Genomic DNA, 144,179 nt, shown 5'->3' on the forward strand with positions numbered 1-144,179 from the left:
ACAAAGAAGAGGATATAGAATGGGAAACAAAGAAGTAAAAATACTATGTTACGCAGACCACGCAATATTGATAGCCCAAGATGAAGATAGTCTGCAAGGATTAGTCCTCAGATTTAACGTAAGATTAAAAGAATTCAATATGATAATTTGATCTCAGAATACCAAACAATAGGTTTTGGTGGGTTTTAAGACGTAGTTATTGTACATTTTTTGACATACAATTAAGAATTTAATATATTCACCATTGACGCCAAACGGGTATTATGACCGATCATATTACCCGTATGCACGCCAATGGTGAATATAAAATTCTTAATTGTATGTCAAAAAATGTGAAATAATTATGTCTTAAATACCATTAAATTTGATTTGCATATCGTTAGATTAGAATGACAGGGTTCCAACTAACAAAATCGCATATTTTTTAAAGTTAAAGCTAACCTATATTTTTTATCGTTGAAACCTTTACTTCGTGGAATCTAGTCATTTTTATGAAATCAAATTACAAATAACGTTAAAAATTCCATAATTTATTATTTAAATCCACATGTTTCAAAACATTAAAGTTTTATCGCTTTAGTTTAGTTTTTTTAAATAGCCTACTTTTCAAAAGTTCTATTGCACATAATCAATTTTTAAACTTCCATTTGGAGAGTAAATAGACTTATGGTATTTCAAATGATTCATTTAAGGTTTTTAAACTAGTATATAGTCATAGTCATACTATTTTAGCAGCTAATTCTAGTTGTATTTTCAGGCGACCCAGAAATAAAGCCAAGAAGCGTGTTCCTGCAGATATTTCAACAACGGCAACCAAATCAAAACCAGCGTTGATGCCCATTGATCTCCCATCAACTTCAACCGCTGGCGCTCACTAAACTACTTCAAATGATGAGGTCCATTTGCCTATAAATCCGGTTGGGGAAGAATTTATTATTGATCAGGTAACAAACACTAAACCTCCTCCTGTTAAGAGAAGAAAAAGGAATGTTTCTTCTTGGAAAAGCCAGAAACGTTATATCAGCCATCAAAAAGGGGAACCTTATGTGAGTCGTAGAGGAGTTGTAGTGCCCGCTAAAGAAGTTAAAAGTTTGAAGGACTGTTTAAATGACTGTAAATTTAAATGTGGGGTATCTATTAGTGAAAATGAAAGACAAGCTTTGTTTAAGGCGTTTTATGGCATGAATCAAAATGGAAAACATCAATATATCTTGGGTAAAACCACAAAACATCAGACAGAAAGACCTAAAGATAGGAACAGAGAATCATACAAAAAATTCACTTTTAGGTACTTCTTTAATGTTGGTAACCAAAAGGTACAAGTCTGCAAAAATTTTACTTAGGAACACTAAGCATCTTACAAAAACCTGTCTATACGGTTCATAATAACAAAGATGAGGTTACCAATACACCCAAGCCGGGTGGTAGGGGTAAAAGTGCCCAAAGTTCAAGACGCCTCAATGAAGAAATAAAAGAAACTGTGAGAAATCACATAAAATCTTTTCCCAATGTTGAGTCTCATTACTGTAGGGCCACAACACAAAGAAAGTATCTGGATTCAAACCTCAATTTAGCTAAAATGTACAAACTTAATACAGAAAAGTGTAGGGAGGAAAATGTTGTGCCTGTTAAGCTAAGTATGTATCGACGTATTTCATCCTCTTAAGTATTAAACTTTCAGTTGGTCCCATTCTTTCAAGTTTCAGTTTTAGAATTCACACAATCCCTGCATTTGATCTCATTCAAAACCTCTATTTTGGAAGAGAATGCAGTGACCGTAATCTTGATGTTTGCTGTATCGGCGTCCAAGAAAGGAAGAATGACACAAAAAAGCAAGCAAAGAGAAGCCGAAGAAAACGCACCAATCTGGAAATTGATAAAACCCAAACACCTAGTGAACTCCAAGGCAACACTCTCAGCGGAAAAAATAAAGGATATCAAGTCAATGTTAAAGTTTATGCCCTTGCAAGACAAAGCGTTCTACACCACATTATTAAAACTGTGAAAATTGACATAGGTCAAAAACACTTACTGTACCTTTCTTTAAAATAAAGTCATAGTAATTGAAATTTATACCAGTGTAATTATTTCAGACTCCTACTAACTATACCTATGGATCAGACTAAATAAATCATTTACTTTGGTATGAGAAGGTTCCACCTACCACATAGAACCTTGTCACACATAAAATGTCAAGTTTAAAAAGTGACAAGGTTCCAACTGTAAACAAAAAAAATTGTAAATTTCTTACTAAGGAGCATTTTTTTCTTTTTTACCAGCCAAAACCTTTTTATGTATATAACTAAGAAGTGTGTACACAAAAATCAAACAATATATCAAAAACACTTGTGTGGTGTCAAGGTTAAACTTTGAGGACTATTTTCTCAAAACTAGGTTGTGGTTAGTTGGAACCCTGTCATTCTAGCCTAACGATATCTTAACTGGTTTTAAAGCAATAAATAAATCGTCAGTTTGTAAAAACAAATTGAACATCCCGTGTCTCGAAAACGAAGCGTTTGCGGACATATGATTATAAAGCAAACTGTCATTATTTTCTGATATAAAATTACCCCTTAAAATTTGTCGCACTTATTTAGAAACTGTACTGATGGCGAACATGGCCAGTTGTTAAAGTACCTAACTTTTTTATTATCGAACATAACTGAATGAATATAAAAACAGAATGTTAAGAAAACCTGAGGCTATAGTTCGATTTTAATTTCAGTATTTTATAAATGCTAGAATAGTCCACAGGGTGATGTAAACTTTGAGAAAAAAACACAGTTTGATTCGTACACCCGGTATAAAATGATAGTTTACCTGTCTAGCAACAATATTATTACAGCGATATTGTTAATGAACAAGGCTATAAGATGGTAAAAACATCACTTAAATCGGACAACAGGTTTAGGAAATTCGAGACATCAAAAATGACCAAATTTTAAGTGGATCGATTTTTTGCACCTGAGTGTAGAAAGAAACTACAAAAAAATATAGAGAAAAAAAACAGCCAAATGAAGATAATATAGAATATCACACAGTCGAGGATGAAACAAGTGAAGAAACCGAATGGGTTCGAGTTCGAAACGCAATAAAACGAGACAAACAACCCACCAAAGGGAGTATAGTCTCACCGCCCATCAACATAGAAGTAAATAAGAAGAGGCATAAACCACCACATAAAGCAACATCAGTCATTAGCGACTCATTATAAAGAAGAAAATTAAAAAAATATTTTTAGAAAAGAATTTTAAAAAGCAATTACTAAAGCTGAATCAGGATATGTTGCTACTGGAATTTATTCTTTAAATCCAGATGTCTTCGGGATGAAAACCATTTCCCAGAAAAGTTCTAATGAACAAAGGCTCTATCTTTTTTAGCCCATTTCTATCCAACTTTGGACATAGGCCTTCCCCAAATCTTTCCATTTTTGTATGTCCTTGGCTGAGTTTTCCAGTGAGTTCCTGTAGCTTTTAAAATACCGTCCTTCCATCGCATCTGAGGTCTTCCTCTTCCTCTTCTTCCTGTCCACGGTCTCCAGTTTTTTATTTCAGCGTACCATCTTTTATCTTCCTATCTCGCATTGTGGCCCGCAAATCTCCACTTTAACCCATGTTCAGTTACATTTTTTACTTTTGTCTTCTCTCTTATTAGTGCAGGCCTTGGAAGTACTTGAGTATGTAAAACCTGAGGACCGACAACTATGTTCAGATTCTTTTACCTGAGACCTTGAACAATGAAAAACTAAATCTTGCCGGAAGGTGCAATGGTGCCTTGTTACCCCCTCCCCCCTATGTTCATCATCAGCCCATAGTCGTTCACTGCTGAACATGGGCCTCCTCGAAAAACTTCCATTCAGATCTATCCTGCGCTGCTGCAATCCAGTTGGTACAAATCCTCTTTATGACGTCAGACCATCTTGTGGGTGGTCTTCCCGGGTTTCGTTTATCCGCTCTCGGTCTCCACTCCAAGATTTTTTTGGTCCACCTATCATTTCTCATTCTAGCGACGTGTCCTGCCCACTTTAATTTAATTTTGGCTATGTGTTTTATTATGTCTTCTACGCCACTTCTTCTACGAATTTCTTCGTTTCTTACCCTATCTCTTAACGTTATGCCCAACAATGATCTTTCCATTCTACGTTGCGTCACTTGTAGTTTTCGTGCAGATGTCCTTGTTAGGGTAAGTGTCTCTGCGCCATATGAAAGAACAGGCAGGACACATTGATTAAAGGCTCTTCTTTTGAAGCTGATAGGTATATCACCTTTAAAAATAAAACGTAGTCTTCCATATGCTGCCCATCCCAGAGTTATTCTTTTTAGTAGCTCAGCAGCTTGATTGTCTCTGCTAATTTTTACCGTATGTCCAAGGTAAATGTAGCTTTCAACAACTTCAATTTCGGCGTCTTCTAAAGGATGGCTCGGAACTAAATTCGTCATTATTTTTGTCTTTTGGTAATTATTATTTAGACCTATTTTACGTGCTGCATCGCGGATTTCATTCAACATATAATTGGCAGTTTTTAGGTCATCTGAAATCAGAGCAATATCATCTGCGAATCGTAGATGACTAAGCATCTGACCACCGATATTTTTTCCTTTATTTTCCCATTCCAGTGATTTCAAAGCATGTTCAGTAATGAACAACTTAGGGGACATAGTATCTCCCTGTCGAATACCTCTCCTGATATATATCTTATTGGTACGACCGTGCAGATTTATAGTTGTTGTAGCATTTCTGTATATATTTTCTATAATATTGGTGTACCTATGATCAATTTGACACTCTTCCAATGCCTTAAGTAGTGCGGGTAGTTCGATAGTATCAAACGCTTTATGGAAGTCTATAAACGTTAGAACTAGAGGTCTATTGTATTCAATTGATTTTTCAATCAGGACTTTGATGCACTGTAGGTGGTCATTTGTACCGTAGTTGGGGCGAAAACCAGCCTGTTCTTTTGGTTGGTACATCTCAAATTTTGCTTCCAATCGATTGGTTATTATTCTGGTGTACAGTTTGTATAAATGGTTGAGTAGAGAAATTGGCCTGTAATTCTGTAGGTTCATGTTGTCACCCTTTTTACGCAGAAAAATTGTAATTGAGTTATTCCAAGCTATAGGAATTTTTTGACTATACAAGCAGAGATTGAAGAGGTCTTGTATTTTTTTCAGAATAGAAGCTTCGTCAAGTTTTATAGCTTCTGTAACTATTCCATCATCTCCCGGAGCTAGTGATGAGCAAAACAAGAACAAGACCAGGCTAGTCTTGGTCATGGTCTTGTTTTTGCAAGCTTGGTCTTGGTCTTGGTCTTGCAGCTAAAAGGCAGTCTTGGTCTTGGTCTTGCACTAGCCGGTCTTGTTCTTGGTCTTGGTCTTGCTGCAAGAGTCTTGCTGGTCTTGTTTTTTTGGTAGTAATAATTTGAACCAAACAATTTCGAATAAAATACACAAAACTCAAATATTTTTTTACTTTATTTAATATAATTAATTTTTTTATAAACTAACTAAAACATACTTTTTAGTAAATACATACATATTTACCATATCTATTTATAGACCTAATATTATAACATAATAACTAAACCTAATGGGGAGTTATAAACGCTTAATACTGTAATTTGTTATCTCGCAGTTCTTTAATTTTATTTAAACGACATTTCTCTCGTGGCACGAGTTATTCGCACTTTTTATTTTCACATATTTTTGGATTGAATACCCATTATGACATTTAAAAAGTTGAAAATATTCGGATGTGGGTAAAAACTAGAATTTAAAACACACTGAAATGATTCGCATGCATTGCGGCACATACTATTTGTAGTACGGGCCCTTTCTGGGGAAAACCTAGATTCTTCCAAATAGTTTTCAAATATTAAATCAGTAAAATTCTTTACGCGCTTATCATCCGGGATTTTCACAAATAATTCAACTTCCAACTTTCGTTGATTGAAAAAAATTAATCCAAAAAATAATTTTAAAAATTTCCCAGTATCGGAATTTTTGTCATTATATTCAGAAACAGAACCTAAGTTTTGGATTTTGCGATACCAAGCTTGACACATTACAATCGACAACCAGTTATTTTTTATTCAGGCCACAATGCTTTCGCAGCATTGTGAATCCCTTTTCAAAATCTATTATGATATTTTTTGGCATTAATTTTAAATTTAACGACCTACATTTTTCCTCGATTATGCGAAAAGAATTGAAATAAGTGTCAGTATTTTTATTAGACAAAAAAGCGAAAATTACTGGTATATAAAAACCGTTTTTAATGGCATTTTTTAAATGGATTACCCTATCTATAATTACATTTTTTGTCTTACAAGTAATTTCAATTGCCCTTGAACTGTCGCCGTTTGAAAACTTGCCTTCTGGACACTTTGAAGGTTGAGAAAATGCAAACCGTTTGACTTAATCAAAACGACTTAAAAATATATCCAAAATATTATGTATTTTAAAAATTCGATATGGTTTAAGGTTTATTACAATGTCAGTATATATTATTGAACTAAAAAAATAAAGTTAAATAATAAAAAACCAATTTCGCAAAAAAGTGCAAGAGTCTTGCAGGTTGGTCTTGGTCTTGCAAGGTTCGGTCTTGGTCTTGAATACCTGGTCTTGGTCTTGGTCTTGCAAACCAAAAGGCGGTCTTGGTCTTGGTCTTGCTGCAAGACCAAGACCAAGACCAGTCTCGCTTATCACTACCCGGAGCCTTGTTGTTTTTCATTTTTTGGAGTGCATATTGTATCTCATTTTGAGTAATTTCTGGAATATCCTCAGATCCCTAGTTTTGTACCTTGTGTCTATTTTCTGGATTAATGACATTGTTAACTTGGTTTGTGACAATATAGTGTAGAACTCTTCGACTATTCCTAGTATTTTCTGTCTGTCTGTTGTTATCTCACCCTTTTTATCCCTAAGTTAAAAAATTTTTTTTACTTGTCGCCATTTTTCTTCTCATTACCTTTATGCTCCGGTTTTGTTCTATAGTCTGTACTATTTTTTTATGTTTAAATTTCCTAATATCTCTTCCCGCAGCTTTCGATATGTCTTTATTGAGTGCCCTAATGTTTTGTGGATCAATGTCCCTTTCACTTTTTAACTGTCTTCTTTCTGTTATTTTGAGTTGTGTTTCTAAAGTGATCTTTTCATCTCGTTTGGTCTTTGGGCAAAAACGTACTTGTGCTTTATGCTCCGGTTTTGTTCTATAGTCTGTACTATTTTTTTATGTTTAAATTTCCTAATATCTCTTCCCGCAGCTTTCGATATGTCTTTATTGAGTGCCCTAATGTTTTGTGGATCAATGTCCCTTTCACTTTTTAACTGTCTTCTTTCTGTTATTTTGAGTTGTGTTTCTAAAGTGATCTTTTCATCTCGTTTGGTCTTTGGGCAAAAACGTACTTGTGCCAGTTTAAGTGTATCAACTATTTGTTTATTCAACTCATCGACATCGTTTGATATTATGGTGTGATCCCTATGTTACGGGCAGATAAAAAGCGATTTTTTGCAAAACAAAACAATTTTGTATTTTTTGAGTCATTCTAAGCTTTGTTTAACAATAAAAAAATTAATTTTTAGCAATGCAAATAATCTAAACCGGTATAATTTGACTTGAACATTCAAATACTGCAAGTAGAATAATTAGTACGGTATAACTAGACCCAAACCCAGACATCCAAAGTGAAAGTTATCATCCAACACCAAATTGTTCTATATGGTCCACATTATGTTCAGAAAAAAGTCACACCATTTTGAGCGTCGGGTTTGAGGGGGAGAAGGGGGAGAAATTGGCAAATTCGTAGTTTTTTAAGTTTTTCGTAAATATTTCTAAAACTATACGATTTAGCATTAACAACCTTCTATACAAAAATGGTCTACATTAAATTTGAAATAAAAAAGCCCTATGCATAATCCTTCTAAAATAAACGGTTTCAAAGTTACTGAGGTAGTATAGAATAATTGGTCCAAAAAAATGCCTAACCTAAACATCCAAAGTAGAAGTTTTCCTCCAACACCAAATTGTTCTATATGGTCCACATATTGTTCAGCAAAAAATTACACCATTTTGAGCGTCCGGTTTGGGGGGGGGGGAGATGGGGGAGAAGTCAAGTCGGTAAACTAGACGTTTTTCGCCAATATTTCTAAAACTATACCTTAGCGTAATCAATGTTCTATACAAAAATGTTCTACATAAAATTTAAAACAAAAAAGGTCCGATACATAATTGTTATAAAATTAACGGTTCCAGAGTTGCGGAGGGTGAAAGTGGAGGTTTTCGATACTATTTATATTTTTTTGGGCAATTCCCTACTGATTTTCTTTAACAGGATTGTGTTTTATAAATCAAATTTGCTATTTCAGTGGCCAATGGCATTTTAGTGATAAGCCCTTGAAGAAACGTCAACCTTGTCACCCAAAATCATCATCAATTGCCCAAAAAATATAAAAAGTATCGAAAACCTCCACTTTCACCCTCCGCAACTCTGGAACCGTTGATTTTATAACAATTATGTATCGGACCTTTTTTGTTTTAAATTTTATGTAGAACATTTTTGTATAGAACATTGTTTACGCTAAAGTATAGTTTTAGAAATATTGGCGAAAAACGTAAAAAAAACTACTAGTTTACCGACTTCTCCCCCATCTCCCCCCCAAACCGGACGCTCAAAATGGTGTAACTTTTTACTGAACCATATGTGGACCATATAGAACAATTTGGTGTAGGAGGAAAACTTTTATTTTGGATGTCTGGGTTAAACATTTTTTTGGACCAATTATACTATACTACCTCTGTAACTTTGGAACCGTTCATTTTACAAGGATTATGCATAGGACCTTTTTTATTTCAAATTTAATTTAAAACATTTTTGCATAGAGGATTGTTCATGCTAAACCGCACAGTTTTAGAAATATTGACGAAAAACGCAAAAAACTACGAATTTAACGATTTCTCCCCCCTCTCCCCTCCAAATCCAACGCTCAAAATGGTGTGACTTTTTGCTGAACATTATGTGGACCATATAGAACAATTTGGTGTTGGAGGATAACTTTCAGTTTGGATGTCTGGGTTATGCCATCTTTTGGATCAATTCTATCATACTAAATTGTCATTTTATTTTTTAATCAAAAGTTTATTCGGGTTCAAAAATTGCAATTATTTTTCGATTTTTTAAAAGTTTTACCGCGTTTATCTCGAAAACTACGCATTCTACGAAAAAACTTGTAAGAACATTTTTTGCTTAGAATGACCCAAAAAAATACAAAAACTGTTTTTTTTTGCGAAAAATCGCATTTTGTCTGCCTTTACCATAGGGTTGGGAGGGGGTAACAAGGCACCATCGCACCTTCCGGCAAGATTAAGTTTTTCATTGTTCAAGGTCTCAGGTAAAAGAATCCGAACATAGTTGCCGGTTCTCAGGTTTTGCATACTCGAATACTTACAGGGCCCGGTCTATATCCATTTGTTTGATTTTCTGTCTTGCAGTTTTATTCCCAACTACCCCAGGCTGTGGGTGAAAAAACGTGATAAAATTCAGGAATTTTTGAAACCTATCAGGTGTTGTAAAGGACGATGCCAGGAATAACTTCTACTAAAATGTGACCAAAAATATTGTGAGCTTTTTTTTATTGCGATTTTCATTTGTTATATTTGCAATTTTTAAAGATTTTTAGTTTTGCAGCTTAAGATATTGATTTTAGAGAAAAACTTTTTAGACTAAGTTTTCACTCTAATGGCATACAACATATCCCACCAGAATCAAAAAACGGTTAAACGGTTAAACGGAAAATGGTTATTCATTTTTGAAAAACTTTTTAATAGAAAGTTGTAGTAAATTAAAAAACCTACAATTTGAGCTATGATAAGTTTAATTTTGTTTATTGGTTATTGCAAAACAGCCTGCGAAAGGTCCAAAATGACCGTTTTTTACAATTGCGTTATTTATTGTACAAAGAATTTTTGTTATTTTTTAAAGTTTTAAAATGAAGATCTTCCAATTCCAAACATAAAAAAATTGTAAGGCCGGATTAACGAATTGGTTGCTTAGATATTATAAATTGTTTATCCCAAGAGGTCAAATGTCAAAGGCTATAACTTTTTGAAAAAAATCGTAGAGAATTGGTGAAACATCCAATCTCCTTCTAAATAGTTATATTTTCATATTCTGATGTAAATAAATGCGTAAAACATCTTCAAACCTCTAATTTTTGGGTTTGAAAATAAGGGGGCAAATTTCGTTATGAACATTTAGAGCTGAAGCGGCCCTGTACATCCTATGAGTTTTTAAAGTTACAGATTATTGTTGCTGAAGACGAAACGAAGATTTATAAAAAAATAAAAAATTTCTACGACCCACTGAAGCCGAGCTAAATGTTGGGTATGAAAATAAGGGGGTAAATTTCGTTATAAACATTTAGAGCTAAAGCGGCCCTGTACATCCTATGAGTTTCTAACTTACAGATTATTGTTGCTGAAGACGAGACGAAGATTTATAAAAAATTAAAAATTTTTTACAACCAACTGAAGCCGAGATAATTGTTTCTTTTTTCTTAAACCGTAGTGCCTTTATTTATAACAATTAAGAAATTATTTTACTAAAGTCATTGACTAAAGAAAGACTTATATTATCTTAAAATAAAAATTATTATAAAATATAGTTACATTTAATTATTAAAAATTATTTTTAAAATCGGTGCTTTTGCGAGCGGCCGAATTTTGCAAATCGCCCGGCTCGCTTTACAATACTTCAAATCCGCGCGCTCGGAAAATTTTTACGTAACTTGTATTAAATTTTGACAGAAAACAATTTAATAATATTACCATTATAATATACAGTCTATTTACCACTGTATTTGTTTTTCTTGGCAAACTTTTATATGTGAAATCTCATTTCTGAAGAAATAATATTACAAAAATGATACATATATATGAAATATATAATTATATTTTTAATTTTTTCATTGTTATATAAATATAATAATAATAACGTTACTTCTTATTATACAATATAAAATTTTTCTTCTTGTAGTGACTATCCGTTTTGGATGTTGGCGACCATCATGGCAATTTGGCAAACCCCATTTGGAAACTGAGAACAAGGAAGGCGAAGGATTACCTTGCTAGAAAATTTACGTACGTCGTTCAACACAACAACTACAAATCTTTTTAGAGCAGCAGTACCGATTTAGTGTGCAAGTACAGATTGCCATGATGGTCGCCAACATCTAAAACGGATAGTCACTACAAGAAGAAAAAGTTTTATATTGTATAACAAGAAGTAACATTATTATTATTATATTTATATAACAATGAAAAAATTAAAAATATAGTTATATATTTCATATATATGTATCATTTTTGTAATATTATTTCTTTAGAAATGAGATTTCACATATAAAAGTTTATCAAGAAAAACAAATACAGTGTTAAATAGACTGTATATTATAATGGTAGGTAATATATTAAATTGTTTTCGGTCAAAATTTAATACAAGTTACGTAAAAATTTTCCGAGCGCGCGGATTTGAAGTATTGTAAAGCGAGCCGGGCGATTTGCAAAATTCGGCCGCTCGCAAAAGCACCAATTTTAAAAATAATTTTTAATAATTAAATGTAACTATATTTTATAATAATTTTTATTTTAAGATAATATACGTCTTTCTTTAGTAAATGACTGTAAAATAATTTATTAATTGTTATAAATAAAGGCACTACGATTTAAGAAAAAAGAAACAATTATCTCGGCTTCAGTTGGTTGTAAAAATTTTTTAATTTTTTATAAATCTTTGTTTCGTCTTCAGCAACAATAATCTATAAGTTAGAAACTCATAGGATGTACAGGGCCGCTTCAGCTCTAAATGTTTATAACGAAATTTGCCCCCTTATTTTCAAACCAACATTTAGCTCGGCTTCAGTTGGTCGTAGATTTTTTTTTATAAATATTTGTTTCGTCTTCAGCAACAATAGTCTGTAAGTTAAAAACTCATAGAATGTACAGGGCCGCTTCAGCTCTAAATGGTTATAACGAAATGTGCCCCCTTATTTTCAAACCCAAAAATTAGAGGTTTAAAAATGTTTTATGCGTTAATTTACATCATTATATGAAAATATAACTTATTAGAAGGAGATTGGATGTTTCACCAACTCTCTACGATTTTTTTCAAAAAGTCATAGCCTTCGACATTTGACCTCTTGGGATATACAATTTAAAATATCTAAGCAACAAATTCGTTAATCCGGTCTTACAATTTTTTTTATGTTTGGAATTAAAAGATATTCATTTTAAAGCTTTAAAAAATAAAAAAATAATTTGTACAATAAATAACGCAATTGTCAAAAACGGCCATTTTGGATTTTCGCAGGCTGTTTTGCAATAACCAATAAACGAAATTAAACTTACCATAACTCAAATTGTAGGTTTTTTAATTTACTGCAACTTTCTACTAAAATGTTTTTCTCTAGAAGCAATATCCTAAGCTGCAAAATTAAAAATCTTTAAAAATTGCAAATTTAATAAATGAAAATCGCTTTTTAAAAAAAAGCTCACAATATTTTTGGTCACATTTTAGTAGAAGTTCTTCCTGGCATCGTCCTTTACAACACCTGATAGGTTTCAAAAATTCCTGAATTATATCCTGAAATCGACCTATTTTTCACCCACAGCCTGGAGTAAACGTGGATCTTTCCATTTTTCTCTGAGTTATTTCTAATTTGTTTATGTTGGCCTTTGTTAATGTCCATGTTTCTGAGCCATACCTCAGAACAGGAATGATGCACTGACCAAGCACACGGGTTCTTAGGTACTGTTGTATCTTTGTGTTTTTTAGTATCTATGTATATCTTAACTTTCCAAACGGTGCCCGCGCCAATCTGATTCTTCTTTGTACTTCAATTGTTTGGTTCTCTTTATTAGCTTTGATGATTTGACCCAGGTACATATTATATTCGTCAACAACCTCAATATTAACGTTATTTATATTTATATTTGTTCATATTTATTTATTGAATATCACGCGGTTCTACAGTGATCAATAATGAAAACGATTTTTTTTTAATTTCACCAGATTTTAAGCATCTTTACATTCAATGATTAAAATAATAATAAATATTAACTCTCCGTTAGTCTCTAGGATAAACGGAGCATCAAGAGTCGCTACGGTGTCAGAGACCGACAATTTAAAAAAATAGTTATTGCTATAAAATTCATACAAATATTTTATATTGTGTATAGGAATGACTGAAAAATATTTTTGAAAATGTTTTATTGAAAAACAACAGGTATAAAATGAAAAACCCTAGTATAACAATATACATATTGTTATTTGTTATATAAAAATATTCGCTAGGAACCATTTTCCATAATTCCAACAAACGTTTTTGTTCGGCTTCAAACGACATCTATACATAAGATTTGACCAAAACTTACCGATAAAATGCAATAATAAGATGCCAAATATTTACCTGAACTGCAAGTTATGCCAATAAAGTAATAACCACACCGTTAGTCACTACGGAGTCTTGCACCGAAAATAGCTATAAAACTCGCACAACTGTACCCAAGTAGGTAAGAATGTATACTAACACGTAGTTGATAGGAGGAGGTACAGAAAGTGGCGATAGAAAAAACCAGTTATTTTGTAAATCCCGAATGAATAATTCTGTCGTCGGTGTGTGACACCGATAGCGACTAACGGAGGGTTAAAATGAATATCTAACATTCAAATATGTGTGTTACACTTTTGTATATTTTTTATTTCCTTCTTTAAACAAGACATGGTTAATAAATAAGTAGGTATTCAAAACACAATTTTTCGTCAGGACAAAATTATATAAAAATTGAAGTCTGTCTTCTCAGTCTAAAAATTGTCCACTGTTTTATTATTTACCACATCCGTTAAAAAAAGATCTTGAACGAGCGCCGTTATATCTAGGATAATCTAACATATCGTATTCTGGTTACCTGTATATTGGTCTGAATATATCAGTATACATGCCTAAAATAACACAAATTATATTACTATACAGAAAAAAGAAACAAAATGTAAATAAAAAAAGCAAATTTTTCCGAAAAGATAATTTGATACAATCCACTTACTTTAAATACAAAGTTTTCATTACACATAATTTATTTTAGCATTTTAGTCGAAGTAATGAAGCTTAAAACAGGACAAAACCTCGCAATTGTTACAGAATGGATCGATTTGCTTGAAAATTTGAGAATAAGTAGTGGATAGTCCAAGGATCAAAATCTATATGATGGCGAAAGGCGTTTTTACTATGGTGGTGGTTGCCACCTCATCTCGGGGTGGAAATTTTTTATTATATTTTGATCACAAAAGTTGGTAAAAACATTAAGGGCCAGTTGTTCAATCAGTTATTTCTTAAGAAGTTGTTCAATGCAGGTTAACTTTCAGATTTATTAAACCAGAGTACCGAAGCGGTGATAATGTTGCCAGTTATTAATTAACGGTTTGGAACAGATTTTATCATGAAAATTTTAGCATAAAAATATGTTCTGTGGTATAACGTATAAATAGTGATTTTTGACATGTAATGTTTACGTACATTTTCTTTTAAGCAATTTCAAAAAATGAAAGAAAGTAATAAACGAAAGAGAATTGCTAACTTTACGTCAAGAAAAATATATATTATGTTAAAATAGTAATGTTCATTTTCTAGTTTATAACAATAAAATTTTTGTTGTATATTGTAAATTATGTTGTATATCAAATGAATGTTTTTTTACTTCATGTTGTTCTGAAGCTATTTTCTTGTGGCATTTTTATAATTAAGTATTTTCTATGGGAAATAAGCCACAATTTTACTAAAAAATGAATTTATTAACGTTTCGAAGCCCAAATCGGGTTTCGTTGTCAAAATATTGTTGTCAAAAATTTGTATTTTGACATGTCTGTTTATTTTAATAGTATTTTGTATTTTGACAACGAAACCCAATTTGGGCTTCGAAACGTTAATAAATTCATTTTTTAGTAAAATTGTGGCTTATTTCCCATAGAAAATACTTAATTCTTTTACTTCCTTCCCAAAAAAATTCATGAAAAGTTTTTCCAATTATTTGGTTTTATCTGATTTTTACACAGAATGAAGAACAAATGAAACTTATGGCAATAGGTATTTATAAACTACCATGCATTTTGTAGAAAGCGTAAATACCTATACACTGAGAACTCTAATTAATTTTTGTGCTACCTATGTGAATCACTTGGTTAGAATATGATAAGTATATTTTTTTGAAGTCAAAAAGAAATTATATTTACAACAGCTAAGAAATCTTCGTCCTATGTGATATCTCCATCATCAAAATCAAAGACACTATTACTAAACTTAGCCATTATTCTTATTAGATATAGACACGAAATTATAATAGATTATTACTGCAAATCTTATCTACAACTGAAAATTTGTAGAAAGAACAATACAATATATGGTGCAATATCCATGGTTGATTTAATCTGGAATTTTCTTGAAAATATTTAATTTAAAACCAGAAAGTAATGTTACAAATCTCTAGTTAAGAGCGTTAATCCTTCGTTTTTGAGCGATTAAGCTAATCTCTTGTTACCAGATGGTTAAGTGTTCAACTGGCATTGAACAACGCAATATTAAGTTTAATTGAAGATTATTTTTAATCTGAAGGTAATCTCCAATTGAACAATCGGCCCTGATTCTAAGCAAAAACGTTCTGTATATTTTTTTGATAAAATTAATAGTTTTTGAGTTATTCGCTATTGAAAGTGTTAGTTTTATATAGAAAAAATTAATATTTTTAATAAGTTTTCTGCTAATAACTCCAAAAGTTTTCGTTTTATCAGAACAACTTTACTTAACAAAAATGTACCTTTAAAAAAATAAACAAAACCGTTTTTTTTTTAATTTTCTTTAAGACCAATAGTAATCGAGCTATACTTTATTATATGTAAGCTCTTCTTCGTCAAATGCTAAATATTGTAGTTTCAAAGACAAAAGACGGGAAAACTATGCATTTTTCGAAGAAAACTTGTTCAAACTAATTTAAAGTATTTAAAAATATCTATTTCCAGAAATAAAAAGTCTCTAGCTCAAAAATTAAGTGACATAATGAAAAGAATGGCAGTCCCTATTTTTTCAGCAAACAAGTGATCGGAAGCAACCTCCTAATCACCACGCTAATTAAAATTAGTCATTGATCTTATTTGGTCTTCTTTATTTATGTATTATTAATAGGTTCTAGAAGTTTGACTGGCTTAGAATGATTAGTTTAAAAAAAAATGGAGTTAAAAGCGAATAACGAATTTTTGTAGTTTGGAAAAAAATGGCCTATTATTCAGAATATGTAGAAAGATTATCATCAGCGATACGAAAAAATGTTTAAATATGAAATTGTAGCTTATTCAATTCCCAAGAAACTGGTTTGAAAAAATTTTTTCTACGGCAAAAATTGAGTGACCTATTGACAATTAAAACTTGTAATAACATGCAAAAACCACCTTTACCAACCCTTTCAAAGTCACCTCTTTTTGCGACTGAGGATTTTCAAAAGATTTAATATTAATAGGCTTATAGATCTTGTAAAAAATGCAACATTTTTTAACAACCTTTCTAAGATTAAAAATAAAAAAGATACGGTTAAAAAATCAATTTATTTTTTTGAAAAAAAAAAAGGAGAAATCCAATTGGAAGCATAATAATGTAAGTTAGCGGTGTTTTTAGTCATTGGCCTTATTCATTATTTTTTATTTAAATATTATTAATAGATTCTAGAAGTTTGACCGGTTTATAATGATTAGTTCTTAAAAACTGGAGTTAAGGGCGAATAACGAATTTTTGTATTTTGTTAAAAAATGCCATTTTCTTCTGAATAGAAAGATTAGCATCAGAGATACGAAAAAATGTTTAAATATGAAATTGTAGGTTATTTATTCACCAAGAACTTGATTTGAAAAAATTTTTTCTGCGGCAAAAATTGAGTGAATTGTAAATGAGTATTATCGAAAAAAAGATATAAAACTAACACATTCGATAGAGAATAAATGTAAACAGTAAAAGTATAGAACATTTTTAGCTTAAAATGAATGTTTTTATCAACTTTTGCGGTCAAAATATAATAAAAAGTTTCCACACCCGAGATGGAGTGGCAATGACCCATGGTAAAAGCGCCTTTCAGCATCATATAGATTTTGAGCTTTGGACTATTCACTACTTGCGAGATGAAAAGCTTCGGTTCCTGGACTATTTAGGTACACAAATTTAGAGAAAGAATTTATAAATCTAGATATCAGATATAACACAAAAAATAATGTTACTCAAAATGGAACTCAATTAAATAGGATATTAGTATAATGTAGACGGGGTATACACACACAAGCGGCCACGAAGAAAAATATGTACATAATTTTTACATTCATGTAACCACCCTTAGTTGATGATGTTTTCGATCGCATTAAAGGCTTAAATGGAGATTGGCCCGGATGTAGCGCGATTGTGAGTTCAAATATGGAGAAGGAAGGGTCTGGACTGAAGGCCAATAACTGATTAATGCAGCCAAGCAAGACTTCTCACCTGCTCGTCAGATGACATGAAGAGGACCTCAAAACATTCAGTTACACACGATAGAAATAAGAGGAAAAATCTTGAGGAAGTCAATGTCCGACTGTGGACACCAAAGGATGTATAATATGATAATATTAATTCGGTCCTCTGATCGACTACTCTGTAAACTAATAACAGGAAACGAAAAATGAATAATGAATGATGCCGTATTTCTGAGAATATTAGTAAAACATTAGCAGATGAAATCATAATGGAAGTTTTAGTAGGTAGTCTAGAATAAATTGTAGATTAGTTTAGTATCTAACTGTAAAAATTTTACGCAAAAACGTAACCCACTATATTAAAAGGAATATATTATAATACGTTCACTTCAGAATTAGTTTATTTTATATACCTTTTGCATGGCTTCTTAAGGAAAAGAAAGAAAAGCACTGATTAGTCTTGAAATTTGAATTCTGTTATCTCCTAAAATACTAAAAAAAGTAAAACATAGTCAAATTATAGATAATTTTTTTAATTCTACTTATTTGTAGTAGAATATAGCATTTTCTGCTGTGAAATCCCAGCTAACGAAATAAGGCAGGCCGCAAATCAAAGAAACATGAAACGTAAAACATGAAACATAAAACGTGAAACACCTTTCATGGAAATAAAACACTGCTAAACAAAAATAAGTTCGCGTATCTATGAAACGAGTGTGATTCATGCCCATGAAACATTTTTATCTTCTTGAACCGTGTTTCATGAAATAGGACGTGTTCTATTTTTCGATATCAGTTTCATGGTTTTAACTAATTAATTACATGCGTAAAATGAGTGCGACCAAGAATTTAATATTGTATTGGATTCTGTGGTGGAGCAGAACGAAGAGTTGTACAATAATTATAACCTGAAGTGGTACTCGAATAGACAATAACAAGAAAATATCGTTTTTTTAAACCAGGACCCACAATAAAACAATGTAAATGTTTGAATACTCATTCTATAAAAGATTGAAATTTAGCAAGATGATTATTTAATTCGTTTACTACCAAATATTATGTACTATGGTTATGATTTTTGGACAGTAATAAAAGAGTTGCCACAACAGCAACGACCTCGTCATCACCACTTTCCATTATTTACTATACAAATTTTATTTTTGTTTCTTTGATTGGTATATTAGTGTAGGAACCAGAGATTAAACTTCGCAAACTCGACACAAGTCCGGTATTATTTTTTTTCTGGTATATCAAGGGATGCTTATTATGAGACTAACTTTTTTTTAAAGATTTGCCCCGGAACACATGTATTTTCATTCCTTTAAAGGGGACAAGGAAAAATCCTACTCTATTAGTAGGGTTTTTTATAAATATATTTACCTATATATACATTTACATATTATGGTTTTTGCAAAATCCCTGCGGAAGCTACCCCTATCCCTGAAAATAAGTTTGGCGAGCATGTTTTACGATTTTCTCAATACCTATATATTTGTTTGAAACAACGTTTATAGAGAATTAAAGATCACTATTTGCTCTACAAATAAGTTCCTATGCATTTTTTTCGTATAAGCAACAGTTACGGCACAGTGACTTATGACAAATAAAAGGTCTGCTACATATTATGACCTATATATATTTAACTTTCTTTGCGCCTTAAAGCCACAGTGGGGCCCAGGTTCAATTTTTGCATATTTTCTTTATTCATTTTTCTTTTTTTTTGGGTGATTTCGGGGAAAATATGGGGGTGAATTATACAAATTTGTAAATAATACTTGTACCGGGTGTCCCAATAAGAATGGCTCTCGGCCATATCTCAGGAACCGTTTATAGTAGAGCTTTGAAATAAAAAAATTATAGCAAAAGTTGCCTCAGGAAAAGCCTGGAAATTATTTTCATAATTGCGGGTCCACCGCTAGAGGGCGTAATTGAATATTAAAAATAAAAAAATCTAAATTTTACAAAATTTTCCTAATGAAGGGGCACTGGAAATCCGATTATTGTATTCTTCATCAAATTCTGCGCATACTTGATTTAACAAGTTTAACTCTACCTTTGCAAATAAGAGGTGGGGTGAGTGGGAACCTTGTTATGAAAAATGGCTGTAAGTCCGGTTCTGCTAAATCAAATTTTAAAAACTGGGTCTTGTTGAAGACAGATCTTTTTCTTCAATGTAAGCGTGATAATTTTGAACCATCCTAATAAGTAATAAGCCAGCTGGGAGGCGTTATTTAATTTTTTTCAGAAATCTCTTTGTAAAATATTAAATACAAGTATGCATTTTTAATCATACTTTATAAAATTAGATTAAATAAGCAATAGAATAGCGAAAACCGCATGTCGATACCTTTTTTCTATCTCAAGATATCTCGAGAAACGTGTAAATTTTATACATAACTGTTACTATCACCGGTAAACTAAGTTAATGAAAAGTAGTGTGCTGTGGAAAAAAACAAAATAACATTTTCCAGATGTCAACGTATAAAAATATAATTAATTAAAACAACAATATAAAGAGAAACAATACTATTAAAATTAAATATAACACAGAACAAAAAGAACTACTTAGTGACGACCTAAATATTCAAATTGTTGCCCATCATACACTACTCTAGAATACATTATCCAGAGAATACTAAACGCCATTCAAAGCATATCGAGAGCAGAAATTGAGGCTGCTGTTCAATCTACTCTTGAAAGAGTAAATGTTTGCAATGAAAATGATGGGCAAAAATTTGAACGTTTATGTCATCACTAAATAGTTGTTTTTATTTCTTTGTAATAGGGCTTTTCAACGCTTCTCATTTGTTTCGAGCCTCTGTCATATGCCGTATAATCCGTGTATAATATTAATATACGAGATATGAACGAGGCTCGAAACAAATGAGAAGCGTTGAAAAGACCTAATATACGTTGACAGCTGGAAAATGTTTCTTTGTTGTTTCCATAGCACACTACTTTTAATGAATTTCGTTTACCGGTGACAGTAACAGTTATGTTTTTAAATTTACACGTTTTGTAAGATATCTCGAGATAGAAAAAAGGTATTAACATGCGGTTTTCGCTATTCTGTTGCTAATTTTGTCTAATTTTGTAATATGGTATTAAAAATGCATGTTTGTATTTAATATTTTCCAAGGAACACTAGATTTCTGAAAAAATTGAATAACGCCTTCTAGCTGGCATATTACTCAGTAAGTTGGTTCGAAATCATAACTTTTACATTGACGAAAAAGATCTGTCTTCAACAAGACCAAGTTTGCAAAATTTGATTAAGCAGAACCGGACTCACAGCCAGTTTTTCATAACAAGGTTCCCACTCACCCCCACCTCTTATTTCCAAAGGTAGACCTAAACTTGTCAAATCAAATATACGTAGAATTTTTTGAAGAATACGACGATTGGATTTCCAGTGCCCCTTCATTAGGAAAATTTTGTAAAATATAGATTTTTTAATTTTTGATATTCAATTACGCCCTCTAGCGGTGGTCCCACAATTATGAAAATAATTTCCAGGCTTTTCCTGAGGCAACTTTTGTTATAAAATTTTTTATTTCAAAGCTCTACTATAAACGGTTCCTGAGATAAGGAACACTAGATTTCTGAAAAAAAATTAAATAACGCCTTCTAGCTGGCATATTACTCAGTAAGTTGGTTCGAAATCATAACTTTTACATTGACGAAAAAGATCTGTCTTCAACAAGACCAAGTTTGCAAAATTTGATTAAGCAGAACCAGACTCACAGCCAGTTTTTCATAACAAGGTTCCCACTCACACCCACCTCTTATTTCCAAAGGTAGACCTAAACTTGTCAAATCAAATATGCGTAGAATTTTATGAAGAATACGACGATCTATTGGGACACCCGGTACATGGGTAATCGCTGAAAGTTTTTTACGCTAGCATAAGCGGTTCAGATGGTATATATGAAAAGGGGCTTTTTAAAATTTAACACCCTGTAATTAAAAAATGGTCAATTGCCCTTAAATGAAACCTATAAAAAAAATCAGACATTTATTTGTGATTAATTTCCGCTGGGTTGCTTCTTGATTCCCATTACGGCTAGGGAAAAATAAGTTTTTTTAAAAACATTTTTTTTTAAAACTTGCCAACTTTGGGGCGCCACCTCCGCTAAACGGTGTGTGACAGATATATGTTGTCGCGGAATAAATTGTAGGAAATATAGTTCTCTTCATATTTCTATTGACGAATTTTTTGCAATGACGTACAGGAAGGGCTACGTTTCGTAAAAACGACAAACTACCCCCTTTAAAGGGATGAAAATGGGTGTTCCGGGGCGAAATCTTTTAAGAAAAAGTTAGTCTCATTAAAAGCACCCCTTGATATACTGTAAAAAAAAATATATAACCGGACTTATTTGCGAAGTTCAATCTTTGTTTCCTACACTATATAACATGAAACGGTTTTGTTCTTCACAATTTATTTTTGTTTCATGTTTCACGTTTCTTTGATATTAAAAAGCAATTAAAGAGCGGCGCCGCCCGACAGCAACGACCACGTCACTATCCATTGCCGACTATACAAATTTTATTTTTGTTTTATCGATTAGCTTATCACATGAAACGGTTACTTTTTTACAATCTATTTGTTTTATGTTTCACGTTTAATGTTTCACGTTTCATGTTCCTTTGATGTGCAACCTGCCTAAACCCAGCTGCACACCAAAGAAACATGAAACGAAAAACATGAAACATGAAACGAAAAACATGTTTCATGAAACTAAAACAGTGCTAAACAAATCTCAAAGTCCGCCTACCAATGAAACGAGTGTGATTCATGCTCATGACACATTTTTATTTTCGGAGATTTTCATAAATGGCCGGACATATATTTGTTTGGCAGTGGTTTATTTCCATGAAACGTAATTTACGTTTCATGTTTCTTTGATGTGCGGTCGGGCTAAGGGAGAGAGAAACATAAGTTCTAGATTATCTAAATACGAAATCATAAATGCTCTAAAAAGGATTAAAAATAATAGAACAGCTGGCCCTGGAGACATTCCTGCAGAACTGCTAGAACACGTTTCTTCGGTCTTAATACACGACTTAAATCAAATACTTAACAAATGATAAGGGAAACAAAAAAGTCGCAAAAATTAGAGTAGAATATGCGTTATATCTTCCGCGGGAAGGTTGTATGGAAAATCATTGGAGAAAGGATAGTGGAACAGTTGCGAACTTCAGAAGAACAGAGTAGTTTTCATCACGGATACTCATGTAGTGATAATATATTTTCTATAAAACAGCTAATAGAAAAAACAATAGCATTCAACGCGGAATTGCATTTTCTATTGGTGGACCTCTGAAAGGTCTATAATAATGACCGATCAACAATCTCTGGAAAGCAATGGAAAATCACGGAGTAGATAACACCTATATATTAATGCCGTAAAATTACTTTACTAAGACAATGAATGTAGAATTAAAGCCGAACAAATCTTCTCAGCACCGATTAAAGTCGATAAAGACCTTCGACAAGGACGCTGCCTGTTACCGAGCTTATTTAAATTTTATATAGATGAAACACTAAACTGTATCCCGAAACACTGTATCCCGAATAAAGTACGTGCCTCCTAGTGGCGGGATACGGGCAACAATACATTGGCTAATAAGGCAGTCCGTACAGTAGGGATCCTGGCCTATACAGAAAAATGCAGGCGGGTGTGGGGTAATACTGCACTTTGGTTGCATTGGTGGTGTATTGGCTAAACGTGCAGGGCAGGGTATGATGCTGATAGAAAAGGCATTCAGGCATCAAATATCCAAAAAATCTTTTCAGGCCATAATAATGAAAAGACCTTCTCCAACGCAATAAAAACTTATACTGAAATGATGGCATCTCCTGAGGTAAAATATTCCGGAAGTAAAATGAGCCTCCGTTCGGATCTCCAGGTGAGGACTATCTCAGGGGAACACCATTACAGCTTAGAAACATCAGGATAGGGTCTTGGAATCTTGGTAGTCTTACAGGTAAGAGTCTGGAGTTAGTGGATACGCTCAAACGAAGAAGAGTTCAAATTGCTTGTATTCAAGAAACTAGGTGGAAAGGACAAAGGGCGAAAGAACTAGGTGAAGGTTACAAATTGTGGTATGTAGGGAGTAGCAACACTAGAAATGGAGTTGGTATAATTGCTGATAGTGAAATGAAAGATAACGTAGTAGAAGTTGCAAGAACGAGCGATAGAATGATGTCAGTGAAATTTGTAATTGATAAAGAGGTATTGAATGTTGTGTGTGTGTGTGTATGCTCCTCAAACAGGTCTGGGTGAGAATGGAAGAAGAGTTTTCTATGACCAATTAGGAGACGTACTGAGTGATATTCCAGGAGAGGAGAAAGTTATAATAGGAGGGGATTTCAATGCACATGTGGGCCAAGCCAAGACAGGATATGAAACAGTACATGGGGAATTAGGCATTGGAAATAGAAATGAAGCTGGAGATGAAATGCTTGAATTACCAACAGCATTGGATATGGTGATTGTTAACACATTCTTTAAAAAGAGAGAAACTCAACTTATTAACTACAAAAGTGGACAACATCAATCCCAAATAGACTACTTCATGATAAGGAAAGAAGACATACGTGAGTGCAAGGACTGCGAGGTAATAGTTAGTGAGACAGTAAGTCAACAACATAAGCTGCTTGTTCTAGACATCGAAGTAAAAAGCGAAACTAAACAAAAATATCGGAGAGGACCACAAAAAATCAAGTGGTGGATGCTAAAAGATGAGAAAGAAGGTCTATTCGGGGAAAGAATAGTAGAAAAAATATGTTGGAACATGAAAGGAAGCCCTAACACAATTTGGAGAAAAATGGCCAATATTATTAGAGAGACGGCTATTGAAATACTTGGGAAAACGTCAGGAAAGAAGTTTGAGGATAAAGAAACTTGGTGGTCAAATGAAGTACAAGAAAAAATAAAAGAGAAGGGAAAATTATATAAAAAGTGACAAGAAACCAGATCGGACATAGATCTTCAAAACTATATGGTCGCCAAAAAGGAAGCGAAAGTAGCAGTAGCACAAGCTAAAGCAGAAAGGTATTCAAACCTATACGAGCAACTTGATACCAGGGAAGGCGAAGCAAAGATATATAAAATAGCCAAACAGAGAGCAAAGAAAGCAAGAGATTTTAATCTGATTAGATGTATCCGAGATGAAAATAATAAAATACTAATTCACGAAAAGAATGTCAAAAAGAGATGGAGAAGGTATTTTGACAGTTTATTAAATGAAGAATTTGACAGACATCCTGTGGAGTTAACGGAGATAGTAACAGCAATGGTTACCAGAATAACAAAGGAGGAAGTGGCTCAAGTGCTTCAAAAAATAAAAAAAAGGAAAAGCAGTCGGACCAGACGACATTCCTGGAGAAGTATGGAGAGCATTGGGAGAGACAGGAATAAGTTGGCTAGCAGGTCTATTTAATAGAATTATGGAAGTTGGACAAATGCCAGACGAATGGAGAAGCGGTATATTAGTACCTGTCTACAAAAACAAGGGAGACATACAACAATGTACAAACTACAGGGCTATAAAACTACTTAGCCACACCATGAAAATATGGGATAGAATAATTGATAGACGGATACGTAAAGAAACCGAAATATCCGATAATCAATTTGGCTTTATGCAGGGCAGATCAACAACTGATTCAATTTTCATTGTAAGGGAACTGATGGAAAAATACAGGAATAAAGAGACCAACGCTCATATGGTATTCATTGATCTTGAGAAAGCATATGATAGAGTTCCTCGAGAGATTCTGTGGTGGGCACTCTATAAGAAAGGATTCCCTGGCGAATAGGTAAAGATTGTGAGATATATGTATGAGGGAGTAACGACTAGTATTAGGACAGGTGTGGGAGAGACTGATAAATTTCAGGTGAAAGTAGGATTGCACCAAGGCTCGGCGCTTAGTCCTTATTTATTCTCATTAGTTTTGGACCAGATAACAGCGAAATTACAGGGTAGCATTCCTTGGTGCCTAATGTATGCTGATGATGTAGTGTTAATAGGAAATAGTGCAAGATACGTAGAAAAAAACTGGAACAGTGGAGACAAGCTCTGGAGGAAAAAGGTTTAAAAGTTAGTAGGACAAACACAGAGTATTTGGAATGTTCATTTAAATATGGAGTTACTACAAATAGAATGGTATCTTTGGATGGTGAAATGTTTGTGAAAAGCAATAGTTTTAAGTACCTAGGATCGGTATTACAGAGTAATGGAGAAATAGATGGAGATGGATGCAGTAGAATTAGGGCTGGGTGGACGAAGTGGAAAGAAGCGAGTGGTGTGTTGTGTGACAGAAAAATTCCAATGAAGCTGAAGGGAAAATTCTATAAAACAGCCATAAGACCGGCGATGATGTACGGAACTGAATGTTGGGCAGTGAAAAAGAAAAAGGAACAACGAATGTATGTGGCGGAAATGAGAATGCTTAGATGGATGAGTGGAGTGACAAAGAAGGATAAAATTAGAAATGAGTATATTAGGGGAAGTCTAGGTGTGGCACCAATTGATGCCAAAATGAGAGCGCATAGGTTAAGATGGTTTGGTCATGTTCAACGTCGAGACGATAATCACCCAATACGAAGAAGAGTTGAAGTGCAGATTTCTGGAAGGAGTAGGAGAGGAAGACCAACGAAGACCTGGGGGGAGACGATAAGGCAGGACATGTTGGTAAATGGGATTAACATTGATATGACCCAAGATAGAATTGTGTGGAGAAATGAAATTAGGGAAGCCGACCCCGCATAGGGATAAGGCAAAGAGAATGGTGATGATAGATGAAACACTAAAAAACTGGAACAATAAATGTGGACAGATGGGAGTTAAAATTGACGACAAATATATATTCATAGCCTTTTGTTTGCCTATGATCGAGTAATTTTTGGAGAAGACAAAAACATCATCTACATGATAAAAAAACTGGAGAACAAGCAAATGAGTATAAATACTTAAAGAGAACTTAAACAAATAGAAAATCAGAAGAAACGAATACAATACATAAAATAAAGAAAGAGAAGATAATAACACGACAACTATACTTATAAGCGATGATATTTCAAACAAAATAACGCCAAACATTTAACACAATAATAGAAAGCTACTCACTGTATGGCTCAGAGACATAGGCTCAGAATAAATGCAATAAAAAGATGTTTGGAGAAGAAGTTGCAGTGATAAATGAACGATTTAGAGAACTAATCAATGTGAGACAGTAAATGAAATACAAAAGAAAATTACTCTGGTATGGACATATGCGAATAATGTACGAAACAAGAGCACCGACCAGAACTTGAAAATGAAAGATAAATAGAAGAAGTAAAAGCGTACGTTTTAGGTAACAGTGAAGCGAAAAAGGGAAAGAAGAGACATCACTAAAGAAAACATATTATATGACAAGAAGAAAGGGACATTGGGATGTAAACGGAAATAGAATATGTTGTGTAAAGCAACGAATAAGTTAGTAAAATATTCTGCTCAAATTGTTTCATATTGCAATGCCACTGCATAGACCTTTTTATTATCCACGTGATAAAATATTTCGTGGAACTGCTCGCTATATTTTGATCTCTGAAAACTAATTGTGAAATAAGTATAGAATATTTACATACTTTCAAATAACGTTAAAATTGGTGACCACTACTGAAAAAACGAAAAATTTTTTTTGTGAAGATAGAATTTTTGAAAAAATATTTAACTTCGAATGTACATCGTACATAGAAATTCATTCTGCGTAGTTTTACCTAAATGAGCTCACTTAAGTTGAATTTAACTCTGGGATTTATAATTTAAACAAAATTATTTGTAACGATTTACTCGTACACCTTAAAAGTATAGGACAAGTCATCTATATATAACATAAAAAAAATAAAAACATTGGCACACTAAACAGCGTCAGTTTATACAACTGTTTTCTCGTCAGTTTTAGTTTCTGTCACAGCAGGTTTAACAGCATCTTCTTTTTCTTTCTCTTCCTTAAATCCGCTACGTTCACCTAGGAAAAGAGTATTGGGATTACCACGCATTGAGCCTTCTTTGGATCCAAATTTATTTCCTCCATATGGACGACCACTTGGACCACCATATGGACCACCATTTAGACCATCATATGGACCACCATATGGACCACCACCTAAAATCAGAAGGTGTGGTTATTTCTAAGAACCAGAATATTAATAATGTGTGGTGAAACAGCAGGATATCTGAGATCAAGGTTAACGGAACTAGCATAGATAATATCAGGTACGCTGATGATACCCACCCCAATAGCAAATAAGGCACAAGAACTACAAAATATAATAAATGCGATAGTTCGTCATAACGAAATTTTATGTTTACAGTTCACCAAATATACTGAAAGTGTGAAAAGGCGTGACGATCATGATGCGCATTCGTCAAACGACGGACCTCGCACTCGTACTGCCGGTCCAGACCGTTTTTATGTGCGTTCTCACTTCATTGTTAGCGCAGGTAATGGGAATTTCACACTTTCAGCTATATTTGGTGAACTGTACATCTAAACATTTCAAAAACTAATATTTTAGTATTTTCAAAGACACCAGTAAACGTACATTTGTATGCCAAGGGACAAATAATAGAGCAGGTAACTCTCCCATAAAATATTTGGAAGTAATTCTAAATAGCCCGTGTAAACCAAAAAAGAAATCCTATCAAGAATCGAACAAGTGAGGAAAATATTCATGAATCTGAAAACATTCTTTACAAGATCAGTCTTGACATATGTTACGTTTTTTCCGTGACTATGAAAGTTGGACAATGGCCTCTAAAACAGAAAAAAGAAGAGAGAGAACAATGACGTACTTCGGTGCAAGAATAAACAAAAATAATAACTAAGAATAATTAAGGAAAGAAAAATAAAATATTTCGAAATTTTATTTCCGGAGAAATAAAACCTCTAATGGGACTAAGTTTCTGGTTAAGCCTATTCGTGATTTCTATTACTTGCAAAATAAACGTATGATGAATTAAGTAAGACATGGGGAACTCTTAAAGTTGCACCTAAATACCAGTAAAACTAATATAAAATAATTCGCAGTAAAACGAAATTAAGAGACGTCTTTTACTGCTGTGTGTTCAGAGAGCACCACAAACGCAAGGGTTCTCTGTATTTCTATACTTTTCTGATTTATGTTTTTTTTCTTTTAAATAAACAGTTGAAAAGCAAAGATTATAAATAATATTATTTGTTTATTATTTTCTTATTTTTTTCTAAAGGAATTAAAAAAATTCTTACCTGGATACATCTGCAATTGTGGTGGGCAGCTACAGTACCCATTTCCAGTTGGAATTACACCCATGGATGCAAAATATTGAGAAGCAGGTGAATAACCATAACCACCAGGCATATATCCCATACCCATACCACCCATACCTCCCATACCTCCCATACCGTCCATACCTCCCATGCCTCCCATACCTCCCATACCATCGTATCCCATATCTCCGGGCCCTCCCATACCACCCATGTCATCCATATCTCTAGCCCTCACTGAATCTATACCCCCCATACCTGTCAGTGGGCGTCGTCCCCTAAATCCTACACCGTCTGGAAAAAATAAAAAATAAACAATATTTCATAATATAAAATATTTAGTTCATAATAACGTAATAAGTATGTGATGAGCGCGCTAATAATCGGCAGAATAACGCAAAAGATGGAAAACATATTAAGTTGTGAGATAAAAAGAAATGAAACTAGTGGAGGTGGGAAATTTAGCAATAAAAACCTATAAATTTATGTTATGATATATTTATTGTTTCCAACCTTTAGACGTAACGAACGAGTTTGGCAACTGCCACTGTGACAGTGACAGTTTTAGTTGACATACTCCTCTGATACGTCTAAAGATGGGAGACAATAAATATAATGTAAATTTATAGGTTCGGTACTCACCGGAGGGACCGCAGACGTTCGGATACAATTAGCGTCTCTTTGCAAAGACAATGACGTCGACTTTGCAAAGTAACAAGACACTTACTCAACACATACACTACACATTACACCTGAGTTAGTGATAAGTTATACAATTACGTGGCTAAAGGTTCTAGTTCTAAACCAAGGGCAAAATCAGAGAAAAAAATTATAGGTTTTTATCGCTAAATTTCCCACCTCCACTAGTTTCATTTCTTTTTTTATCACAACTTAATATTATGTTTTCCATCTTTTACGTTATGCTGCCGGTTATTAGCGCGCTCATCACTGTGTAGGGTTCATAGATTTCGAAAACCTTTCGACAGTGTCGAACATTGGGCAGGGAAAAGTTCTTTGATTAACCACATATATAAAGACCTAACAGGTAACCTTTATATTTATAAGGAAGCAAAAATAACAATTAAAGTATATGAAGGAACACAATCAATACAAATAATTAGAGGCGTGAGACAAGGTGACACAATATCACCGAAACTTTTTAATCGGGCTCTGGAAGATATTTAAAAGAAAATTAAAATGAGAAGAAAAAGTATACAAATTGGACCCCGCACAAAACTTATGGAAAATAGGTCCAAGTGGATTTCGTTCATACTTTGGGAAAATACTCTTTGAAGCATCCCGATAAAAAGTTCTCATGGGCACAACTCAATCGTATGAAGGATTTTCAAGATATAGAGATCCAAACTCGGAAAATTATAAGATTTACGGGGTATTCAAATTCCGTGAGTTACTGGTTATTTGGCAACATGTAGAAGTTTGGATCAAGGAAAAGTAGTCTAGGATTTTTTCCTGGCTATCCAATGGCGACCTTTACTTTGACCTTGACCTTCAACGGACTTCATCTTATAGAGTTTCGAGGGTTTTAGGCATTAAATTGATATAAACAGATTAATTGATGGAACAAACAAATTGGAACAAATTAATTGATGGAGAAAACAAACGTTTTCAGTGTTTTATTGTTAGATAAAAAGATTACTCATGGGTTTTTGGATCGCAAAACACGAATGTGCCATCATAATTGCCCTCCGGATAACGTGGTGGCCAAGGCCACTGCAAGGGACGTCATCTTCTAGAGTTTCGATGGTTTTCGGCATTTAATTGATGCAAATGAATTACTGGAGGGTTTTTTGAGGTCGCCAAACACGAATATGCCACCAGAACCGACTCCCGAAGCACCTGGTTTCCAAAGTCAATGAAAGGGGCTCCTGGAGTTTCGAGGGTCTCTGGTACTACATTGATGCAAACGGATTAATTATAGGTTTTTGGGGTTGCTGAACACGAATACGGGATCACATTGTGCCGTAGGCCCAATGTGATTCGTGGGTCGGATCTGATAGTGTATGCATGTTCAGCAACCCCAGAAACCTAAGAGTAATCCATTTGATTCCTCCGAAACTCCAGAAGATAACCTGTCTTAGGCACCAGGTGCTCCTGTGTCTGTGCTGATCACGTATTCGTGTTCAGCAACCCCAAAAACCTATAACTAATCCGTTTGCATTAATGTAGTACCAAAGACCCTCGAAACTCCAGGAGCCCCTTTCATTGACCTTGGAAATCAGGTGCTCCGGGAGTCAGTTCTGGTGGCATATTCGTGTATAGCGACCTCAAAAAACCTCCAGTAATTCATTTACATCAATTAAATGCCGAAAACCATCGAAACTCTAGAAGATGACGTCCCTTGCAGAGGCCCTGGCCACCACGTCATCCAGAGGGCAATTCTGATGGCATATTCGTGTTTAGCGATCCCAAGAACCCATGAGTAATCTGTTTATATCAATTGAATGCCGAAAACCCTCCAAACTCTAGAAGATGACATCCGTTGAAGGTCAAGGTCAAAGTAAAGGTCACCATTGGATAGCCAGGAAAAAATCATAGACTACTAGTACTTTTCCTTGATCCAAACTTCTACATATTGCCAAATAACCAGTAACTCACGGAATTGGAATACCCCGTAAATCTTATAATTTTTCGAGTTTGGGCCTCTATATCTTGAAAATCCTTCATACGATTGAGTTGTGCCCATGAGAACTTTTTATCAGGAAGCTTCAAAGGGTATTTTCCCAAAGTATGAACGAAATCCACTGGGACCTATTTTCCATAAGGTTTGTGCGAGGTCCTTTGTGGACAACGCTTGAACCATCTAAGGTACGCTGATGACATCGTATTGATAACCGATAGAAAAGAACAATTGTTTGAAATGATGAAAGAACTGGACATAGAATCTGGAAATATAGGCCTAATGTGAATTACGGCAAGACCAAAATCATAGCAAATACTGATGAGGATATCACAATAAGGATCGGGCAGCATGAAATTACAATCGTGAACAAGTTCACGATTACATGTATATATGTATATCTGAGTCGAATTATAAAAATTAACATGAAAAACCAAACACCAGGGGATCAAAAGACGAGTTAGACTGGCATGCATTTGGAAAACTAAGCTACATCCTTAAAAACAAAAGATATTCCACAACATCTTAAGACCAAGGTATACAATAAATGCGTACTCCCTGTTCTCATTTATGATTCCCAAACGTGCACGTTTACAAAAGCAAACATGGACAAAATTATACAAATGCAAAAAGCAATGAAAAGACAAATGTTGCACACAAGACTAAGGGATAAAAAGAGAAACAAGTGGATAAGAGAGAAAATGAAAGTGAGGGATGTTCGACAAGAACTAGCAAAATTGAAATGGAGATTTGCCGGACACAATATAAAACAAAAAGAAGACCGATGGAACAAAACTATTATAAATTGGAGACCTTGGGAATATAGACCAGAAAGGCCCCAAACGAGATGGACAGATGATATCAAGAAGTACGTGGGCTGGGCATGGGCACAAGTCCCTGTTAAAGTTCATGAGCAGATTCCTGAGCTTGCCATACAAAAAAGTCAACCTGACAATACAGAGCAGGAAAACAACGAGTTACGTGATAACTTAGTAAGCGAAAGGCAAGTGCGGTATAGGAGTTTAATAGAACAATACATTAAAACAAAAACTCTCCGTTTATTCAGGACGACTAAGAAGGTACAAAGTGAGTAACAACCGAAAATCCGACAATACCCTTTTTGAGACTGCTGAGAAGGCCTTCTATCGAAAACTCAATTCCACCGTAGAAAATCTCGATAAGCCTTACCCAAGCCAAGAAGAAATTCATGAGTTTTGGGGAAATCAACTCTCCACACCAGCTGCTCTTAACAACAATGATATATGGATAGAAGATACGACACAGAACAACCAACACTACACTACTACTCTCTACGAACCCTTCACCAATAAATAAGTCTCAAATATCACCAAAGAGCTTCATAACTGGAAATCTCCTGGACCAGACGGAGTTCAAAACTTCTGGCTTAAGAAGTTTTGGAGTGTTCATGATTGCTTATCAACATTAATAATTAATAATGTTATTTCTAATCCGCAGGAAACACCATTATTTCTAACTCAGGGAACCACTTATTTAATACCTTCTTCTTCTTCTTTTTATATAGACATTACTCTGTCTGTTTTTCAATGTGCCTCCAGTAAGTTGTCATTCCATCTTTTTCGTAGCCTTGCCACTGATCGTCTTCCTATTGGGGAACCGTCTCTCGCCGTTCTTACTACTCTATTTGTTGTCATTCGGCTTATGTGGTCGTTACATTCTACTCTTCTGCTTTTCACCCAGTTATTAATGTTGTCCACCTTGCACCTCCTTCGTATATCTGCACTTCTAGCTCTATCCCACAGCGTCTTACCATCGATTTTTCGCAATGTTTTCATCTCTGCTGTTTCTAGCATTCTTTTTGTCCTTTCTATATCAGGTCGTGTTTCTGCCGCGTATGTCATTATTAGTCTGATGACTGTTTTGTAAATTCTGCCTTTCACTTCTTTTCCGATGTTTTTATTTCTCCATATTGTTTCATTCAGGCAACTTGCGGCTCTGTTTGCTTTATTCACCTGATCTTCCACTTCTGTTTCGAGCTTTCCGTAGCTGCATAGTGTGATGCCTAGATATTTAAACTCAATAACTTGTTCTATTATTTGACCCTCCAGCTCTAATTTGCACCTTATTAGATCTGCTGTTATAACCATGCATTTAGTCTTTTTTGGGGAAATTAACATGTTAAATTTTCTAGCGGGTATATTAAATTCGTGCAGCATACGTTGTAAATCATCTTCACTTTGAGCGATTAGTTTTGCGTCGTCTGCATAGCAGATTATTTTAAGTTGTTTTTCTCCCATTTGGTATCCTTTTTTTTGTTCTTACTTTTTTTTATTATTTCGTCCATGATCAGGTTGAATAACAGAGGACTCAGGGAATCTTCTTGTCTTATCCCATTGCCAGCTTCAATTGGGCCAGTTAGTTCCTCATCTACTTTTGCTTTTATTGTGTTGTTCTGATAGATATTTTCGATCGCTTTAATTATTGCTAGAGGTATCTCTCTCTTGCATACAATAAATGGATAACGTCCTTTAATTTGACCCTGTCAAATGCCTTCTTAAGGTCCACGAAACATAAGTATGCCGGTTTGTTGTATTCTAACGATTTTTCTTGAATCTGCCTCATTATAAATATAGCGTCGGTGCATGATCTTCCCGACCTAAAACCTTGTTGTTCTTCTGCTAGTTATAATTTTATTCAGTTTGTTTGTTATCACTTTGGTCGTTAATTTTAGTGTTGTGTTTAATAAATTAATTCCTCTGTAATTCTCCGGGTCCGATTTTTCTCCCTTTTTGAAGAGAGGTATTAGAATGCTTGATCTCCATTCTTGTGGTATTTTGTTTTGTTATATTATTTTTTGGATTAGTTTTAATAACTGTTTGGTCAGGTCTTGTCCTCCATACTTTAGGAGTTCATTCGATATTCTGTCCTCTCCTGGTGATTTTCTATTTTTTAATTTCCTTAATGCTTCCGTTACCTCTGCTTCTTCAATATTTATTTAATATTCGGTTATTTAATACCGAAGGATCAAAATAACACCCAAGATCCAGCCAAATACCGCCCAATTACTTGTCTTCCAACTTTGTATAAACTGGTCACATCCTGTGTAGCCCGGCGTATCTACCAACACTGTGCACTGAACAATATCACAGAGCCTCAACAGAAAGGATGCGCTAAGGGTTCCATGGGTTGCAAAGAACAACTTATCATCGACTCGGTCATTTCTAATCAAGCATATTCTGTAGCTCTAAAAGACACACCCACCCACTTTACAATCCTGTGTGGGGATTTTAATGCAAAATTAGGCCTTAAAGAAGACGAGGCAGAGACATCACTAGGAAATTTTGGAACTCTAGGTAGAAATGAGCGGGGAGAAACACTCTTAGGCTTTTTGCTACAGAATAACTTGTTCCAAATGAACAGTTTTTTTCGTTAAAAAACTACATAGAAGGTGGACGTGGGAAAGTCCTGATGGTAAAACAAGAAATGAAATAGATTACATTATCAGCGACAAAAAACAGATTATCACAGACGTGAGCGTCCTAAATAAATTTACTACAGGAAGTGACCATCGAATGGTAAGAGCCACAATAAAAATAGACCTCAAAAAAGAACGAAATCGTTTGATAAAAAAGAAAACCTTGCAAGCCTGGACTCCCCCATTAAATATTGATAAATACCAACACCATATAAACGCTGCTTTGGAAAGAAATACAACTTCAGATGAAAGTATAAATAACTTAAATGAAAACATAATTAGAGCCATTGAAGAAAGTCAACGAAAAAACTGCCCAAAAAAGAAGAGAGATGAAAAAATAAGCCCAGAAACTAGAGAACTAATCAAAACGCGAAGTAAAATGAGAGGAAGCGAAAATACTGAAAAAAGTGCGTTAAGAGACATCAACAAGAAAGTGTCAAAGGAAATCAGAAAAGATCTAAGGAAGTATAAAACTCAAAGCATCCAGAAAACCATAGAAGAAAATAAAAGTTTGAAAGTTTTACGAAGGAAATTGACCAACGGAAAATGCGAAATACATAAATTAAAAAATAAAAACAGCGAAATAACATCAAACAGAGAAGATTTACTAAATATCGTAGAGGAATTTTATTTGGAACTATATAGGAGCCAAAGGCTAAATCAAAATAATCTGAGGGAAGCGGTTTCAAAGAAAATAATAAACCAAGGCTCCGAAATACTACCAGAGATAACCACTAGCGAAATCCATCAAGCACTGAGAAAAATGAAAAATGGAAAAGCACCAGGTGAAGATGGAGTCGTAATAGAGGCCATTAAAAACGGAGGCCACATTCTTATAGGTAAAATAAAAAATCTCTTCAACTTATGCCGTCATCAAAAGTCGATACCTGAAAAATGGAAAAACGCAGTAACAATACTTTTGCATAAGAAGGGAGATAAGACAGACTTAGAACATTATAGACCCATTAGCCTGCTAAACCACTTATACAAACTCTTTACAAAAGTAGTGACATCAAGAGTGGAAAAGAAGCTAGATTTTTACCAGCCAAAAGAACAAGCTGGATTTCGATCAAACTTTGGGACAAACGACCATCTGCAGGCAGTCAAGTTACTAATTGAGAAGTCAATAGAATATAATAAACCCCTTGTCCTAGCATTCGTGGATTTTCATAAAGCCTTTGACACGATAGAGCTGGATAGCATTTTAGAAGCTCTAAATGAATGCCGCATTGACTACCGTTACAGTACACTCATCTATAATATTTATAAAGAGGCAACAATGAGTGTTAAGTTACATGATAAAACCAAACAGATAAGCATAGAACGCGGTGTAAGACAAGGCGACACACTCTCGCCAAAACTATTCATAACTGTTCTGGAATATGCCTTTAAAATGCTCAACTGGGACAATAAAGGGATCAAAATAGATGGAGAAAAGTTAAATCATCTTCGTTTTGCAGATGACATAGTCCTTATAACTGATGACCTAGGAGAAGTAAAGAAAATGCTAAATGGGTTAGACGCTATCTGCTGGAAAATAGGCCTGAAAATGAACTTTTCTAAAACTAAATTTATGACTAATCTGATTCCTAGCGGACAGCTGATTATACGCGAACAAGAAGTAGAACTAGTGGAAAAGTACATTTACTTGGGTCATGAAATTAGAATTGGCAGAGATAACCAAACATGCGAAATAAAAAGAACATTAACTCTTGCTTGGGCAGCCTACGGAGCTCTGAGAGACATATTTAGGAGCAGTATACCGATCGGTTTAAAAAGACAAGTGTTTGACCAATGTGTGCTACCGGTAATGACATATGGAGCAGAGACACTGACTCTAACCAAGGCAACGGCGTCGAAAATGCGGGTTGCTCAAAGGCGCATGGAAAGATCCATGCTGGGCGTAACTCTACGGGATAAAATAAGAAATGAAGATCTCAGACAAACAACCGGTATCGCAGATGTTGTAGAACGTATCACCAGGCTCAAATGGAACTGGGCAGGACACGTCGCCAGGCTGAAAGATTCAAGATGGGCACGAAGGCTGATGGAGTGGAGACCAAGAGAAGATAAACGAAGTAGAGGAAGGCCGCCTACACGATGGACAGATGATATCAGGCGGATTAGTAAAAACTGGCAAAAATCAGCACAAAACCGTGAAGTGTGGAAACAATTGGGGGAGACCTATGTCCAGCAGTGGACGTAAATTGGTTGGATGATGATGATGATGATATTCCAAAAAGAGGAACCTATTTACTGCCTTCATTGATTACAAGAAGGCCTTTGATTCAGTGCCGCATGAATGGCTTATAGATATATTGAGAATATATAAAGTCGATGATAATATAGTGACCTTTTTACAGCATATAATGACAGAGTGGAAGACTAGAATTCACCTTCAAATACTTGGTGAAAATAACATCGAAACTGAAAATATTACAATCAGCCGGGGCCAGTTCCAAAGAGATTCGTTAAGTCCACTGTGGTTCTGCCTAGCTATGAACCCACTCTCTCAGCTGTTGAACTCCACTGACGCAGGTTTTAGCATAAAAAATAACAACAATGTGGTGGCGAAGCTTAATCATCTGTTATATATGGATGATTTGAAATTATTTATAGTAGTTATGGATGATTTGAAATTAATGGCTTCCACTCGAAACCAACTAGATGAGATGCTAAGAACTGTAGAATCCTTTTCAAATGATATTAGTGTGCTAGACTTCGGACTAGACAAGTGCCGTGTTTTAAATATAGTCAGAGGAAAAGTACAGCCAGGAGGATTCGATATGCAAAATGGCCAGAACATCGAGGCCATGGGTGAAAATGATATATATATATATATATATATATATATATATATATATATATATATATATATATATATATATATACAGCGTGTCTACTTAAGTTGGAAACATATGGGAAACTTTTTTATTATTAATTTTACGAAAAAAAGTTATTCTTTATAAAAAGTTCTGCATGCCCCAAAACCTAAGATTCAATCATCATATATCAAATTTTCTCAACATTATACGAGGTATGTCAAAAAATATGAATTTCGGTCAAGGGTAAAGTACCTTCATTTCTCTCAATATCGAAAATTCTTATGATAAAAAGTTGTTTGGAATTAAAAACTGAGATCAAATATGCAATTACATGCTTTTAATTGAAAAAAATTTTTTTCTCAAATTTATGGATACCCAACATCGTTTTAATTATTACAAATATGATAACTCGTTTATTATTCATTTTACGAAAAAAAGTTATTCTTCATAAAAAGCTTTGCATGGTCTAAAATCTAAAACACAACCATGATATATCAACTTTTATTAATTTTATACGAGGTGTGTCAAAAATTATGAAATTCGCTCAAGATTATAGTACCTTTATATTTCACAATATTTCAATTAGAAGGATGTAATTGCATATTGAAACATAGTTTTTAATTCTAAACAACTTTTTTAATAACTGTTTTCAATATTGTGAAAAATAAAGGTACTTTACTCTTGAGTGAAATTAAAATTTTTTGACACACCTCGTATAAAATTAATAAAATGTGATATCCGAAGGTTGCATCTTTGGTCTTAGGACATACAGAGCTTTTTATAAAGAATACCTTTTTTCGCAAAAGTAATAATAAAAGAGTTATCGTATGTGTAATAAATAAAAACGAAGTTAGTATCATAAATTTGAGAAAAATTTGGAAAATATTTTTTTCCAATTAGAAGCATGTAATTGCATATTTGATCTTAGTTTTTATTTCCAAACAACTTTTCATAATAAGAATTTTCGATATTGAGAGAAATAAAGGTACTTTACTCTTGAACGAAGTTCATATTTTTTTACATACCTCGTATAATATTGACAAAATTTGATCTGATGATTGAATCTTAGGTTTTAGAGCATGCAGAACTTTTTATAAAGAATAACTTTTTTTCGTAAAATGAATAACAAAAAAGGTTCCCATATGTTTCCAACTTAAGTAGACACGCTGTATATATATATATATATATATATATATATATATATATATATATATATATATATATATATATATATTAGAGCGGAGTAATTTATATGACAAAAAAAAAGTCATCGGGTCACAATCAGTTTCTGATTCTACAATGAATTCTGTGAAAAAAAAACTTAACACCATAGGTATCTGATGAATTTCGAGGCGCCACATTTTTCATGTTAGTTTTGAGGTACATCAGAACTCGTCATTTTACGACTTCTGATGTACATTGAGGTTGATTGTGGACAAAATTTCAACTTTTTTTATTACGGAAAAGTTTATTTTAGTAGATTTTGAGACGAGGAATCCATTTTTAATATCTATTTTTACCAAAATTACTCACCAGGGGGCGCTACAATGCAATTTTGTGAACGTCAGAAGTTGTCATTTTATGACTACTGATGTTCATTGCGGTTAATTGTGGACAAGTTTTAAACTTTGTTTACGGAAAAGAGAATTTTAGTATTTCTTGAGACGAGAAATTTAAATTTAATATGTTTTTCTACCAAAAACACTCAATAGGGGGCGCTACAATACAATTATATGAATATTAGAAATTGTCATTTTATGACTTCTGATCTACATTGCAGTTGATTGTGGACAAACTTTAAACTTTTTTTACGGAAAAGTGTATTTTAGTAGCTTTTGAGACGAGGAATCCATTTTTGATATCTATTTGCACCAAAACCACCCACCAGGGGGCGCCACATTGCAATTTTATAATTATCAGAAGTTGTCATTTTATGACTTCTGATGTACATGGCGTTTGATTGTGGACAAATTTTAAACATTTTTTACGCAAAAGTGTATTTTAGTAGTTTTTGAGACGAGCAATCCATTTTTGATATGTATTTCTACCAAAAACACTCACCAGGGGGCGCTACAATGCAATTTTATGAGCATCAGAAGTTGTCATTTTATGACTACTGATGTAGATTGCGGGTGATTGTGTACAAATTTTAAACATTTTTTTACGAAAAAGTGTATTTTAGTAGTTTTTGAGACGATTAATCCATTTTTGATATGTATTTCTACCAAAAACGTTCACCAGGGGGCGCTACAATGCAATTTTATGAACATCAGAAGTTGTCATTTTCTGACTACTGATGTAGATTGTGGGTGATTGTGTACAAATTTTAAACATTTTTTTACGAAAAAGTGTATTTTAGTAGTTTTTGAGACGAGCAATTCATTTTTTTATCTATTTGTACCAAAAATACTCACCAGGGGGATACAGCGCAATTTGCGTCATTTTCTGAGTAAAACAATGTTAATATTATTATTTTTTCTTTTATTTTTATTTAGTAGATATTAATTCTGTGTTATTAAAAATATTTAACATTAACTTGATAATTATAAAATTTTAAAAAATTAATAATTCTGTTAATGAAATTAATTAAAATATAATAATTAACTAGACCTTAAGCAATTACTTTTATATTGGGTAGGGGAGCCCAAGCGAGGATTTCTGCAGTTACTCGAGCACATCAGAATATCACATGGGGAGAAACATTGTACCCTGTAAATGTACCCCTACCATAATATATATTATATGAACTCTAACTACAGGGGATTTCGTTAAGGGGGGTCCGAAAGAATTTATCGTTAGAAAATCTCGAAATCATCAGATTAAGATAAGGTAAGTTAAGTACATGCAGTATATCTAAAAAAATATTGCGATTTGAGCGGATCCGTAAGGAAATGGATGAGTCACAAAGTTTTACAACTTTGATCGTCGGAAATGAACGTCAGATCGAAAAACTGAAAACTACGTGTTCAATATGTTTCACAAATCTATCAAATGATACCAAACACGACACCCCACGGACAGAGGTAAAGTGTAACTTTTAAATTTTAAATAGGAACCCCGCGATAATTCGCGAAATGAATATGAGATCAAAAAACTAAAGAATACGTGTTCAATATTTTTTAAAGATCTATCAAATGACATCAAATAAGACCACCCACGGTGGTGGGGTGGGGGGTTACTTTAAAACCTTAAAATAGGATTCCTCATTTTTTTATTGCAGATTTGGATTTCTTAGGTAAAAATAAGTAACTTTTATTCGAGACATTTTTTCGAATTATGGATAGATGGCACTGTAATCGGAAAAAATGATTTTTGGAATTTAAACTAAAAAATGGAAAGTCTCCAGTAAAATGGAAAACTTGACTTAAGTTTTTTTGGTTTTCGGACTTAATCTTCACAATCCAATAGGTCTCCATAACGCTCGAGTAACTGCAAATTTAGCACACCTGCCTCCCCTACTAATACGAACGTATTACATACTAAAAATACATACAGTTCATTCCAAACCCTTCTTTCAGTGCGTCAACGATAAAATGTCGAAATATGACAATTGTAACTAACCTAGAATGACAATTGTAATTTCACCTCTTGACATTGTGAAAGTATGTAACTATTCTTCAATGAATACATAATTTTCTGACTTCTATCTATAATAATCACGATCGAGAGAATTCGACAAACTATGATGCACAGAAAGAAGGGTGTGGTATTAGCTTTAGTTCAGTTAACCAATTCAAATTTTAATTTGACTGTCAAATAAGCGTCAGATCGTTTACGTACCGATCTGAAAATTAGTGTCGATTTTTGCTATTATTACCTTAAATACTAGTTTATAGTACTATTTACTCATCAGATAGTAAGTATTAACTGTTGTGTAAAGTGTTAATCATCAAGAGAAAATTGTAACCTCGATCAGTAATACATGTTTACCTAATAATATTCTATGTTATAGTGTTACAGTGATGTTTTTGCCGTGGCTGGCTACATTCAATGGCACAAAAACATTAACGCTACAAATTAGTCCAGTACTTTTGACTATATAAGTAACAGATAGCAACATGTCTGAACTCAACTCTAACAGTAATATTTCTAGTTCACATGCAACTGTTACTATGTCAAAGCCGAAACCTAAATGCCTATCCAAAAAAGAGCAAACCGTAGGTACTAATCAATGCAGAACCAAATTTACTACTACTCGAATATGTCAAGTACATAGGTAACATTGTTAGTCCCACAAACATTTGCTTAGCCTCAAGAATCTCCAATAACAGAATATGCATCTACCTAATAAACTCTGAGCTTGCGGAACAAATTATAACTGAATATCCTACGATTACAAAACTACTGTTGAAGTACTAGTAAGAAGACTAGTAACCCACGCTAAAATACTTATAATTTTCAACGTTTGCCCATCAATATTTCACGAGATTACATAGAAACATCTCTAAAGGTTTACAACTTGCTTCACCAATGTCAAATCTAAAAGCCGTAATCCCCGGTGATGTGTTTGTGAGATTTTTATGATTTGGGCGCGGAAATTGATAAAAACTTCAACCAATTTTAATATTACTTGTAGCGGTTTGCGATGTAACAAATATTGTCTAAAATCGTTTTAAACAATTATTATGTATAATTATAAGTTATAAAAATCAGCGAAGGAGATTTAAGAGCCCGCAGTCATATAACTCCAAGACAAAAAAGGTATAAAATTCTTACAATTAAGATAAAGGCGGAAGTGAGCGCTCTAAAAGTATACAGGCCTGGATCGCGCGTACAAAAAAATAGTTGATTAATAGCAAGCTGAAAATTTGTTAATAGCTTAACGGTGTCTAGTCGGACAAACTTTGATCTTTGGGAACACTGGAACAAGGGAAGTTTTTGTGAAACAGGTTAAAGTTTGGAACGTCAGACTACGAAAACGTCCCATATATTTTGTCAGGCAGAACTTACAATTGATTTGTTACCCTTTCATTAAATACTCACACATTTGCGAAAATCAGACTACTATTTATCACCAACTGGACATTTTAATAAGTCATAAGTCGGATACGTAGAACATGTCAAAGGACAGGAATTATGCTTGGGAAAATATTGCCAAGATGATCAGCAAAATCGAAGTATACAATATTTTGGGAATGGAGGAAAATGTAAGAAACGGCATTCTAACGTTTTCTACACCAAAATTTGACCAAAACCTCGTTTTGAATCATAATAATTTGTTATAATGCCTTATAATGACATTTTTGAGCCCCCTGGTATTAATACCTTATATTTTTTCCTTGATACTTTATGATAAAATATACAAATTGGGAAAAAAGAAGAAGAATGTTCGGGCTTAAATGTTTCAGCTTGAGCTTATTTTTACGTTCCTCAGAAGCTATACATCAAGTTTTAGAAAAATCGAAGATCCAAAATTTTTTTGATCCTAAATTGAGTGGTTTGGTTACTCAAAAACATCTAATTTATTATATTTCAAATAAATTTAATTAAGCAAAATATTCTTTAGTAAAGTTTATAATAAACTAATTAATATTACCTATTTTTTGTAACATAAAATCAGGACCTATTAAATAAAAACGTTGAAAAAATAATATTAACACTGTTTTATCCAAAAAAAGTAGTCGTAAAATGACAAAAATTGCATTGTAGCGCCCCCTGGTGAGTGTTTTTGGTAAAAATAGATATCAAAAATGGATTCCTCGTCTAAAAAGCTACAAAAATACACTTTTCCGTAATAAAAAAAGTTAAAATTTTGTCCATAATCAACCTCAATGTACATCAGAAGTCGTAAAATGACGAGTTCTGATGTACCTCAAAACTAAAATGAAAAATGTGGCGCCTCGAAATTCATCAGATACCTATGGTGTAAAGTTTTTTTTTCACAGAATTCATTGTAGAATCAGAAACTGATCGTGACCCGATGACAAAAAAAATTACTCCGCTCTAATATATATATATATATATATATATATATATATATATATATATATATATATATATATATATATATATATATATATAGATATCTTGGAGTAAACAAGCGCGGAAAATTGACCATAAGCAACTGAAAACTGAGATAACTACTGAGTTTATACGAAGGGTGAAACAGCTGCTTCGTTCACACCTTAACAGTAGACATTCCGCGCTTAGCTATTCGTTTGGCATTGTTAAGTGGACAAAATCGGATATAGAAAATCTTCAGCGAAAAGTAAGAACACCCCTAACAAAGGCACAAAAACACCATCATAAAAGTGCAGTAGAAAGAACGACATTACCACGGAACCTAGATCTAGATAAACAAATTGCTAATTTAAGAACTTATTCCAGATGCAAGCTGAGACATCTATTTTACATCGCGCTATGTGCGCAGTAGATGACACAACACCCATCAAACTGAGGGAACCAGAAATACACATAAATCACCTCACTAAAGACGAAAAAATGCGCACCTGGATGGGTAAACCTCTGCACGGGCGACATCCCAATGAGGTCATCCAAGACTATGTCGACAATACAGCGTCGAACTATTGGTTGATATCAGGAAAGATATTCCCTGAAACGGAGGGTTCATTACTGGCCATTCAGGATCAGGTTATACCAACCAGAAATTACCTGAAATATATCGTCAAAGACCCTCAGGTTCAAAACGACAGATGCCGATATGGATGTCATGCCCAAGAGACCATCCAACATCTTCCAGGGGGCTGCCAGGCATTTGCTGTAATTGAATACAAGGAAGGGCATGACGCAGTGGGAAAAATCCTTCATCAAGAGATATCTATCAAGCTGGGACTTCTCCAAACGGACCATCTCCCATATTATCAATACGTCCCTGAGAGTATGCTTGAGGATGGCAACTACAAGCTATACTGGGACCGCAGTGTGCTCACAGACCAAACAGTGGCACATAATAGACCAGATCTCGTACTAGTTAATAAATTAACAAGACAAACAACACTAATTGATGTGGCGATACCTAACAACAATAATCTACGTAGTAAATTTACTGAAAAGATCGCCCAGTACAGAGATTTGGAAATTGAAATGCGAAGACAATGGAGAATGCAAAATACCCAGACGATACTTATTATTATGTCTACTACTGGAGTCATTCCAAAAAACCTCGAAAGCATAAAAAGGCTTTAAATGTAAATGAACATCTTTACAAGAACATGCAGAAAGCTGTACTACTCGCAACGGCCAGATGTGTACCTTCTGCAATGTGTTGTTCTTCTGAGGCCAAACATATATCTTATTGCTCTTTTTTGTAATTTAAAAATAACATCGAAGACCATAACGAAGATGTGACTCGAACAAAGAAAAATATGTTATTTTGGAAGATGCTAAATTGAGTTCATTCGAACAGATCTTATAGCATAGCAAGCTGAAGATAATTTCTTCCTTAACAAATCGATATGGAGGGACCATTTATGGTTGCTGTCTAAAAAAATACCAAGAAATTTTACAGAATCATCGGTACTGATCTGGCTGTTTTAAGCGGTAAGAGTTGAAGAGCTCCTTTATAAGATAATGCTACTGTTTTATCTACGTTAAACGAGAGTAAATTAGAGTCAGACCAGGTTTTTATTGTAAGTAGATCAGAAGTTATAGTAGCATGAAGAGTTGCAATATTTGAGTTGCTGCAAGTGATACTGGTATCATCAGCAAAAAGAAAGATTTTTCCATCGATTTTTAAACTAGTGATGTCATTAATATTATAGGCGCCGGCATAGCTAAGTGGTAGTGTGCTTGGTTCGCGTGCCGGTGCTCCGGAATTCAAATCCTACCGCTGGCAAAAACAACTAGACATTTTTAAAAATGTTTATAGGCCCCAGGTCGACTCAGCCTGAATAAAATGAGTACCTTGGGTAAAACCAGGGGTAATAATAGGCAGTTGAATCGTAGCACTGGCTCTGTTACCTTCCTTGTATACCGTAGGCCCTAAATAGATATAGCAGACTACCCTGCTATACTCCCAAAGCCGCGTAAGCGGTGTAAAACGGGAGACTATTATTATTATGTCATTAATAAAGATAAGGAAAAGTAGAGGACAAGTAACAAAATTTATTGGTTGTTTTACACCTCAGCCTTCACAGTCAGGTCTAGGTCCCATATAACAACACTGCCCATATATATTATTTGATTATTCTTTGATGTAATTTATGTTTACGTTATGGTTACAGATGAATGAGTCCATTTTTAGAAACGTTGTGCGAATGCTTCAATTTTAAATTTGATCTGTTTACTTGTGTCTAGTTCTAGTTAGTCTGTAATCTAGTATCCCAGGTATTTAAAGTAAGTAAATTTCTCAATAAAGCAAGTAACTTGAAAATGAAAGCCAAATAGAAGAAGTAAAAGAGTACGTTTTAGGTTACAGTGAAGCGAAAAAGGAAAAAATGAGACATCACTAAAGAAGACATATATGACAAGAAGAAAGCGAGATTTTGATGTAAACGGAAAATAGAATATGTTGTGTAAAGCAACGAATAAGTAAGTAAAATATTTTTCTTAAATTATTTTATAGTGCAATGCCACTGCATAGCTCTTTTTATTATCCACGTGATAAAATATTTAGTGGAACTGCTCGCCACTGCATTTGAAACCAGCTGTAACTATACTTTGATCTCTGTAAACTAATTGTGAAATAAGTATAGAATATTTACATACTTTCAAATAACGTTAAAATTTGTCACGACTACTGAAAAAAGGAAAATTGTATTTTCAGAGGATAGAATTTTTGAAAAAATATTTAACTTCGAATGTACATCGTACATAGAAATTTTGAATATCTTCTGCCCAGTTTTACCTAAATGAGTTCACTTAAGTTGAATTTAACTCCGGGATTTATAATTTAAACAAAATAATTTGTAACGATTTACTGGTACACCTTAAAAGTATAGGACAAGTTATCTATATATAACATAAAAAAAAACATTGGCACACTAAACAGCGTCAGTTGCTACAACTGTTTTCTCGTCAGTTCTCGTTTCTGTCACAGCAGGTTTAACAGCATCTTCTTTTTCTTTCTCTTCCTTAAATCCGCCACGTTCACCTAGGGAAGGAGTACCGGGATTACCACGCATTGAGCCTTCTTCGGATCCATATTTATTACCTCCATATGGACGACCACGTGAACGACCACTTGGACCACCATATGGACCACCATTTAGACCATCATATGGACCACCATATGGACCACCAACTAAAATAAGAAGGTGTGCTTATTTTTAAGAACCAGAATATTAATTATGTGTGGTAAAACAGCAGGATATCTGGGATCAAGGCTCTAAGGTACCAATAATATAAAGATATGTTAAACAAGGCGCAGAGGAAGCCTCTGCTGAACGTATGCAGTGCATACCGGACGGTATCAACCACGGCCCTGCAAGTAATCGCGGGCGCCCCTCCTATCCACCTGCTAGCCAGGGAACGTACGTCCCTCTACAAAACACCGGACGGTCAATTGCCGGAAGCAAGAGCGGTCGTCAGAGAACGGCTTCTGGCGGACTGGCAGGCGGAATGGGAGGCGGAACACCATAAGGCCCAGTGGACGCGGAGATTAATCCCGAATGTGAAGTCGTGGTTCGCTTGCAAGTTCAAGAGGACCAACTTTTATTTTACACAATTTCTAACGGGACATGGTTCGTTCCGAGCGTTCACACACCGCATCGGGAAGGCTAACGATGACCTGTGCCTGACCTGCCGCGTAAGGGAGGACGCGGAGCACTGCGTTTTTCGGTGCAGCGTCTACGCTCGCGGGCAGGCCAGGCTCGGAAACCGATTCGGGGATATAGTTCCGGACAACATATTAAACCTCGGTTAGAAAATAGAAACAGCTACGAATACATAATTGACGTCGTAACTAATATAGTTAAAGAAAGGGCGATACTCGAGCGCGCAGAGCAAAACGGATAAGGGGGTTTCCTCACCATCCTCATATAAATAAAAAAATAAATAAATAAATAAAAAAAATAAATAAGTAAAAAATAAAAAAATAATAATAATGTTAATAATAATAACAAAAGCACGTTCGATCATATGTAGAGACCCAATCTTGATCCTTAATACATCTAAGTCCTATCACTTCCCGATAGGTGCTTAGCCCACTTTCAACTTCAGGAAAATAACATCCGCCTATTCCTGCCGTTCTTAGGCAAATAAATAGGACACACATGTTTCTAACTTATATCCTAGACAGCGCGGAATGTCCCCATGTATCGTTCTCTAAAGAACACGTCCAGGAATATTCCGGGTCGGAAGAGGGGGTGGTTTTATTTGGTAGGCGGCTTATGGGGATCATGCAGGACGCATGGATCATACTCTGGTCTGTGGGCCCTAGAGTGTTCTCCTCTCCTGTCCGAGTCCAACAGTACTAGGGACACCTTCCCTAGCCTGCTAAGAGCGTTCCACCTCAATCCAAAAAAAATATAATAAATGCGTTCGTCATAACGAAATTTTCGGTTTACATCTAAACATTTCAAAAACTAATATTTTAGTATTTTCAAAGACACTCAGTAAACGTACATTTGAATGCCAAGGGACAAGTAATAGATCAGGGAACTCTCACATAAAATATTTGGAAGTAATTCTAAATACCCGTGTAAACCAAAAAAGAAATTTTATCAAGGATCGAATAAGTGAGGAAATAACTCATGAATATGAAAACATTGTTTACAAGATCAGTCTTGACTCTTGACATATGTTACGTTTTTTCCGTGACTGTGAAAGTTTGACAAAGGCCTCTAAAACAGAAAAAGAATAGAGAGAACAATGAGGTACTTCGGTGCAAGAATAAACAATAGTAATTACTAAGAATAATCAAGGAAAGAAAAATAAAATATTTCGAAGTTATACTTCCGGAGAAATAAAACCTCTAATGGGACTAAGTTTGTGGTTAAGCCTATTCGTGATTTCTATTACTTGCAAACCAAACGTATGATGAATTAAGTAAGACATGGGGAATTCTTAAAGTTGCACCTAAATACCAGTAAAACTAATATACAATCATCATCAACCCGTACGCGTCCACTGCTGGACATAGGTCTCCCTCAGCTCTTTCCATCTTTCTCTGTTGTGCGGCTTGCATTCAGTTGCCGACAATACGTTTTAGATCGTCAGCCCATCTGGTTGGTGGTCGTCCTCTTCTCCGTAGTGCTTCTTCTCGTGGCCTCCACTCGACAATACGTTTTGTCCATCGGTTGTCTGACAATCTGGCGACGTGTCCTGCCCAATTCCACTTGAGCGACACGATTCTTTCGACGGCGTCCGCTGTTTTTGTTCTACGACGTACTTCTTCGTTTGGGATTCGGTCCCTCAGGGAGACACCCAACATCTGGCGCTCCATAGCCCTTTGAGTTATGCGAATCTTGTTCACTACCTTTTTTGTGAGTGTTAATGTTTCCGCTCCATAAGTGAGTACAGGCAATACACACTGGTCAAAAATTTTCCTTTTCAGGCATATGGGTAAGTCCGATTTAAATACATAGCTCAGTTTACCAAACGCTGCCCAGGCTAATCCTATGCGACGTGGGAGCTCGCACGTCTGGTTATCTCTTCCCAATCGAATTTTATGTCCCAAATACTTATAAGATGCAGTCTGCTCAATATACATTCCATCAAGAACAATATTACGATTTAGCACCAGATTAGTCATTATTTGCGTCTTGTTGATGTTAATCTTTAGTCCGACTTCTAAGGAAGCGTGATATAACTTGTTCAACATTATTATTGCATCATCCATACGATCGGCTATAAGGACGATGTCATCTGCAAATCTCAAATGACTGAGCTTCTCACCATTTATGTTGATACCATATTCGTTCAGATCTGCCTTCTTAAAACTGTGTTCTAAAAGGGTTGTGAACAGCTTTGGTGAGATGGTGTCTCCTTGCCGTACTCCTCTCTGTATACAGAATTTATTTGATTGTTGATCAGATTGTCTTACGCTAGCCGTTGCGTTGTGGTAGATATATTTTATCATGTTAGTATAGCGATAATCTATTCGGCATTCTGTCAATGCTTTTAACATTTTCTGCTGGTTTATGGTATCGAACGTTTTCTCGTAGTCCACGAATATCAGTGCCAATGGTTTGTTGTATTCCGCAGAGTTCTCGATCAAGTTTTTTATTACCAGTAAGTGGTCGTTAGTGCTGTATCCGGATCTGAAGCCAGCTTGTTCTCTAGGCCGATAGAAGTCTAACTTAGCCTCCAGTCTCTTTTTGATAATTTTTGTGAACAGTTTATATATGTGTGATAGCAGACTGATAGGCCGGTAGTATTTTAGATCTGTTATGTCACCTTTCTTGTGCAATAAAACAATGACTGCATTGTTCCATTGAGAAGGCGTTTTTCCTTGGTAAATGCATTCGGTGAAAAGTTTGGCCAAAACCTGGATAATTTTATTTCCACCTTGTTTGATTGCCTCGATCACTACTCCGTCATCGCCAGGGGATTTATTATTTTTCATTTCTGAAAGTGTCTTTTTAACTTCGTATGGTGTTACTTCTGGCATTAATTCTGATCCCTGATTTGTGATTTTGGACAGGAGCTGATCTTGCCTTGCGTTGGTGCTCTCATACATTTCGCGATAAAACGATTCGACAACCTTAAGGATTTCGGCTCTATCCGTAGCAATGCTGTTGTCTTTATTTCTTATTCTGTACATATTTTTGTTGCCAATGTTATTCGTATTTCGCCGCAAAACTTTTAAACTTTTGTTTTCTTGAATTATTTGAGTTATTTCTCTTGTATTGTTTTCTCTTATGTCTTTTGTCTTTTGTCTTTATAATAATATATACAATAATTATAATATACAATAATTCGCTGTAAAACGAAATTAAGAGACTGCTACCCGTCAAATTGCTAGGTCCCCTTTTTACCTTAGGAAACTACCTAGGCAAAATGAGTAGCAAGAAGGATGCAAAAATATTCAAAATAAAAATTGATTGATCTTAAAAGTTTTACGCTACCGGCTAGACAGACTATTTGAATTGATTATTGCACTCGCGGAGAGTAGGTGGGTAAAAGACTGTAGTTCAGATGAACGTACGATCTATATTATTCATAATTTACATAGGTAGGTTACCAAAATAACAAGAATAAGTGGTACCTGATAGTGTTGTTTACATATAATACAGAAAAGAGGTTAGGTGACTATATATGGGATGTTCCTCAAAAGTACTTTTGGGATTACACTGGTTTATTAAAAATTATTTGAAATTATACCTAAATGAATCAATGTACAAATATATAAATACGATGTTAATAAATAATTAAATAATATGCCAGATAAGCTAAATGTCCCTCACTGATTTTCACTGCAAGTGAACAACACACTTTATATTATCTTGTAATATTGATACCAAGAAAACAGGAAAGTTCTTACTTGAGTTTTTGTTGGTGTTATATTGGTCTCCTTGCTCTCTTACTTAGTCTCCTGTTTGAACGGCAGTCATTCACTGTGACCAGATACGTTATTGAACAGGATTGTATTTTATTGTACTAGGGTAGATGGTGACGAAAACAATCGTATAGGCTCTTAGACCATGTGTCACATAAGGTTCTTGTAGCAATGTATGTGATTGGTATCCGAATCAAAAGAAAGAAATATAGAAGGAAGAAAAAGGTCTAGAAAGAAACAATATTTTTATATAATCTGTCGTTACAACCGGGCTTTACAGTTTTAGGGGTAGATAAATCTGAAGGACTTACCGTAGATGGTGGGTGACCTTTAAGTGGAGTTGTTTAAGTCAAATCAGGAACGTATATCCATGAATCTCATGAGTTCCTTAATTTCCAGGAAATCCCTGATTAGTTTCTATACTTAAGGTTCGCCAATCCACAAAATATGAAGGTAATAACAAAATTTTACCAGCGTCCTTAAGTTTCAAAAACGTGACCAAACCAAGCTGGATTCACCTCCCGGAAGTCACCTCTGCTGTAACGGCCTTGAAAGGTCAAGTAACGAATTTTGACATTCGATATTTGGGTCATGGTCAGAGAACTTGACTGAACGTTCAAACAGATAAGACCATTTTGCAGTGAGCAAAAGATTGAGTGTTTTAAATTAAATGAAATGAAATTGAAATGAAATTATGATAAGCATAAGATTTATTTTTATTTTAAATTATTATTATTATTTTCTTTTGGTTATTTGATTTATTTATTTAATATATGTAAAGTAAAAAGTGAACCGTAACAAGACGTCTTTTACTGCCGTGCGTTCAGAGAACACCACAAACGCAATGTTTCTCAGTATTTCTATACTTTTCTGATTTATGTTTTTTTTTTCTTTTAAATAAACAGTTGAAAAGCAAAGATTATAAATAATATTATTTGTTTATTATTTTCTTATTTTTCCTAAAGGAATTAAAAAAATTCTTACCTGGATACATCTGCAATTGTGGTGGGCAGCTACAGTACCCATTTCCAGTTGGAATTACACCCATGGATGCAAAATATTGAGAAGCAGGTGAATAACCATAACCACCAGGCATATATCCCATACCCATACCACCCATACCTCCCGTACCTCCCATACCTCCCATACCATCGTATCCCATACCTCCGGGCCCTCCCATATTTCCCATATCCCCTCGTCCTCCCGTATTTCCTCTGCGTCCTGTTCCTCCCATGCTTCCCATGCCTTCTTGTTCGTCCATCATTCCCATACCACCTGGCCTTCGTCTATTACCCATACCGCCAGTCATACCGTCCATTCCTTCTCTGCGTCCCGTACCACCCATACCATCCACATCTCTATCCCTCACTGAATCTCTACCCCCCATACCTGTCAGTGGGCGACGTCCCCTTGATCGTACACCGTCTAGAAAAAATAAAAAATAAACAATATTTCATACAAAAAAATAATTAGTTGAATAATTTTTTAATGAAAGTAGTGGAGGTGGGGAATTTAGCGATAAAAACCTATAAATTTATATTATTATATAGTTATTGTTTTCCACCTCTAGACGTATCGGACGAGTTTGGAAACTGCCTATGTGACAGTGAAAGTTTTAGTTGGCATAATCCTCTGATACAACTAAAGATGGGAAACAATTAATATAATGCAAATTTATAGGTTTCTATCGCTAAATTTCCCACCTCCACTAGTTTTATTTCTTTTTATATCACAACTTAAGAGCCAACAGTAGCGATAAACAGGTAGCAACAAAATATAACTTCGGGAGATAGTATCATCAACTTTGGCAACAGTGGTAATCTTTGACATTATCTAAGATTAATATTTTGACAATATCATAGTCGCGCTAAATGGAAGTAATAGAAAACTATTTTATTATTAGTAAATAAATATTTATAAAAATAAACCTAAATGGGTAAAAATTTTATGTTAAGATAAGTATTTGCGTGAAATATCTAATAATAAAACAATAATAAATAATCATTTTTCGTTCTGAAGCGAAACAAATTTCGATTTTCGCATAATTTTTGCACGGTTTGTAACGGACTTTTTCTTGGACGGTTTCACTTTATTTTTCGTTTGATTTACTTTTCCCATTTTGTTAAACTATTGATAATATTTTTAGAATAAAAAATCCTCCTAAACTTTATATACTCGCATTAGAATTTGAAATATTTTTACGTAAAATATACTTACCTATCTACATATAACAAAAACTCACAATTAACAATAATCTATTTTTTCAAATAGGCTAACAACTTAGTTCTATTACACAAAAATATAATAAATTGCACTGCTCTCCTATAAAACGATAATGCCGAATTCTTAAAATTCACTACTGCAGTGATAGACCAGTATAGTATAGTTTAAAAGGGATCCTATTGTGCTATCCCGTGGGCACTTTGTTGCTAAAATGTAAAACCCATATTTTTTGGTTTCTAATATATTTGTAATGCAAAATCACTTGGTCGTCAAAAAATCGTTGCGGGAGGGGACCGGTGGGGAGCCTTACAAAAAAAACTGCAATTTTTTTTTCGTCGTTTTTCGGATGTGCAATATCCGAAAATTCATTCCTCAAATTTGCATACCCATCCGGACATTAGAAATATTTGTTTTTAATTTATAAAAATACGTCAAACCATTGTTGTATATGGAGCGCCTTCATATAAAATCACTTGCCCTGAAAACCCATATTTTTAAAATCGTTTACATCGCTCTATCTCGAAAAATATTGGGTCTAGCAAAAAATGGCTTCCTATAAACGTTATAGACCAAACATCAGAGAACATGTGAGTGTTTTTGGAATTTTGATTGGATAATTAGTTTAAGAAAAAATTAAATAAATCGAACGGCATGTCACGACGGACAGTGGTGAACGCAGAGATGCGAGGAAGGGCGAGATTCTATGCGAGAGTCAATCCCTAATCGACTCTACTGACCGGGATGTTGTTAGGGTCGTTTTTTCATTGTGATGCCTATTTTAGGGATGATGAATACTGCTAGCCTACTAAATAGAGTTTTTTTTGGCTCGTTTTGTTGTCAGATTATTAACACTTTTGGAATATTGTACGTGTTAAGTGATACAAAGTATGAAGTTATATTATCATAATATTAATAATAGTTATTGTTGTATATATTTAAGGACTGTTTTATACTTATTATTATTATTATGTTTATCCAGATTTAGCCATACGGCTCACACTCCCTCAAAGGGGAAAATTCACTTATCCCAGATACTTACGATATCAAAAGGATTGAGCTCTGGTGGGACTCGTTCCGTGTTATCGAGCCCTAGATGACTTAGTACGTCGAGGTATCCCCAAAAATGTTCTTACAGATTCAATTGTTTTATCATTATAAAGCTTATTAAGGACGTCGTAAAATGGTTAAAGTTCAAAAGCTTGGTATGTACATATTCTAAAATGGCATCGGTTTTCCCTGGAATTAATTTCGGAATCAAGAACAAAGGATAGTAACACAAACAATTACATCTACGTACCTATTTCTTAATTACTAGATATACAGAAGGACTAGCACAGCCTAAAAGCCACTTCTTATACAGAGTTATTAATAATCTTGACACAGCTTCGTATGTCAACTTATGGGCTCGTATAGCTTTATTGTACTTTTTACCAGATAAAATACCATCAATTGTGGACTGAGCATAATATAGACCACTGTCCAACCATACGTCAGCAAATCCAGAATCTGTCATAAACTGACCAATTATTTTCAGGAAGTTCATAACAATGTAGAATCCACCTAGACAAATAACTAAATTCGTTGTGTCTTCTGGCTGGGACCATTGGAGCTCTTTAGCTTTATAATAGATCGCTTGGTCAAATGTCAGTTCTGTGTATCTGTTATTTAGCTTCTTAGCAATTTCACTGCACTTTCTGATAACAGTCCAAACGGTATCATATTCTGACGAGACATGGGGTAGAACAGGTAAGTAGCCATAGGTCGTTACATGTGATTTATCCTCCAAAGTCAGTTTATGAAATCCTGACCACTGTGGGATAACGGTTTCATTCCTAACAGAGTCCCTCATTCTGTAAATGCACCATGCCATGTTACGACATCGTATGTTATTATTAAGATTCTGGCTCTTTTCTATGATGCTCAGTTTATTTTCTTCTGATTTTACTTTTCTTTTTGATTTCTCAAAATAACTTTTATGAAGGGAATAAAAATCATTAGGTATTGTCAGCTTCTGATTATATGGCAAAAATTTAAATTCTCCAGGTATATCTTCATTCAATGGTCCTCTCTGGAAGGCAGCAATTTGGGTTCCGTGAAAAGTAGGTGATTTGTAGAGTTGCACAAGTTTGACTTGAATGTTTGAACTTGACTTGAGTTTGACTTAATTTCAAGTCAAACTCAAGTCAATCCTTCTGACAAATATTTCAAGTCAAGTCAAACTGGTCAATCGTACAGGTTTGGAAATTCAAACTGTTTGTCAAACTAGTTTGAAAGAGTTTGAAAAATAATTTATTTAGTAGATATACTTTTTTGTCGAGATTGACATGTTAGTTGCCAATTGAGATAAGAAAATTAATAATACAATGAGTGCCACATAAAAGTAACTTAATACGGGAAGCGATTATAATCAAAATAGGGTCGTAAACTTAAATTTCTTGAAAATGATTCCTGAATGCTTAAACTGCTTGCTGGCAAGTTTCGTTTTATCCATATAACTTTTTATATCTGAGTGTTACTAGATTAAAACAAAGAATTCATTGGGTAGTTTTTTTATCATACAAAGTGTAATTTAATCTACTTTGGGAGCGTTCAGGTTCAAGTATTACGTAACGCAAGTTGGGGGGGGGGGGTCATGTAAAACGTTACGGCGCGTTACACGGGGAGGGGGTAGGATGGTTCGAACAGCGCATTACATAATAGTGATGTAACGTATGTCATTTTTTGAACATTCGCGAATACGAATGCGAATGCGAATATCTAATAACGACATTCGCGAATGCGGATGCGAATGCGAATGCTCAGTTTTTTTAATTTGTTTTTATTTTTGAAATGTTTTCTAAATTTGTAATGAGAATTTAATTGATATTTAGTGTAAATCAATCTTAATCTTAAGCTTTATTACATTATGCCAAATAATAAAACAACGTGAAGGCTGATAATCTAATTATATGAGGTTAAGTTACCTTTTTTTAATAAAAAAGATGAGAAAGAGAATAGATTTTGATTTTATTAATCTAACTTTATTTTCAAATTATTCAGCATCTTCTTTTAACAGCATATAGTAATATACATATAAGTTATAAGCAATATTCGTAATATTTTTAGAATAATATCCATTTGTCAAGCATACAAAAGTGGGCATAAAGGGCCTACACAGCTCAGATGTATAATTCTTTTTATGTCGATATTTTATCGAGTATTGTATCGATATCGTATCGAAATCAATATCAATACGATATTTTTATAAGACAGTATTGCCGATATCGATACTCGATACGATACTTCATTGGCATAACCAATACAATACTCAATACTTAAAAAGTATCGATATTATATCGTATCGTGAAGCTATATATTTCTCTGATATATTCGCAAAACATTCGCACAAATTTTGCGAATGCGAACGCGAATACGAATATGCAAAAAGATGCGGATATTCCCGAATGCGAATACGAATACGAATATTCGTTACATCACTATTACGTAACATTGTTTTTTTAACTTAAATAAAAAAAAAAACCACCGAATCACAATCTTCCACCTTTTCAACTTTCGTTTATATTTTACATAGAACCCCTGGATTGTATTATATTGCCCCCTCACTTCCGCTCATGTTACAATAGGACAAAATAATATTCAAGTGAAAACATCTTAAAATTTGTATTTAGCAGTCAAGCACAGTAACATGTGTCTCAATGGACAGCTCAAAATAAAATGATTTGGAATTTTTATGACTTTCTTTTATTAAAAAAGGCATTTAAGGGTCAGTTAGAAAAAACATCTGGTAGTACCAATCTGCTAGTTCACTCGAAAATACAATACAAACGTATTGCTGTATATTTGTTGGTATTTCTTTAAAATTCAAAACTAACCATTGGGTTATTAGACCTGGATCCTGCGTACCAAAAAAAGTTGATTAATAGCAAGCCGAAAATTTGTTAATAGCTTAACGGTGCCTAGTCGGACAAACTTAGATGTACGGGAACACTGGAACGGTGGAAGTTTTAATTGTGGAACAGTTTAATAATTTGGAACGTCAGGTTTAATTTAATCGAAACCCGATTTGGGCTTCGAAACGTTAATAAATTCATTTTTTAGTAAAATTGTGGCTTATTTCCCATAAAAAATACGTAATTATAAAAATGCCACAAGGAAATAGCTTCAGAACAACATTGGAACGTCAGATTACGAAAACGTCCCATGTATTTTGTCGGACATAACATCCAATTGATTTGTTACCCTTTCATTAAACTCTCATGCAAAAATGAGGCTGATATTACTAACCAACATGATTCCTGTCATTTGACATGTTCTTCATGTTCCACTCATTAAAATGCCCAGTTGGTGATAAACACCAGTCTGATTTTTGCATGAGAGTTTAATGAAATAGTAACAAATCAATTGGAAGTTCTATCCGACAAAATACATGGAACGTTTACGTAGTCTGACGTTCCAAATTTTTAACCGGTTCCACAATTAAAACTTCCCCTGTTCCAGTGTTCCCATACATCAAAGTTTGTCTGACTAGACACCGTTAAGCTATTAACAAATTTTCAGCTTTCTATTAATTAACTTTTTTTGGTACGCGGGATCCAGGTCTATATGCTTTTACCTACATTTATCTACAATTTAAATTTCTTTCGGAAACAGGCTACAAATGTTGGGTTTAAATTTTTTAAAAATTAATGTATAAATATGCATTAATAGTATGGTATAACTTATAACTAGACCCAAACCCAGACATCCAAAGTGAAAGTTTACCTCCAACACCAAATTGTTTTATGGTCCACATAATGTTAAGAAAAAAGTCACACACACCATTTTGAGCGTCGGGTTTGGGGGAGAGGGGGAAGAAATCGGTAAATTCGGAGATTTTTACGTTTTTCGTCAATATTTCTAAAACTATGCGGTTTCTAAAGGATTCTACATAAAATTTAAAACAAAAAGGTCCTATACATATTTGTTATAAAATCAACGGTTCCAGAGTTACGGAGGGTGAAAAGTGGAAGTTTTCGATACTTTTTATATTTTTTGGGAAATTTATAATATTATTACTAATGAAAGAAATTTTCTTTAACAGGATTGTGTTTTGTAAATAAAATTTGCTATTTCAGTGGCATGTTAGTGATAAGCCCCCGAAGAAACGTCAATCTCACCACCCAAAATCATCATCAATTGCCCAAAAAATATCGAAAACCTCCACTTTTCACTCTCCGCAACTCTGGAAGCGTTCATTATATAACAATTATATATAGGACCTTTTTTGTTTTAAATTTTATGTAGAACAATTATGTATAGAACATTGTTTACGCTAAAGTATGGTTTTAGAAATATTGACGAAAAACGTAAAAAATATACTAATTTACCGATTTCTCCCCAATCTCCCCTCCAACCCGGACGCTCAAAATGGTGTAACCTTTTTACTGCACAATATGTGGACCATATAGAACAATTTGGTGTTGGAGGAAGACTCTTTCTTTGGATGTTTGGGTTAGGCCTTTTTTGACCAGTTATACTATACTACCTCCGTAACTTTGGAACCGTTCATTTTAGAAGGATTATGCAATGGGCCTTTTTTATTTCAAATTGAATGTAGAACATTTTTGTATGAAAGGTTCTTCATGCTAAATCGCATAGTTTTAAAAATATTGACGAAAAACGTAAAAAACTACGAATTTACCGATTTCTCCCCCCTCTTCCCTTCAAACCCGACGCTCAAAATGGTGTGACTTTTTTCTGAACATTATGTGGACCATATAGAACAATTTGGTGTTGGATGATAACTTTCACTTTATATGTCTGGTTTATGCCATTATTTGGATCAATTATTGTATCATACTATAAGACGCTATAAGCTTTCTTAATAATTATTACCCTAACTGGCGCGTTTATTGGGTTTTATTTGTCTGTCTGCGGTTTAACTATCATATCAGCCAATACATTTCCGTTTACTGAAATTTGTCAAAAACACTTTTTTGGACCTTGTTGGGATTGGGGGATTTCCCCTACCCCTCCCCCACCCATTACTCCCCCCGTTGATCCGCCACTGAACAAATAAACACGTTGCGTAATATTCAAACTTTTCAAACTGTTTGAAGATGTTTGAATTCAAGTCAAACCTAAAGATATCGAAATCAAGTCAAGTCAAACTTTTTTATACAAAAAGTTTGATTTTCAAGTCAAGTCAAGTTTGTTGAGTAAAATCAAACTAGTTTGACTTGATACATCTCTAGTGATTTGTCCAAGGTCTCTTCCAAAATGTCAATGTTGTCAGCGGCAAATTGGACAAATCTGTCGGGTACCAACTGTCTCGGTATGGTCACATGATCATTCTTCAAGTAAAGTTGAATTTCTTCTTGGGCGATGCTGTTACGCACTCTATGTAAGAGTATTGATGTATGAAATTGAATGACCGCAGGCGTGCATTGCTTCAATGAGTTTTTTGATCTTGTTTCGTGATAAACTAAAAGTCCTAGCCCAATATGCTTTGGAGTTTTTATTTTTCCCTTTGAGCAGACAAAAATAATGTCTTGGCAAATGCTTAGGGTTTCAGTCTCCTTTTCATTATCGCTTTCATTTCGGACTATAAGGTTAACAAGAGAATACAAGCTTTCAGGAATAGACTTTTTGTAGTCTCTAACATTCATTTTTTTTAAGTCGGGCTCAGTTGACATCTTGTTTATCTCACTTCGGATAGTTTGGTAGATTTTAACTAGAACATGTTGCTCCGATGTACCGAAACTGAAACTGAGAGTGTCAGATTCGTCGTGGTTGTGCACGATTGTCTCAATTGCCTGTTCTTTCGAGAACTTCCTTAAAAATATTGTGGGCTCGTTTTGTCTAGGAGACCTTACTGATTCAACAGCATCCCCAAAATGGTTTTTCATTTTTTTAATTATTTGTTTCTCGCTCATGTCGTCAATGCCACTAATTTCACGATAACTTTTGCCAATCGATTTTGTATTGTATCTTTTACCTTTCTCAAAACCCTTACTCCATTTTCTCCAAAAGTTTCCCAAATGCTTCATTTTCTGTTTTGTTAATATCAGTATTTCAAACAGATTTTTTATTTAGATTGTGTAATTCAGTTGAAACGCAAGCGGCATGATATTTTGTTTCCGAGGCAATTAAGTCGTCTCCAGTTCTCGCAAAGAACACAGGGTTGCTTCGTGATATAGCTCTTAATTTTTCTTGTATATTATTAGTCATAACTTGGCATAGTTTTTGTTTCGGTGAGCGCTTCTGACAAAAGATGTACTTTTGTGAATTAAAAGGTGATCGCAAGGGCCGTTTTTGAAAAATATCTTCTCTACGAAACGTCAGTTTAGTATTTTTTGACTTGTACGAGGCAATGTTCTTTGAGCTCATATAGGATTTGTAACAATTTTTGTGCCATTTAAAAAATCTTGATTTTGTAGATCATCAAATTTTGAGAATATATGCCGCATATATTTATCATCATGACAATTTTTCATACGTTCACTCGTGCATTGAATAAAAGTTTTTTTAGATCTTTCTTGAGAATTAACCAGCCTTCCTCGTTCCAAACAAATAAGACACACATTTTGAATAAAAACGTCTTGTCCGACATCAGATTTTCGGAAAGAAACATGCCTTAATCTGATTTTTTACTCAAGTTAGCTGTCAGAGCTGCTGTTGTTTGTTAAATCCATTTCTAGATGGATACAAAAAAGTTTTAGCTGTAATACTAATAAGTAGGTACAATATTGTTAACTTACCAATAGGTTTAATTAATCACTTTTAATAATATAATAATTAACACAGAAGAACTTTATTATGTCTCACTTAAAATCTCAGTGGATTTCGCGCTAAAACTAAAGCTTATAACAGTAAAGAATTTAAAGAAAGAAGAGCATCTCAAGGCAAAAGCGACCCTAACAACATCCCGGTCAGTAGAGTCGATTAGGGGTTGACTCCGGCATAGAATCTCGCCCTTCCTCGCATCTCTGCGTTCACCACTGTCCGTCGTGACATGCCGTTCGATTTATTTAATTTTTTCTTAAACTAATTATCCAATCAAAATTCCAAAAACACTCACATGTTCTCCGATGTTTGGTCTATAACGTTTATCGAAAGTCATTTTTTGCTAGACCCAATATTTTTCGAGATAGAGCGATGTAAACTATTTTAAAAATATGGGTTGTCAGGACAAGTGATTTTATATGAAGGCGCTCCGTATACAACAATGGTTTGACGTATTTTTATAAATTAAAAACAAATATTTCTAATGTCCGGATGGGTATGCAACTTTGAGGAATGAATTTTCGGATATAGCACATCCGAAAAACGACGAAAAAAAATTGCAGTTTTTTTTTGTAAGGCTCCCCACCGGTCCTCTCCCGCAACGATTTTTGGACGACCAAGTGATTTTGCATTACAAATATATTAGAAACCAAAAAATATGGGTTTTACATTTTAGCAACAAAGTGCCCACGAAAATCTTTTCTAGAAGCCTTTTGCCAGTCCATTTACTCTACTAGTAAGGATTTGTGAAAAAACGTCTATTTTTGGATGTGAAAGGTGACATTCGGATTTTTGCAGATAAAGTTAGGTGACACCCAGGGCCGGACTGGCTCATGAAAAAGGCGCCAACCCAAATTCTAAAAAAGGCGCCAACCTAATATCTAAACAAAGGCGCCAGACCCCCTCCCAAAATTTTACATCAAACTTTTTATGCAAAGTAAATCAATATTACTCGTGAATTTTTTTAAGTTTAATTTTAATTTAACTCCATGAAGCAATTTACTATTTTTATTGGGAATAGTAAATTATATTAAGATGCCACAAAAATATAGCTTCAGTTTCCCAGTATCCCTTTTAGTTCAGAGACATTGGAGTGAGTCATCAGTGGTGGTGCAGCTCAAACAAACTATGAATGAATGAAATGATATGAAACATCATCAACTACATCAACATCAGTAGTGAAGGGAACAAAAGGCAAGTACTTAGCAAAGAGGAAAAGAAGAAGGAGGAAACTATAATCTTCGGAAGAAAAGGGTCTTCGGTTAGAAGAAATCCGGTCAGGGGTAGGGACCTAACCAAGACGGATATTCCAGGGGAGGCAACCTTGCAAAGGAGCTCCTCACTTGGGGAAAAAGATCTAGAGAGAAGGAGGAGAACTCCGACATAAGACTATGGTAAGAACAATGGAGAACCGAGAGTTACAAATAATTTAGTGAAACTAATGTCTGACCATACAAACACGAAGGTCGAGATCAAGAACGATGTATAAACCTTAAGAGTGTCACCGAAGACATGGAGAGCACTTTCAGACAAGTCACCCTCGGCAGCATTGAGAAACGAGATAAAAGTGGAGAAAACCGACGAGGAAGGAAGGAATAAGGAGACGGCAAGCGTGTCCACACCGATGGACTTCGAAAGTTCTTCCCCGAAAAACTTGAGTGAAAGAGAGATAGAAATGATCGCAACGGTCCCGAACTCAGGTGAAAGAGACTTTGAAAAAATAAACGACATTATAAAGTCCAATGGGAAGAAAATATCTATATGCGGTCGCCAAACCGGGAAGAGGGAATAAATCTGCAGGCGACTTAGTAGTGGTCATGGAACAAGGCCTTTCCGGTAAGGGTAAAAGGTACCACGACCTGATAAGGGAAAAACCGGTAGTATTTGCAGGAGGTACATACAGCCCAGGAGAGGTGAAGTACCTTTAACTTAATACTATGACCACAATTACAAGAAAGGGTCAGGAGGAAGAGAACAGGGGAAATCGTCAGACTATTTTCATGGTTCCTGTATAGAAATGGATGACAAGGATAAGAGACTACTGGCAATTCTTTTGAAATTGAGGGAAGACATGGAGACAGTGGAGATCAGAGTAATTATATTATCATAGCTCCCCATTACTTTTAATAATGGGGGGCTATGATAATAAAAGTAGGAACATCAGGCAAATCCTGAAAGTAATCTTCATGGGTATGCACAACCACCTCTCACTGAGAAGTACGAACGCGGGGACGCAGAAGTTGATTGTGAAGGGAGGTGGAAAATCCTACGCCGAGTTGCTAATCAAGGGCAGCGTAGACACGAGGAAGGAGAGGATTAGCGTCAGAAGCGCTAAGAAGACTAGGGGCGGGGACCTCAACCTCGAAGTGGCAGAAAAAGAACAAGCCGAGCAACTGAAGAAGACTATCGTGGCCCGCACGGCGGGAAACACAGTAGAAGATGTCCGAAGCTATCAGGACCAGGTGAAAATATTTGATATAGACGGAGATGTCACAAAGGAAACTATAATCTTCGGAAGAAAAGGGTCTTCGATTAGAAGAAATCCGGTCAGGGGTAGGGACCTGACCAAGACGGATATTCCAGGGGAGGCAACCTTGCAAATCCTGAAGATGGTTCGGAGGTATACCGGCAGCAGGAAGCCTAACGACGTCAATCTCGTCTCTATGGGAAAATGGCCTTCAACCGTTACAGTCGGAATTGCAATAGTAAAAGCGACTGCAAGGGAAAAAACAAATCGGACTCCTGCTACTGATAAGGCAAGGGGGCACTAGACACGAGATTAAAGTAGTGAGGCGACTTTCTGCCTTACGTGTAAAGTCCGGTCACAGAGCCGACAGTTTACAGTTCTCGGAGTATAAAAAACTGATCCTGGAAAAGCGGGGCCTTAAGAGAGACCCTGCCACAAGGGAGGAAAAAGGGTGGATGAAAGCACCTAGGACCAGGAATCAGACAAAAACCATCTAATACGAAGTTTCTTCAAATAAATGTGGGAAGGGCGAGGACCGCTCACGATGTTGCAGAAACACTTGCATGATGAGAAAGTTGTGACGTGATTCTCTTTCAGGAGTCTAATGTAAAGTTGGTCTCTCGACAAAGAATCATTAAACACAAGATATCTGATGGGACAGGGAAAAACCTATCAGAATGGATCCACGCCACAGGGATTACTTTGCTAAATGACGGTAAAGCACCTACGTTTGTGAGAGATAATAGTGAATCATTTCTGAACATCTCAACGTCACTTCTAAACAGGGTCATATCATAAGTCATAAGCTAGACTGTTTTGGAAGAAGAATCGCTCAGCTTACATAAATATGAGTTTTGAAATAACGAGCAAAAGGAAGAAACAGGAAGATAGAGATATTGATCTAAAGACACTTTTAAATGAGGAGGTTTTTATGGATGCTTTTGGCTTGATTGGTCCGAGATGCGAGGATGTAAGTAAGTTGATCGAGGGTCTAAGTGCGACATCACAGTTGGCTTATGTGAAGTCAAATGGGAGGTATGAAAGGAAACAACCATACTGGTGGAATGAGCGGCATGAATATCTGAGGACAAATTGTATTAGAATAATAAGGGTACAACAAAGTTCAACCCGTATCAGGTATCAGATTAGCTTTAAAGGTAGCAGATTAGATAAAGAATGCCTGATATGAGTTGAACGAAATGAATTTTGTTGTACCCACTGGCCTTATTATGTAGCACTCTAGGGCGTAACAATCTTATACGAATAATGTAGAAGTAAAAATTGTCTTCGAGGGCGCCGCTCGTTGCATCTAAGCTATTTATTAAAATAGAATCAGCGGGGATTGATATCTAGGAAAGGCGCCTGAATTGAGGGCGGCGCGCATCGCATCTAAGCTATTTGATTATCTGATACCTGATACATGTTGACAAGTTGTATTTTGTTCAATGTCTGGCTTCATTATTTAGAATTCTGGGGCACAATCATCCAGTATGTAAACCGTAGTTATTGAGCGCCGAAAAATACACCTGTATAATTTAGGCCAATTGTGGGATGTATCATGTAACACTCTTTATGTCAGATATCAGATAATCAAATAGCTTAAGTGCGAGGCGCAGTGCCCTCGAAAACCATTTTTTACAATTTGGGCGCTTTTCGTAGGTATAAATATCCGCTATTTCTATTATATTAGAAACAGCGGAAATTGATACCTATATGTCTTTGAGGGCATCGATAAAAATTTTCTTCGAGGGCGCCGCTCGTTACATCTAAGCTATTTATTAAAATAGAATCAGCGGAGATTGATACCTACCAAACGCGCCTGAATCGACAAAATTGTCTTCGAGGGCGCCTCGTCTAAGATTTTTATTATGATGGAAACAGCGGAAATTGATATCTACGAAAGGCGCCCGAATCGTAAAAATTGTCTTCGAGGGCGCCGCTCGTTGCATCCAAGCTATTTATTATAAAAAAACAGCGGAAATTGATATCTACGAAAGGCGCCCGAATCGTAAAAATTGTCTTCGAGGGCGCCGCTCGTTGCATCCAAGCTATTTATTATAAAAAAACAGCGGATATTGATACCTACAAAAGGTGCCCGAATCGTAAAAATCGTCTTCGAGGGCGCCGCGTCTAAGCTATTTATTATAATACACATAGCGGAAATTACCTACGAAAGGCGCCGGAATGGTAAAAATTGTCTTCGAGGGCGCCGCTAGTTGCATCCAAGCTATTATAAAAGATACAGCGGATATTGATACAAATGAAAGGCGCCCGAATCGTAAAAATGGTCTTCGAGGGCGCCGTCCGTCGTAGTTAAGCTATTTGATTATCTGATTCCTGATACAAGTTGTCCTTTGCTGCACCGACTGGCTTCATTATGTAGGATTCTGATTACTGAGGCATGTAAAAACATTTTTTTAGGGGAATGGTAGCTGCATCATCTTTGTGTAAAGGTTAAAAAAAAATTTTTCCAGTTTAATTTTTTTTATGGATAGATAGGTACTAACGAAGGCAAAAGGCGCACCGGCCCTAGGGCCGGTGGGCCGGCGGGCCAGTCCGGGCCTGGTGACACCTTCAGTAATAATAATTGACTTATACTCCTTCTCAAATATGCCCGGAACATTAATAAAAAATTAAAATATTTAAAAATTTCGAAAAACGTCGATTTTTTTCTGCTTTCTTTGCTTATAACTTAAAACGATTCGTTTTGGAACAAAGTCGTAGAGAAATAAAATAAATATAATTGAATTTTGTATCATATACGACAGGTCAAAATGTCTTAACGTATTACCTTTTCTGCAATATAGCAATAAATACAAAATAAGGGGGCAAAATACGCCTGTTGTTATTCAATGTTTTTAACCACTTTGGTGGCATTTAGAACCTTAGTAATTCGCTTAGGAAATTATTTGTAACATACTTAAACCGTGTACCAAATTTCATTAAAATCGACCTAATATATTTTGCATAATAAATTTGCAATCTAAATGTTTTTAAAAAAGTTCAAATTTTTTAAAATCTTTCTGAACAAAAAGTAGACCATTTAGAAGTTGTCTAATTTTATACATATAAAGAGATGCTCTACCTATCTAATACAATTTACAGAATTAAAATCGGATTATTTTAGGGGCCTCAGCAATGTTTTAAACTTATAAAAAAATTTTGGCTTATAAACAAATAGCTTTGTTTAATAATAAAAAAATTATTTTAAGCAATGCGAATAATTAAAACCGGTATATTTTGACTTAAACTTTCAAATGCTGTCAGCAGAATTGCTATTTTATTTTTTAATCAAAAGTTAATCTAGTTCAAAAATTGCAATTTTTCGAATTTTTGAAAGTTCCACTGCGTTTATCTCGGAAACTATGCATCTTACGAAAAAACTTGTTAGAACATTTTTTGCTTAGAATTACCCAAGAAATACAAAAAAATGTTTAATTTTGCGAAAAATCGATGTTATGTAATTCCTCAAGTTCTTTGTTTATAACAATCTTATCGACATGCGGATCAACTGTTACCCAAAAAAATCGTATTCTACGGGTCAAAAAATACATAAAAATCTTGGGTAAGTTCATTTAAATGAAGGAGCCCGTACACCCCCTCCTGGCCACAGGACTAATTTGTTTATAAGCCAAAAAATTGTTTATAACTTTAAAACATTGCTGAGGCTGCTCAAACAATCCGATTTCAATTCTGTAAAGTGCATTAGATAGGTGGAGTGCTTCTTTATATGCAAAAAAAAATTGACAAATCTTTGTATGTTCTAGTTTTTGTTGTGCAAGATTTTAAAAAATTTTAATTTTTTAAAAAAAGTTTAGATTGAAAAATTATTATTCAAAATCTGGTAAGTCAATTTTAATGAAATTTGGTGTACGATTTTAGCACATTACAAAAATTTTCTAAGCGAATTAGGAAGGTTCCAAGTGTAACCTAAGTGATGGAAAATCATTGAATAAAAACAGGCTTGTTTTGCCCCCTTATTCAATATTTATTAATATTTTGCAGCAAGGGTGATAAATTAAGACATTTTTAACCAACCTCGTCTGATATAAAATTTAATTATCCTATATTGTTTTATTCCTATACGACTTTGTTCCAAAATGAATCGTTTTAAAGTTATAAGCAAAAAAAAATAGAAAAAAACGAAATTTTTTGAAATTTTTTAATATTTTATTTTTTTTTATTAATGTTCCGGGCATATTTGAGAAGGAGCATAAATCAATTATTGTTAACGTAGTTATCACCTAACTTTATCCGCAAAAATATGGCCACCTCTCACATCCACCTAAAAACAGATCCTTACTGGTCTATGAACCGATATCGATAAAGATAACAGAAAAGAGAAAATCTGACGCAGGTTTGTCAAAATGACAGTGACAATTTCTCTATGTTGCCAAATTAGTTATTAGTTATAATATGTTCGATTTATTGTTAGAAATAAAAAAATTTATAGAGGAAATAAATAAAAAAAATTTAGTAGGTCCAAAATGACACAAAATCTAGGCATGGGATAAAAAAGTGTATTTAAAGAAAGTGTATTTTTTTTCTCCTTAATGGCGGTACAGTGTCCTTTTTTAATATTGTATTTAATTACAAAGTAATTTCCACATTCTAATATATTTCTCAAATTGGGCACTGTACCGCCATTCTATATTATATTACGAATATGTGTGCCAAATATCCCGACAAAATATTCAAAATTACAGCTGCAATCTTGGACCGTGTTTGTTGCTACCTGTTGATCGCTACTGTTTCCTCTTAATATGTTTTCCATCTTTTACGTTATGCCGCCGGTTATTAGCGCGCTCATCGCTGTATAGGGTTCATAGATTTCGAAAACTTTTAGACAGTGTCGAACATTGGGCAGGGAAAAGTTCTTTGAGTAAAAGCAGAATTAACCACATATATACAAAACAATAGGTAACCTTTATATATAAGGAAGCAAAAATAAAAATTAAAGTATATGAAGGAACACACAGTGGCGTAGCGTGAGTGTCGGCCGCCCGGGGCGGAAAACAATTTTGCCGCCCGGTTATTTAGGTATTTTAATTTATTGTATAACATTACATACATTAATTATAGAGAAGTTTTCGGCGAGAACAGTCATCATTATTTTGCATTATACAGGTTGGATTTTAAATAAAAAAGTTTCTTTTACTTTAACCAATTAGATACATTGATATAACTTAGGTACCTATCACTTAAGATTAGGTACACCTTGACGATCGACAAAATTAAATAAAATCAATTTTTAATTAGAACTAGAACGACACTATAATGTTATATTTTTATTTTTATTGAAAAGTAATATGAGTATTTGTTAGAATTAAAAACAAAACTTCCGTCTCCAATTGAAAATTTATACGTCTACTTTTTTTAAGAGCAAAGTCTTTTATTGCACCATAAATGTCTATTGCATCACACACCTCTTGCTCAATAGACACAATAGCCAAATTAGTTAGTCTAAGAGTACTATTTTCGATCTTAAGTATTTTTTAATCATTTTCAATTTTGAAAAACTCCTCTCACAGCTGGCATTGCTTGTAGCAACTATGAAAAATATTCAGAGCATAATTAAAATATTGGGCAGAGTATCTTCCAGCTTGAATTTAACAATAAATTTAAATAATTTAAGTGAGTTTGCATTAATCAATTTCCTTGCTGTAACAGCAACGAAAGTCCGCAGTCGAAGTTTTTCCAGCTTGAAACTCTGCTCGTCAATTTCGTCAGATACGTAGTCTAGATTACATTGAGTGTTATCTGGATCTAATAATACATATAGCCGGAGTTAGATAAGCAAACTTATCCGTTAAATTCTGTTGCTGTTGAAAATGCTCACGAATTTCTACAATAACTCTATCTAACGAAGAAAACAACTTTCGTCTCAACTCATTTTTCCGTCATCGAAAATATGCTTTCTTGTTATGCGCCTCCGAGGTTTTATGGAAATTCCAAGTTTTTCACACATATTTTTGCATAACGTACAGCGCCATTTACCCATTCATCTCTTTTCTCTGTCAATATCATCTGCAAAGCATTTACTTTCTGAGCGCACAATCTTATGTCAAGTCCCCTTGTTTGTAAATATTTTTGTGCATCATTTACTTCATGTAGCACCGGTTGCCACAGGCCCAAAAAACAAAGAAAGGAAAATGACTGCATCGAAACTAATAAAGCACCTGCACCTGTCCTAGTGGTTAAGCTTTCACCTGCATCTGCCAGTTTTTCCAAAGTGACGAGAATGTCTTTGTAATGATGCCATGTCACATTTACGGCACCTGTATAAATAATTATGTGAATATTTATATTATTGAATAGAGAATGAAATAACCTTTCAAATGAGCTAGCACACGACCCCTATTCCCTATTTAAAAATAAGATATATATAATAAATATTCAGAAGATATTTTATGAATGCAGTTCTTTAACTTCTCCTCTATGTTGTTGAGTTTGGTTTTAGACGGAACTGATCAATGTATCTGTTACGGTCAATGTGATAAGTCCGGTCTGTATTAATAATATCCGGTCTGTATTAATAATATTCTTAGCAGTTGGTCAATGTTAATAATGCCTTTATAATTAGACCAACCGGTTATTATTAATACTATCCTAACAGCTCTGGTAAATGCAATAAAAACGCATTTTGGGCTTCGCTACTGTTTATTTATGAAACTTGGTTCACTTAAAGATAAACAAGATAAAGGTAAAGATAAACACTTAAACAGAACTTATTAATCAAAAGCCTAACTAGACATGTAATAAGTAAAAGCAGACTCGAATTTGGTAATAAAGTTAAAGGCCTAAACATAATTTATCAATCAAAAAACCTAACTAGACTTATATTTGGTAACAAACAAGTAATAATAGACTTGTATTTGGTAACAAAATTAAAACACTTAAACAACATTTATCAACCAAAAAAAACTATTTAACTAGACTTGTATTTGGTAACAAAGTTAAAACACTTAAAAAACATTTATCAATAAAAAAACCTAACTAGACATTTAATAAGTAAAAACAGTTAAACACTTAAGGGGAAAGGCGCAAAATGTAGCCTATTAAATAGTGTTAAAATTTTCAATGTGTTTTAAACGTATTCATTTTTTTGGAATCATGAGAAAAGTAATAAGTATTTTTTAAAAATTTAAACGCAGAATGAAAGATTACGTTATTGCCGAGGGCCTCAAGTCCATCAGAATAAAAAATTTCTTTTGGATGAAATATTTGCAATTAAAAATAACTGTAACTTATTAAAATAAACATTATAGAAGTTTTCAGGGACTTTCGGCCCTCGGTAATCATGAAGTCTTTCATTCTGCCTTTAAATTTTTCAAAAATATTTATTAGTTTTCTTAGGATTCGAAAAAAATAAATACCTTTAAAGCACATTGAACATTTCGTCAGACGACATTTTGCGCCTATGCCCTTAAACACAATTATCAATCAAAAATCCTAACTAGACATGTAATAAGTATGTATTAACAAACTCGTATTTTGGCAATACATTTAGACAGTTAAACAGAACTTATCAATCAAAAAACCTAACTATACTAAATTTGTAATCAAGATGCAGTAGAAATTTACAAACAAAAACATGTTAAATACTACTAGGAGCACTCCCGAATCATAATTTACAATGTATAAACTTTGGAAATCATGATTTAGGATTTACAGTGTATATGGGTACATTGTAAATTATGATTCAGGAGTACTCCTAGTAGCATTTAACGTGTCTTGGTTTGTTTATTTCTACTGCAGCTTGATTGTAAATTTAGTATAGACATGTAACAAGTAAACCCTCCACCCCACAAGCTTCTAAGAACTTATTGGTATTCAACATTTATCACGTTTACCGTTTGAATACGGGATTTATTAATAATAACCGGCCAATGTGATTATTTCTGGTATATTTATTACTTTTACCTAGCTATTCGGGTTGTATTAATAGTAACCGGTAATTATTAATAATTCCCATTTAATCACATTTACCGTAACATATCGATTGTTTTACCTCAGCCTTCACAGTCAGGTCTGGGTCCCATATAACAACACTGCCCATATACAGGGTGTCCAGAAACTCTACCGACAAACGAAGACAGGAGATTCCTCATACAATTTTAAGACAATTTAACCCAATTCACTTAGTCCGAAATTGCTTCCTAAAGGAGCTCGAGCTATTTGAAGATGGCGTCTTATAATTAGTTTTTCTTAAATACCTCCAGAACGCTTCTATTTAGAAAAACGAAAACTCACGGTGCGAAAACTGGTACTCATATTTATCTTCCAGAGATAAATCGATTCCATCCATTGCGAATTTCTAGTACCGGTCATAGGCGTCCGTTTTGGGTAGGGCAACGGTTATTTTATAGCATAACTTTTTTTATATAATTTTTAAGCATTTTTGACTCTGGATTATTAATCCGTAAGGTATTCTAGTACTAAAAGGTACTCTTGCTTTAAGTCGATAGACTATACCGTTTTCTAGAAAAATCGATTTAAAAATTTTTCGTTTTGTGAATTTGAAAAAAAAAATTTCAAAAAAAAACTATTTAGAAAATCGAAAACTGGTACGTGTATTTATATTCCAGAGATGAATCTATTTCTTTAATTTCGAATTTTTTGTACCGGCCATATGCGTCCGTTTTGAGTAGACCAACGGTCATTTTATCGCATAATTTTTTGTCTTGAATTTTTAAGCATTTTTGACACTAGATTATTAAATTATGAGGTATTGTAGTACAAAAAATTATTCTTGCTTTAAGTTGGTGAAATACACCGTTCTTTTTTAATTTTTAAATTTTTTTTCAAATTCAAAAAATTTTAAAATCCATCTTTCTAGAAAACGGTGTGGCCTACCGACTTAAAGCAAGAGTACCTTTTAGTACTAGAATACCTCAGAATTTAATAATCTAGAGTCAAAAATGCTTAGAAGTTAAAGACAAAAAAGTTATGCGATAAAATAAACATAGCCCTACCCAAAACGGACGCCTATGACCGGTACTAGAAATTTGCAATTGATGTAATCGATTTATCTCTGCAAGATAAAAAGGCGTACCAGTTTTCGGTTTTTTAAATAGAACCGTTCTGGAGGCATTTAAGAAAAACTAATTACAACACGCCATCTTCAAAGAGCTCTAGCTCCCTTAGGAAGCATTTTTGGACTAGGTGAATTGGGTTAAATTGTCTTAAAATTATCTATTGTTACAGTTACAGATGAATGAGTCCATTTTTAGAAACGTTGTGCGAATTCTTCAATTTTAAATTTGATCTGTTTACTTGTGACTAGTTCTAGACCAGAGCGCATCTTTAAAAATATTAGTACATTTGGACGTTGAGAGGTGACTCAAATTTTTTTGCAGAAATTGCTTGAAAATAACTCAAATAATAATACTTGAGTTATCCTCCCTCTCAAAAAGGTCCGGAACACTGTTTAAATAATTAAAATGTCAAAAAATGAAGGAAAAATTCAATTTTTTTCTTCGTTTTTTTATTATAACTTTAAAAGTATTCATTTTCAAGAAAAGTTGTACTAACATAAAAGTTGCGTAATTAAATTTACAACAACATAGAATTGGTTAAAAATTTAAAAAATAGTCTCCCTTGTTGCAAAATAACAATAATTGCGAAAAAACCATGCAAAAACAAGTATTCGAATTTTACGTTTTTCAGCCATTTATGCTACACTTAGGACCTTCATATATTAACGAGAAAAATTATATTATACAATAAAACAATACTGTAAATTTCATTCAGATCGGTTCAATAGATTTTGCAAAATAAATTTTGCAATCCCGCTTTCACAAAAAAAATTCATTTTTTCAAAATGTTACAGGACTGAAAATAAAGCAGAGAGCAAGTTGAAATTTTTTTTGCAGATAGAAGTGTACTGTAACTTTCATTTGCAATTTGCAAAATTAAAATCGATTAACTACCGCGGCGTCAGGAATTTTTTTAAATAAACATTAATTATTGGTGCTACGCGCAGGACAGCGGATAGTTTGCCCTGATTGGGCATTCCAATGACCTTTGATAATGATTAATACATTTTAATTTTTATTACATTTCAATATAAATAAATAAATTTGTTTATTGCAAAATAAAAACACATACTCTATCTTTTGAAATAACACTTTTTTTAGCAAAAACTTTCTTTGTTCATATATTTTAACTTAGAGAATAAAAGTTTATTATTTTTAAACATATACAATTGTTTAAACAATATTTCACAAACAATAATAAAATTAGTTTGATTTTTGTGGAATTAAAATATTAAAATACAACAAAATATAGAGTAAGAAAATAATATATTACATAAAGATTGGAAGAAATTTTGGTGAAAATCAACTTGTGTGAATCGAACACCGCTGTCCTGCGCGTAGCACCAAAAATTAATGTTTATTTAAAAAATTTCCTGACGCCGTGGTAATTAATCGATTTTAATTTTACAAATTGCAAATGAAAGGTATAGTACACTTCTATAAGCAAAAAAAAGTCAACTTGCTATCTGCTTTATTTTCCGTCCTGCAACATTAAAAAAAAAATGAATTTTTTTTTGCGAAAGCCGGATTGCAAAACTTATTTGGCAAAATCTATTAAACCGATCATAATGAAATTTAAAGTGTTGTTTTACTATATCATAAAGTTTTTATGGTCAAAATATGAAGGTCCTAAGTGTAGCGTAAATGGTTGAAAAACGTAAAATTCGAATACTTGTTATTGTATGGTTTTTTTTCGCAATTATTGCTATTTTGCAACAAGGGTGACTACTTTTTAAATTTTATAACCAATTCTGTATTGTAGGAAATTTAATTACGCAACTTTTATGTTAGTACAACTTTTCTCAGAAATGAATAGTTTTAAAGTTATAATCAAAAAACCAATAAAAAAATCGAATTTTTCCTTCATATTTTGACATTTTGATTATTTAAACAATGTTCCGGACCATTTTGAGTGGGAGGATAACTCAAATATTATTTTTTGAGGTATTTTCAAGCAATTTCTGAAAAAAAATTTGAGTCACCTCTCAATGTCCATCTCAAAACAGATGCGCCCTGGACTATTCTATTTAGTATGTAATCTAGTATCCCAGGTATATAAAGTAAGTAACTTTCTCAATATTTTGTTGATTTATCTGTAGGTAATCATTGTCCTCATCTTCTGCGAAGAGTTGGGTACGAAAGCAATAAAGTTGGTCTGAAAATCAATAAAGCTAAGACAAAAATAATGGTGGTCGACAGATTTGACACTATTCAACTGACTAACATATTACAGGAATACCAGATAGTAAACATCTTTGTCTATCTCGGGCCTAGTATAACTAACGATGGTAACTGTGAAGCAGAAGTTCGGAGACGTAATGGTATGGCAAAAAATGCGATGAGTCGCCTAACTAAAGTTTGGAAAGACAGATCTATCTCTCAAAATATCAAGATGAGACTGGTGAATGAAAATTGATGCTTTTGAGATGTGGTGCTGGAGAATAATGCTGCGCATACCTTGGACAGCTCATAGGACAAACGTTTCCATTCTAAACAAACTCAAGATTAAAAAAAGGCTGTCCACAATATGTCTGCAACGAATACTGCAATTCTTTGGTCACGTGGTTCGCAGAGGTGACGACAGTTTGGAGAGATTAATTGTTTCTGGAAACGTTCCGGGGAGAAGATCAAGACAACGATCACCAACTAGATGGTCTGACCAAATAAAGCATTCAGCTGGAAACTCATTCTGCGAAGCTCTTAGAGCAGTTGAAGATAGAGAACAATGGAGAAACATTGTTAGGAATATTGGAAGAAATCACGATCCTCAGTAATGGGGAAACGACAGGAGAGAGAGAGGATCATTGTCGTGAGGTTGACGAATAAATATCATAAATTTTGTCTTCGTTACTTTTGTTTGTAGATCCATTGTTGCAAAGACAATTTGACACACTACATATTACACTAGGTACTGTACCATGCCAATGGCCATAAGTTGTCCAGGCATTAAGCTAAATATAAAAATAACAAAGTGCATATAATGCATCTAGAGTACGACTGCTTTCTGCTTCCAATACAAGTTCTGCACCCAATCGAAAGCATTTTCGTAATTGAGGAAAGAAGCATAAACGTATTTACGTTGGTTGCGGCCTTTTGCAGAAAGCTCTTAAAATAGTGCATTTTTGGCCTTCAATTGTGAATAATTTCCCCAACGTCCCTAACAGTGTACTCTTTTTTCTTATTTTTCTGGACTATAAAGGCTAAAATATCGTTTGTTGTATAGTCTGATTAACACAAAGATTATAAACGTTCTAAGTAGATACCGTAGAGACAAACTTTATCAAGCACGGAAATATTAAATAACAGTTTCTATAAAAATATTAGTTAATGATGGACACTTCTTAATTCGTGGTATCATTGGGCGTATCCATCAGTATTACTTATTTATACCTTTAAATGTGAAAAAGTAATTTTCAATAAATGGATAATTTTATGGTAGAGTAGAATGGGCCTTAAATAATTTATAAGAATAAATGGACATTGTACAACTGTTATAAAAAGAAAATGGAAAATTAATGATACGGATAACTGAAAAATATTATATTCATAATAATAAGAAATAAAAACTGAAATATTATATGAAGTTTTTACAAGATAAAAATAATACCGACAATTTTCAAGATACACATTTGTAGTATTTATCATCTTAAACTATTTTAAATGTAAAAGGTTTGGTCTGCTCTATAAAGTCAAAAGACACTTATTCATACATGACAGATGATATTGTGGAAAATATTTTGGTAATATATTTGTATGTATTTTCTCCAGTTTGCGCTTATTCCAGCAAACGTTCAACACATTTCTCAACAAATTTTGTTAAACATTTATAGGAATATATAAACTCAATTTAAAAATGAATCAATAATAATTTTTTGTTTATTGTCTTTTGGAAAATTAATTACAAAAAATAGGAAAGGAGAAAGGTAGAAATGCTCTTTTGGAGATGAATGTTACGAATCCCTTGGACCGACCCTAGGACAAATAATTTAATTTAAAGAGACCTAAAAGTTAGCCAACGACTCTGCAATAAAGTTCATATCCAACAATTAAAGTAGTTTTGGTTATGAAAGCAAAAATAGAAAGCTGGAAAGACTCCTTATACAAGGAAAGATGGAAGGCCGATGATCACGAGAAAAATCACCAATAACATAGACCGATCAAATTACATGAATATGCAAAAGACCTATACATGAGTTAAAAGAAATGACCAGAGACTCTTTGGAGACGGACAATACACGACATCACGTCGACCACTACACTCCCTCCGGGGAAGTCGTCTGTTTATGAAATAATGAATTTATTATATACAGGGTGGTTCATCTTATTCACCTCGATGTCTGTACGGAAAACCACTTAATATATAATGTGAATTATACAGGATGCTCCAAAAAAGAGTGGTATATCAAAGTTATATTTTTTCTTATGGAATCCCCTATATTTGATGACATTATTGAATTGACTTTAAAAAATAAGCTATTCTTTCATAAGGGTTCCCTATACTTAAATACAGGGTGTTTTGATTTATTTCGATTTTTATAAAAATGTAAGGATTTAGAAAAAAATAAATATCTACGAATCTAAGAATCAGCAACACATTATTTCTTGGATCTTAATAATAAACTGTCTAGCATACTTAAACAGATGCTTATTGCAATAAATTTTCTAAGAGGGTGGTCAAAATATGAGATTGTTCTATTAAAAAATTAAAGCTGTAATAACTTACTTATTTTAAATAGAACACCCTGCATCTTACTAGTCTATCGCGTACAAAATTTACTTAGCTTTCAATTTGTATTAGAGTTTCCTATACCTATCTTTTTACAGGGTGGTCAAAATATTAGATTGTTCTATTAACAAATTCAAGCTGTAATAACTTACTTATTTTAAATGGAACACCCTATATCTTACTAGTCTATCGCGTAGAAAATTTATTTAGTTTTCAATTCTTATTAGGGTTTCCTATACCTATCTCCCTTCATCTTTCAAATATTTAAAGATTTCCTAATTTGTAAGCTTTAAAAATTAGAATTAAGTACCTATGTCGTGGTTATGTACAACATATCACCATATCACCAACACGGTGATATGGTTAGTAAGTAAATTTAAGAACACCACTTTTTGTTTTAATCATTGAATCGCAATTACAAACAATTAAATGTAATGGCTACTTTGACGAAAACGGGCATATTGTACAAAAATATGTAAAAATGTGTATTTACAGAATAACATGTGTATTGAGAATATTTACATGGAATTGAAGAGATTTTAAATATCTTCCATTATAAAGAATATAATATCGAGTAGGTATGTCATTTAAAATAAGAACACTCTGTGTGATTAAATGATAAAAATGTGAATTTTATTAACGAAAGTATCTTGCCTAAGATATTTAATTATATTGCCGGTGTTGGTGATGTGTTGTACATAACCACGACACAGGTACTTAATTCTAATTTTTAAAGCTTACAAATTACGAAATCTTTAAATATTTGAGGAATTAAGGGAGATAGGTATAGGAAACTCTAATAAGAATTGAAAGCTAAGTAAATTTTCTACGCGATAGACTAGTAAGATACAGGGTGTTCCATTTAAAATAAGTAAGTTATTACAGCTTGAATTTGTTAATAGAAAAATCTAATATTTTGACCACCCTGTAAAAAGATAGATATAGGAAACCCTAATATAAATTGAAAGCTAAGTAAATTTTCTACGCGGTAGACTAGTAAGATACAGGGTATTCCATTTAAACTAAGTAAGTTATTACAGCTTGAATTTGTTAATATGACAATCTCATATTTTGACCACCCTTTAAGAATTTTTGTTGCTGTTAGCATCTGTTTAAGTAGGCTAAATAGTCTATTATTAAGATCCAAGAAAGAATTTGTTACTGATTCTTAGATTCGTAGATATTTATTTTTTTCTAAAACCTTACATTTTCATAAAAATCGAAATAAATCAAAACACCCTGTATTTAGGTATAGGAAACCTTTAAGAAAGTATAGCTTATTTTTTAAGGCCGATTCAGTAATGTTATCAGGTAGAGGGCAATCAATAAGAAAAAATATAACTTTGATATACCACTCTTTTTTGGAGCATCCTGTATAATTCACATTATTTTTAGATTCTAGTATTAAAGACCTTATATATTTCTGTAAAATTTTTTTTTTAAATATCAAATGGTTTTCCGTACAGAGACCGAGGCGAATAAGCTGAATCACCCTGTATATTTGCACCATGCTATATATAGGAAGTGCTAATTTATTTGAGAATAATATCAAGCTTAGTTTTTAATGAAAGTGAGAAACCTATTGTCACGAAGGAATAAATTCTGATGTGCATGGAGACTGGTTGGAATGCATAATATTCTGTCGAAGCCTGCATCTCTTGTTGGGCAAGAATTTGTGAAGTGAAAACTTTTTTAGGGACGTTGTGCACTTTTTAGATGGGGAAAAGTACTTAATTAGCGACCATCATCGCGACCGTCATTGCTTCGACGAAATACGTTTTTGAAGTGGACACTCCTTTAAGAACGTTGTGCACTTTTTAGATGGGGAAAAAGTATTGAATTAGCGACCGTCATCGCTTCGGCGAAATAAATTTTTGAAGTGAAAAGTTCTTTAGGGACGTTGTGCACTTTTTAGATGGGGAACAAGTATTAAATTAGCGACCGTCATTGGTTCGACGAAATAAATGTTTGAAGTGAAAACTTTTTTAGGGACGTTGTGCACTTTTTAGATGGGGAAAAGTATTGAATTAGCGACCGCCATTGCTTCTGCGAAATGAAAACTTCTGTAAAAACGTTGTGCCCTTTTAAACGTTGTGCCCTTTTTAGAAGGGGAAAAAGTATTGAATTAGCGACCGTCATCGCGACCGTCATTGTTTCGACCAAATACATTTTTGAAGTGAACACTCTTTTAAGGACGTTGTGGACTTTTTAGATGGGGAAAAGTATTAAATTAGCGACCGGTATTGGTTCAACGAAATAAATTTTTTAAGTGAAATCTTTTTTAGGGACGTTGTGCACTTTTTAGATGGGAAAAACGTATTAAATTAGCGACCGTCATTGCTTCGACGAAATAAATTTTTGAAATGAAAACTTCTTTAGGGACGTTGTGCCCTTTTTAGATAGAGTATTATGATTAGAATTATGATTCAAAAGTATTGAATTATCGACCGTCATCACGACCGTCATTGCTTCAACGAAATAAATTTTTCAAGCGAAAACTTTTTTAGGGACGTTACACACTTTCTGGATGGGAAAAAGTGCTGAATTAGCGACCGTCATCGCTTCGGCGAAATAAATTTTTGAAATGAAAATTTCCTTAAGGACGTTGAGTACTTTTTGGATGGGGAAGAAATATTGAATCAGCGACCGTTATTGTTTCGACGAAATCAATTTTTGAAGTGAAAACTTCTTTAGGGACGTTGTGCACTTTTTGGATGGTGAAAAGTATTAAATTAGCGACCGTCATTGTTTGACGAAATAAATTTTTAAAGTGAATACTTCTTTAGGGACGTTGTGCACTTTTTAGATAGGAAAAAAGTATTGAGTTTGCGACCGTCACCACTTTGCCGAACTAAATTTCGTCGTATATACAGGGTGTCCAGAAACTCTACCGACAAACGAAGACAGGAGATTCTTCAGATAATTTTAAGATAATTTAACCCAATTCACCTAGTCCGAAAATGCTTCCTAAGGGAGCTAGAGCTCTTTGAAGATGGCGTCTTATAATTAGTTTTTCTTAAATACCTCCAGAACGCTTCTATTTAGAAAAACAAAAATTGGTACGCGTATTTATCTTCAAGATATAAATCTAATCCATCCACTGCAAATTTCTAGTACCGATCATAGGCGTCCGTTTTGGGTAGGGCAACGGTTATTTTATCGCATAACTTTTTTATCTTTAACTTTTATGCATTTCTGACACTGGATTATTAAATTGTGAAGTATGCTAGTACTAAAAGCTACTCTTATTTTAAATCGGTAGGACACACCGTTTTCTAGAAAAATCAATGTGAAAATTTTTCGCTTTTTGAATAAAAAAAAATTTCAAAAAAACTGTTTAGAAAGACGAAAACTGGTACAGTTATTTATATTCCAGAGATAAATCGATTTCATTAATTGCGAATTTCTAGTACTGCTCATAGGCGTCCGTTTTGGGAAGGTCAACAGTTATATAACTTTTTTGTCTTGAATTTTTGAGCATTTTTGACACTAGATTATTAAATTATGAGGTATTCGAGTACTAAAAGTTACTCTTACTTTATGTTGGTAAAATAATTCGTTTTTTGTTGAAAAGTTCTTTCAATTCTTTTTCAAATTCCAAAAACGAGAAACTTTCAAATCGATTTTTCTGGAAAACGGTGTGTCCTACCCACTTAAAGCAAGAGTACCTTTTAGTACTAAAATACCTTACAATTTAATAATCCGGTGTCAAAAATGCATAAAAGTTAAGGACAAAAAAGTTATGCGATAAAATACCCATTGCTCTACCCAAAACGGACGCCTATGACCGGTACTAGAAATTTACAATTAATGGAATAGATTCATCTCTGAAAAGTAAATATGCATACCAATTTTCGTTTTTCTAAATAGAAGCGTTCTGGCAGAAGCGAAAAGCATTAAGCTCGTAATTTATATACTATAAGAAGTTTTCACTTCTGTAGGCACTCCCATGAGTGCTTTAATTTTTTTTTGCTTTTTGTGGTTATGGGAATTTTTTTGAATTCCAGTTTTTTGAAGCTTTACATCACTATCAGATACAAACTCAAATTTAATTGGGAGTTATAGTAATTTGAATTACTGGAAAATAATCCAATAAACATGTAACGTGAAATTTTTCCCAAGGAAAACAGGAACGTTACAAACATCAAATGACCCCATAGCTAATGAGAAAATTTATGTATTGTAGGATGCCATACGTTCCGATACACCGGGACAATCCACCATGACACTCCACCATTTTAAATCTTTGATTTTGATGGTCCCAGTATGCCCACCAAATTCTCCAGTAGAAAAAGTTATTGATAATTTTTTACTAGTTACACAAGATAAATAGATTTCAAAGCTTCTTGGAATGCTTTGAACGTTGGGTCAACTACCATGGCAAGCTTACTACAAACAAATATGACTGCATACAAAAATGGACAGCGAATGGAACGTATTAATTTGGTATTTTGTTAACTCTAAAGCCAATTTTTATTTAAGAATTTATGAGTAAGACTGATATAATATTCCGCATCATAAGTTTTATCTTCGCTTTTAACTATACTAATCAAAATTCTTCATATAGCGAACTACATATTGGCTAAGTGAAAAAGAAAAGAATGTTTACCTACTAATCTATCCAAAACATCAAAAAATACTTTAAAAAGTGAATATGTAATCGACTTAGGTTTATTTTCATCCGTGTTATTATCGCTTTTAGCAGAGTCATCGTTTTCTGATATTGTTGCATTATCTTGAGGTTCTGGTCCTAAAACAATATTTTTGTTTAGATTAGCCAGAAACCTCAGAACTCTTAAATTATTTTATTGTGAATTCTTCTAATTATCTTAATTCCTACCATTCAGTTTAATGATTAGACTTCTACTATATACATTTTAAGATAATCTAGAATAGCTTCAAGAAATTCAAGAAATATTTAAGTTATATATTTCTACTTCTTTTTGTTCTTATTGTCCAGATTTAGCCATACGGCTCACACTCCCTCTAAGGGGAAAATTGACTCATCCCAGATACCTACGGTATCAAAAGGATTGAGCTCTGGTGGGACTCTTTTCGTGTTATCGAGCCCTAGGTGACTTGGAATGCAGATGTATCTCCCAAAAATTTTCGTACACTTCTGGCCGTCGCGAGTAGTACAGCTTTCTGCATGGTCTTATAAAGAAATTCATTCAGACCCAGCTTTTTAATGCTTTTGAGGAGGGTCTTCGGAATGACTCCAGTAGTAGACATGATAATCGGTATCGTCTGGGTACTTTACATCCTCCATTGCCTTCGTATTTGAATTTCCAGATCTCTGTACTTGGCGATCTTTTCAGTAAATTTACTAGGTAGATTATTGTTGTTATAGGTATCGCCACATTAATTAGTGTTGTTTGTCTGGTTAATTTATTAACTAGTACGAGATCTGGTCTATTATGTGCCACTGTTTGGTCTGTGAGCACAGTGCGGTCCCAGTATAGCTTTTAGTTGCCATCCTCAAGCACACTCTGAGGGACGTATTGATAATACTGGAGATGGTCCGTTTGGAGAAGTCCCAGCTTGATAGCTATCTCTTTATGAAGGATTTTTCCCACTGCGTCATGCCGTTTCTTGTATTCAGTTGCAGCAAATGCCTGGCAGCCCCCTGTAAGATGTTGGATGGTTTCTTGGGCTTGACATCCATATCGGCATCTGTCGTTTTGAAACTGAGGGTCTCTGATGATATATTTTAGGTAATTTCTGGTTGGTATAACCTGATCCTGAATGGCAAGTAATGAACCCTCCGTTTCAGGGAATATCTTTCCTGATGTCAACCAATAGTTCGACGCTGTATTGTCGACATAGTCTTGGCTGACCTCATTTCATTGAGATGTCGCCCGTGCAGAGGTTTACCCATCCAGGTGCACAGTTTTTCGTCTTTAGTGAGGCGGTTTATGCGCATTTATGGTTCCCTCAGTTTGATCGGTGTTGTGTCATCTACTGCGTAAATAGCGCGATGTTGAGTAGATGTCTCAGCTTGCAACTGAAAATAATTTCTGAAATTAGCAATTTGTTTATCTAATTGCTCACCTATATCCATAAGTCCTCTTCCTTCTAGATTCCGTGGTAATGTCGTTCTTTCTACTGCACTTTTAGGATGGTGTTTTTGTGCCTTTGTGAGGTGTGTTCTTATTTTTCGCTGAAGATTCTCTATGTCCGTTTTTGTCCACTTAACAATGCCAAACGTATAGCTAAGTGCGGAACATGCGTAGGTGTTTAGTGCCTTAAACAAATTTCTGCTGTTAAGGTGTGAACGAAGCAGCTGTTTTACTCTTCGTATAAACTCCTCAGTTTTCATTTGCTTATGGTCAATTTTCCGCGCTTGCTTTACTCCAAGATATTTATACATATCGTTTTCACCCATGGCCTCGATGTTCTGGCCATTTTGCATATCGAATCCACCGGCTGTACTTTTCCTCTGACTATATTTAAAACACGGCACTTGTCTAGTCCGAAGTGCATACTAATGTCATTTGAAAAGGATTCTACAGTTCTTAGCATCTCATCTAGTTGGTTTCTAGTGGAAACCATTAATTTCAAATCATCCATATACAACAGATGATCAAGCTTCGCCACCACATTGTTGGTATTTTTGATGCTAAAACCTGCGTTAGTGGAGTTCAATAGCTGAGATAGTGGGTTCATAGCTAGACAGAACCACAGTGGACTTAACGAATCTCCTTGGAAAAGGCCCCGGCTGATTGCGATATTTTCAGTTTCGATGTTATTTTCACCAGGTATTTGAAGGTGAATTCTAGTCTTCCACTCTGTCATTATATGCTGTAAAAAGGTCACTATATTATCATCGACTTTATATATTCTTAATATATTGATAAGCCATTCATGCGGCACTGAATCAAAGGCCTTCTTGTAATCAATGAAGGCAGTAAATAGGTTCCTCCTTTTGAAATATGCCTGATTAGAAATGACTGAGTCGATGATAAGTTGTTCTTTGCAGCCCATGGAACCCTTAGCGCATCCTTTCTGTTAAGGCTCTATGATATTGATCTATTATTGTTATTGCTATTGTATTAAGTCCCTTGGTCTGTTTTTCACCGGTTTTAAATGTAATGTTGGCTGCGTTATGTCGCTACAGTTTAAAGGACCTTCCTAGTGGTCTCTTGTCTGTTAATTTTGAATCTCCTGCGATTTGAGCTATTCTCTCTCCACCCATTCTCTTGACATGCTGTCTTCACCACGACTGATACATACCTACATACATTCTATTCCAGGTTATCCTAATTTCTGCAGTGGCTTACGTATCAGGGTCCTTAGACACTCTGATACGTAAGCCGCGAACATAGATTTTATGGTTAGTCGGTAAAATATATGTGTACAATATGTAATCCGTCTTTAAGAAACTAACTGTCTTTAAATGTTGGCGTCAGAAAAATGGATATAAATTAAAATAAGTGTTAAAAAATTGCAAATAAATTAAAATAAACATTACATTGGTGTCAGAAGCAGTATATTTAAATAGATTCAGTGAAAATAGGAATTGACATTCTTTGCAAAAAATCAGTTTGTTTGCCTGATTTATAGAGATTTAAGTGTTAGTAAATAAATGGTTTAATATACAGTGATGAGCGCACTAATAACCGGCAAAATAACGCAAAAGATGGAAAACATATTAAGTTGTGAGATAAAAAGAGATTAACCTAGTAGAGGTGTTAAATTTAGCGATGGTAACTTATAGATTGACATTATATTGATTGTTTCCCACCTTTAGACATCGGACGAGTTTGAGAAATGCCACTATCACAGTGACAGTTTTAACGATAAATTTAACAACTCTATTGGTTTTATTTTTTTTATCTCACAATTTAAGAGGAAACAGTAGCGATCAACAGGTAGCGAAAACGCGCTCCAAGATTGCGGCTGTAATTTTGAACATTTTTTCGAGATATTTGGCACACGTATTCGTAATATAATAAAGAATGGCGGTACAGAGCCCAATTTGAAATATATACTAATATGTGGAAATTACTCTGTAATTAAATACATTATACAAGAATATACAAGAATATACAATATACTAGAACAAAAATACACTTTCTTCAAATAAACTTTTTTGGAACTACTAATGACATAAAAAATTTTAGTAGTTCCAAAATGACACAAAATCTAGGCATCGGATAAAAAAGTTTATTTGAAGAAAGAGTATTTTTTTGTTCTTCTTAATGGCGGTACAGGATGGTTTCTTTCATATTGTATTTAATTACAGAGTAATTTCCACATATTAACATATTTTTCAAATTGGGCTCTGTACCGCCATTCTTTATTATATTACGGATACGTGTGCCAAATATCTCGAAAAAATATTCAAAATTACATCCGCAATCTTGGAACGCGTTTTTGCTACCTGTTGATCGCTACTGTTTCCTCTTAATATGTTTTCCATCTTTTGCGCTATTTTGCCGGTTATTAGCACGCTCATCACTGTATATGTTTCCTAATATTATCAGATAACTCGACTTATTAAACAGTTTCATAATTAATACCAACTTTATTAAGAAAGACTTATATACACATTTATATATCATGTATATTGAGAAGCTTCCATATTTTATTGCGGAAACTATGCGTCAGTACTACCGGATTTAGTTATAGTAGGGGAGGAAAGTATGCTAAATATGCAGTCACTCGAGCGATTTGGGGACCTATTGGGTAGTGAAGAGTAGGTTCTAAAACCAAAAAAAGTTAAGTAAAGTTTTCCATTTTATTGGGGACTTTCCATTTTTAATTTAATTTTCCATTTCCAACAATCGTTTTTTCCGATTATAGCGCCATCTATCCATAGTTTGAAAAAATGTTTCGAATAAAAGTTGCTTAATTTTACGTAAAGAATCCAAATCTGGAATAAAAATTTGGGGCTCTTATTTATGATTTTTAAGTAACCCCCCACCTCACCTCCGTAGGGGTCTTGTTTGGTACCATTCGATAGATTTTTCAAAAATATTGATTAAGTGTATTTAGCAGTTTTTCGATCTAATGTTTATTTTGCGAAATATCGCGGGATTTGTATTTAAAATTTTAAATTTACCTCCCATTCCTCTCCGTGGGGGGTCATGTTTGGTATCATTCGATAAATTTTTGAAAAATATTGAATACGTATTTTTTAGTTTTTCGATCTAACGTTAATTTCGCGAATTATTCGCTTTTTTTTGTGAAACTTTTAACTCGCCCATTTCCTTACGCTCCGCTCAAATCGTCAGATTTTTTAAATATACACTGTTTTGCATGTCCTTAACTTACCTTACTTAATCTGACAATTTCGAGTATTTTTAAGGATAGATTTTTTTTTCGGGCCCCCCTTAACGAACTCCCCTGTGTTAAGAGCTAATATATGGTAGAGGTACATCTGCAGGGCACCAGGTTTCTCCCCATATGATAAACTGATGCGCTCGAGTAACTGCAAAAATGCCCGCTTGGGCTCCCCTACCATTATAAGTGCACCTGGAGGTATGATTTACTTATTTTTGATTATTTTAACTTCATTTAAGATAATCCAAAATGATAATAATTTTAACAACTTTTTTTAATTAAATTGGTAAATTTGCTACTACTTGCCATCTTTACCGTCTGACGTGTATACTTGTCCATCATCACCACGTACGCCTCTTATCATGTCCCCAAGTATGCCTGGCTCAGCCAAAATAGCTGATGCCAATGCTAATGCTACAACCTGCCAAAAAAATTGTAATTAGAATGGATTTATAATATGTTGGTGCTGTTAGCTTAATTAAGTTTCATAAAATATACATAAAATAAATAGAGGAAGGATAAATAAATCATCAAGGTTTTATTGGAATGTGATGGCAAAATTTTTAGGTAGCTATAAATTAGTGTTAATTATAATACACTAAATAGCAAAATTAACGCACCACCTTAAAAATGGGACATTTTTGATGTATCGTATTTCCTAAACCTGTTCTTCGTTTTAAGCGATTTTTTTAATATGTTATAGCCTTATTCTTTAACAATATCGCTGTAATAATATTGTTGCTAAACAGGTAAATCGCCATTATATACCGGGTGTATCAATCAAACTGTGTTTTTTCTCAAAGTTTGCAACACCCTATGGAATATTCTAGCATTTATGAAATTCTAAAATTTAAACCCAACTATAGCCTCAAGTTTTTTTAACATTTTTTTTTGATTGATTAGCTTATATTGTAAAATAAAAAAGTTAGATACTTTAACAACTAGCCATGTTTTTCATCAATAAATCCTTATTTTCTGCTCAGTTTAATAAACCAGCCTAAAGTAGGCTATGCTAAATTAACAATTTGATAAATGTCAAATTGTTAACAGTCAAAAGGTGTCTGGTTTTTTTGAAAAAATTCGTAGATTTATTATTGAATTCCGTAATGTTCTCTTTGTTGTTAGGTGGAAATGGAACTCTCTACAAGGAATTGACCCGCGATGAGTGTATTCAAGCAGTGACCTTACATAGCGAATTACTTAGCTACCGTGCTATCAGCTCCTTATAATGGGTAACCATTTTTTGCTAAAGCACGATACTGCAAGACCTCACGTTGCACGAACTTTAACCGAAAATTTACAACAGGTAAATCTTCGAACTTTTGAATTACCGCATAGGTCACCGCATAGTCCAGATCTTAACCCAATCGAACGTTTGTGAGATATAATTGGCAGAAGACTAAGACAGCGTTTGCCACCTCCTAGAACCTTACAAGAGATAGAAACAGTTGCTCTCGAGATTTGGAATGATATTGTTCAAGACCAAATAGCAAACCTATTTTGTAATATAAAATAATATTTCTCTTTTATTATACAACATTAGCGAATGAATCAAAAAATAAAATGTTAAGAAGGCCTAAGGCTACAATTAAGTTTTACTTTCAACATTTTGTAAATGCTAGAATATTCCACAGGGTGTTCCGAACTTTTATAAAAAAGCACAGTATGATTGGTACACCCTGTATCAGGGGCGGCTCGTGATAGTACAAGATGGTGAGGCACACTACACTTGAGGAATATTATTATTATTATTAGCTTCTCTTTAATGACCCGAAGGTCGATTTTGTGACGTCATAACATGAGGCCGTCTACAGAACATTGCCGTATTTATTTTAACGCTTGCAAATGATATTAAATAACTATTTTATTGGCAAAAGAATAGCAACGAAAGCCGGATACCATTTTACGTTCCAGGCTGGTATTTAGAGAGAAACCAATTGTTTCCTGGTTAAGTCTGCGATAGGTTCATACTCATAGTAGCTCTTTTTTAGCTAAAAATAATTACTAATACCACATATCAAAACAGTATGCATCAGATGTTTCGTCCTTCCTGGGTCTCATCAGCGTTGTACAGCCATATTAAGCAAAATTTACATTAGAAAATAGGTACATGAAAACAACGGACAACAACTGATTTTGTTTAATCAATTTCCAAAATGAAATTATTGTACGCAAAAAATATACACCTACAAACACGTGATAATTTTAGTTTAGAACCAATCTTATATTGTAAATGTACCTATTGAATATAGGGCAATACAACCAAGCAAAAACAAATTACTGTTATATTATAAGATTGATTTTTATGTACATTTTATAATAAACTAAGGGTTACATTTTGTTTTTTTTTTCTCTGATTCTGGCTTTGGTTTAGAACTAGAACCTTTAGCCACGTAATTGTATTACTTATCACTAACTCAGGTGTAATGTGTAGTGTGTGTGTTGAGTAGGTGTCTTGTTACTTTGCAAAGTCGACGTCATTGTCTTTGCAAAGAGACGCTGATTGTATCCGAACGTCTGCGGTCCCTCCGGTGATTTTTTTTGTGGTTATTTTAAGTTTTTTTTTTATGAAAAGCGTGCTTAAAAGAAAATTAATTATTATAAAATTATAATAATAAAATGACAACAAAGAAAATAAAGTTATTTTTTACGAAATAAAAGGCAGATATCGAGCAGTGAGTTTTATTTAATCTTCGAAAGTACACTTTCGCTCCTAGAGCATCTTCAGGAGCATTTCGTCAAAAAAGGAAGGTAAATTAACATATATCTAACAAATACTTAACGTAGACTACACGAAGGAAAAACAGATAAATTTGAGTGCCGGTAATTTTGGTATTTCTACATTTTGAAGATGGAGGTACAAACAGATAAATTTATCAATTTGTACGTTACAGTGTAGTGTACGTTCAGTATTTGTTAGATAGATATATGTTAATTTAAGTTGCCACCACTTCAAATAATTTATGACATTCGAGGACACCTTCCTTTTTTTGACGAAATGCCCCTGAAAATGCTCTAGGAGCGAAAGTATACTTTGGCAAGTCAATATATTAAGTAAAACTTAATACTCGATATTGGATATTTATGTAATTCAGTATGTTAATATTTATAAAAAACAAGTGGTGCCCTATCTAATTTTGTTCTGACATAAGTAATTAATGATTATTAAAACATGACTTAAAATGAAATAAATTTAAAAAAAAATTGGCCCGGGCAGACATTATTTTAGATTTTTTGGATCATTCGAAATAAAAAAGGACTTTCGTAATTGAAGAGCTATTTACAAAAACAACATAGGTAACTGTATTTTTAAAATTTCTGTAATTTGTTTGTGTAAAAACTTAATTTCTATGAAATAATTTGGAAATACCTATTAATAATATTATTTATAAATATTATAGATATAATATCTATAAATACTATCTATAAATAATATCATTAAATTTTTCAATTCTTTCATAGAAATTGTATTTTTACACTAAAAAATTACAGAAATCCTAAAAACACACGTTTGTTGTTTTTGTAAATAGCCCTTCAATTTTTCTCCAAGTTAATCGTTTTCAAGTTATAAACAATTTAAAACTGAATAAAGAACGAAAGATGGCGATTTTCAAGGCTTAAAATAAAGAGTAAAAAAATATTATTTTTTAATCATCAAGTACCTAAATTCAAGTTCCAACCCTCTTCTATCAGGTCCCGGTAAAAATTTTTCCATGTTCTACTGTAAAATGTCTTTTTTAAATTGTTAATGAGGAAGGTGCCTTATGGGAAGACGGGCGATCGGGCTGCATTAGCAACTAAAAAAACAATATTTTAAAATGAAATAACTCTAAGATACTTATCAAAAACTGATAGAATAATGTTTGAACTTGAATTTACGTAGGTACTTTGTAATTTCAAAACGAATATTTTTTTCTTGTTTTTGAGTCTAGAAAATCGATATCTTTCGTTGTTTTTTCGGTTTTAAATTGTTGAAAACTCGAAAACGACCAACTTAAGGGAAAAATTACAAAATACGACCTTTTTGTTTAGAATGATTCAAAAGATTTAAAATAATATCTGCCTGGGCCGAAATGTTCTTTAATTTATAAAAAAGTAATTTTTTAATTATTAATTATAGTCAGAAGAAAATTAAATTGGGCACCTCCTCCTTTTTATAATTATTAACACACTAAATTATATATATCCAATAATTTTTATCCATTAAACAGATCGGTGCAGTTCGACCCTATACGCTTATATTGTATCTAAAACTACTAAGAGGCATGCTTCATAGGATATTTGAATCAGCGTCCGAAATTCATGACAGGTTGAGGTTCCGAGCTCCGTCTATTAGTCCCTTTTACGAAACGTAATATGCTAGGCAAGGGAACTATGAGAGGCTTGCTTCACCCGGCTTCACCTAACAATTTGAGAGATATATTCGCACGTGGACGACAAAGATCAGGGCCGTACCTATTTTTATTTTTTTTTTCATAAAAGTTATTTAGCAAATTTCAAAAAGTTAAGTTGTATTTAAAGAATTGAGGATGGTATAGAGAAATAAGGTAAATAGTCGATTGATATACTGGTGAGGCGCTGCCTCACCTGCCTCATAGGACAAGTCGTCACTGCCCGGTATACAATGACAACTTACCTGTCTAGCAACAATATTATTACAGGGATATTGTTAAAGAATAAAGCTATAACATACTAAAAAAATCACTCAAATCGGACAAGAGGTTTAGGAAAGACGAGACATCAAAAATGTCCCATTTTTAAGGTGGTGCGTTAATTTTGCTGCTTAGTGTATTTATTTAGCGTATCTTATGCTGGGACTTAAAATATTTTCAGAAATGATATTTTTGAAAATTTATATTTTTATAGATCGTTCAAATGAAATCTAGTGCATGACAACTATAATGCAGCTGTAAGAATCACACTATGGTAGACGCTGCTAATCTTGACAGTTCAAAAAAGAACAATCAAGCGATTCTCAAAGGAAGAATCATTACATGCATGACTGTAGTGACAAAAAAGCACGAAAATACAAATGTCGCAAATTTATGAAGATAAATAAATAAAAAATGATGCAATATAAGTAAGAAAGCAAATGTTAAAATGGTTAGAGAATATTCAGTACGCCAAATTATAATCAAATCTCTAAGAAGTAAAGAGGCAGGACCAAGGAAGACCTAGTGTAAGACGATTATACAAGATATAAACATCTGGGGAAATATAATAATTAGGAAAGATATGTCTGTATAGAGGTACAGGTAAGGAGAATAGTGATCCTAATATGTTAACATATTAAAATATTGTACAGCATAGTACAAATAGATTAAAATACAATAATGTACTATACTACAATCACAATAAAGATGCACTTGAAATAAACAAAGCAAGACAAGTTGAATGTTACAAGGAGTACTCCCAAATCATAGTTCACAATTTATATACATTGTAAATCATGATTACACTGAACCACTGAACCATACCTCTAAACTGTTCGGCGCTGCGCTAAACAAAGTCAATATAGCCATGATGATCGCCAACATCCAGAACGGATAGGTACTTTAAAAAGAAGAAATCATCATTCGGAAATGTTCCTCGTAACATTTAACGTGTCTTGGTTTGTTTATTTCTAGTGCAAGTGCATCTTTATTGGGATTTTAGTATAGTAGGTACATTAAAAATTGTTTTGTGGTTTTATTCATTTTAACTATCCAACGTCATTAGTTGTAGAAAATAATATTCATACTCCTTTATACCCTCTTCAACTCGATTTATTTTGTATTTAATGACTAGAATATAATATTTTCCTTAGTATATCAAGCAACATTCATTATACTATCATTAACTCTGAATGAAATGAGTCATACCAAAAAGTAAGAAACACATCATTTGTTAAAGCCATTATACAGTGGCGGCTCGTGGTAATTTAAGGAGGGTGTTCAATTAAAGAATGTAATTATACAAACGGTGAATAAGCGCCGCTGGCGAAAAATTTTTGGGGCCTCGCTAAAAGATGTTCTGTAAAATGAAACCAATCTTTGACCCGATTAGTCAGGATGTCACACACTTTTTTTGTTTTGTGCAGAATATGATACCTACTGAATGATGGCGCTTCTTCGGTGGTGAAGGTGGACGCAGAAGTTACGAATATTGAAATGGCTTTGTCAAAACTGTTTAAAAATCCGTTTATTTTAACGGCATCCAAAGACCGAGATTGAAATTATAGTTTTATTCTTTGAAAACACTAAACATGGAAAACAAAATAAAGAATGTAGTTTATCACACCCGCATAATCACGAAGTTTTTCTATATTGTTCAACTTTAAAACAATGTTTAAACTTTTTTTTTCTTATTGCACATTCTTGTACCAAGTTTATCTCCGGCCAAGTTAGTCCATTCTTTTTATAAGAAGTCGATTTTCAAAACTATTTGCATTTTCTTTTATAAACTTCACTGAATAAGGCTCCATCCTAAAAAAACTACCTACTAATATTGTATGGCCATTCCACGAACATACTCCTGTTTTGAATTACTTCGACAACAAATATTTTACTGTGCAACATAAGAAGTAGGAAAGTAAATGGCGCAAATAATTATTCTAATAAACAACAATGTAATTTTCAATTTACTTTTTGCACGACTGGTCATTTTTGACTGTTTACCGTGACAGATTTTACGTCAGTAGGTGACATTTACTAGCAACTCGACGGTAAGTAATCCAACTCGACGGTAAGTACTCCAACTCGACGGTAAGTAATTCACTTACCGTCGAGTTAAAAAATCTCTTAATTTTAATTTATTTTTTGAAAGAATAAAGAAAACTAACGAATTATTTATTAATATTGAAACTTATGGTACAATTTGTTAATTTTTCTCTTCAAATACGCGATCAAAGTTGAAAACTTGGAAATATCAATGCCATCATAAAGAAAAACGGTGGATTTAATCATTGAATATTCTGCCCAGAGGCTTCCAGGAGCTTTCAACTGCATATGTCTTTGAACGAAATATGCCAATACAGTCTTTTCTTAGATTCTTAAATTCTTTCCTTCGCACCATTTTTTAAAACTTTGGTAGGTATTTTGATAACGGATTTTGGATTTTTCGGGAATAATTGCGGAACACCCTTCTTCCCAAGCCCGTTCAATTTCTTCAAATTCACTTTCGCTCATATTTTAATTTATAATAATCAAAATTGTACTTAAAATTATTGACAACTAAATAAAAACTCAATTCTCCATTGTTGTTATGCACCCTAGTTACTACCTAACAACCCAAGTATCTATCTTGATAAAATGAATGAAACTAGTCAATATGACGAAAATGTTTAATTTTATAATTTATAATGGTATCAATCGTGCAAAAAACGTTATAAGCATGTTGAACGTTAAGGGTAACCGATCTCAGACAATAATTGGAGTCGTCGCACCGCTCCTCCTCCAAACAATTGTCTTCGATCGGTATAAAACCCTTACCGTTCTCCATACTTAATATACTATTCGTTCTTCTTATTTTGCGCACGGAGTAAAATATTCGTTGTCGAAGTAATCCAAAACAGGCGTATGTTCGTGGAATAGGGTATATTTAATAAATTCCCACAATAGAAAATGCCAAACTGTGAATCGAAACGCTCCGCCCCGGTCTCTGTGTGCAGTGCACAAATCCTCAATGTTTTAAGATAGGAGAATCGCTGGTTCACGGATTTAATAGCTTTCGTTCTTCTATAGGGTTACTGTATAGTGGCTGGGTTGAATTTGAATTCTGCACTTACCACGTGCATCTAGCGTAGCGGTGTTGTGCAAATAAATTATGTGATTAATAAATACAGTTATATTTTAATGATACTATGATATTTATGAGATTGAAGGAAAAATATTTTAATGATATTTATGAGTTGTTCTGAAGCTATTTTCTTGTGACATTTTTATAATCAAGTATATTCAAATGGGAAATAAGCCACAATTTTACCTAAAAATGATTTTATTAACGTATCGACGCCCAAGTCGGGTGTCGTTGTCAAAATACAAAATAATACTAAATAAACAAAAATGTTGTTGCTTAGTAAAAAATTCTTCTAATAATTTATTTAATCTGACTCATTTATATCGGCAATTCAGACACGTATTATACATTTTAAAGTAGACGACTTTAAAATGATATTGCCAATATTTATGAGTTGCGTTCCTGGGACGACTTTACTAAAAGATAGTTCATTCGATTACATGAAATCAATCCCAACTTAAGATATCCGCCACAAAAAATCATAGCATGTGATCTGTCTTTAAAAAGACAACCAAATGCAACGGTGGCACTGAAATTCTCGCGTTAGAGATTCCATAGTAAATCACGAGGGAAAACCAGGAAAAACCTCGTGATACTATCCCGACATCGTAAGTATTTGGGTTTACATTTAGTTTACTCTATATTTATGATATTTATGAGATTTTTAAAAATATGTATTTTAATGAAATTTGATTGGGTGTTCACTGCACAAATGAACAATGGAGAAACCGCCCCTGCCATTAAAGACAAGGCGAAAACGGCGGGTTCTTTGGAGAAAATATTCCCATGAGATTTTTTTACATAATCACATTCGTGAGACATTCCAGAATAAGATTCAAGAAGTCGCCCACGCGAAAAGTGGTCCAAATTTTTTTAACAATTTTTTTTAATCGAATTGTAAAAATCAATATTTTTTTTTTAGGTTTTTTGGACCATTCTTGATAAAAAAGGTCTCTTATAATTTTTCTCTAAAGTTAATAGTTTTCGAGGTAAAAGCATCTTAAAAATTGAAAAAACGAAAAATGGCTGTTTTCAAGGCTTAATAACTCGGTTAAAAGTTATTACTATGAAAGTCAGAAAATAACTAAATCAAAGCTTAAAGCCCCCCTACAAGATCCTGAAGAAATTTTGGTCATTATTTGATTACTAAGCTGTTATTTTTAAATAAAACTAATGAGCGACATGCACGTATTAGGCGGCTGTCCATTATGATTGCGAAAGAGATGCCGTTCAGGCAGTCCAATGGCGGATCTCACTCGCACTCACATTTACAGCCGCGTCAATACGATGTTACCACTCATTTTTAATAATTAAAAATAACAGCTTAGCAATAGATTAATGACACAAATTTCTTCAGGATCATGAAGGGAGGCTTTAGATCTGATTTAGTCACTTTCTGACTTTCATAATAATCATTTTTAACCGAGTTATTAAGTCTTAAAAATAGCCATTTTCGCGTTTTTCAAATTTTAAATTGCTTATAACTCGAACACGATCAACTTTAGAGAAAAATTATAAGAGACCTTTTCTGTCCGAAATTGTCCGAAAAATCTAAAAAAAATTTCTCCGGGCCAAAGATACTGATTCTTGCAATTTGATTAAAAAAAATTGCTAAAAAAAATTGGACCAATTTTCGCGTGGGCGACTTCTTGAACCTTATTCTGGGGTGTCTCACGAATGTGATTATGCAAAAAAATCTCATGGGTATATTTTTTCCAACGAACCCGCCGTTTTCGCCTTGTCTATTACTTTTGCTAGAAATGCTCTAATGCAGGGGTCACCAATTAGATTCCCTGAGGGTCCGTTTCGACAACCTATGACCCTTCCGGGGTCCGGATTTAATGCTACATGTGTCTGGTTGTTCTAATTCGGTTTCTTTGCGGATTCTTGTTAAAAATTATCCTCTATAAACAAATGAGAAGGGTGCCGTGCAAAATTTTTGGGCAGAAATTGTTTAACAATTTTTTTAACATATCCAAAACATCACCTTTTTGTCCACAAAAATATGTTTTTAGCATTTCGAGTCATCCTAACAAAAATAATCTTGTCATTTTTCTCAAAATTTCTGAAATAAAATCTGAAAAATGCGAAGATAAGCACTTTCGAAGCTTGAATATAATTTTTGCGTTTGTCAAGTGCCTAAATTAAAGTTTATTCAATTTCAAGATTCTGATGATGAAAGTGCGACGCGCGGCGGCTTTAAAGTCGAGTAGAGGCGTATAATAGGGTGGGTCGGTTCTCTAGTTTTTTTATGCCTGTAGTGAAGAAAGTTGCCAAATGGTCTAGAATGAATAGTGAAATTTTTATTTTTTTCTATTTTAATATTTAGCCCCCCCGCCCGACCCCTAAAAAAATTAAAAATTAAATTTTTACATCAGTGAAACCTGATGCTTCAAACGACTAAAAATAGCTTCAAATGCACTTAAAAAAATACTTGATTAACTTTAACAACCTTAAACCTCACCGCCAGGTAAATTTGTCCAGCTCCAGAAAGATCCATAATACCCCTAAGCACTCTACGCCTACAGCGCCTACCTTTGACTGTAATAGACCGAACTGGATTATCGAGTAGAAAAGGAGCAATGATCGCTAGTGCAGTTCTTGAAGATATTGGATTGATATCCAAAAATGACAAGTCTATGTAATATACAAGTCTAAATTAGATCGACAAAGAAAAAATTCAACGACTTGATTTACAAAAAAAAAAACATAAAGGATGATGCTGGTCTGCAAACTCTCTATTTTGATGGTCGCAAAAATCAAACCCTTCACATTCAAGATCAGGGAGAATCGTCATCTAGAAAAACCACTGTCGAATAACATCAAGTGTTATTGAAGGAACCTGGTAGCGATTACATAGGGCACGTAACACCTCAAAATGGTACCGCAAAGACCATAGCATCAACAATTGTTAACTATTTAACAGAAAATCAGGTTGCAATTAGCGAGTTGACTGCTGTTGGCTGCGGTGGTACTGTCGTTAACACTGGGCCCCACGGTGGTGTAATACATTTTTTGGAATTGCGAGTACGTCATAAACGACCCTTGCAATGGAAAATATGTCGACTACATACAAACGAATTGCCACTTCGACATTTGGTTAGATAGCTGGACGGAAATACCACAGGACCTGTATCATTCTCGTGTTCTATCGGCAAACTTATTGAAACTTATGAGCGATTACCTGTTGTGTGCTACTAAAAATTCAAAATTGAGTTGCCTGAGGTAAATTTAAAAGAACTAAGCAGCAATCAAAAATATTTATACCAAATGTGCACTGCCATATCTTCCGAAAACTGTCCAAATAATTTAGCGAATAACCCTCCTGGCAAATTATCTCATGGAAGATAGCTAACTACGGAGAATCTTATCTTAGGACTTACATTGCAGTAAAGAATCCGCCGCCTAGTTTAAAAATTTTAACAGAGTATATTCTGCGAGTATATGCAAAGGTTTGGTTTTTATTAAAAACTGTACCAGTGAGTACATTTGGAACTCTTCACCTTTGGAAGCTAATTGAATATTTCAGATATTTAAGTGACGAATTAAAAGCTGTAGTTGACACTGTGATCCAACGAAATGGCTTTTATTGTCATCCTGAAAATATTTTACTAACGATGATCTTTGACTCACGTAGTCATATAAGAAAATTAGGATACAAGTTCAAGGATACAAATTCCCAAGTTCAATAATTTTGAAGCCGAATCCTAGATTGATTGAATAAATTGGCAAGAGTGCAGATAATCGGAGCCGCTAATGACGAAAAATCTGGCTGATGAAGACATTCAAGAATTTATTAAAACTGGTAGCTATCCAGAAGGAGATTTATGGAAGTTATCCTGCCATACACAGGCTGGTCAAAAAAGTGTCAAATTAGTGACGGAGGCATTTTTGGCCGTATGTGGGTTTACTAATAGGGATGGTTGAATACGTACAACTATAGCATCTAGAAGCAACATGCCAAAGTTTAATAGCAAATCAGACTATGAAGTAGGAAATTAAAAATTGCTCATATGGTTGTGTGGATGGGTGGGCAGGGATGGAGCTCGATGGCAGCTACCTCCCCGCGGTGGGTTCTAGGTTATTTTTTATATTTTAAACCACAAAATAAGCGAAGAGCTGCTCCAAAGTGGAAAAGTACTTGATTGTTTTTAGCCAAAGCTTGTCACGTACGGGGAGCTATAGTATAATGTACATTTATATTTACATAGTATATCATATCGCTGACTATAGTAATGAGTGAGCCTGCACACAGGGAAGCATTTGTTCCATGTATGCAGCCTCACTCATTACTATGAGAGCGATATGATATAATATACTATTATATTATAGTATAGCTCCCCGTGCGAAACAAGCTTTAAGGGCTGGCGGGGGGCCTAAATATATCTAAAAATAAAAAATAATTTTTTTTAGGTAATAAGAGAACCATATTGCATCATTTCAAAATACAGGGAAATTAATTTGTTGATTTAATTTTTTTTGTTTCTTGAGGGGGCTGGCGGGGGGATCAAATAGTGACGAAAAAAATTTAAAAAAATTTGTACAAGATAATTTTACCAATAGCAACTTTTTTAACTACAGGCGTCTTGAAATTAAAAAAAAAGTATATAAACGACCCACCCTAGCGTATAATTTACGATTAAAAACAACGGTCTGTACTGAAATAAACCGCAACTGCGTATAAGAGTATAGAAATTAAATGTATAAACTTCAATTTAGGTACTTGGCAACCTGAAATCTAATAATTTACATGAGTTTTCAAGCCTCGAAAATGCGTATTTTATAATAAAGTTCATTCTTGATAAAGCGACTTCGCACATATAAGTTGAGCCAAACATAGTACACAATCTCATGGCCAAACATTTTCAAAATTGCCAAACACTTTATTCTGAATATAATGGTGGTCCGCACAAAACTAACCAGCGGTCCGGATGCGGACCACGGTCCGCCAATTGGTGACCCCTGCTCTAATGCATATTTGAGCAGTGAGTGTTGAAATAACTCATATTTCCTGTGATGATAATTACGTGATATTATAATGATATTATACGTGATATTATAATATATTTCTCTAATGAAGCGAAAAACTTTTAGACTAGAAGCCGGTATAGGTGAAATTTGCTAATCATTTTAGGCACGATAAGGCCCTATAACTTAAATAGTAAAACCTTAAAGAAAACTTATGACCACTGTGCCGTCACTTTTTAGTGGCACATGCGTCGACAGTGGCGACTCAAACTTTCCACTTATGGCCGGGATAAATAAAAAGTACCCTCCCTTACTCCCAGAATTCATTTTTTTTTCAATTTTTTAAATTGTGTGTGATTAAATAATAAGAATAGCGTAATTTTAACACACCAGTCCCTACCCCCTTCCCCCACCACCAAAACCTTTATTTTTCGTTTTTATTCTTTTTTAGGTGGGATGAAATTAATTTTAAAATTTCAAAAAATTCATAGGCATTGTTGAGGATTTTACAAAACATGTCTATTTTTTATAGATCCGTAGGTTAAGCGTACATAACCTCAAAATATAAATTTTTTTTTTGGAGAAATGCGTATAATTTCTTTTTGGAGGTGGCTAGAGGTCTAATTTTTTTGTATTTTATCAAACACTATGTCTTTTTAGATTATAATTTAGATAATTTTTTTCACACAAGATCACACAAGTCAAAGTAACAAAAAGAAGATACAAGCGGCACACAACAACTGCCCCTGAGAAGCTGCAAACGTGCCCAGATACGTCGCCGAACGATTCTTATTTAGAGACCTAAAACAAATAAGAGTGCTAGATATTATGGAAGAAAAAGCCAGAACAAAATTTGCTGAGCTAGAAGACCAACCAAACCAGATTCTGCAAGAGATATTAAGGTATGATGTGTACCATAGATGGAAACACAGGAGACCCAAACAGCAAATATTAGTAAATATATAATAAAGGCTAGATAATCGTAGCTCTATCAAAAGAAGACAACTTGCTCACCTTTGGCATCTCATTATATTTATTAATGTTGATTTTTATACGTTTCAGACATCCCTCAAAAACAATATACAAAAAACTTAACAACGGCTTAAGCCACTAAACAAATCAATAAAATATTAACAATAGGCGAAAGCCACAAAAAAATATTAGTAACAAAACCCAAAAAACGGGCATGAGGGGCCCATATCTTCGAGCGCCGAGTCACCGAACTGGACATAGCCCAGAGCGGGGACTCGGCGCCCGAGCAAGCAAAACAGATCGAAAATAAGTCACTAGAGATAGCGGGAATAGAGCGCCTCACGCTGGCCTGCATTGATCGGGGTAGAATTTCATATGGGAGTCCGTGTACCCAAGACTCCCATATGATAAGCACTTTGCTGATTGAGAGCCCCTATAGCGCATCAGTGTGCTATCGGGGGGTAAGTGGATGGTCTGGAGCATTGAAGCAGGGTGGAGTGATTCCTGCTTACGGGAGTTAATCCTCCTCGCCCCAATGAATTGTATCACCCGAATGTCATTCTCTAGTGGTGAGCAAGTCTCTCAGGCTGGGTTAAATCACTATGCTTGCTTGCTTACCTTAATTTTTCAGTTATTCTGTAATATTAGGTATATTAGTTGTAATTGTGTATTTTCTTTTATATTAATAATATAATACGTGTTGGAAAATATAGAAAATCGTTTGGAGTTTTTTACCGGTCTATTGACAAAATTATGTAGTCTACCTATTCCTAACAAACTAGTGTTGTGTTTCAATAATCCATTCATAATATCACTAAAAGTATGTCATTAAAAATTAATAATTGAAAGAAGCAATTTTCAACATATTATTTATTTTAAAATTATTTCATTAATGACAATTCAACTAACCTTAATTTTTCATCATATGTGAAATTTACAACTTTTTCTTTTCTTAAATTTCACTGTACATATATAAGTAAAGTAACGTTTACACGTATCCAGTAACTGGCGCCAGTCTCACTGGAATGCGAGTGCTTGACTAAGACAGCGCTGGATAGGTTCGTTTACACGTATCCAGTAACTGGCGCCAATCTCACTGGCACTCTTATTAAAAATCCTAATACGGCCACTGAAACCACAGGTACGACAGCGCCAGCGACTGGAACGCTGTGTTTACACGTGTCTACAACCACTGGCACGGGGTTAGAGGGGACGCGGACGAGTGCCACTGGCACGAAAAATAGACCAGCCTTCTATTCGAGACAGCGCTGGCAGACAGCGCTGGACTGGAACAAAAAAGCGTTTACATGATGCCAGCACTGTCGTTCCAGTGCGACTGGCGCCAGTTACTGGATACATGTAAACGCGCCTATACAAAACTTAACAAACTTAATTCACAAATAACTAACTTCTAAGTAAAGTATTTACAACAGTATAAAACTGAATAAAACCAACTTGGCAAACAAACAATAATGACAAATAATCGAAAAGTAAGGTAATGTCATCGTATTCTTCTTTTTATTTATCAAAAAGAGTTCAAACGTATCCGAATTAATACCTAGGAAAGAATTTCCTAGATAAGCAGTTCTTTTAGTTGTGAAACGATATTGTTCTTAAGTATTGACTTAGGAAGTTCCTATTGATAAGAATTACTTAATAAGGCAACTGTTTATGTATCGTTGGTGAAATCGGGCATTAGATCTATACTGAGCAATTCTTAACTGAGCTTACAACTAAGGATCAAGTTTCTAAAATGTTATGTGCATCCTTTATTACTAGACAGACGTGAAATATGAATCATGAAGAAATATGATGAACAAATTAGAAGCCTTCGAGATGTGGTCATAACGTAGAATGCTCAAAGTATCATGGGTTCAACGCATTTCAAACATAGAAGTCTTAAACCGAATAGGTCAAGGCGAAGGTGACTTGATGAAGATGACAAAAAAGAGAAAACTTAAATATCTTCAGCACCAATTTAACATGTTAATTTCCCCAAAAAAAGACAAAATGCATGGTTATAACAGCAAATCCAATAATATGTAAACTGGAGCTAGAGGGTCAGATAATAGAACGAGTGATGTAGTTTAGGTATTTAGGTATCACACTATCTAGCTACAAAAGGCTCGGAACAGAAGCGGAAGATCAAGTGAATATTGCAAACAGAGCCGCAGGCTGCCTGAATGACACAATATGGAGAAATAGACATATCGGAAAATAAATGAAAGGCAGAATTTACAAAACAGTCATCACACCAATAATGACATACGTGGCAGAAACAGGACCCGACACAGAGAGGACAAAAAGATTTCTCGAAACAGCGGAGATGAAAACCCTCCGAAAAATCGATGGTAAGACTGTATGGGACAGAGCTAAAAGTACAGATATACGACAGAGCTGCAAGGTGGACAACGTTAATAATTGAGTAAGCAACAGAAGAATAGAATGGAATGACCACATAAGCCGAATGACAAGAAATAGAGTAGTAAGGACAGCGAGAGACGGTTCCCCAATAGGAAGACGATCAGTGGGAAGACAAAGAAAACCATGAAACGACAACTTACTAGAGGCACATTGAGAAAACAGGCAGGGTCATGTCTATACAAAAAGAAAAAGAAGAAGATATAATGAGAGACAGCAGATGATGGATACCTACTGCTGTCATTACTCAACGGAAAGATCGACGGAAAAAGAGGAATTAGTAGGAAGAAATATATAGCTCCGAAAACTTCGTCAATGGACTAGCGACTAGCTTATCAGCAGATGAATTAATACATGCCACGCAAGATCGAATATGATATCGGCAAATTGTGATGGAAGCTACCCACGCCAACAATTTGGATACGGTACACAAAGAAGAAGAAAATTCATAATGAAACGGGTATTGAAATGAAAAGGCGAAACAACAAATTTCTATTTTCGATCATTATACAGTGAAAAATTAGATTTAAAAATTGCAAATATCTAATCACAAATTTCAATCGATTAATATTGGTGAACAGAAAAAGTAGACAAAAATAAAATAGGCAAAAACGTATTTATTGAAATTATAAGTGTTTGATCAGAACTAAAAATATTATTTCTACTGGTATAAGATTGAATCTGGCAAAAAATATAAAAAAATAAAAGACTCATGATTTCATGATAGCTATCTAGAAAGAAAACGGAAGGCTTAAAAACCAAGATAGAGATATTACAGAAGAAGTATATTGTTTACGAGAAAATCTAAATCTATTATTTAAATCCGTGTTTTTAGATGAGAAAGTACAATAGATATTAGTAATATATAATTTTAAGTATTTTTAATCACTTTTAAGCTTATATATACATACCAAAGTCTTCATTATGGTCACTGAATGATGAACAGATAACTGTGGGGAAAATATGTGTAAGATATTTATTTTTCGATTTATATACTAATTTGAACTAAATGGTATTAAATGAGGAAAAAATGAGAGTACCGGTGACTAAACGGTTCATTAACTGATTCTCAAATACATCGACCATACATATTGCTTATCACGTTAACAGTAAAAACTAGTCATTTTTGGGAGTCACTTTTTGGTTCTTACAAATAATTAACCATTGGCGTTATTTAATTAGTTCATTGGCGTTATTTAGAACGATAGATTAGTTCCTTTTAATTTATTTATTTATATACGGGATTACCCCCATTACAAAATATACAGTATAAAATCAATCTCTGTAATTTCTACTAAACTAGAGTAAAATAAATCTTAATTACACATTAAACAAAAACGAAATATTAATAGTTATCCATCACACATATTAGGTCTATTACACAAACCAGTTAAAATAAACAAAAAAAGAATGTGTGTGTACTTTGTACGCACGTAAGAAGATATTCTTCTATTATATAATAGGTAATTTAAACGAAGCAAATATACTTAAAAGGTTATTTGTATTTTATTTAAAAATCAAACTAACTTTCTTATCTACCACTTTCAAAAAATTTTTATTAAAACAACCAAAAATAAAAAAAATATGAATCGCCCAGGAATTGAACCCGCAACCTTCCAATCTCAGTGCTAACGCATTTCCCATTACTCCAGCGAGGCCCTAGAAATAGACATGTAAGTTTCGGATATAATTACACAACATGGCGACATATAGTGTAAAAATGTTATGCTTACATAATATTTTATTATATTATTACAGGGAAACACAAATCCAAAAACACAAGAATTATAATAAATAATACATTTCCTAAAACCACTAATATATTCTTTTAATGACTTATTTGCATGAAATATATAGTCAATTACATACATACCTATATTGAAAGATTCGCAATGAACTACATACTGTTAGAACTACATACTGTCAGTATGCGCAGGCGCGCGGATCATGTACAATTTTACCCTCAATCGATTCGCCGCTAAAGAAGAATATCTTCAAAAAGTACCTGTCAAACTCTTTTAATCCGATTCTTAAAAGCAGCCAAGGAGACACCAAACATTTCCAAGTTATTCTCGTTTATAATCTTTATTGTTCGCTCAATGGGCGAATGCATACCATAGTTTGTTCGATGAAAAGGTATATAAAACAAATCAACATGTCTGAGACTTCTGGAGAGAACATATAAATTAATAGATTGGAGAAGTTCAGAACAACAAATTAAACCATTTATTAATTTAAACACAAATACCAAATCAGAGTTTTCTCGTCGAGTTTTTAATAAATTCATGTGGAGTGTTTTTAAAATATAGGTATAATCATGATTAGTAATGCGTATGTTTAATTTGCATGCACAATATCTCAAAATTTTTTTCTGCAATCTCTCCAACGTAGTAGAATGAACTTGGTATTGTGGAGACCATACAATAGATGCATATTCCACTTTAGATACAACCAAAGCATAATATATTGTTCTGAAAGCCCATGCAGATAGTCTCAGACAGTTGCGAATGATAAAGCCCAAAGATTTTAATGCATTTACTGTTACATTATTTATATGTTGCACAAAACGCAACTGCTCATCAAATGTGACTCCTAAGTTTTTATTGTTTTAATATAAGACAATTCATTTTCATTAATTGTGTAAGAAGTATCATATTTTTGATTACCTCTAAAAAAGCTTATATAGCAGCATTTAGCAACATTTAAATGCAAAATATTATGCTCACACCAAATACTCCACCGGTCTAAATCTTCTTGAATTAATGTTTCATCAACATTTGAATCTACGAATTTAAATAATTTCAAATCATCTGCAAACATCAGGAAATCGCAATTTCTAAAATATTCTGATATATCGTTCACAAATATATTAAGTAACAAAGGTGAACAGTGAGCTCCTTGAGGTACTCCTGATGTCACATGAATTATATTTGAATTAAAACAACCTATTCTCACCTGCTGTGTGCGGTCTCTTAAAAAGCTATTGAACCATTGTAAGGATTGATGACTGAAGCCAAAAGCATTTAATTTTCCTAATAAGATGTTATGATCTACTCTGTCAAATGCCTTAAAAAAGTCAGTATAAATAGTATCCATCTGACTTTTATTCTCCAAAGCGTTTAATATTTTTTGTTCAAAGAGTACTAAATTTGTTTCCGTTGATTTATTCTGAGAAAATCCATGTTGATTGTGTATTAGACGCTCTTTACAATAAAATTTTAATTGATCATGCATTAGTCTATCAAAAAGTTTTGGTATAGAGGACTGTTTACAAACGCTTCGATAATTTGTTTTCTTGTTTATTACCTGATTTAAAAATTGGGCAGATATAAGAGTGCTTACATAAAGTTGGGAAAACTGATGTCTTTAATGATGACTGAAAAAGAAGATATAAAGGATTAGTTAGTGAATATATACAGTTCTTTAGAAAGTAATCGGGAATACCATCTGGACCACTGCTTAGCTTATTGGGTAGGGATAAAATGTTGTTGAAAATATCTTTCACTGATTAGTGTAGGAAACAGAGGTTGAACCTTGCAAAATGGACACAAGTCCGGTTTTATTTTTTTTCTGTTATATCAAGAGGTGCTTATTATAAGACTATCTATTTCTGAAAAAATTTCGCCCCGGAACCCCCTTTTCACCCCTTTAAAGGGGGTAATTTTTGGTTTCTGGGGAATGTAGCCCTTCCTGTACCTTTTACAAAAAAATTTTTGTGTAGAAATATAAAGAGGACTATATTTTCTATGATTTATTTCTGGACAGCATATGTCTATCATCCACCGTTTGGCGGGGGTGGCGCCCCAAAGTTGACAGGTTTTTAAAAAAGATGTTTTTAAAAAATATTTATTTTTCCATAACTGTAACGGAAATTAAGAAGAAATCCTGCTGAAATTATTCACAAATAAGTGACTGATTTTTTGGTATAGGTTTTACTTAAGGGGAATTGTCCTATTTTTAATTACAGGATGTTACATTTTAAAAACCCCTTTCTATACCATCTGAACCGTTTATGCTAGAGTAAAAAGACTTTCAGCGATTACCCATGTACTGGTGCTATTTACAAATTTCTATAATGCACCCCCATTTTTTCCCCGGAACCACCCCAAAAAAAGAAGAATTAATAAATGAAGTGATTTTCTTGGAATCCTTCACACACAATGCCCTTTATTAATATGCTTCATATATCATTTTGTGCACGTTATTATTACCCATGCATGGACATCAAAAGCGATTTCCTAGTGCAACCCCTGTAGCCAAAAAAAAAAAAAAATAAATAAAATGTGGGGTTGAATTTTTGTTTTGTTCTTTGCTTTTTTATTTATATGGGCATATGCTTCATCAATAGTGCTTTTCAAAAATATATATAGTTATTGCAACATCTCTGCGGAAACCACCCCTATCCTTGAAAATATACTGCAGAACCTACCCCTTTCCCTTGGCGAGGATGTTTTTACGATTTTCTCATTACCTATGCATTCTTTTTAAACAAAACTTATACAAGGTTAAAGACCACTATTTACTCTAAAAATGATGTCCTATTAATTTTTTTCGTATAAGCAATCGTTACGGCACAGTGGCGCCGTAAACCTCATAATGCTTTGGCGGGCTCCAGTTTTTGTTTTTTTTTTTCGTCATCTGTTCGTTTTATTGATAAAGTACTTATGTAAAATAAAACAACACAGTGTAACCTACAAATTACGACCTATGCACATTTTACAATCTTTGCGCCCCAAAGCCACAGTGGTGGCCCAAAATAATTTTTTGCATATTTTCGCCACCTACACGCATTTTATTGCATTAATGCTACCTTAATAGCACATTATTTACCCTTAAGTGGTCGCTAAGCAGTGGCGGATCCAGGGAGGGGCGATGACGGTAATCATCTCCCCCTCCCTCTCAAAACAAGTGATATCATATTCAAAGATTATAAAAATATTTATTTATTTTTATAGAAATACTTATATTATATTATTATTTTTATAAGAATGGCGTACTTTTTATGCTTTAGCGACAGTGGAGGATCCAGCATTGTTAAGAGGGAGGTGCCAATTGGCTAAATTTCTATAAAAATAAAAGAATATTTTTATAATCTTTGAATATAATATCACTTGGTTTGAGAGGGGTTGGACGTGATCACCCCCATCACCGCTCCCTGGATCCGCCACTGCTTATCGACCACCTAAGGGTAAATATTGTGCTATTAAGGTAGCATTAATGCAATAAAATACGTGTAGGTGGCGAAAATATGCAAAAATTTATTTTGGGCCACCACTGTGGCTTTGGGGCGCAAAGATTGTAAAATGTGCATAAGTCATAATTGTAGGTTACACTGTGTTGTTTTATTTTACATAAGTACTTTATCAATAAAACGAACAGATGACGAAAAAAAAAAACAAAAACTGGAGCCCGCCAAAGCATATATGAGGTTTACGGCGCCACTGTGCCGTAACGGTTGCTTATACGAAAAAAATGAATAGGATCTAATTTTTAGAGTAAATAGTGGTCTTTAACCTTGTATAAGTTTTGTTTAAAAATAATGCATCGGTAATGAGAAAATCGTAAAAACATGCTCGCCAAGGGATAGGGGTAGTTTCTGCAGTATATTTTCAAGGATAGGGGTGGTTTCCGTAGGGATGTTGCAATAACCATATATATTATTGAAAAGCACTATTGATGAGGCATATGCCCGTATGGATCAAAAAGCAAAAAACAAAAAAAAAATGTCAACCCCCCATTTTATTTTTTTTTTTTTGGCTACAGGGGTTGCACTAGGAAATCGCTTTTGATGTCCATGCATGGGTAATAATAACGTGCACAAAATGATATATGAAGCATATTAATAAAGGGCATTGTGTGTGAAGGATTCCAAGAAAATCACTTTATTTATTAATTATTCTTTTTTTTTGGGTGGTTCTGGGAAAAAATGGAGGTGCATTATACAAATTTGTAAATAGCACCAATACATGGGTAATCGCTGAAAGTCTTTTTACTCTAGCATAAACGGTTCAGATGGTATAAAAAGGGGTTTTTTAAAATGTAACACCCTGTAATTAAAAAAAGGGCAATTAACCTTAAGTGAAACCTATACCAAAAAATCAATAAATTATTTGTGAATAATTGCCGCAGGATTTCTTCTTAATTTCCGTTACAGTTAGGGAAAAATATATTTTTTTTAAAAACATCTTTTTTAAAAACTTGTCAAATTTGGGGCGCCACCCCCGCTAAACGGTGGATGATAGACAGATGCTGTCAGGAAATAAATCGTAAAAAATATAGTCCTCTTCATATTTCTATAAAAGAAATTTTTTGTAAAAGGTACAGGAAGGGCTACGTTCCGCAAAAACCACAAATTACCCCTTTTAAAGGGGTGAAAATGGGTGTTCCAGGGCAAAATTTTTTCAGAAAAAGTTAGTCTTACAATAAGCACCCCTTGATATATCAGAAAAAAATAAAACCGGACTTGTGTCCATTTTGCAAGGTTCAATCTTTGTTTCCTACACTATGATATTGAAAAATTAGGTATAAAAAGATTGTTGTTTCCCTTTACTTTAATTTAGATAATGTCCTGTAAAACTGTTTTTTATTTTAAACAAAAAGCCCCATCCTCCCGATACACGAGGGCATTTAGTACTAAAAGCACTCGAATGAATCGATTTTTAAATACAGCCCCAGAAACTTGCAACTCTTAGCATTGTGTTTAGGATGTTGGGAAAAAGTCTACTATAGAAAACTGTTATGCCAGATTTTGCTACCTGGAAGTTGTTGGGGTCGCTGAACACGACTACGCCATCAGAACAGATCACCGGAGCACCTGGTGCCCAAGGTCAATGCTAAGGCACGTCATCTGGAGGTTCGAGAGTTATCCGCACTCTTATTTAGGTATAGTCTCCTCTAAGGAGGTTGGTACAAACAGTCCCGGATTAATAATCTTGAGGCCCCTAGGCAACCCAAGCTATGAGGCCCCTTAAGGTCTCCGCCTTCTCCCTCCAAAACCACCTCGGTTAACTCCTCCATCTCCATCCTCTACCTGCAGTTTTAAGTTCAATCTCTTCTCTCTGTAATGAGTTACTGACAGCGTTGATGCGTTCTAAAATATCACCCAAAAGTCAGTTAACACGAATGGTTCTTTTTTTGACATTTCTTTCAACAAACATTTAGCCTCTTGAAATCTTTCACCCTTTTGATTAGTGTTTTCAGCAAGATAATGCACAGCAGATTTAAAGACGTTGCAGCCTCTAGACAAAGCTCTTGTTGCGTCAGTCCTTCCACTCCATCTTACGCTGCTTGTTCTTCTAATGACTAGATTGTAGCGAATGTGATCGCTTAGTGGAGCTTCATGCAAACTTTCACATGCGCGCCTTAAACGTGTACTTTTAACACTTATATCATAAATAACTATTTTATTAAGTTCACGTCTTAAATCAATTATTTATCAAATACACTATATATCAATATTATTTAATCAACAACTCAAAATATTCCCGATGCCATGTCACATATTTGTCACTGATTGTCACTGTCTGACTGACAGTATGCTGACAATATTCTATTCTACTGATAGACCAAGAGGCAGCGCTGAAAAATCTCTTTGAATTTACTAAAGCTAGATTTTTCACAGTTGATTACTGTGAGTGTGTAGAGAAACATACTGCGGTCGGTCAAGCGAAACGTAGAACAGGGGTTACTGAAAGGGTATCAAAGTTGCTTTCCTACGAAGGTAATTATTTCCATTTACTAAGGCTGAAAATCAGTACACACGTTCTAAATTAAATATAAATAAAAGTTATTATAGTCAGTCAGCTGTATGACGGGACAGAGCCGGTCGGTCGGCCCCAATAGTCGATTGAGGAAATGAAGCATTTTCTCTCGCAATTTTTTCGTCTAGCATGGATTTACTTGAAATTTTCACAGAAGGTAGGGAATAGTCCAAGGATCATTTTATGTATCATGCCGCTATCATACGCTAAAAACTTGGGGGTGGTTGCCACCCTGTCTCGGGGGTGGGAATTTTTTATTACATTTTAACCATGTAACTCGATAGAAAAAGTGATTCTAATGAAAAAATATTTTTTACATTTTCTTCGTAAAACTAATATTTTTCGAAAAATGTATAAACATTCTCAATTTCTTTGCAAAACGAAAATGCAGCAGCTGCATAATACTCTGGTTAAATCTGAGAGTGCAGGAAGAGTCTATACCGGTTTCGGAGATCTTTTTCCCCTCATCAGTAAACTCATATCCTCTTCTCTCCGCTTTAACCATTTACCATAGCTTGGGCCTTCCCGAATTGCAAAGAAAGAAATGTCACGGATGAACTAGGGCCATCTACCGAAAAACAAACTAAGTTATCAATCGAAGTAGCACAGAAAACGACAATAAATATCGCCTCCGTACCACCAGATTGACAACAGGTGGAATACTTTCTTTGGTTACACCTCCTGAGATTTTCAAAATTCGTTTTCTGTGCTACTTCGATTGATAACTTAGTTTGTTTTTCGGTAGATGGCCCTAGTTCATCCGTGACATTTTTTTCTTTGTAATTCGGGAAGGCCCAAGCTATGGTAAATGGTTAAAGCGGAGAGAAGAGGATATGGGTTTACTGATGAGGGGAAAAAATCTCCGAAACCGGTATAGACTCTTCCTGCACGCTCCGATTTAACTAGATTATTATGCAGCTGCTGCATTTTCGTTTTGTAAAGAAATTGAGAATGTTTATATATTTTTAATTCATTTACTCTTTTGTTTGAGTATTAAGGAATCTTTCTTGTTGGAGCTTGATGGGTTGGAGTAGATGAGTTGTGAATTATTTAAAATTCTCTCATTTTAGTTTCCTCGGCACCCTGTATGATTTATAAATTTTGAAAATCTCAGGAGGTGTAACCAAAGAAAGTATTCCTCCTGTTGTCAATCTGGTGGTACGGAGGCGATATTTATTGTCGTTTTCTGTGCTTCTTCGATTGATAACTTAGTTTAATATTTTTCGAGTTATTCAACAGTTTTTCGACGAAAATCGACTTTTTTAGAGGGTTTTTTGAGAATACCACGCAAAATATGCATTTAATAAAAAAAAACTGTAGATATCGAAATTGTATCTTTTAGTAACGCAAACCAAATTCTTTTCCTACAATATCTTTAAGACCAATACAAACCGAGATACGGCATGTTAAACGTTAGCTTTTTTCGCCAAATGAATAATTTGAAATATTCAAAGCCAAATAATGGGAAAAATTTGCAATTTTTCGAGGAAAACTTAAATAATCTTTTTTCAAGTATAAAATTAGACCTTAAAAAAATAATAAAAAATTTTTAGCATGAAAATTAAGCGACTTATAATCAAAAAAATGTCGGTACCTGCTTTTCTCTACGAAAAAATCAGTGAAAACAACCCCCTAACTACCTTCCTAATTCAAAATTGGTCTTCACCTTTCTGTAGTTCCTGTTATATTTATATTATCAATACACTCAAGGAGTTTGACCCATTTAAATGCCTAATTTTGAAAAAATTGGAGTTCAAAGGAAAATTGATTTTTTGCAATTTGGTATTTTTCACCATTTACATCAAAATATTTCCGAAAATACTGAAGACACGAAAAAATAATAAACTACTAAATTGTAGCTTTTTTAATGAATACAATTACCCTTTGCATAGATTTTCATTACAGTGAATAGGTAGCCATATACAGTTGAGTCCGCGAGTCTTTACCCGTGTGTCATCATTTAAAGCATACGAAATAAGTCGGAAATCTATTTCACGCAACAACAACTGACAGAAAGTGGCTACTGTTCCGATTACGGGTTTTATTATAAAATTTGACGTTATCAAATATATAGAATGTCAAATGTAAGTTTTGCTTCAAAATTTTTGTGCAGAATTACAGCTACATTTGAAGTAGCTTAGTAAATTCTTTTATTATTATTGATTAATAAATAAATAAACAATGTATAAAAAAATTCAATAACATATTTTATTTTTGTTATTTTATTCACTTTGACGGAAATCTAAACACAATCATTTCTTTTCTGTGTGAATGACGTTAGGTTTGTATGTTTTAAATATGAATTATTTACCTTAAAATTTCAAAGCCCAATATAAAATTAGTTGTGAAAACAACTGTTTTTGTAATAGAAAGAAACTTCAAAACGCAAAAATTCGACAAAACCGCAATAAATTCAACTGACTGACAGCCATAAGGGTAAACAAAGCAGAAACGTAAAACAAATTGTGCTTAAAATATGAAAACATAGCGAATCGTCTTTTTTTGTACCTATCTCTTTTCAATGCACTGAGTCTAGATGGTTCATAAAAATAACATGTGTTTTTTACTTAATAACAAACGGCAGCTGGTTTGTCATGGGTTTCATGCGTGGAAGAGAATGATGCTAAATAAAAAGTATGTGTTTTATCTCGCCAGGTATTAATGACGCACGGGTAAAGACTCGCGGACTCAACTGTATAGCTGTTTGAGGCCTCTATTTACCAGCAAACACCCCCTTATTCGAGCCCTTTAAACCCGCCCCAATTAAAAACTAACGGATCTTGTGGAATTTAATTTACACAGTTTTATAGCTCTTTAAAAATCCTACAAAATCAATGTTGAAGAAACTTTTTATCGCCTAAAATATATAGAATATTTTTCAAAGTATTCTTAAAATATTGGTTTTACGAAGAACACGTAAAAAACATTTTTTCTTAGAAACACTTTTTCCATCGAATTGCATGGTTAAAATGTAATAAAACATTCCCACCCCCGAGATGGGGTGGCAACCACCCCCAAGGTTTTAGAGTATGATAGCGCCATGACATAGAGAATGATCCTTGGACTATTCCACTATTCCCTACCTTCTGTGAAAATTTTAAGTAAATCCATGTTGGACGAAAAAATTGTGAGCCAAAATGCTTCATTTCATCAATCGACTATTGGGGCCGACCGACCGGCTCTGTCCCGTCATACAGCTGACCGACTATAATAACTTTTATTTATATTTAATTTAGAATGTGTGTACTGATTTTCAGCCTTAGTAAATGGAAATTATTACCTTCGTAGGAAAGCAACTTTGATACCCTTTCAGTAACCCCTGTTCTACGTTTCGCTTGACCGACCGCAGTATGTTTCTCTACACACTCACAGTAATCAACGGTGAAAAATTTAGCTTTAGTAAATTCAAAGAGATTTTTCAGCGCTGTCTCTCCGTCTATGAGTGCGTTGTATGACAAAAATATATTTGGAAATATTACCACGGACATTGTGTTCATTTTTGTCGAATCCTGAAAAAACAATAAATATTTTTGAAAACTTTAAACGCAGAATGAAAGACCATATTATTACCGAGGGCCGAAAGTCCCTTAGAATATATAAAAAGGTTATTTTGAATGACATATTTTAAATTAAATATCACACTAAATTTTCTCTTAGTTTTCACCCCTGTAACTTATTAAAATAAACATTATAGAAGTTCTCAGGGACTTTCGGCCCTCGTCAATACCGTAATCTTCCATTCTGCGTTTAAATTTTTCAAAAATACTTATTAGTTTTCTCAGGATTCGAAAAAAATGAATCCCCATTTGAATAGCATTGCAGCCGAAAATATGTACCCATCCTCTTAAAATCAGATATAAAAACAAATTAATGCGATGTATCAGCTTTCAAAAAATATTTTCGTACAAGAGTAAAGAACCGCTAAACGCCGTAACAATGAGTGGCGCATACAATATTCCAGCTACAAAAGATCTGATATGAATATTACGTGGCGCGAAAATGTATTTTCATTTTGATGCAAAACAAAATTCTAGTTTTATTTTAAAAGATTTTTCCATAATATCTGCTAAATTTGAAGTAAAACGCGCCACAAAAGAGTTTCAAAATTGAAACTGTATCAAAGTTACTCTTTTGTGGCGCGTTTTACTTCAAATTTAGCAAATATTATGGAAAAATCTTTTAAAATAAAACTATAATTTTGTTTTGCATCAAAATGAAAGTACATTTTCGCGCCACGTTATATTCATATCAGATCTTTTGTAGCTGGAATATTGTATGCGCCACTCATTTTTACGGCGTTTAGCGGTTTTTTATTCTTGTATCAGGAGTTTTTCAAAGTTATTTATAAATTAAATGTATGAAGTTGAATGCAATGTTTCTCGATTATACGTTAAGCTTTATAAATGGTCGCCTTTGTCGCATTATCTCCCAAATGATCTAGTGTCCATCGAATGTACACTAGATTTTTTTCTATTCGAAATAGATTAAAAAAAATATTGGGATGGTCGGTAAATGAACTCGGATTGCCCGTTGCCAGATCAAATTTAGTGTCGTAACCACTACAACTACATAAACCATTTAGGGAATAATCGTTAATTGGATTATACATTTGTAGCTTAATAACTTATAAACGGCTTAACCGATTTTGATCACTAAACATGAGTTTGAAACGTATTGACAAGTAGTATTTGATGAATCCAAGGTCAAGTATGATAACTGAAGCTATAACAGGAATTATTGAGCTTGAAAAACCGTTTTTCCCGTAAGAAATAGATTTGATCATACTTATGAAGCCTATAACTTAAAAATTCGAATTTTCCCGGATATGAGGTATACACTGTTAGATTAGCCTAGAGTCCTTCTACAAACTCTCAGTTATTGGCGCAATTCGTAGGTTGAAATTTTGAGTAATTGTCGAAAAACCAAAATTTTGAAAGTTTAGTTTTTCAGTTTTTCGGCTATACTGAGCCGTGTGTATGTCTGATCCTGACGGCTTAGACACAATTTGAAAGCTTAACTCAATGCTATTGATTTGGTGTATATGCTGTTCTCCTGTCTCTTCTTGAACCGAAGATATATACCCCCAAAAAATATGCCGTTTTGTACCTACCAAGTCCTATAGCTGGCTTATGGGTGGTTAAAAGTCACAATATACACCGGTTCTGAATCGGCCATGACCCCCTCTTCAGACAGAAAAAAAATTCAGTTCGGTTTAACTTTTCCACATACATATATACATACATACATACATACATACATACATACATATCGACAAACATTTTCCATTTTTTAAATAAAAATTGAGTCATATTTCTGAGCTCGATAACTTTTGAATGGTATAACCGATTTTCAAAATTAGACATGCGTTAGAAAGCTAATGATTAGTAATATCAGAAGCCGCAAAGGTAGGAGTTAAATTTTCGAAGTTTTTGGGAGTTTTGGGGACGAGAACGAAAAACAGACCCTAAATAGGAAGGGCCGTAAAATCCACACCCGTGGACCAAAATGGATGGTTAACATATGAGTTGGTGAGTCTTTTTCTGAACTTTAAAATGGGAGTTGGCCCAATTTTCAATTCAGTCAGATTTAGAAAATCGAAAATTTCGTGTATATATAGTGTCTCGTGTAGGGGAGTGTGGATGTTCGCCACTGGCGATAACTGCCGTTCTATGGTAATAAAATTTCATTACAATGTTGTCAGTAGTTTCGACAAAATCATAAAAAATGTGTTATTTTTTTTTTCTTCAACGCCCTTTATCTTGGAAACCGACGTCGTTATAAAAGTGTATTACTAACTAAACCCCCATTATTTTTCAGTTTTTTACCTATCCCAGAGACGGTGTTAATTTTTTTTTGAAACACCCTGTATGCAAGTCAGTACAAAAAGGGACAGTAAAACTGACGGTTTAACATTATTAAAAAAAAAATAATCCTTTAGTTTATAAAACTCTTTAGAGTTTTAGAAGTATACATTTATGATAATTTTAACACTCTCTTCGAAATGACTGTCTCGACTGTTTGGAAAAGTAATCACGAAAATCTGCGCTCCTTTTCTATCAAAAGAGACTCTTGACCGAGATACCGAGAGAACCATTGTTGCTCACAAAAAAGGCGGCAAACAAATCCTCTTAAAAAATCCAATTTACTTTTTTAGGAAAATTATGCGTGCTCATTTCTGAGCTGCTTGTCGTGCTGAGTTCGCAATGTTCGCAATCCCATTGCAATCAGCAGAGATAGGCCAGTTCACGTTAACGTCGAAAACTGTTTATCTTTTAAATCCTTAGATTTAGCATGCATTTGCAAATATTTGTATATTGAAATATGTATAAAGAAATATTGGATTTTTATTTTTAGGTTGTTATACTCGACAGTAAGTTTTTTGACGTAATATGTTTTTTACTTAAATTTTTTGAACTGATAATACACTCATGTTTTTAATTCATGATTTTTTATTCATAATTTTTTAATAACAGAAGTTATAGTGAGATGCTCTGCTTTGTCTTCACTTTTAATGTCTTGTTTGAGCAGATTTTCCCACTTACATAAATACATAAAATGTTGAATGGGTTGCATGTGAATGAAGTAAAGAAACACAGACGTACTCACAATCATTTAATTTACTTGGCCGACCGGTTTCGATCTCTACAATATACAGATCATCTTCAGGTCGGCGGTAAAAGTGATTAAATGCTACAATTAAAGAAAGCCAGAGTTAGAACAGTGTCTGGTTGTATCAAAATGCCAATAGAAAGCCAAAATTTTGAAAAGTATGTAAATGTTGACGTTTTAAAACAACAAACAAATACATACGTATGCATACACATGAGCAAACAAGTACTCATAAGCACGCACACGCACATAGATGCATGAGGTTTATGACTGTGTGTTAAATTAAAATTAAATTTTAAATTTTGATCTACTTACATGCCGTTACAAGGGATGATTTGTAAGTTCATCAGTAACATGTTTACACGTCCAGATTATGCTAGTAGGATACTAGGTGAAGGACTGGGTAGGTGGACATGCTTCGTAGGTCAAAACACAGTGTATCGGAATGGATCCTGAAGGCAGATGTGTGATGTGAAACAAATATAGATGTATTAGTTATTATGAGAAAGACAACGTTCGGATGGCACTGTTCGTAAATGCAGCTAAAGTGTTAATGACTCTGTGTATGTACTTGTACGATTGTAAAACTCCTTGCTCTTAGGTGTTTATTTTACTGTGCAACATAAGAAGTACGAAAGTAAATGGCGCCAATAATTATTCCAATAAACAACAATGTAATTTGCAATTTACTTTCGTTCTTCTTATTTTGCACAGTAAAATATTCGTTGTCGAAGTAATCCAAAACAGGCGTATGCTCATGGAATAGGGTATATGAATCAATTTTTAGATTATATTGTTCCCAGTCAAAGGACTAAGGGATGTCCGTTAGTTTGTATCGTTGTAGGTGCTGACACTAGAAAATCTTTTAAATGTAGAGAAGTACAGGAAATTAATTAATTAGATAAAGGGGAGGTCAACATCATTCTATAATATTGGTTAAAACTGGAAATTAATAATTTAAAATAAAATGAAATGTAGTTAAATTTAATAGACATATAAATAAAAAAGGGGGGTTGTTTAAGCTAGTGGACAATGGTTCAGAAAACTAATGAATTAATAATTACAGGGTGCAGGCACTTACATTTTACATTGAGCAATTTAAAATAAATAAATTAATTAACATAACACAATGTTATGTTACTTTACTAACATAATGCAAAAACCACCTTTACTAACCCTTTCAAAGTCACATCCTTTTGCGACTGATTTTGTAAAAACCTACAAAATTATTTTTTACTGAACTTTCTAAGACAAAACATAAACCAGTTACGGTTAAAAAATCAATATATTTTTTTGAAAAAAAAAAGGAGAAATCCAATTATTCGAAGCATAATAATGTAAGTTAGCGGTGTCATTGACCTTATTCATTCTTCTTTATTTATGTACCATTAATAGATTCTAGAAGTTTGACTGGCTTAGAAAAAAACTGGAGTTAAAAGCGAAGAACGAATTTTTGTAGTTTGGCAAAAAATGCCATTTTCTTGAGAATAGAAAGATTAGCATCAGAGATACGAAAAAATATTTAAATATGAAACTGTAGGTTATTTGATTCCCAAGAACTTGGTTTAAAAAAATTTTTTCCACCTACCTCTACCCAAAGTATACATTTCCTGGCCTCATTGTAGGGAACAAAGTCGTACTTTTCCTCCCTAGGGAGACAAAATACTTTTACTCCCTAGGAAGTAAAAATAAAAGTGACGTCATGATATGTCATCGATGAAATAACTTATTGACGCCTTATATTCTATTTTCTATTAAGTAAAATATCTATACATATTAACGATTATTTATAGAACACTCTGTGTTTTGCAGAATGATAAAAAATAGGAAATTGTTATTTTTATTTAACAATGTTTACATTAAAAATTTGACTTTTATTTGACAGTTAACAGTTATACTGTACCTACTTGTTAGTTTTAGTTCTCTAATAAATTTTGTTAGTTACATACATAAATAGGGCTTTTCATTCACAGTCATATGTTTCGAGTTTCTGTCATATGTTGTATAAGCCGTGTATATATTAATATTAGAAACGGATTATACAACATATGACAGAAGCTCGAATGATTTCCTTCCTCGGGGGAAAAGTAGCACTTTGCTCCCTTTTTATAGAAATACTTATACCTATTTCTACGGCAAAAATTGAGTGAATCGTACATGCGTATATTGAAAAACATTGATTTTTTTTATATAAAATTAACACTTTCGATAGCGAATAAATCGAAAACTATTAATTTTATCAAAAAAATTTATAGAACATTTTTCGTTTAGAATGAATGTTTTTATGAACTTTTGCCATCAAAATATAATTAAAAATTTCACCCGCGAGATGGGGTGGCAACCACCCCATGGTAAAAGCGCTTTTCGGCATCATATAGATTTTGATCCTTGGACTATCCTCTACTTATTCTCAAGTTTTCAAGCAAATCGATCCTTTCTGTAAAAATTGCGAGGTGAAAAGCTTCGGTTCTTGGACTAAAATTCTTTTTGTTATTTCTATGTCGGGTGGTATTTCTGCTGCATATGTCATTATTGGCCTGATGAGTGTTTTGTAAACTGTGCGTTTCAGATCTTTTTCCGATATTTTCATTTCTCTACAATTGACCTAAGTGCAGGAATGAAATAGGGATCATCATCATCATCATCATTCAACCCGGATCTATCTACTGCTGGATATAGGTCTCCCTCAGTCTTTTCAAATCATTTTCTTGCAGAAATAGGGATATTTAGTGATAAAACTCGATTATGTTTAGGGAGGCATTATGGTAAAGTCAGGATCAGAAGACGACATGGTAAAAAACGAAATCTACAGTTTTTTGCCGTTTAACGGTTCGTGTACTGCACTGTCGGGGTTAGAGGTTATGGTTCATGGTTATCTCTTATCTTTGTTAACACAAACATAGCTCAGCAATACGTTGAAAAAATTATGGAACTTCACTTCATAACCTACCTTCAGGCACCCTAACATCGAATTTTTCAGCTGGATAACGCAAGGCCGTACATGGCGAAATTTACCATGGACTTCATGAAAGAAGACTGAAGTCAATTCTTTGATATTTCCCCCGAGATGCCAGATTTATCCCCAAATGAACACCTGTGGAACATGATGAATCAAAGACATGAATTTAGAGCATCCTCTTTAAACTATGGGAGCACTTCGGGAGAAAGAGGTAATCAGGACATGGAAGGAGGTACTCCCTGTGAATATTGGCCACCTTATCAATCAGAAGCAAAAGCCATGGACCAAATGATAAATGAAGGCAACGTAGCGAGAAAAATATACATAGGAAAATCTTCAATAAGATGGTCGGATCAAATAGAGAACATGACAGGTTACTCATGACCAAAAGCAAAACAACACCCACAGGAGAGAGATAGTTGAACACATATACTCAAAAAAATGGACATGACGCCAATACATCCTTGCGAAGAAGAAAATATAGAGAAGAAGGAGGAATCAGAAGCTAGCAAAGGCGCATCCAAACGTGTCTGACCACTGATCTACATTAACACATTATCAATTGATTGACCTCTGTTCATCATCATCATTATCATCCAGCCCTTTGCGTCCATTGCTGGACATAGACCTCCCTCATTTTTGTCCATTGTGCTCTATTTTGAGCACTTTGCATCCAATTTCTAGACATTTTCTTGAGATCGTCAGTCCAACGAGTAGGTGGTCTTCCTCTACTTCTTTTGTCTAATCTCGGCCTCCTCCCAAGTAATCTAACAGACTAGTATTGAAACAACTAACAGACCTCTGTTAGTTGTTTCAAAAATATAAAAAAATTTTATTGCTTTTTCTTCTTCTTCTTCTTCAGCCTGTGTTCGTCCACTGCTGGACATAGGCCTCTTCCATTTGCTTCCATCGATTTCTACTCTTGGTAATTCTCATCCACTGCTTGCCCGCGACTTGTTTGATATCATCTGCCCACCTCTTCTGCGGTCTGCCTACTAATCGCCTGTTCTCTCTTGGTCTCCAGTTTGTTAGTCTCTGTGTCCATTTTTCGGGATTATCTCGGGCAACATGTCCGACCCATTGCCACTTGAGCCTTGCTATACGTTCTGCGACATCAGTAATCTTTGTTCTTTCACGAATGTCGATATTTCGAATTTTGTCTCTCAAATTAATCCCTAGCATGGCCCTCTCCATCGCTCTTTGAGTTGTACTGAGCTGCTCTAAGGTTTTCTTTGTAAAGGCCATGGTCTCCAGTCCCATATGTAGTTACAGGCAAGATACATTTGTCATAAACTCTTCGTTTTAGACACATTGGTATATCTCTATTCTTCAAGATAAAGCTTAACTTGCCGAAAGCTACCCAAGACAATTGTCTGCGTCTTTTTATTTCGGCTATTTGGTTTTCTTTGCCGATTTTAATGGTATGTCCAAGATATATATAGTGGTCTACATTTTCAAGACTGACGTTGTCAATAACAAGATTAGTTTGTACATTACTCATTATTTTTGTTTTCTGAAGATTCATCTTGAGACCTATTTTATTTGACTGCTGGTTTAGTTCCTTCATCATTTGCTCCAGTTCCTTGATATCTGTACTGAATAATACTATGTCGTCCGCAAACCTCAAATGACTCAAATGTACACCATCAATGTTTAGACCTTTTTCCTCCCAGTCGAGCTGTTTGAATACATTTTCCAATGCTAAGGTAAAAAGTTTTGGTGAAATAGTATCACCTTGTCTAATACCTTTACCAAGGCGTATTTTTTCGGTTTTTTGGTCTTCATTGATTTTGATGTGGAATGTGGCCTGTTCATAAATGTTTTTAATGAGTGTAGTGTACCGTGAGTCTATTCGAGCATCCCTGAGGGCTGACAAAAAGGACCAGGTTTCAATACTATCGAAAGCCTTGTGAAAGTCAATAAATGCCATATGTAAGGGTACATTATATTCTGTGGTTTTTTCTACCAGTGTTCTGACGGTTTGTAAGTGATCGTTAGTACCAAACCCTTTTCGAAATCCCGCCTGTTCAACCGGTTGATATAAATCAAGTTTTTGTGTTATGCGGTTGGTTATTATTCTTGTTAGCAATTTGTATAAATGTGACAACAAACTTATAGGCCTGTAGTTTTCAATATTAGTATTGTCTCCTTTCTTGTGTAAAAGTATTATTTCGGCGTTTTCCCACAGATTGGGTATACTTTTCTCTATCAGACACCTATTCAGCAAGACTTCCACAACCTCTACAACGGTGTTGCCACCTATTTTTAACATTTCAGACGTTATATGATCCTCGCCAGGAGCTTTTTTATTCTTCATTTGCTTGCTCTTTATTTTATTGCTTGCTCCTGTATAATTCTACAAAGCCTTGGAAAATTGTGAACATGGAATACTCCTAAATGGAGAGCGCCTAAACAACATCCGCTATGCAGACAACACCGTTATTTTTGCAGACAGTTTGAACAGTTTACAGCAATTAATAAACAAAGTAAATGAAGTAAGTGAAAGATTTGGACTACAAGTAAATATGTCAAAAACTAAATTTATAGTCATCAGCAAAAATAAAATTAGAGACGCCCAACTGCTTATCAAGAATACCCCAGTGGACCGAGTAAAACAGTATAACTACCTTGGAACAATAGTAAACGAACAATGGGATAACTCACAAGAAATAAAATGTAGAATATAGAAAGGAGTGCATTAAATAACACGGCCCAACTCATTAAAAGCCACTACCTTAATCTGGAAATAAAAGTAACATTAAAAGTAACATTCTTTAACATTAACGTTCACTTCCTGATCTGTATTAGTTACTTTAATTTTTCCACAATTCCTCTCCCATTTTTAACACACAGAATTAATCCTTACAATACTATGCGGCTAAATCTAAACATTTCCCATCATGTTAGGCAACTAACAGTACATTTCTCTAAAAACATTTAAAATTAGAATTTGTGCTTTATTTAGCTTCCAATCTTTCCACGTCAGGTCATTAATTGTTTACTATGCAGTATATATCTCATTTTATTAAACTGAATTAAACTTTCACCTTATCATTTTACAATCGATGACGTCACATTTTTAACCATGAAACATACCCACCTTATATCCAACAATCCAAAAGTTTTTTCTGGAATAGAGAGTTGCTAATTTAGACTTTACAATAGATTCTAATTTTTTAAACAATTTTAATTACATTTTCAAACAGTTATTAACAACCATTACATTTTAATTAAATCCAAAATTAAAATTACACTTTTTGAAGTTCTTAACCAAAAATTGACTTTATCTTGTCTTCTCATGTCACTCTTTGTCATATTGAATGTCCATTTCCTATTTTATCAGTTGGTCTGGGCCCATTGAACTGGCAAGTACCTAGTTTTTTCGAGCAGGGAAGCATGTTGCCCTTTAAGCATGTACTTAATTTAATCTTGTAACATCGACTGGCAGTCACCATATTTTCATAAAATTTAACTTGTAAACCATATATTATGAAGCTACCACTTTAAATAGTGTGCTAGTTACAATTACTTAGCAGAATGTAAGTATTCTCCACATGTTTTTCTTATTAACAGTCACAATTTTAACCTTTTTGCCTTAATCTAACGTGGAAATACTTCATTCTAGGCACTGAATTAGAACGAAAACGTTTTGCACGACATCTTATGAAGTTTTTTAATAAACAATTTTATACCAGTATACAACTTGAAGTTTTTACTTCTGTATGAGTTTTTTTTTATAAAAGTAAGGCTCCTACGATGTTATATCTTCTCAACATTATACTACGTAGTTGAATCCTGGACACTCACTGAAGCGATGGAGAAAAAACTTGAAGCCTTCGAGATGTGGTTACACAGGCGAATCCTAAAGATATCAACGACGGACAAGATAACCAACGAGACCGTAATACGAAGAATGGAGAAAGGAAGAGAGGTGATGTACACCATTAAAAGGAGAAAGTTAGAATATCTCGGACACATAATGAGAAACGGCACTAAATACAGATTACTGAAGGTAATCCTTTAAGGCAAAGTATTCGAAAGGCGAGGAATTGGGAGAAGAAGAATATCATGGTTAAAGAACCTTAGGAAATGGTTCTTCACAACAACAACTAATCCCTTTAAAGCTTCAGTTCATAAAATAATTATATCCAGAATGATCGCCAATATTCGAAATGAATATTCACCAAAAGAAGAAGAATAATTCTATAAAATATTTCTAAAATATAATAATTTATAATGGGTGTATAATTTTATTTAATATATTAATATAATACAGTATTTTAAAGTTTCTTTCTAAATTTTAAAGTTTTAAAGTTTTTACAGTTTTAAAGTTTATTGAGTGATTATACATACACAAGTGGAACCCGCTTATTGGAAGAACCTTTGTGCCAAAAAATAGTATTCCTATAACCGGGATATTCCTATAACCGGTATTCCAATAAGCGGGTTCGACATTATGGTTTAATCATAATTTCATTAATAACTTAATACTGTATACACCTACAGATAATATTAAAATGTAATGGATTCACACTGGCCTAATGAAAGAAAGTAAGAGAAGAGGAAAATATAGGAGAGACCGCTATTAGTCCTACAATAGATAATCAATGGCAGGAACGATCAATCACGTCATTGGTGGCACGCACCAAATTAAAGAAAGCAGACTTCGGCGTTGCCAAATTTTATATGAAAAACGTGAGATAGATTGTTGCTAAAAATATTTTCTATTTTAAACAAAAGTTATAAAAGAGTATAAGGTTTATATTTTAACTAATTTTTAATTTCTAGTTTCCTGTTAAATTTTTATTTTATCAACTTTTTATTCTTTTTTATTTATTTTTCTTTTTTTATTTATTATCATGTATTGTATTATAAATATATAAATAATCATAAACATTTCAATATTCATTTCAGTACTGTTTATTTTGCCGCATACTGTAGTTTTAATATTTGATAAATAATATCTCTTTTTCTTGGATATATTTATTTTTATTTTAATATATTATTACGTATTTCACATCCCGTTTCCCAGAAATTTAGTAGTTTGTGTACCATTTGTTCTCGTAAATTTCCGCACCCATCGTTGATAGACATCTTGTTAAATAACTTGCTTCTACTATTTCTTCTCATTTTATTACAAATACAGAAAATTACTCAAGGAAGTAAAATACATTGTATCAAAATAAATTATAGGTATCTTTGTTTATCACCACTATTTGTTTTCTAACTGGTTTTATTCCAAATAATAGGTATTTTCCGTGATATATAGACCAGTCATCAATACGAAGCAACACTTTGTATTGATTAACACTATTTTATGTATTCAGTTTCAATTCTAAACTTCAAATTAGTCATGATAAGTTTAAGTAAAACAATATCGAAACTTCTATTATTCTTGTTATTTCTAGTTAATGATCATCATTTTATTTGCCTTTATCACTATGCAGAATCAGCTTTTTTTGTTACATTTTTCACATTTTACATGAAATTTATCAGCCTCTCCCACACATGTCCCTCATAATCGCCACATGCCGGTAACTCATTTCTTATGGAGAACACATATAATCTTTCGAGGAACTCTGTATCTGTAGAGTAGGGAGTGTGAGTCAAGTCCCACAGCACTTAGGCCACAATTGACCCATTGTCCTTAGTTCATTATCCATCCTGCCATTTCCAGGAAGGTGGACAAATCACCTGGTGACATCTCCCCTATATCGGCAGGTGTAGGCCAAGGCTCGCCGAACGCATACTCTCGTATTGACGATAACTCCGGACATTCACATAGGACATGTTCGACAGTTTCGTCATCTCGTTCACACCTCCTGCATAGAGATGTGTCTACTAGCCCCAGTGTGTGGAGGTGTTTTCTTAGTTGACAATGGCCAGTTAAAAATCCAACTGTAAAGCGTAGGTTTTTCCTGATCATTCTCAAGTACTTTTCTGATGCTGACTTCCCAAGGTTCCTTAGTGTTACCTTGGCAAGTCTACATCCTGGCCCTTCTTCCCATCTTCTTACGGTTTGCGTATGGGAGTGATATTTGACAGTTTCCGCGATTTTTGCAGTCGACAAACCAAAAAGATCACAAGGTCCTAAGAGTCTTAGGCCTGCTGCTCTTCTAGCCAGCTGGTCAGCAATGCGGTTGCCTTTATTTCTGTTGTGTCCTTTAACCCACCTCAGGATGATGTTGTTACCATCCATAGCTTGGGGTAGTGATTCATGACACTCCATTACTAGCCCTGATATGACACGTGGTCTGTTCAGGGTTAGTAGCGCTTGTCTGCTGTCTGTGCAGATTATTACGGTTTTGCCTGCTATACCTTTCCCGATTATCTCTTTTGCGGCTATGGAGACACCAGCCAGTTCAGTTTGAACTACGCTGGAATTTTTGCCCATGTCCCATTTTATACTAAGGTTCAATGATCTGGAGTATATTCCACATCCTGAGCCTTCTTCCGTTTTGGAGCCATCGGTGTAGATGCAATATGCATTTGCCACGTTTGACTCCCTATGTTGTCTTGTTTCAATTTTGTAGGGTTTGTCGAAGACAAACGTAGGTTTAATTAAGTCGCATCCATGGCCCGCATGTAGCTGGGGCAGTGCCTCCAGCTCACCCCGCCAGAAACGACATCTCAATTGTCCCATTCTTACATCAAGGTTTGCACCCGCTGAGCGTAATCTCATCATCGTCATCAGCGCCACCTCTCTGACATATATGTCTAAAGGGGTAATGCCAATGAGCAACTCCATTGCAGCAGTTGGTGTTGTTTTCATGGCCCCTGTTATATTTAGGCAAGCCATCCGTTGAATATGGTTTAGTTTGTTGATCGCTGTTACCTTTAGCACTTTTGGTACCCAAGCAATGGCTCCGTAAGTTAGCATTGGCCTAATGACAGTCGTGTAGATCCAGGCGACCACCCTGGGCGAAAGGCCCCAAGTGCGTCCGACCGTTCGCCGAGATTGTTCATAGGCAATATAAATATGCTCTTTTAGCTCTACTATCTAAGTGAGAGTTCCATGTTAACTTCCTGTCAAGGGTAATACCAAGGTATTTCACCTCTTCAGAGAAGTTCAGACTGCAGTTTAGAATCCTAGGGGGTATTAAGCCCGTGATCCTTCTTTTTCTGGTGAAGAGGACCATCTCTGTCTTTTTTGGATTTATAGACAGTGAGTGTTCCTTACACCATGTTTCTATTAGTCTGAGAGCAACTTGTAATCTCTCGCATAGTGTGTTCTCAAACTTACCGCTTTGCAAGACGGTTATATCGTCTGCATAGGCTATTGTGTAGAAACCACTGAGTTGCTGAGTTGGTCAACCAGGGTATCCAACACTATGTTCCAGAGGAGTGGTGATAGCACTCCCCTTGTGGACATCCCCTCGTAACCATCCCTCTAACCAAAACGTCTTCTACATTTACGCTTATTCCTCTATTTGACAGCATACTGAATATCCATTCGCTCACGGCCAGGGGAACATTCCTGACATTGAGCTGTTGGGTGAGGAACTCTATCATAAGCTTTCGTAAGGCCAATTCATACTATTTGAGCTTTTATTTGAAAAATGCATATCTGGGTGTTTAAATCTCTGCATATGATGAGATCTAGGCTTTACGTAATTATCAATGGAAATATATTGAGGTATTTTGGACAAATAGACAGAAGAAGGAAAGGTTTGGTGAGATTGGTGGCTGAAGGGAAAGTAGATGGTAAGAAACTTAAGAATAATGTACTTACATGGTCAGGTTCCCCATTTACTCCTATCTATCTCCCTCCTTTAACACACTTTCTCTCTCTCTCTCTCTCTCTCTCTCTCTCTCTCTCTCTCTCTCTCTCTCTCTCTCTCTCTCTCTCTCTCTCTGAGGAAGCACACCATGCGCAAGATAGAGAAGAATGAACAGCAACTAAACTCCAAAACCTTATACCGTCACCAAAATCTTACAACGCTTCTTATACAGGGTGTGCCAAAGGAAGCGAAATGGTCGAATATTTTATCGAATGACACCAAACATGACCCCCAGCCACACCCCCTAAAGTGGGGAGGGTGCGGGGCACTTTGAAATCTTAAATAGGAATCCCCATTTTTTATTGCAGATAAAAAATAAATAACTTATACCTCACAAAAAATAAGTAACTTATTGATTATTACTAATAAAAAAAATCTTTTCTCATTGTTGATATACTCGTATGGCGCTATAATCAGAAATAAACGATTTTTCGTCATAACATAAGTAAATTATAGAGACGGTCTAATATCTCGAGAAATACACTTCCGAATGAACCAAAAAACACATATAGTCGATTCGCTAATCTGAGACACAACTGTCTACACTACAATCACAATAAAAATGCACTATATAGAAATAAACAAATCAAGACACGTTGAATGTTCGAGGAGCACTCCCAAATCATGATTTGGGAGTGCTCTTCGTGCTTGTTTATTTCTAGTGCATCTTTATTGTGATTGTAGTGTAGACAGTTGTGTCTCAGATTAGCGAATCGGTTATAATGAATATTTCTAAAAATCTATCGAATGGCACCAAACACTGCAACCCCCATAAGCGTGGGGCTGGGGACAACTTTGAAATCTTAAAAAGAAAATCACATTTTCCATTGCAGATTAGGATTCTACAAGTTTTATCTGAATTTTTTTTTGAATCGTGATAGATGGCGCTGTAATCAAAGACATAAACAGATCTGAAGTCTGCAAAATAATATTTAGAGCACTGAATAAAAAATAGAGGTTCCTATTAAATATTTAAAAGTCGCCCACCCACCCCTCCTCCAGGGGGTGTGGAGGGAGTCTTATTTGGTATAATTCGATAGATTTTTGAAGAATATTGAACACGTGATTTTCATTTAGAAGTATATTACTTGACATATTAAACCGATTTCATAATTTTTCTATGGTATAAGAATAATTCCTTTTTCCGATTATCGCGCCATCTATCAATAATTCGAAAAAATGTCTCGCATAAAAGTTTAATTTAAGATTCTATTTAAGGTTTAAAAGATGCCCCTTCTCCACTACCAGGGGGTGAACTGCAGAGTCGAGAGTCGTGTTTGGTGTCATTCGATGGAATTTTGAAAAATATTCAATTTGTTTTTCAGTTTCTTGATGCGATCTTCATTTCTCTAAATATTCGACAGTCTATTCGATACTTTTGACACACCCTATATATATAGACAATTTTGGTTGATCTTTATTTTTTTTCACACGAACAAACAGAAATGGGAAGCAAACCGCATGGTGGACTAATGAGATCAAAAGAAAAGTACAAGTTAAGAAGCAAAAATGGAAAACATATCTGTCAACAAAATCTAATCAGGACTATCAAGATTATCAATCACAAAGAAGGAAATTAAAGAATTTAGTAAAAAGAAGTCAGTCAGAGATACGGACTTTCACTAAACACTAAGAAAACAAAATGTATGATTATTTCTAAGAACAAACAGCAATTTGGACGAATCATTGTGAATGGTCAACAAATAGAAAGAGTAAAAACCTTGGTACGAACGTCAATGAAAATTGGGAGCATTCTATAGAAATCAAATGTAGGATAGAGAAAGCAAGATCTGCATTTCAAAAAAAGGTCAAAGTTGTTCAAATATCATGATTTGTCGATACACATAAAATAAAAGTCAGATTACTACGATGTTATATCTTTCCTATACTGTTGTACGGAGTTGAGTCGTGGGCTCTCACAGACGCCACCTGCAAGAAAATTGAGGCTTTTGAGATGTAGCTTTATCGTCGAATCCTGAAGATATCTTATACCGACCACATTACTAATGAAGGTGTTTTGCTGAGAATGCAAAAAGAAAAAGAGCTATTAATCAAAATAAAAACAGCCAAAATCGAATACCTCGGTCACATCATGAGGAACAGTGAAAGATATGGACTACTGCAACTGGTCTTACAGGGAAAAGTAGAGGGAAAGCGTGGACCAGGAAGGCGAAGGATTTCGTGGCTGAAAAATCTACATACGTGGTTCAACACAACCACTACAAATCTTTTCAGAGCAGCAGTGTGCAAAGTACAGATTGCCATGATGGTCGCCAACATCCGAAACGGATAGGCACTACAAGAAGAAGAAGTAAAAATAGCAAAGCAAAAGAATGGACAGACTTTGGTACAGCAATGGAAACCAATAGCAGGGAAAACCAAAAACTATTCTACAGAACTTTGAAAAACCTCAGAAATCAAAAGAGGAAAGTGGCCGTAAACAACCTTCTTTCAAAAGATGGAACCCTCATACTGGTAGAACAGAAGAAAATAGAAAGATGGAGAGAGCATTTCAATGATTTATTAAATTCCGAATCTACGGCCCAAATTGATGACATCGAGAGAGAGGTGCCGGGGGAAACGAAGAAATTATAGAGGACGAAGTAAAAGCAGCAATCCAGCAGCTGAACTTCGGAAAAGCGGCAGGCTGTGACGACATATTTCCTGAAATATAAAATTTTTGCCTTCAGCAGGACAAAGCGTATTGGTATATCTGATTAATATGGCAAATAGAACCAAAACAGTACTGCAAGATTGGACAACCTCCATTGTAGTGCCAATATTAAAGAAAGGTGACCCTAAATCCTGTAACAATTACAGAGGTATCTCGCTACTTAGTGTCCCAGGCAAAGTGTCCGAAAGAGTACTAGAAAAACGAGTTAGAAATTTAATGGAGAGAGATCTCGAAGAAAATCAGTGCTGATTCAGACCGGGAAGAAGCACCCAAGATTTAATCTTCACATTAAGGCAGACAGTTGAAAAAACCGTTGAAAGAAATGGACCGATATTTATGGGATTTATCGACCTCGAAAGTGCTTTTGATAAAGTCCCAAGGCAAATAATTTGGAATTCCTTAATTAGGAAAAATGTCCCGGATAATCTAACTATTGCAGTTAAAAGTTTGTATGCCGAAAATGCAAAGGTACACATAAGACAAGGAAATAAGACCTCGGAAGCTTTCACGACAAAAGTTGGAGTACGTCAAGGAGGAATACTAAGCCCATTGTTGTTTATAGCTGTCATGGATGAAATAATGAAAGCATGCAAATAAATGACAAAAGCCTATCACATAGGATACAGACTAATGCAGCAGGTATCAATATACGCAATGGCGTACGCGGATGACCTTGTTATTCTAGCACCTGCAGCAAAACAACTGCAAGAAAATTTGGCTATATGGAATAAAGCATTCAGAGACATATGACTAATAATAAATGCCAGGAAAACACAAGTTAACAGTGTACCGCATCAACAAGATTTCCAAATCAGAATAGACGATGAAACAATTGAACAAATGTCATGGTTCAAATACTTAGGAGGGTTCATTAACGAAAATGGAAATATTGAAGCAGAAGTATAAGAATAAAAAACACCGAAAGACTTTTTCATGCTTTAGGGAAGGCTCTGCTTAATAAAAAGGAAATCACCAGACAGACGAAGTTGAAGGTCTTTAATTCCATCTACGTACCGACACTAACATATAGCAGCGAATCGTGGATAATTAACCAACGGAATGCTTCGAAAATACAGGCTGTGGAGATGAAATACCTAAGGAGAGCACTTGGAGTCTCCAGGAGGGATCGTATCAGAAACGAGGACATCAGAAAGCGCTTGCAAACAAAAGCAATTCGGGATAGAGTTGAAGAAAATCAGCTGCGATGGTTTGGCCACCTGAATCGAATGCCAAATGAGAGACTTCCCAAAATAGTCTGGGAGTGTAAGGCGCAAGGCAAAAGAAAAAGAGGCAGTCCTCAGCTAACATGGAACAACACCATAGAGAAGGCTTTAATGAAAAGAAATATAGACTTTAGGCAAGCAAAAACTTCGACAAACAACAGAAGGAATGGAGAAAAACTTATATTGCAGCCCGACGATAAAAGAGTTATAATATATTTTTAGATTTCAATTATGTTGTATAGATATAGGAGTTTATATTTATTTCAGAAATGTAAAATTTGATTTTCGACCCTGGCGTCAGTCGGTAAAAGAAATAAAGATTATGCATGTATTATGTATTATTGTGTTTTCAATTTTATCAACCAAAGGCAAAATAAAAATTAAATTATTTTTTTTAAATAACGCGGGCACATAAATTTGATACACCCTGTATATTGATCTGTAAATATTTATTAGAATTTAGTTTGGATGTAAGTAGATTCCTCTTTTAATGAGCTTTCCGATGAACCATTAAAGACTTTCGTGAATAATTAAAGTGAAAAGGACAATGTATTTAGTTTTAAAATGGAAAAAGATTGTTTATTACGGGAACTATAGAATCTACAGGTAGAGGTTATTATCATTTTCTAGAAAAATGGTTTAAAAGAAAGTTTGGAATTTTAATATATTTGTTTCAACCCGAGTAAATGTTGTAGAGTTTCCCCGAAAGTAATTAAGATGGTCGGAATAATTTTGAAAGAATGACTGTTTGTTTATCGAATGGAAAAGAGAAATGTTTCTGATGCTTGGCAATTTGGAAGGGGAAAAGTGGTTTGAATGATTGAGTGAGTTTGAAAAAGAAGTCATTATGTTATTGGCATCGCTGAGGAGTAGTTCGACGTTTTCGTGGATAGATAGTTAGCAAGTACCAGTGGCTGTTTGATAGTGGAGAATAGTGTTGAAAAGTGGAACGAGAGACAGATCAAATTGAGACGAAATACCTCTTTGATTCTGTATTATTGTGAGAAGGAGAGCAGAGAATTTTTGGAGTTTTGTTTGAATCGAGTACGTGTCAAAAGAGGCCCGGCTTGTTGGAGAATTGGTGCTGGTATGCTGATAGTTTTGAAGCTGGAGAACGGAGAGGGCTTTGATGAGTAGCCTTTAACATAGTCAACGAGGGAGAGCTGTTTTGGGTCACGAGAAGACATCAGAATGAGTGAAGCAAAAGGTCAGTCAACTTATGTGAAAGATATTTTTATGTTCGAAAACTAAAATTTTGAGTAAAAAGCGTAGGAATTAAAATTCCAATATTTCAGAAAGTAAATAGGGAGTATAGCTAATCTTGCGAATACATAATTTGGTTTTGTTTATTTTGTTGTACCAAAGTCATCGGGAACAAACCGATAATTTTTTTTACTAGAATAAATTTAAATGGTAGAAATGTCATTCGGACATCTGTGTCCACAGGTTTTAGATTTGATAGATTTTTAGAGTATCGATTTTGATAAATAAAAGACAATTCTGTATGTTTATTTTATATTTTGCTTTATTTCTTTTCCCTATTTTATCCCGATTAGGATCAACTAAGAGATACTGAACCCACGAGAGAAGATAAGTATAACGTAAGATAATTTAGACATTTTCTTGATATTATAAAAAGGCACCCTGAGATTTTTTATTCATTTTTTTATGTATGATTTGCGACAATTAAATAATTAATCAAATAAATAATAATTAATATAAAATTAATAAGAAGCAGATCATAACAATATGTATGTTTTATTTTTAAATTATATTTTTTGGCCTATATTTCATACTAGTGACGTTATCCCTCTGGATGTGATGACGCAATCACGTCAATAAATAACATAACTATACAAGGTGGCCATAAAAATAGTTTTTAAATTAAACAAGAAGTATGTACGAAATTTTTTTGTTCAAAATATATTTTATTGCTAACAGAAAAGAGAAAAAAAATAATTTGACTAATTAAAATTGCTGTTTGCTTAAATTAAGTGTTCAAACTGCCAATAGGCAGGTGGGGGTAGCAGTTTGAACATTTAATTGAACCGAAAAACTATGTTTTTGTCAAATAAACATGTTTTTCTCTTTTATAGAAGAGTTTTTTACAGCTTAAGCTTTAACAGCAGTAAAATGTATTTTGAATTAAATAAATTATGTACATACTTCTTATTGTGTCAATTAATTTAATTTAAAAAATGCTTTTCTGCCACTCTGTATAAATAATGATATTAGTGTTCATTCTATTGAATAGAGAATTTGATAACGTTTCAAATGAGCTAGCACACGATCACTTCTTTCATTTAAACTAGAATGATAAATATATGCCAACAAATCATAATTTAAAAATAAAAATCGACCTATGTTGAAAATTGTTCTAAAAATTGTTCATCTTTGTATTGACTGGTTGACTGGTCTATAGTAAAGATCAAAAACACTGCTTACACAGTCCAGTGTCTGTAATTTCATTACTTACAACCTCTCTCAGCCTCACAATATAGTCAAAATTGTAATCCAAGCACCCACTTTATGGAACTTTTGAGACCGTTAACAGTGTTACTCCCTATTATCCTGGAGTTTTAGTACTAAATTTAAAATTAGTTAGAGCAGATTGGAAGTGTTATAGTTGTTTTAATAAATTGTTATAGAGAGACGATACTCATAGGAGTACTTTACATTTTAGTTAATTTTGAATTAAACAAAACTGTAAACAAAATAAAGTGGTTAAATCTTTGACTTTTGTTTCCATCCAAATAAAAATAAACTATTCTGATAACTGTTTTTAACTTTTAATATCGAAACCACATATTTTGTCACCTATTAATTTATTAAAGTATTTTTAGTGGTTAAAGGTTGGACATGGATCTTGAAGGCTCACTTCAAAGAAAGGAAATTTTAAGAATGCCCACAATCCCAATGAATAGTCGTAGGTTCTAGAAATATAAGTCAGCTCTAACAGAAAATCTCGAGTCACCAAAAGTTACTAATTAACTGCGTACAAGCGAACTATGTTATTCAACTGAATATATGATGAAAGGCGAGTTTTCGGCACCAATAAGTTCACTGGAACTTGTCGACTAAGAGTTAAAAAAGTCACAACGAAAACGAGGAAGTTTGATAGGCTGAAAGACCCCGAGGTGGCACCACCACATCCGGTTTAACTAGCTATAGATTGGGTCTCTATACAAATGGGCAATTATAAATACTCGTAAGAATTCAACTGAAAATGTGAATAGATCAAAATGACGAAGATTCAGCTAAATCAACGATAAAAAAGCTAGAATAACTGATAGAGAGCAGGAATACAATTAATAAATACATATAGAGACATCTAACGACATTAGAAAACACAAAATACAATAGAATGCGATTGAGATTCAAAATGGAGTAGAAGAAAATACAAGTATAAAGGTTCAATACAGAAAAACGCAAATAGAGAAAAAATATTTACGAAAGATCAGAACTTTAGAAAGAAATATAGAACTTCAAAAAAACAAATAGAAATCAGACCTTGCAGGAAATTGAGATTTTCTACAAACATCTGTATTCGTTAGACGGGCAGGTAATAGAAAATTTAATGCGTATGAGAAAGTTTTACACGAATTCAACATTAACGCAAAAGAAATGAGTATGAAAACATCAGCGCAAAATACTAAAAACCTTAGTAATATCCAAAGAACCAATAAGATGCAAATTGGAGTTAATCAAATTATACAACAAGTGATGACTTTCAAATACCTGGAAATTAATCTATCAGCCGACAACAATATCGAAGAAAAGGTAAAAGACAAAATAATTTAAGACGATAGAACGACGCGATGCCTAAACGACACAATTTGGAAAAACAAACACCTGAGTGTGGAAACAAAGGCCTGCATATACATATAAGTCAGCTATTAGGCCAGTTATGCAAATACAAGCAGATACAAGCAAAACAAAAAGACATCTGGAAACCAAAGGGATGGATTGCTGAAAAATGTCTACAGGACAGGGTAAGAAGTGAAGAAATCAGACGCATATGTGGGGTAGACAGTATAAATACCTGGGTAAAGAACAGAAAAGAAGAGTAGAATCAACACATGTTGAGCAGGATGTCTGGAATCAAGGATAGTCAGAATAGCCAGGTACAAGTCACCGTTAGGCAGAAGAAGTATAGGACGCCCAAAGAAAAGATGGAATGACAATTTAGGGACATAATAAAAGGCACCGTTGAAGAAAAACAGGCAGTACTGCCTATTCGGCAGTTTTTAAGTCTTTCTGAGATATTTTTTACTTTGGTTTACGTAATCAATATCTTTTGTATTGGGTACATTTAAAACTCTTAACGTTTTCTCAAAAAACTTAGAGCTCCTCCCAAAATGATTCTCTAATTTTCTTGAGGATTATATATTTTTTCCAATATACTATATTCTTGTTCCTGTTCTTATTATCTAAGTGTGTATTACTATTTTTATCTGTTTCTTTATCATACGATTTTGTGTTTTAATTTGTTATTATTATGTGTATTTTGTTAATGTTATATTGCTGATCTGATTATTTGCGTCCATGACTCCATTTCAGATAACAGCACAGATTCTTTTAAGAAAGATTAACAAACTTAAATCCATTTAAATATATCCAATATGTCCAATATTTAAATAAGAAGTCTCCATTCTTATAGTGCTCAAAGTACGAATGCACTGTAAAAAACAACAACTACCCAATACACTAAGTGTCATTAAAACATTGAAGTGCCGAAGTGAATCAGAAAAATAGACCAAAGTTCCGCCTACTACTTATATCTTTCCTGCCCTTTTTCTCATAATAACATAAAAGACAACTCTAAATCTTCCTCTACTACTACTAGAGCGCGTTTTTCTACGTAGCAAACTTTTCCTAAGAATATGCTGGAGGACCAATAGGCAGGCCTGTATCAAGAACAGTTGCAGTCAAAACTAATGTTTTTACTTATTTTAGATTGATTTATTGTTTAAAGTGTTTATCATTTAGGGCTAAAAAAATAACAATCTTCTTATAAAACAAGTAAGTGGATTTCGCAAGTCCTAGGTTTTCACCCAAAGTAATCGAAAGTAGAACTGGAAGTCGATATTTGAACTCTTCGTGTAACTTTGAGTAGATTGATATACGATTTTACTAATTTTGAGACATTTTTACTAAACTTTGGGTCATCATTGTTTAAAAAGAAATGATTTCAAAACCGGAACTAAAGATTCAAACTCAACTTTTCAATACGCTTCGATTCATGTATTATATGTACTATTTCTACGACTATAATGGCACTTCTGGTTATAATTAAGTATTTTCTATGGGAAATAAGCCACAATTTTACTAAAAAATGAATTTATTAATGTTTCGAATATTTTGAAGGTAAATTAAATGTAAGACCAAATACTTACGATGTCGGGATAGTATCACGAGGTTTTTTCCTGGTTTTCCCTCGTGATTTACTATGGAATCTCTAACGCGAGAATTTTACTGTCATCGTTGCATTTGGTTGTCTTTTTAAAGACAGAACACATGCTATGATTATTTGCGACGGATATTCTTGAGTTGGGATTGATTTCATGTAACCGAATGAACTATCTTTTAGTAAAGTCGTCCCAGGAACGCAACTCATAAATATTGGCGATATCATTTTAAAGTCTTCTACTTTAACCCTTTAACGGGCAGAACTATTGTTTTTGTAAAACTATAATTTGAATAGTAAAAGTAGTTCATTATGCATCATTAGTAAGAAAAAAATGTTTAAAAAAAATTTCTGTGTCAGAAGGGCTGGAAAGGGTGGTTTATATAGCTACCAGTGTGCATTTTGACAAACGACTAATACTTAGTGAGCAATGGTATATATAGCCACCGGTAAAAATAATTACAAAAATTAAAAAAAAATACTTTATTTTGAAAATATAAAAAAACTAAATACCGGAATATTTTAAATTTATTATCTAAGAACTTTCTATCTGCTATGGCAGGGTGCAAAGCAGTCTTTGCATAGAAGAACGTTAAAAACTTGACAAATCAAATTGCTACGCGTTTGTTTCTTTTTAGATGAAGCACAAAGGGCACAGCGCCTATAAGTTCCTTTGGTGGGAAAGTGTGAACCAGCATTCAAAGTTGAGTTTGATGGAGGTCCAGAGTTTTTTCTGAAAGTAAAAGTGCTAATCAAATTATCAGCTAGTTCAATGTAATGCTAGGAACTGTAATGCGGTCATGGGCTTAGCACTAGAGTTTTTTTTCAGAGCCTCCTTATATAAAATATATCTGTTTACTATTGCTGCGTGTAAAAGGTAGTAAAATATTTTTACCCACCAACGTCTTGATTTGCATGCGATGGAGTAGTTAGCATGATATTGATCGAATAGATCTACTCCACCCATGTATTTGTTATAATCCGCTATTACCTGAGAACCTGGTACATAGCTCTATTTCCGGTTTTGTTTGTTCTCAAAACGTGAGTTTTTTGTTGAAAATTATGTAGATTGCTGACAACACTAACACATTTTACACCTCAATCTTTCCACTTTTAAACAGATATTTCCCCAGAACTAACCGAATCTGACTGATTTTGGGAAAGTTCTTTATCAACACTTAATATTTGTTTTGGAAAATATTTTCTTGTTTGCCTTACAGTGCCACAAGCAAAAGTTTTCTTTTCCAGTAGTTTCTGCATCAGTGGTATTGAATTCTTCTGGGTAGAGTAGAGGTTCGATTCTTTGTCGATTGGCTTCTCGAATTAATGTCAACATGAACGATTGAAGACTCAGTAAAATCAAATGATTCGAAAAGAAGATTGGGGTCGTTTTTCTTGGACCACACAAAGGATTGATTTGAAGGAACAGGAGCTTGTTCCGCATTCGCATCTTTATCGGCAGGAGTTAGGGAATTTGTTGCTTGAGGTATTGTTAACAGTTGTTCATCCTCGTCGTCTTCATCAGAAAAAATGTTTTTAGGAAATAACCTAGCCAACTTGTTGTCTTTGAAACCAAATCCGTCATCTGGATCAAAGTTAGGATCTTGATCCGAATCACCAAAATCTTCGTTTCGCTAGAATTATTTTTGTCTTTCTTGTAAGAGTACATTGGCGCACCGTTTTCAAGAGCTGTACTGAAGTACTGGAACATGTAGGCTGGCTGTCGATACTAGTAGTCGTGGATTGTGACGGAGTTCTGGAAATTGAGCTCGTCTCAGGGAAATTGTCATCGCTATCCTCATCGCCATCAAATTCGGAAAGACAATACTCTTCATCATTTAGATGGTCTACTATATACTGGAGTTCAGCTTCTGTAAGCGTCGATTTCTAGACATCTAAAAAAACATAGGAATAATGTACTGACCTAACCTAAACCTAACCAAACCTAAATAATGTACTAGTAAAAATGGAATGACAAATAGGCCTAATAAATAATTAAAAGTCTTATAGAACCTTGTCTAGCAAATAAATACTAAACTTTGCTTTAATGTATCCGTAAAAAAATTAGTATGGTGCGTAAACTACGATCTCGAGATTTTGTTGGTTTAGTATGTCAAAAAATAACCTCTATTTGGTACAATCCTTAAAATGATTACAAATATTTTCTTATCGCTAATGTCAAACAACAAGATTTTTAAAGAAATTTGTTGCCACAATATTGTTTAATAACTGACATAAGTTTCAAAACTAATAAATAAAAATTGTTTGTACGCCGAGATAAATAAAAATAATGAATTTTGGTATTAGAATTCTCATAAAACATGTTTAACTATTCCAGTGCTTTTAAAGAATTATCTGCTAGTTCAAAATAATAAAAGAAATACACTTGACACTCACCTTCATATTTTGTCCAGTAGTTTATTCCAAATGAAACTTGTGCAAAAAACAAAAATAAAATTGAACGATTTTTTACATAGACTGTTGCAGAAAGGCGCGCTGGTAGCTTTTCATACCAGTTTTGTGAAAAGCACGTCGTTACCACGCCGCATACAGGTTTTCAGTATTCACACCTACCAGCAAGCATTCAGTGTATCGACTGCGCCTATAAGGATTGTTTTGACCGCAACTTTGATGAGAAAATAAGCGGTAATAGCTTATGGTATATATAGCTACCAAAGAGCGTTAAAGGGTTAAAATGTATAATATACGTCTGAATTGCCAATATAAATGAACAGATTAAATAAATTATTAGAAGAATTTTTTTACTTAGCAACAACATTTTTGTTTATTTTAATAGTATTTTGTATTTTGACAACGAAACCCGATTTGGGCTTCGAAACGTTAAAAAATTCATTTTTTAGTAAAATTGTGGCTTATTTCCCATAGAAAATACTTAATTATAAAAATGCCACAAGGAAATAGCTTCAGAACAACATTAAGAAACCGGTATGGGCCTAGCGTTTGTCAAAATTTTAGGAGATTGGAAACCTTATACGAGAAACTGGCACACTGTCAGAATTCAATTAAATTTTTAAGAAGATGTAGAAACAACAATTAATACCAAAGGGCTTGAGGTTACGGCCAGCATACTTAAGCAGAAGACTTCAAAATATTCTACATAGAGCCAGTTTATCGATGATTCGGGAAAGGTTACAATTTCATAGGTCAAATTTATTTTTTATCGAACAAGACATCGTAAGTATTGAAGATTTGCTTTTTGGAATGGTATCAAATTCTTATTTTGATCGAATTACTTTAAGTTTACAAATAATTTATCAAAATTCATACCAAAAACAAAGAAATATACATTTAAATAAATTTAATATTCTTTTAGAACAAAATAGTTTACATGCTTTTGATAACATAAATAGAAATAATGACATATTAGCGACAGTTGTCAATCTATCAAATAGAAATTTAAATGCAACTGAAAATTTAGTATTGTCAAAAGGTAACCTAAACCTAACCAAACCTAAATAATGTACTAGTAAAAATGGAATGACAAATAGGCCTAATAAATAATTAAAAGTCTTATAGAACCTTGTCTAGCAAATAAATACTAAACTTTGCTTTAATGTATCCGTAAAAAAATTAGTATGGTGCGTAAACTACGATCTCGAGATTTTGTTGGTTTAGTATGTCAAAAAATAACCTCTATTTGGTACAATCCTTAAAATGATTACAAATATTTTCTTATCGCTAATGTCAAACAACAAGATTTTTAAAGAAATTTGTTGCCACAATATTGTTTAATAACTGACATAAGTTTCAAAACTAATAAATAAAAATTGTTTGTACGCCGAGATAAATAAAAATAATGAATTTTGGTATTAGAATTCTCATAAAACATGTTTAACTATTCCAGTGCTTTTAAAGAATTATCTGCTAGTTCAAAATAATAAAAGAAATACACTTGACACTCACCTTCATATTTTGTCCAGTAGTTTATTCCAAATGAAACTTGTGCAAAAAACAAAAATAAAATTGAACGATTTTTTACATAGACTGTTGCAGAAAGGCGCGCTGGTAGCTTTTCATACCAGTTTTGTGAAAAGCACGTCGTTACCACGCCGCATACAGGTTTTCAGTATTCACACCTACCAGCAAGCATTCAGTGTATCGACTGCGCCTATAAGGATTGTTTTCACCGCAACTTTGATGAGAAAATAAGCGGTAATAGCTTATGGTATATATAGCTACCAAAGAGCGTTAAAGGGTTAAAATGTATAATATACGTCTGAATTGCCAATATAAATGAACAGATTAAATAAATTATTAGAAGAATTTTTTTACTTAGCAACAACATTTTTGTTTATTTTAATAGTATTTTGTATTTTGACAACGAAACCCGATTTGGGCTTCGAAACGTTAAAAAATTCATTTTTTAGTAAAATTGTGGCTTATTTCCCATAGAAAATACTTAATTATAAAAATGCCACAAGGAAATAGCTTCAGAACAACATTAAGAAACCGGTATGGGCCTAGCGTTTGTCAAAATTTTAGGAGATTGGAAACCTTATACGAGAAACTGGCACACTGTCAGAATTCAATTAAATTTTTAAGAAGATGTAGAAACAACAATTAATACCAAAGGGCTTGAGGTTACGGCCAGCATACTCAAGCAGAAGACTTCAAAATATTCTACATAGAGCCAGTTTATCGATGATTCGGGAAAGGTTACAATTTCATAGGTCAAATTTATTTTTTATCGAACAAGACATCGTAAGTATTGAAGATTTGCTTTTTGGAATGGTATCAAATTCTTATTTTGATCGAATTACTTTAAGTTTACAAATAATTTATCAAAATTCATACCAAAAACAAAGAAATATACATTTAAATAAATTTAATATTCTTTTAGAACAAAATAGTTTACATGCTTTTGATAACATAAATAGAAATAATGACATATTAGCGACAGTTGTCAATCTATCAAATAGAAATTTAAATGCAACTGAAAATTTAGTATTGTCAAAAGGTTTAAACTATGCTGTTACTCATCCATCTATTCCAAAATTAGACATAATTAGCTCAGTGGAAAAAATATCTCAGTGTTTACCAAATCATGAAAAAGAACAATATAGGGTACTATGTAAACTTGAATTGGAAAAATCTAATAAAATTGAACAGAACATCAGCAAAGAGGAAATTAAAGCTTTAAAAACTTTAAAAAATGATGACTCCATAACAATCCTACCAGCAGATAAAGGAAATGCAACTGTAGTAATGGATAAAATACAATATGAGGACAAAATTACAGATCTAATTACAACTGGACCTTATACCAAATTAACGAAGGATCCAACGAAGACACTGGAAAACAAAATCTATAGAACTTTATTCAAATTTAAAAATGATCTAACCTACTATCAAAGAAAATTAATGACACCTCATTACAGTAAGACACCACATTTTTATGGAGTACCGAAAATTCATAAAGCGAATATTCCACTTAGACCCATTTGTATTACCATCAATTCTCCTTGTAGTGAGCTATCAGAATTTTTATTAAATATTATAAAACCATTTGCAAATAATAATGACACATTTATAAAAAATACACAATATTTTTTAAACAAATTAACAAATATTGAATTTAATCCAAATAATATTTTAGTAAGTGTTGACCTAAACAGTTTATTTACAAATGTGCCATTAGATAAAACTTTAAACATAATTAAAACGAAGTTAGAAAATGATAATACATTGACAACTAGGAGAAAACTAAATGTATCAACTATAATGGAGTTATTGACATTATATACTAATAATATCTATTTTCAACTAAATAATGAATTCTATAAACAAAATTTTGGTCTAGCAATGGGCTCTCCTTTATCTCTATTATTGGCTAATATATTTATGGAGGATTTCGAAACTAATATCATTTCTAAACAAAATTTAAAACCCACAGTATGGTGGAGATAATATTGTAGATGATGTGTTTTCAATATGGTCTCATAGATCGGAATTGTTGGATATATTCCTGAATATTATAAACGATCAAGAAGAGACAATAAAATTTACAATGGAAAAGGAATACAATAACACTTTGCCCTTCCTCGATGTTTAAGTCGCAAAGAAGGATACTGGATATGAGACTCAAGTGTATAGAAAACTAACACACCAACAGATATCTCAATTACAAATCAAATCTTTAAAAAGGGAATCATTAATTCCTTGTATGATAGAGCCAAAATTACTTGTTCTAACGAAAATTCATTTTTAGAAGAAAAACAATTGTTAACATCTGTTTTATTAAAAAATGATTATCCTTTATCGTTTATAAATAAGGAATTGACAAGATTGGATCGAATGGAACAGAACAACTTAGAACGGGATCCTACAACATTTACAAGAAATAATACGAGGAAAATAACAATACCATATATAAAAGGACTATCCGAGAAACTTAAAACAATAGGAAATAAATTCAACATTTCAACAACATTCAAAACCACAAACACATTGAAATCTATTCTATCTAAAACGAAACCTAACAATGAACAAGAAAGAACAAAGAATTGCATTTATAAAATACCTTGTGAATGCGAATAATTTTATTTAGGTGAAACATCAAGACCATTAAACGTTAGAAAAAGTGAACATCAGTCTTATATTAAAAATAGAGAATTTGATAGATCTCAAATATACCAACACGCATGGGATAATGAACATAGAGTTCAATGGAGAGATTCAAGTATAGTCCTGAAAGAATCAGATAGTAAAAAGAGAAAAATCAAAGAAGCGGCTGTAATTATGCTAAATGAAACCAATTGTGTCGCAAATTCCTCGGTAGAATGCAGTAGGATGTGGTTACCCATACTGAAAGAGGAAGTCAATAGAAAGTAAATACCACGATTAGTAAGTCAATAACATATCGAGTTAGTACAAATTTTATGTTTTAGTATTGCTTATTGTATATCTATGTATGATTAATATTATTTATAATTTAAGCATATTAAAGTCAGAACTTGG

General features: G+C 33.9%; 1 protein-coding gene across 3 annotated transcripts; it reads right to left on the bottom strand.

The window, feature by feature from the left end:
* Positions 1-13,572: 13,572 nt before the first annotated feature.
* LOC114326356 (PE-PGRS family protein PE_PGRS16-like) lies at positions 13,573-103,905 on the bottom strand. Of its 3 annotated transcripts, XM_028274694.2 has the most exons (6): positions 103,700-103,905; positions 86,958-87,072; positions 52,133-52,573; positions 28,815-29,126; positions 27,579-27,692; positions 13,573-13,993 (listed from the first exon to the last, which is right to left on the bottom strand). In XM_028274694.2, exons 1-6 carry the CDS (start codon positions 103,709-103,711, stop codon positions 13,956-13,958), a joined length of 1,032 nt encoding a protein of 343 aa, XP_028130495.1. In that variant the 5' UTR covers positions 103,712-103,905; the 3' UTR covers positions 13,573-13,955. The 3 variants fall into 3 exon arrangements, with proteins under 3 accessions (XP_028130495.1, XP_028130493.1, XP_028130492.1); XM_028274692.2 differs by lacking the exon at positions 13,573-13,993 and having other exon boundaries at positions 27,359-27,692; positions 86,967-87,072; XM_028274691.2 differs by lacking the exon at positions 13,573-13,993 and having other exon boundaries at positions 27,359-27,692.
* Positions 103,906-144,179: the final 40,274 nt, after the last annotated feature.

Source organism: Diabrotica virgifera, chromosome 7 (assembly GCF_917563875.1).
Source record: "Diabrotica virgifera virgifera chromosome 7, PGI_DIABVI_V3a".
NCBI lineage: Eukaryota > Metazoa > Arthropoda > Insecta > Coleoptera > Chrysomelidae > Diabrotica > Diabrotica virgifera.

Bases quoted from the DNA above. Each gene is read 5' to 3' on its own strand.
- LOC114326356 (XM_028274691.2), bottom strand. The intron at 29,127-52,132 runs GTAAGAATTTTT...TATTTTTTCCAG, and splicing joins ACAATTGCAGATGTATCCAG to ACGGTGTAGGATTTAGGGGA. The intron at 27,693-28,814 runs GTAAGAATTTTT...TTCTGATTTTAG, and splicing joins ACAATTGCAGATGTATCCAG to GTGGTGGTCCATATGGTGGT.